The following is a 117,500-nucleotide window of genomic DNA, read 5'->3' on the forward strand; positions in this document are numbered from 1 at the left end:
GAGAGGTAGAGGTAGAGGTAGAGAGAGATAGAGATAGAAAGAGGTAGAGAGGGAGAGATAGAGAGAGAGAAAGTGGAAGAGAGGTAGAGAGAGAGAGAGAGAGAGAGAGAGCAGTATTTCTCGTGGCATCTGATGTAGTTAGTAAGTGGGTCAGAGAGAGCTATGTTGAGCTGCAGAGCTGCTGGCCTCCTCCTCTATGGTGCTCTGCTATTGAATTAATCACGCTTTACGCTCGGGTGGACAACACCGCGCACAAAATGGCTCGTCCTTTTCTTTCATCTCTCCCTTCGTCTGCTGCCCTGCCTGCCCTCAGCCCAGTGCAGAAAAGACAGCATGCTGCAGCATCACTCCTAGAGAAGAAGCCCCACTTTACATCTGCCTGTCTTTCTTTTCATTCCTTGGCTCTTTAATGTAGAGCTAACAATGGAGGATGACTCCTCTTATGTAGGCCCACTGGACTATGAGTGACCGAGAATTACTTTACTAAATATGAAAAGATCGCTGTCTTCAGTATCTGAAGAGGGTGGGCAGGAGAGAGCTCTGAGTGAGTACAGTCACGGCCCCCTCACTGAGACAGGTGAGACTTAAATAGAAGTGACGTCATCACTGATCACCTGAAATGATTCTGTCAGCAGTCAGGAAGGAAAGAAGAAATGGAGAGAAAGATATTTGGGACAATTGTGTGACATCACCCGAGAATTTTATTTTTTATTTATTTCACCTTTATTTAACCAGGTAGGCAAGTTGAGAACAAGTTCTCATTTACAATTGCGACCTGGCCAAGATAAAGCAAAGCAGTTTGACACATACAACAACACAGAGTTACACATGGAGTAAAACAAACATACAGTCAATAATACAGTAGAAAAATAAGTCTATATACAATGTGAGCAAATGAGGTGAGATAAGGGAGGTAAAGGCAAAAAAAAGCCATGGTGGCGAAGTACATACAATATAGCAAGTAAAACACTGGAATGGTAGATTTGCAGTGGAAGAAAGTGCAAAGTAGAAATAGAAATAATGGGGTGCAAAGGAGCAAAATAAATAAATAAATAAATACAGTAGGGGAAGAGGTAGTTGTTTGGGCTAAATTATAGATGGGCTATGTACAGGTGCAGTAATCTGTTAGCTGCTCTGACAGCTGGTGCTTAAAGCTAGAGAGGGAGATAAGTGTTTCCAGTTTCAGAGACTTTTGTAGTTCGTTCCAGTCATTTGCAGCACAGAACTGGAAGGAGAGGCGGCCGAAGGAGGAATTACCTTTGGGGGTGACCAGAGAGATATACCTGCTGGAGCGCGCGCTACAGGTGGGTGCTGCTATGGTGACCAGCGAGCTGAGATAAGGGGGGACTTTACCTAGCAGGGTCTTGTAGATGACCTGGAGCCAGTGGGTTTGGCGACGAGTATGAAGCGAGGGCCAGCCAACGAGAGCGTACAGGTCGCAGTGGTGGGTAATAAATGGGGCTTTGGTGACAAAACGGATGGCACTGTGATAGACTGCATCCAATTTATTGAGTAGGGTATTGGAGGCTATTTTGTAAATGACATCGCCGAAGTCGAGGATCGGTAGGATGGTCAGTTTTACGAGGGTATGTTTGGCAGCATGAGTGAAGGATGCTTTGTTGCGAAATAGGAAGCCGATTCTAGATTTAACTTTGGATTGGAGATGTTTGATGTGAGTCTGGAAGGAGAGTTTACAGTCTAACCAGACACCTAGGTATTTGTAGTTGTCCACATATTCTAAGTCAGAACCATCCAGAGTAGTGATGCTGGACGGGCGGGCAGGTGCAGGCAGCGATCGGATGAAGAGCATGCATTTAGTTTTACTTGTATTTAAGAGCAGTTGGAGGCCACGGAAGGAGAGTTGTATGGCATTGAAGCTCGTCTGGAGGGTTGTTAACACAGTGTCCAAAGAAGGGCCAGAAGTATACAGAATGGTGTCGTCTGCGTAGAGGTGGATCAGAGACTCACCAGCAGCAAGAGCGACATCATTGATGTATACAGAGAAGAGAGTTGGCCCAAGAATTGAACCCTGTGGCACCCCATTAGAGACTGCCAGAGGCCCGGACAACAGGCCCTCCGATTTGACCAGCTCCCACCCATGACCAGCTCTGATACCAGATTGCATAGTGGAGAAGGTGCGGTGGGATTCGAAATGGTCGGTAATCTGTTTGTTGACTTGGCTTTCGAAGACCTTAGAAAGGCAAGGTAGGATAGATATGGGTCTGTAACAGTTTGGGTCAAGAGTGTCCCCCCCTTTGAAGAGGGGGATGACCGCAGCTGCTTTCCAATCTTTGGGAATCTCAGACGACACGAAAGAGAGGTTGAACAGGCTAGTAATAGGGGTTGCAACAATTTTGGCAGATAATTTTAAAAAGAAAGGTTCCAGATTGTCTAGCCCGGCTGATTTGTAGGGGTCCAGATTTTGCAGCTCTTCCAGAACATCAGCTGACTGGATTTGGGAGAAGGTGAAATGGGGAAGGCTTGGGCGAGTTGCTGTGGGGGGCGCAGTGCTGTTGACTGGGGTAGGGGTAGCCAGGTGGAAAGCATGGCCAGCCGTAGAAAAATGCTTATTGAAATTCTCAATAATAGTGGATTGGGAATGGGAATGACAGACAGATGACGCCCAGATGCCTTGATTAGTGCTGGGCAACAGAAAGGAATGTACTGACTGGAAGTGGATCAGCACTGCAGTCATCATTCACTGTAGAAATGAGACAGCAATTTTCTCTGCAGTGTTGCCTCACCTTATCTGGCCTCACCGCTGCCCTTCCCCGCTTCCGGTCAGCTGTGTGTGAGTTGGTGCCTGTGCATGTGTGTACTGTATGCTTGCTCAAGCTTAGACCAAAGAGAACATGCAATCACCATCTTTAAGGTTTCCTTAATGGAGATTGGAGATTGTGTTGGAAAATGTGTTTTGTTTGAACATCTCCACAAAGTCAAACTGATTATATGAAACATCAACCCAAAGGCTCTTACAGCGCACGTGAGAGAAAGACTGAGATCTGGAGGAATGGGAAAATGGAGGACAGAACTTGCAGTATAATCTAGGCCAAAGCCCCGTCATCTGTTCCGTTTTAATCCACCGAGCTAGAGATATGTCGTTATGATTTTGATATAAACCCTCCATAAGCATAGACTTGTAAGCCAAAGCAGTGGAGAGAGAGAGACCACTAAACTGAGACTGAGGTTGACTCAAGACTCTTCACAAGCAGTGCACCCCACATTCATATACTCTGTATATTTGCCTGCTCCGACTCAAATTGACCCTGATTCTACAAATGACCTTTGAGCTCAATCATAGTGTAATTAATAGAGCATGAGTTAACTCACAAGCAAACTAGAAAAGGGCCTACATATGTTACACACGGCACACAAATCGTAGCTGTTTTCTCTTTGGTTGGCCACGTTTGCTGTTGAAGATAAGAGATGAGTGACGCAACATTGTATTCTGTTATGAGGAGCCAAGAGAAGTGTCAGTCAGAGGATCCAGTCCATTCTACATTCTGAACCCACTAAAGAGACTTTTCATTAGGAAAAATAGCTGCAGTGAACTACTCACTTAAAGCAAATCAGCACCCTCAAATAGCACCGATATGCCCCCTCAATCACCGTTGACCTCTCACCTCTAACCTTTTAGACGGCCTATGTTGTGCCTTAAGGATGTCCAATGTATCCTCAATACCATGAGGACATCACAGAAGGAAACCCCATATGAAGGACTCCATCTACTTTAATGACTCAGGCAGAACCGTGTCCTGCATGACTGAGCCTGTCACTAAAATCATCATTCTACTTCTAATAGATTGGAATGCTGGATTCAAAATGGCCTGCTGCCAGTAAGTAAGGGCCACAGTGGACAGCAGAGAAGTACATGTTGATATTAGATATTCAAGTTGAACTTGTGTTGCTGTTGGAAAATAAAATAACCAAATATACTTGTTGTTTTACCAAAGTGGCCAGAGACAGAATTGCACCCCCCCAAGTTGTCAGATCTTCCTTTGAAAAAGAAACTCTTACATGGGGGACAATGAATATAGAATAGAATAGAATAGAATAGAATGTGTTGTAGATGCAGGACACTGAGATGTGAGCAGCAGCTCTGGTCTCATCTGACGCTAACTAGGCTTTTGTTGCAGTGTGATTGGAGGGGGGAGAAGGGGGGAGGTGGGGAGGGGGCGTCTGTGGTGCTGAGCGAACGGCCTTCCTCTCCTCTACCCGGCTGTGACAGTACACTCTAGAGCTGTCACTCTAGATCAGCCGCCCCCGCGCTGAGACCTCAGCCTACATCACAGTCAAAACAGGGGCGACCACTCACTCCCTCGTACTGAGTAGTGCCCTCACCAGGCCAGGCGACACTGGAGAGAAGAGAGGGATGGGGCATGGGTGGCCCCAAAAACACTTGTCATTGTCCCCTAATAAGAATCCAATCACAAAATGGGGTCGTAAAATGTGCCATTGCCTACGACGGGATAGAGAATGTAGACCCCGTTTTGCGTTGTAGCATACCATGTTGTACTGTGGCTGTGGTGGTAAAATAAGAGCGTGCGGTCGGCCATCTTAGATTCCCCACAAATGTACATGAGATCACAGCTTGTCACTAAGTCAAGGCTCCGCTGAATGAGCATGCATTGATTTACAGATCACAGTCATGTTAAATGGGTCGAGTGTAAACACATATTTTTTTTTATAATTCTGAAATTCTATAATATAATTTTTGATTGTAGTATTTTTACTTCCTTGATAGATTACAATGATATTTAGTTTTCTAAATTCCAATACAAATATTAATTTGATAATTTCAACAACAAACAATAGTGCCAGCCTTCGGTATTATTACTTGAGATGTCGATTATGCAACATTTGAACAATTATGTGATCTTTTAAAACCTGTCCTAACCATTACGGAGGAAACGTACATTCCAACGATTTGGTGCTTCCTTAGTTCAATCCCACAGTTCACATGAATTAGTGATAATGCCAAATGACATGTTGACTGTTCCTACAGACCAAGAACACCACCAAGAGAGATAATGTGATAGTGAGGATGATTGGGATAATGGTCGTGCGGACTAGATCCATCTCATGGGCTATCAGGTTCCGTTACCATTCAGTGTGGACAAGGTCAGCGGAACCTATCGCAATAGAACTACGCCACTTCTGATCTGCAAAACATCACAATGTCATTAGAACCCACCTGAAAGGAACAATTAACCGATAATTCCATTAAGCAATTAGCCCGAATGTATACGATCGCGAATCAATAGCAGGGTTGCAACCAACCAACAAGCTAACCGGCGATTCTCAAGGGAATACAGAAATACTTTCACAGCACACACATGGGGTCGCAACACCCTTTGTATTTGCCTAATGAAGGACACACTAAGAGCAACGGCTAAAACAATGGAGTCAGATCGATGTCCACTGTATTACAAAACAAAGGGGTTTCAAATAACGATGGGATTGAGATAATAAACTCGCAACATGTCAACGGCTGCTGTTCCCGCACCGCTTAACGATAACTCTACAGACATTCATTAATTATTGAAGACATTTCCCAACTCAACATTGGCCAATATCTCCTGCTGCCAGTTTAAAGCCAGGAGACTACCCATAAAGCCTTTTTTTATAAATAGTCCAACACTAGCCTACTGTACGTGCATATGATACAGTCAATTGCACTATTTTACATTTCCACCATATATGTTTATACAAATAAATACATATTTGAATAGTAACAATATGACCATTGGACTCATCAGAGGCCTTCCTCAAACCTGATCTAGAAGCTGAAAAATAGGCATTACCTTCGTGCAGTGCAAAACAGATGGCGACCACTTTCGACGTTTCGCAAAAGATTAAAAAAACACAGAATGAAAATGATTTTTTCCCTCTCCCCTTTGCTATGCCCAGTCTGAATCGGGATATCTGATTGGTTGGAAAGGCCAAATCACATGCGCGAGACAGAGAACCCGTGACCCCTCTCTAAATAAAATGACGAAATGAAACAGCCTTGCATCCTAGCCGAACAATTTGTGGCAGTGTGATACCCTGACTACACTGACGATGTTGTGGTCTACTGTAAATAGGCTGTATGATGAGGCGGGATGGGGTCACCCCCCCCCCCCCCCCGACCCCAAAACGGAACAAAGGGGGTGCCTAGTGAGGCACGCTGGCATTGGGGCATGTCTACGGAGGCGGGGTGTCAAAGTCTGCATAGCCACCCCCAGGCACTCGCCTGTTCTGTAGGTCAATTGTTCACCCACCAACTCACCAACCACCAACCCAAAAACCCACCAACCCACAAACCCACCAACCCACCAACTCACCAACCCACCAACCCACCAACCCACCAACTCACCAACCCACCAACCCACAAACCCACCAACCCACCAACTCACCAACCCACCAACCCACCAACCCACCGCCTTCTTCTCTAGCTGATCACAAACACAACACCCAAAGTATTTTCAGATACAACAACCGCCACGGAACGCCAGCACAAACCCACAGACCCCCAACGTCTGTGACAAGGGACTACCAGGGTTAGTGGTTGGTTTGTGGGTTGGGGTGTTGGTCTGTGTGCCCTGGAGGATGAGGCTGGTAGAGGGATGGCGATGCAGAGGTCAAAGCCCAAACCCCACATCACATGTCTGTCATAACATCCAGCCGCCCTCAAACCAACATGGCTCCTCCCGGCTGGCTTTTAATCTGCATGTGTGTGTGTGTGTGTGTGTGTGTGTGTGTGTGTGTGTGTGTGTGTGTGTGTGTGTGTGTGTGTGTGTGTGTGTGTGTGTGTGTGTGTGCGTGTGTGTGGAATTACAGGGAGCTTTAGAGGCATCCCATCCAGATTATCCAATCCAGCTAAAATCCAACCCTGTGCCTGATGGACAGTTGTGCAGGGACCCCAGCAGCACAGACATAATGTAGGGTTTAGGGGGTGGAGGGTTTGAGGGGGGTGATGTGGGCGACGGGGGTACAGGCATTGGATTAGTGGCAACACAAACAATGAGGAGCGTGTCCCACCTAAATTTCAATTGTTCAGAGGGAAGCAAGAAGCATATCTTGGTTTATATATGTCCTCTTAAACACTCAACATCTATCTATCCATCCCCCCCAAAAAACACAGAATGATCCCCACAGCCGCCCTAACGCCCCGCCTGTCGATTGGCCCATGGGAGAATACCACAAACAGAGCATTAAATTTGCTCCACATTGAATCACAAGCGCTGAGAGAGGCACAGTGTCACAGGGAATCTGCTTTATATTCAAATAACACTGTTGGCTCTCCTTCAAAAGCAAGAGTACATGGTGGCAGCCCCACAGACACAGACTTGAACTTTACTGTTTTTCCTCAAGTTATTACCATGTAAGGCCTTGTCCCCATAGTTTTAGACAGCAACCTCTCCTTGTCTCCTTCCCTTAGGGCCCACTGATCTGAAAGGACTTGATAGGTGAAAGTGATATTGTGGAACTGGGAAACCTGTCCCAGTCGTTGCACCTATCAGTGCTCATGAAGGAAAGGAAATAAGGAAAGAAATACATTTGAGAGTATTGGGACGTGGCCAATGTATTCCTCCATATCCCAAAGCAGTCACAGTGCATGTTTTACAATAAACATATACAAACCCCTATAGCAACCACACATACTAATTATGCACTTGAGATGGCAAGGATATCTACATCTCAAGTCCATGCAAAAGATCCAGAGTGAGTCTTATAGAAGGCCTCTTTACCTAGTAGTATTCATATGTTCAGGCAGTGCACAGTATCTTACCGGTTCAGATGAAGGGAAAGTTCCAGAGGAGGAGATGGAGGTTCAGTTTGGGACCAGACAAACATGGAGGACAACGGACACTCTGAGGTATGGGCTGGCTGGCCTGCTTCTATATGTAAACTTGCCCTCATAGCCTCCAGCAAGGTGACCAGCCCAGCCCAACCCAGACTAGCCCTCGGTGGGAGAAGCACCCTCCCCATAGCCACCCCAGTCCCCTGTCAGGAACAGGCAGGACTGATGGAGGCAGAAGGGCGTGAAGGAGAGAGGGAGAGAGGGAGAGAGGGAGCGAAGGAGAGAGGGAGCGAGGGAGAGAGGGATCAGGAGGAACAGTCGATCCCGCCAGTGATTGTTGACGTGGTGACTGAAGGAGGCGGGGCTGACCTCACTGAGGTACCAAATAACGAGTGTTGTGTGAGTGTGTCTATGTGTGTGTGTGTGTGTGTGTGTGTATGTGTGTGTATGTGTGTGGGGGGGGGGGGGGGGGGACACAAAGGGACTTTTTGGGGAAGTGATTATCTAAGCACTTCCCCTGACCCAATGAACATTTTATATCAATACTCAATACTTTTTATACAACCAACTGACGTATCCTGGGCTGCAGGATCATTAAAAACGTCATTATTGATTGCAGAGAAGCCACATACATTGTCCACAGTACCTAATAGACACTGAATAAGATTTGTCTTACAACACACTTTACAGCCAGGCAGAATGGTGCTTTAACAAGTCTAACAAGGGCCCAGTTTTTCTAAAGTTATCTATCTGGATTTCGCCTATTGTATAGGATTAAATGCATAGAAATAGAATGAATAGGACGGACGTATCATTGACTTGAATGGGGACTCCCGCTCTATTCATTCTATTTCTAGGCATTTTATATTGCTGCGCATCGCTTTTGAAAAACTGGGCCCTGATGTCCGGTTTTGATCATAGAATCGAGTCGTGTAATCTTTGACCATCTTTTCATCCCAATGATCAGCATTATACGCCCGTGGGGATAAGAGTGCATGGCACTTCCTTCTGTCTCAGTCAAAACAACAGACCTCCTCTGCCAGGCAGCTTCCTCTCCCCTTCTAAAAGCCTCAACTTCCCTTCTGTGCCCCCACAGCCCCATAATCCACAACAACAATCCCAGCCCCTAATGGAAAATATGGCCTGACCCTCTCCACTGATGTGGTCAATGCAGCCAGTAATGGGTCCACATTGCCTTGCAGCTAAAACCAATAATGAATGGGGTGAATGTCTGAAATGGAACTTTAACCGTGTTGGTCTGTCTCTTTTGTCACATCACGGTATGTGGTCTTCCTTTAGTAATACCAGCGTCCGTATATACAGAGGAATAGTCCTTTCAACTTCTAATCAAACGCAACATTCACTGATGCTATTCACCTCCTCAATAGATTGTTGTTTTTGCGACATCATTTCTCAACGCGTGATTTGTAGACTTGTCAGTGTTCTATAAGACATTATAAACAGGGTGGTTCGAGCCCTGAATGCTGATTGGCTGACAGCCGTGGTATATCAGACCGTATACCACTGGTATGACAAAACATTTATTTTTAATGCTCTAACTACATGGGTAACCAGTTTATAATAGCAATAAGTCACCTCAGGGGTTTGTGGTAAATGGCCAATATACCACGGCTAAGGGATGTACGCAGGCGCTCCGCGTTGCGTTGGGCATAAGACCAGCCCTTAGCCGTGGTATATTGGCTATATACCACACACCCCTTCGGCATTATTGCTTACACAACATATCCTATACAGTACAAGTTACACTAATCCAATCAAATGACCAAATTGATGGAAAATCCATCAGATTCCATGGTTAGGATTAGTGATGACATCAGACATGTGGGTAATACAGGTTAGTGCTACGTGATGACATCAGACATGTGGGTTATACAGGTTAGTGCTATGTGATGACAGACATGTAGGTTATACAGGTTAGTGCTATGTGATGACAGACATGTAGGTTATACAGGTTAGTGCTATGTGATGACAGACATGTAGGTTATACAGGTTAGTGCTATGTGATGACATCAGACATGTGGGTTATACAGGTTAGTGCTACGTGATGACATCAGACATGTGGGTTATACAGGTTAGTGCTACGTGATGACATCAGACATGTAGGTTATACAGGTTAGTGCTGATCCACCTCTACGCAGACGACACCATTTTGTATACTTTTGGCCCCTCTTTGGACACTGTGTTAACTAACCTCCAGACGAGCTTCAATGCCATACAACTCTCCTTCCGTGGCCTCCAACTGCTCTTAAACGCAAGTAAAACTAAATGCATGCTATTCAATCGATCTCTGCTTGCACCTACTCGCCCGTCCAGCATCACTACTCTAGACGGCTCTGACTTAGAATACGTGGACAACTACAAATACATGGGTGTCTGGTTAGACTGTAAACTCTCCTTCCAGACTCACATTAAGCATCTCCAATCCAAAATTAAATCTAGAATCGGCTTCATATATTGCAACAAAGCATCCTTCACTCATGCTGCCAAACATACCCTCGTAAAACTGACCATCCTACCGATCCTCGACTTTGGTGATGTCATCTATAAAATAGCCTCCAACACTCTACTCAACAAACTGGATGCAGTCTATCACAGTGCCATCCATTTTGTCACCAAAGCCCCATACACTACCCACCATTGCGACCTGTACGCTCTCGTTGGTTGGCCCTCGCTTCATACTCATCGCCAAACCCACTGGCTACAGGTTATCTACAAGTCTCTGCTAGATAAAGCCCCGCCTTATCTCAGCTCACTGGTCACCATAGCAGCACCCACTCGTAGCACGCGCTCCAGCAGGTATATCTCACTGGTCACCCCCAAAGCCAATTCCTCCTTTGGTCGTCTTTCCTTCCAGTTCTCTGCTACCAATGACTGGAACAAACTGCAAAAATCTCTGAAGCTGGAGACTCATATCTCCCTCACTAGCTTTAAGCACCAGCTGTCAGAGCAGCTCACAGATCACTGCACCTGTACATAGCCCATCTGTAAACAGCCCATCTATCTACCTACCTCATCCCCATTCTGTATTTATTTATTTATCTTGCTCCTTTGCACCCCAGTATCTCTACTTGCACATTCATCTTCTGCACATCTACCATTCCAGTGTTTAATTGCTATATTGTAATGACTTCGCCACCATGGCCTATTTATTGCCTTAACTTGCCTCATTTGCACTCACTGTATACAGACTTTTTGTTTTCTTTTGTTCGACTGTATTATTGACTGTATGTTTTGTTTATTCCATGTGTAATTCTGTGTTGTTGTATGTGTCGAATTGCTATGCTTTATCTTGGCCAGGTCACAGTTGTAAATGAGAACTTGTTCTCAACTAGCCTACCTGGTTAAATAAAGGTGAAATAAATAAATGTGGGTAATACAGGTTAGTGCTATGTGATGACATCAGACATGTGGGTTATACAGGTTACTGCTATGTGATGACATCAGACATGTGGGTTATACAGGTTAGTGCTATGTGATGACAGACATGTAGGTTATACAGGTTAGTGCTATGTGATGACATCAGACATGTAGGTTATACAGGTTAGTGCTATGTGATGACACCAGACATGTGGGTTATACAGGTTACTGCTACGTGATGACATCAGACATGTAGGTTATACAGGTTAGTGCTATGTGATGACATCAGACATGTGGGTTATACAGGTTACTGCTACGTGATGACATCAGACATGTAGGTTATACAGGTTAGTGCTACGTGATGACATCAGACATTATACAGGCCACACGCAGCATGCTGTGGTAGTATCAAATGAGTAAATTCCCTCCTGTCTAGTGAGCGTCACCATGGATACAGGACAGGGATTATAACCAGCCAGAGTACTGCATCACCATGGATACAGGACAGAGATTATAACCAGCCAGAGTACTGCATCACCATGGATACAGGACAGGGATTACAACCAGCCAGAGTACTGCATCACCATGGATACAGGACAGGGATTATAACCAGCCAGAGTACTGCATCACCATGGATACAGGACAGAGATTATAACCAGCCAGAGTACTGCATCACCATGGATACAGGACAGGGATTACAACCAGCCAGAGTACTGCATCACCATGGATACAGGACAGGGATTACAACCAGCCAGAGTACTGCATCACCATGGATACAGGACAGGGATTATAACCAGCCAGAGTACTGCATCACCATGGATACAGGACAGAGATTATAACCAGCCAGAGAACTGCACCACCATGGATACAGGACAGGGATTATAACCAGCCAGAGTACTGCATCACCATGGATACAGGACAGAGATTATAACCAGCCAGAGTACTGCATCACCATGGATACAGGACAGGGATTACAACCAGCCAGAGTACTGCATCACCATGGATACAGGACAGGGATTATAACCAGCCAGAGTACTGCATCACCATGGATACAGGACAGAGATTATAACCAGCCAGAGAACTGCACCACCATGGATACAGGACAGGGATTATAACCAGCCAGAGTACTGCACCACCATGGATACAGTACAGGGATTATAACCAGCCAGAGTACTGCATCACCATGGATACAGGACAGGGATTATAACCAGCTAGAGTACTGCACCACCATGGATACAGGACAGGGATTATAACCAGCCAGAGTACTGCATCACCATGGATACAGGACAGAGATTATAACCAGCCAGAGTACTGCATCACCATGGATACAGGACAGGGATTATAACCAGCCAGAGTACTGCACCACCATGGATACAGGACAGGGATTATAACCAGCCAGAGTACTGCACCACCATGGATACAGGACAGAGATTATAACCAGCCAGAGTACTGCACCACCATGGATACAGGACAGGGATTATAACCAGCCAGAGTACTGCATCACCATGGATACAGGACAGGGATTACAACCAGCCAGAGTACTGCATCACCATGGATACAGGACAGGGATTATAACCAGCCAGAGTACTGCATCACCATGGATACAGGACAGAGATTATAACCAGCCAGAGTACTGCATCACCATGGATACAGGACAGGGATTACAACCAGCCAGAGTACTGCATCACCATGGATACAGGACAGGGATTATAACCAGCCAGAGTACTGCATCACCATGGATACAGGACAGGGATTATAACCAGCCAGAGTACTGCACCACCATGGATACAGGACAGAGATTATAACCAGCCAGAGTACTGCACCACCATGGATACAGGACAGGGATTATAACCAGCCAGAGTACTGCACCACCATGGATACAGGACAGAGATTATAACCAGCAAGAGTACTGCACCACCATGGATACAGGACAGGGATTATAACCAGCCAGAGTACTGCATCACCATGGATACAGGACAGGGATTATAACCAGCCAGAGTACTGAAGGGTGCAGCTAGTGGAAGCACAAGTGGTAGTCTGTAATATCTGTCTCTTCCATTAAGGATCTACACAGGGCACAGAAGAGAGAGGGGACTTTGTCTCCCTTTGTGTTTAGATGGATAAAGCTACATGTACCATGCTCTAGGGTCTCTCTCTCTGTGTGTTCTGCTCTCTCCTTTCCCTCCTCTCTCTCTCTTTTCTCCTCCCTCTCTCTCTTTGACTGCCTTCTCGTAAGGTATCTGAAGCATACATCGCTTGTTTTGAGATGATTACTGACTGTGTACATTTTGCTGGTAGTTGCGAGAGATGTGTGTGTGTGTGTGTGTGTGCCTGTTTATACCTGCGCTGTTGATGCAGGGGGCAATAGAAACTATTTGTCTCATACTGCCGATACATTAGTGTGATATAAATTGAACTTGACCACGCCAGTTGAACTGGCACCCAGAGCAACTCACCCACATGTACAGAGGGAGGTGGCATGTTCTCTCATAGCTTGGTTACAGGGACGACTACACTGTAGAATACATCACAAAAGGGCCCAAGCAAGAGGCTTCTAATCATACTGTATGTATCACCATTTACCACCCACTTGTGTGGCACATTGAGCCCTTACACCTTGGAGACTGGGACACATTTTTATCCCTGACAAGTAGGCTACAGACCACACACACAGACACCAAATGCACAAGAAATGACACACAAATGCCTGGACTTGCACACTCCTGCACTGATTGGCTGTAAGCTAAAGCTGCCAGTGTGGCAGAGCCAGTTGCGGTGACAAAGGACACAAGTTACCCTGGGTGTCAGAGGGAGAGTGGCCTTAGCCCCAAGTGTGTGTGTGTGTGTGTGTGTGTGTATGTGTGTGTATGTGTGTGTGTGTGTGTGTGTGTGTGTGTGTGTGTGTGTGTGTGTGTGTGTGTGTGTGTGTGTGTGTGTGTGTGTGTGTGTGTGTGTGTGTGTGTGTGTGTGTGTGTGTGTGTGTGTGTGTGTGTGTGTGTGTTGACAGTGGCACAACAAGCAGACAGAGGCGAGAGGCAAAGAAAGTCACCAGACCCTCAGAGATGGCCCTTTGCAACCCTGGCACTACACATTAAACTCTGCAACAGCTTGGGTGTAGGCCTTGAGTGTAGGCCTATGGACTGCACTGGACATCTTTAGTTAAGCATAGACTTAATGTGCTTTTAAAAAACTAAAGAGGCGTGGGTAGGGTAGGGCAGGGGGGGGAGGGCAGGGTAGGGTGGGGGCAGGGTAGGGTAGGGCGGGGGGGAGGGCAGGGCAGGGCAGGGCAGGGCAGGGCAGGGAGGGTAGGGGAGGGGAGGGAGGGCAGGGTAGGGTAGGGGAGGGAGAGAGGGCAGGGCAGGGCAGGCCAGGGCAGGGTAGGGTAGGGCAGGGGAGGGAGGGCAGGGTAGGGAGGGCAGGGCAGGGCAGGGCAGTGCAGGGAGGGCAGGGGAGGGAGGGCAGGGCAGGGCAGGGCAGGGGAGGGGAGGTAGGGCAGGGTAGGGTGGGCAGGGGAGGGAGGGCAGGGCAGGGCAGGGGAGGGGAGGGAGGGCAGGGTAGGGTGGGCAGGGCAGGGCAGGGCAGGGCAGGGTAGGGCAGGGCAGGGCAGGGGAGGGAGGGAGGGCAGGGCAGGGCAGGGCAGAGCAGGGCAGGGCAGGGCAGGGCAGGGCAGGGCAGGGCAGGGCAGGGCAGGGCAGGGCAGGGCAGGGCAGGGCAGGGGAGGGGTAGGGAGGGACTTACCACAGACAAGCTGGACCACTGGGATCAGGACATGGGCAGTAGTTGTGTTTGGAGGAGGGGGAGCTAGGTGGCTGACAGACTGGTTCAGATCATCAGCTCCAGCAGGACCAGAATCAACCCATTCTAGAGAGAGGAAAACATACAGTAAGAGCCATTAAGAATACATTTCAAACCGTTAACACGTTTTTTAAAATTCCAGATATATTTCAATATACATGACTGAAATACAGTACTATAAAATAGAGCATTTCAGACCACATGAAAAAATGCTTCAGTTTACTAGAGAGTACTACAGTACTTACTATATCATTTTGTAGTAAACTATACTACTGAAGTTTTTTTTACTTTGTATTTTACCTTTATTTAACTAGGCAAGTCAGTTAAGAACAAATTCTTATTTTCAATGACAGTCTAGGAACAGTGGGTTAACTGCCTTATTCAGGGGCAGAATGACAGATTTTGTACCTTGTCAGCTTGGGATTTGATCTTGCAACCTTTCGGTTACTAGTTCAACACTCTAACCACACGCTGCCGCCCCCAAGTACGCCTCGATCATGTGTAGTATTACTATATCATTATGTAGTACATCGTAGAATACTTTTGGAAAATACTACAGTATACTATAGTCAGCAAAATCATTACAGTAAATACTACATTAACGTCTGCAAAAAAACTAGAGTTTTTAAACTATAGTAATACTAAAGTAATTCATTTGCACACAGTATAACCTGCCCATTCCCCTCCCCCATATCTCAATTTGTGCCAACCATAAGTAAGAAACCTACATGCCAAGAATAGACCATATATAGTGTTTCTTACAGGTTATAGACAAGAGCAGAAGTGATGAACTATCCGTTTAGAACCAGTCCTACCTTCCTACAGGTTATGGAACATCTAATATTTTAGTATTTCTCCAGTAGGTGAAAGCCTCCACTTCTAGGTCAAAGATAATAAAACTGGGGCCCGAAATCAGCTCTGGCATTTCTAACATTGGCCTATATTTTTCCTTGAGGCCCCCATGAAGGCCCATTTTTTTTCTTGAGGCCCCACAAGGGCCCATTTTATTCCTTGAGGCCCCCTAGATTATTCAGATAAAGATAATTTTGCGCAACAAACCCAAGTTAGACAGGCCCATTGGGCTAAAACTGGACCAGCCCATCTGACATTTGCCCGAAATGCCAGATGGTCAGTCCGCCCCTGGCTAAAAGGCAGAACAAACACCATATGTGGACCTACACCATTAGTGTAGGCTTAAATGGCTTTCATCATTAGTAAACTCAAGAAAAACTCAAATTAGTAGCATTCTCTTCTGCTGCAGCTGAAAATAACAGCCTCCTTATATTGTGTGAAAAAGTGTATGCGTGTATTTGTGTGTGTGTGTGTGTGTGTGTGTGTGTGTGTGTGTGTGTGTGTGTGTGTGTGTGTGTGTGTGTGTGTGTGTGTGTGTGTGTGTGTTGATTATCAGCCTAATGGGTAATGTCAGAAGATCCTGCTGTTCTTACCAAAGAGGGGTCCAGGAAATCTCCTTGCTGTTCTCCTCCATGTCATGGGACCCTGTCTTATCCCACATTCCAGAATACCGTGGAAGATTCCACCTCTCCACTTCTGATCCACCCGGAGACTAGAGAAAGAGTAAAACATTTGCAGGCAGGGGTTAACTGTGAGTTTTGATTGAACATTGACTATCCCAGTCAACTGCTTTTCCATGATTATTTCTGATTTCCCCTATTGGACCCCATGTTCCACTGAAACACTTTAGATAGAATTGACCATAATATAGATGGTGACGTTGTCTCTAGATCTTGGTTAGATAGTCGGCTAGACAGTGGGAGGTCAGCGGATGTCGTCAACATCAATGGCACATAATGCAAAGATAACCTGCCACTCTGAGGGTGGTTTAGGACAAGTCGTGTGTGTTCAATGTGCTTGGCCTGCCAAAGGAAAGTAGTCATTTTACCGCTGCGGCTGCTGTTTCAACAGGATAACAGTGCCCTCTGTTGGTTGCTGTGTTTAAATACAACTCACTGTTGGACTGAGGACAGAAACGCTCCGAATGCAATATTCTATTACATCAGAACGCTTCTTAGCAAAGACTACCAGGATGAATCAGACTGTTTCATATTTTATGACTTCTAAAAGGAAATCCCGTGCTGTCTTCTGCCCCTTCCCACTTTCACCACCTTAAAGGGGCAATCTGCAGTTGCTACATACAGTTGAAGTCAGAAGTTTACATACATTTAGGTTGGAATCATTAAAACTTGTTTTTCAACCACTCCACAAACGTTTTTGTTAACGAACTATAGTTTTGGCAAGTCAGTTAGGACATCTACTTTGTGCATGACAAGTAATTTTTCCAACAACTGTTTACAGACAGATTATTTCACTTATAATTCACTGTACCACAATTCCAGTGGGTCAGAAGTTTACATACACTAAGTTGACTGTACCTTTAAACACCTTGGAAAATTCCAGAAAATGATGTCATGGCATTAGAAGCTTCTGATAGGCTAATGGACATCATTTGAGTCAATTGGAAGTGTACCTGTGGATGTATTTCAAGGCCTACCTTCAAACTCAGTGCCTCTTTGCTTGACATCATGGGAAAATCAAAATAAATCAGCCAAGAAAAATAATTGTAGACCTCCACAAGTCTGGTTCATCCTTGGGAGAAATTTCCAAACGACTGAAGGTCCCACGTTCATCTGTTCAAATAATAGTACACAAGTATAAACACCATGGTACCATGCAGCCGTCATACCGCTCAGGAAGGAGACGCGTTCTGTCTCCTAGAGATTAATGTACTTTGGTGCAAAAAGTGAAAATCAATCCCAGAACAACAGTAAAGGACCTTGTGAAGATGCTGGAGGAAACAGGTACAAAAGTATCTATATCCACAGTAAAACGAGTCCTATATCTACATAACCTGAAAGGCCGCTCAGCAAGGAAGAAGCCACTTCTCCAAAACCGCCATAAAAAAGCCAGACTACAGTTTGCAACTGCACATGGGGACAAAGATCGTACTTTTTGGAGAAATGTCCTCTGGTCTGATGAAACAAAAATAAAACTGTTTGGTCATAATGACCATCATTATGTTTGGAGGAAAAAGGGGGAGGCTTGCAAGCCGAAGAACACCATCCCAACCATGAAGCACGGGGGTGTCAGCATCATGTTGTTGGGGTGCTTTGCTGCAGGAGGGACTGATGCATTTCACAAAATAGATGGCATCATGAGGGAAGAAAATGATGTGGATATATTGAAGCAACATCTCAAGACATCAGTCAGGAAGTTAAAGCTTGGTCGCAAATGGGTCTTCCAAATGGACAATGACCCCAAGCATACTTCCAAAGTTGTGACAAAATGGCTTAAGGACAACAAAGTCAAGTTATTGGAGTGGCAATCACAAAGCCCTGACCTCAATCCTATAGAAAATTTGTGGGCAGAACTGAAAAAGCGTGTGCGAGCAAGGAGTCCTACAAACCTGATTCAGTTACACCAGCTCTGTCAGGAGGAATAGGCTAAAATTCACCAAAATTATTGACACGTTTGACCCAAGTTAAACAGTTTAAAGGCAATGCTACCAAATACTAATTGAGTGTATGTAAACTTCTGACCCACTGGGATTGTGATGAAAGAAATGAAAGCTGAAATAAATCATTCTCTCTACTATTATTCTGACATTTCACATTCTTAAAATAAAGTGGTGATCCTAACTGACCTTTTACTATGATTAAATGTCAGGAATTGTGAAAAACTGAGTTTAAATGTATTTGGCTAAGGTGTATGTAAACGTCCGACTTCAACTGTACATTTTTGGACTTATAAATGTATGGTACAGTATGTACCCATTGATTCTTGAATAACAGAACTTATAGATTCTTTATTTGCTTAGTTCATCTACCATACTCCATCAGAACCACAAAATATAAACTTGTTTTACTCCAATGTTTGTAAACATTGTACCTGTAAACAAACAGTGCATAGCCTCAAAACATGGTTAAAACTATCATTTTGATATCTTGGTCGGTCGATCCTTGCATCCATATCTCTGTCTATGAATTTGAAAGTGGTAACATTTCTCCAGGCACATCCCTCAGACTTTTACCAAATAGAAGTGGGGAAAACGCTTTATTATTTCAACTGTGGATTGCCCCTTTAAAGTAATCATCTACCTCTTTATTTCATCCCTCCATTTTCTCCCTCTTTCAACCTCTTGCTGAGACAAATATCACTGCTCTCTAATTGTACGTTGCTTTGACATCAGCACCGTAAAGGCCACTAGTAAGAGTATATTAGTGATGATAATAACCATGTTGGTTTAAGTACTGAAATGATGACCGTTAGTATGTGTAACTTTACCCTGTTAACCACACAGTCATAAGGGCTGCAGTATAACTTTACCCTGTTAACCACACAGTCATAAGGGCTGCAGTATAACTTTACCCTGTTAACCACACAGTCATAAGGGCTGCGGTATAACTTTACCCTGTTAACCACACAGTCATAAGGGCTGCAGTATAACTTTACCCTGTTAACCACACAGTCATAAGGGCTGCAGTATAACTTTACCCTGTTAACCACACAGTCATAAGGGCTGCGGTATAACTTTACCCTGTTAACCACACAGTCATAAGGGCTGCAGTATAACTTTACCCTGTTAACCACACAGTCATAAGGGCTGCGGTATAACTTTACCCTGTTAACCACACAGTCATAAGGGCTGCAGTGTAACTTTACCCTGTTAACCACACAGTCATAAGGGCTGCAGTATAACTTTACCCTGTTAACCACACAGTCATAAGGGCTGCAGTATAACTTTACCCTGTTAACCACACAGTCATAAGGGCTGCGGTATAACTTTACCCTGTTAACCACACAGTCATAAGGGCTGCAGTATAACTTTACCCTGTTAACCACACAATCATAAGGGCTGCAGTGTAACTTTACCCTGTTAACCACACAGTCATAAGGGCTGCAGTATAACTTTACCCTGTTAACCACACAGTCATAAGGGCTGCGGTATAACTTTACCCTGTTAACCACACAGTCATAAGGGCTGCAGTGTAACTTTACCCTGTTAACCACACAGTCATAAGGGCTGCAGTATAACTTTACCCTGTTAACCACACAGTCATAAGGGCTGCGGTATAACTTTACCCTGTTAACCACACAGTCATAAGGGCTGCGGTATAACTTTACCCTGTTAACCACACAGTCATAAGGGCTGCAGTATAACTTTACCCTGTTAACCACACAGTCATAAGGGCTGCAGTATAACTTTACCCTGTTAACCACACAGTCATAAGGGCTGCAGTATAACTTTACCCTGTTAACCACACAGTCATAAGGGCTGCAGTATAACTTTACCCTGTTAACCACACAGTCATAAGGGCTGCGGTATAACTTTACCCTGTTAACCACACAGTCATAAGGGCTGCAGTATAACTTTACCCTGTTAACCACACAGTCATAAGGGCTGCAGTATAACTTTACCCTGTTAACCACACAGTCATAAGGGCTGCAGTATAACTTTACCCTGTTAACCACACAGTCATAAGGGCTGCAGTGTAACTTTACCCTGTTAACCACACAGTCATAAGGGCTGCAGTATAACTTTACCCTGTTAACCACACAGTCATAAGGGCTGCAGTATAACTTTACCCTGTTAACCACACAGTCATTAGGGCTGCAGTGTAACTTTACCCTGTTAACCACACAGTCATAAGGGCTGCGGTATAACTTTACCCTGTTAACCACACAGTCATAAGGGCTGCAGTATAACTTTACCCTGTTAACCACACAGTCATAAGGGCTGCGGTATAACTTTACCCTGTTAACCACACAGTCATAAGGGCTGCAGTATAACTTTACCCTGTTAACCACACAGTCATAAGGGCTGCAGTATAACTTTACCCTGTTAACCACACAGTCATAAGGGCTGCAGTATAACTTTACCCTGTTAACCACACAGTCATAAGGGCTGCAGTATAACTTTACCCTGTTAACCACACAGTCATAAGTCCTGCAGTATAACTTTACCCTGTTAACCACACAGTCATAAGGGCTGCGGTATAACTTTACCCTGTTAACCACACAGTCATAAGGGCTGCAGTATAACTTTACCCTGTTAACCACACAGTCATAAGGGCTGCGGTATAACTTTACCCTGTTAACCACACAGTCATAAGGGCTGCAGTATAACTTTACCCTGTTAACCACACAGTCATAAGGGCTGCAGTATAACTTTACCCTGTTAACCACACAGTCATAAGGGCTGCAGTATAACTTTACCCTGTTAACCACACAGTCATAAGGGCTGCAGTATAACTTTACCCTGTTAACCACACAGTCATAAGGGCTGCAGTATAACTTTACCCTGTTAACCACACAGTCATAAGGGCTGCAGTATAACTTTACCCTGTTAACCACACAGTCATAAGGGCTGCGGTATAACTTTACCCTGTTAACCACACAGTCATAAGGGCTGCAGTGTAACTTTACCCTGTTAACCACACAGTCATAAGGGCTGCAGTATAACTTTACCCTGTTAACCACACAGTCATAAGGGCTGCAGTATAACTTTACCCTGTTAACCACACAGTCATAAGGGCTGCAGTGTAACTTTACCCTGTTAACCACACAGTCATAAGGGCTGCGGTATAACTTTACCCTGTTAACCACACAGTCATAAGGGCTGCAGTGTAACTTTACCCTGTTAACCACACAGTCATAAGGGCTGCGGTATAACTTTACCCTGTTAACCACACAGTCATAAGGGCTGCGGTATAACTTTACCCTGTTAACCACACAGTCATAAGGGCTGCAGTATAACTTTACCCTGTTAACCACACAATCATAAGGGCTGCAGTGTAACTTTACCCTGTTAACCACACAGTCATAAGGGCTGCAGTATAACTTTACCCTGTTAACCACACAGTCATAAGGGCTGCGGTATAACTTTACCCTGTTAACCACACAGTCATAAGGGCTGCGGTATAACTTTACCCTGTTAACCACACAGTCATAAGGGCTGCAGTGTAACTTTACCCTGTTAACCACACAGTCATAAGGGCTGTGGTATAACTTTACCCTGTTAACCACACAGTCATAAGGGCTGCAGTATAACTTTACCCTGTTAACCACACAGTCATAAGGGCTGCAGTATAACTTTACCCTGTTAACCACACAGTCATAAGGGCTGCAGTGTAACTTTACCCTGTTAACCACACAGTCATAAGGGCTGCGGTATAACTTTACCCTGTTAACCACACAGTCATAAGGGCTGCAGTGTAACTTTACCCTGTTAACCACACAGTCATAAGGGCTGCGGTATAACTTTACCCTGTTAACCACACAGTCATAAGGGCTGCAGTGTAACTTTACCCTGTTAACCACACAGTCATAAGGGCTGCGGTATAACTTTACCCTGTTAACCACACAGTCATAAGGGCTGCGGTATAACTTTACCCTGTTAACCACACAGTCATAAGGGCTGCAGTATAACTTTACCCTGTTAACCACACAATCATAAGGGCTGCAGTGTAACTTTACCCTGTTAACCACACAGTCATAAGGGCTGCAGTATAACTTTACCCTGTTAACCACACAGTCATAAGGGCTGCGGTATAACTTTACCCTGTTAACCACACAGTCATAAGGGCTGCGGTATAACTTTACCCTGTTAACCACACAGTCATAAGGGCTGCAGTGTAACTTTACCCTGTTAACCACACAGTCATAAGGGCTGCGGTATAACTTTACCCTGTTAACCACACAGTCATAAGGGCTGCGGTATAACTTTACCCTGTTAACCACACAGTCATAAGGGCTGCAGTGTAACTTTACCCTGTTAACCACACAGTCATAAGGGCTGCGGTATAACTTTACCCTGTTAACCACACAGTCATAAGGGCTGCGGTATAACTTTACCCTGTTAACCACACAGTCATAAGGGCTGCAGTATAACTTTACCCTGTTAACCACACAGTCATAAGGGCTGCGGTATAACTTTACCCTGTTAATCACACAGTCATAAGGGCTGCGGTATAACTTTACCCTGTTAACCACACAGTCATAAGGGCTGCGGTATAACTTTACCCTGTTAACCACACAGTCATAAGGGCTGCGGTATAACTTTACCCTGTTAACCACACAGTCATAAGGGCTGCAGTATAACTTTACCCTGTTAACCACACAGTCATAAGGGCTGCAGTATAACTTTACCCTGTTAACCACACAGTCATAAGGGCTGCAGTATAACTTTACCCTGTTAACCACACAGTCATAAGTCCTGCAGTATAACTTTACCCTGTTAACCACACAGTCATAAGGGCTGCGGTATAACTTTACCCTGTTAACCACACAGTCATAAGGGCTGCAGTATAACTTTACCCTGTTAACCACACAGTCATAAGGGCTGCAGTATAACTTTACCCTGTTAACCACACAGTCATAAGGGCTGCGGTATAACTTTACCCTGTTAACCACACAGTCATAAGGGCTGCGGTATAACTTTACCCTGTTAACCACACAGTCATAAGGGCTGCGGTATAACTTTACCCTGTTAACCACACAGTCATAAGGGCTGCAGTATAACTTTACCCTGTTAACCACACAGTCATAAGGGCTGCAGTATAACTTTACCCTGTTAACCACACAATCATAAGGGCTGCAGTGTAACTTTACCCTGTTAACCACACAGTCATAAGGGCTGCAGTATAACTTTACCCTGTTAACCACACAGTCATAAGGGCTGCAGTATAACTTTACCCTGTTAACCACACAGTCATAAGGGCTGCGGTATAACTTTACCCTGTTAACCACACAGTCATAAGGGCTGCAGTATAACTTTACCCTGTTAACCACACAGTCATAAGGGCTGCAGTATAACTTTACCCTGTTAACCACACAGTCATAAGGGCTGCAGTATAACTTTACCCTGTTAACCACACAGTCATAAGGGCTGCAGTATAACTTTACCCTGTTAACCACACAGTCATAAGGGCTGCAGTATAACTTTACCCTGTTAACCACACAGTCATAAGGGCTGCAGTATAACTTTACCCTGTTAACCACACAGTCATAAGGGCTGCAGTATAACTTTACCCTGTTAACCACACAGTCATAAGGGCTGCAGTATAACTTTACCCTGTTAACCACACAGTCATAAGGGCTGCAGTATAACTTGACTCTGTTAAACCTCCAGGGCTTTCTGATAACAACAGTCATAAGGGCTGCAGTATAACTTGACCCTGTTAAACCTCCAGGGCTTTCTGATAACAACAGTCATAAGGGCTGCAGTATAACTTGACTCTGTTAAAACTCCAGGGCTTTCTGATAACAACAGTCATAAGGGCTGCAGTATAACTTGACTCTGTTAAACCTCCAGGGCTTTCTGATAACAACAGTCATAAGGGCTGCAGTATAACTTGACTCTGTTAAACCTCCAGGGCTTTCTGATAACAACAGTCATAAGGGCTGCGGTATAACTTGACTCTGTTAAACCTCCAGGGCTTTCTGATAACAACAGTCATAAGGGCTGCAGTATAACTTGACTCTGTTAAACCTCCAGGGCTTTCTGATAACAACAGTCATAAGGGCTGCAGTATAACTTGACTCTATTAAACCTCCAGGGCTTTCTGATAACAACAGTCATAAGGGCTGCGGTATAACTTGACTCTGTTAAACCTCCAGGGCTTTCTGATAACAACAGTCATAAGGGCTGCGGTATAACTTGACTCTGTTAAACCTCCAGGGCTTTCTGATAACAACAGTCATAAGGGCTGCGGTATAACTTGACTCTATTAAACCTCCAGGGCTTTCTGATAACAACAGTCATAAGGGCTGCAGTATAACTTGACTCTGTTAAACCTGCAGGGCTTTCTGACAACAACAGTCATAAGGGCTGCAGTATAACGTGACCCTGTTAAACCTGCAGGGCTTTCTGACAACAACAGTCATAAGGGCTGCAGTATAACGTGACCCTGTTAAACCTCCAGGGCTTTCTGATAACAACAGTCATAAGGGCTGCAGTATAACTTGACTCTGTTAAACCTCCAGGGCTTTCTGATAACAACAGTCATAAGGGCTGCAGTATAACTTGACTCTGTTAAACCTCCAGGGCTTTCTGATAACAACAGTCATAAGGGCTGCAGTATAACTTGACTCTGTTAAAACTCCAGGGCTTTCTGATAACAACAGTCATAAGGGCTGCAGTATAACTTGACTCTGTTAAACCTCCAGGGCTTTCTGATAACAACAGTCATAAGGGCTGCGGTATAACTTGACTCTGTTAAACCTCCAGGGCTTTCTGATAACAACAGTCATAAGGGCTGCGGTATAACTTGACTCTGTTAAACCTCCAGGGCTTTCTGATAACAACAGTCATAAGGGCTGCGGTATAACTTGACTCTGTTAAACCTCCAGGGCTTTCTGATAACAACAGTCATAAGGGCTGCGGTATAACTTGACTCTGTTAAACCTCCAGGGCTTTCTGACAACAACAGTCATAAGGGCTGCGGTATAACTTGACTCTGTTAAACCTCCAGGGCTTTCTGATAACAACAGTCATAAGGGCTGCGGTATAACTTGACCCTGTTAAACCTGCAGGGCTTTCTGACAACAACAGTCATAAGGGCTGCAGTATAACTTGACCCTGTTAAACCTGCAGGGCTTTCTGACAACAACCGTCATAAGGGCTGCAGTATAACTTGACCCTGTTAAACCTGCAGGGCTTTCTGACAACAACAGTCATAAGGGCTGCAGTATAACTTGACCCTGTTAAACCTGCAGGGCTTTCTGACAACAACAGTCATAAGGGCTGCAGTGTAACGTGACCCTGTTAAACCTGCAGGGCTTTCTGACAACAACAGTCATAAGGGCTGCGGTATAACTTGACTCTGTTAAACCTGCAGGGCTTTCTGACAACAACAGTCATAAGGGCTGCAGTATAACTTGACTCTGTTAAACCTCCAGGGCTTTCTGACAACAACAGTCATAAGGGCTGCGGTATAACTTGACTCTGTTAAACCTGCAGGGCTTTCTGACAACAACAGTCATAAGGGCTGCAGTATAACTTTACCCTGTTAACCACACAGTCATAAGGGCTGCAGTATAACTTTACCCTGTTAACCACACAGTCATAAGGGCTGCAGTATAACTTTACCCTGTTAACCACACAGTCATAAGGGCTGCAGTATAACTTTACCCTGTTAACCACACAGTCATAAGGGCTGCGGTATAACTTTACCCTGTTAACCACACAGTCATAAGGGCTGCGGTATAACTTTACCCTGTTAACCACACAGTCATAAGGGCTGCAGTGTAACTTTACCCTGTTAACCACACAGTCATAAGGGCTGCGGTATAACTTTACCCTGTTAACCACACAGTCATAAGGGCTGCGGTATAACTTTACCCTGTTAACCACACAGTCATAAGGGCTGCAGTGTAACTTTACCCTGTTAACCACACAGTCATAAGGGCTGCGGTATAACTTTACCCTGTTAACCACACAGTCATAAGGGCTGCGGTATAACTTTACCCTGTTAACCACACAGTCATAAGGGCTGCAGTATAACTTTACCCTGTTAACCACACAGTCATAAGGGCTGCGGTATAACTTTACCCTGTTAATCACACAGTCATAAGGGCTGCGGTATAACTTTACCCTGTTAACCACACAGTCATAAGGGCTGCGGTATAACTTTACCCTGTTAACCACACAGTCATAAGGGCTGCGGTATAACTTTACCCTGTTAACCACACAGTCATAAGGGCTGCAGTATAACTTTACCCTGTTAACCACACAGTCATAAGGGCTGCAGTATAACTTTACCCTGTTAACCACACAGTCATAAGGGCTGCAGTATAACTTTACCCTGTTAACCACACAGTCATAAGTCCTGCAGTATAACTTTACCCTGTTAACCACACAGTCATAAGGGCTGCGGTATAACTTTACCCTGTTAACCACACAGTCATAAGGGCTGCAGTATAACTTTACCCTGTTAACCACACAGTCATAAGGGCTGCAGTATAACTTTACCCTGTTAACCACACAGTCATAAGGGCTGCGGTATAACTTTACCCTGTTAACCACACAGTCATAAGGGCTGCGGTATAACTTTACCCTGTTAACCACACAGTCATAAGGGCTGCGGTATAACTTTACCCTGTTAACCACACAGTCATAAGGGCTGCAGTATAACTTTACCCTGTTAACCACACAGTCATAAGGGCTGCAGTATAACTTTACCCTGTTAACCACACAATCATAAGGGCTGCAGTGTAACTTTACCCTGTTAACCACACAGTCATAAGGGCTGCAGTATAACTTTACCCTGTTAACCACACAGTCATAAGGGCTGCAGTATAACTTTACCCTGTTAACCACACAGTCATAAGGGCTGCGGTATAACTTTACCCTGTTAACCACACAGTCATAAGGGCTGCAGTATAACTTTACCCTGTTAACCACACAGTCATAAGGGCTGCAGTATAACTTTACCCTGTTAACCACACAGTCATAAGGGCTGCAGTATAACTTTACCCTGTTAACCACACAGTCATAAGGGCTGCAGTATAACTTTACCCTGTTAACCACACAGTCATAAGGGCTGCAGTATAACTTTACCCTGTTAACCACACAGTCATAAGGGCTGCAGTATAACTTTACCCTGTTAACCACACAGTCATAAGGGCTGCAGTATAACTTTACCCTGTTAACCACACAGTCATAAGGGCTGCAGTATAACTTTACCCTGTTAACCACACAGTCATAAGGGCTGCAGTATAACTTGACTCTGTTAAACCTCCAGGGCTTTCTGATAACAACAGTCATAAGGGCTGCAGTATAACTTGACCCTGTTAAACCTCCAGGGCTTTCTGATAACAACAGTCATAAGGGCTGCAGTATAACTTGACTCTGTTAAAACTCCAGGGCTTTCTGATAACAACAGTCATAAGGGCTGCAGTATAACTTGACTCTGTTAAACCTCCAGGGCTTTCTGATAACAACAGTCATAAGGGCTGCAGTATAACTTGACTCTGTTAAACCTCCAGGGCTTTCTGATAACAACAGTCATAAGGGCTGCAGTATAACTTGACTCTGTTAAACCTCCAGGGCTTTCTGATAACAACAGTCATAAGGGCTGCAGTATAACTTGACTCTGTTAAACCTCCAGGGCTTTCTGATAACAACAGTCATAAGGGCTGCAGTATAACTTGACTCTATTAAACCTCCAGGGCTTTCTGATAACAACAGTCATAAGGGCTGCGGTATAACTTGACTCTGTTAAACCTCCAGGGCTTTCTGATAACAACAGTCATAAGGGCTGCGGTATAACTTGACTCTGTTAAACCTCCAGGGCTTTCTGATAACAACAGTCATAAGGGCTGCAGTATAACTTGACTCTATTAAACCTCCAGGGCTTTCTGATAACAACAGTCATAAGGGCTGCAGTATAACTTGACTCTGTTAAACCTGCAGGGCTTTCTGACAACAACAGTCATAAGGGCTGCAGTATAACGTGACCCTGTTAAACCTGCAGGGCTTTCTGACAACAACAGTCATAAGGGCTGCAGTATAACGTGACCCTGTTAAACCTCCAGGGCTTTCTGATAACAACAGTCATAAGGGCTGCAGTATAACTTGACTCTGTTAAACCTCCAGGGCTTTCTGATAACAACAGTCATAAGGGCTGCAGTATAACTTGACTCTGTTAAACCTCCAGGGCTTTCTGATAACAACAGTCATAAGGGCTGCAGTATAACTTGACTCTGTTAAAACTCCAGGGCTTTCTGATAACAACAGTCATAAGGGCTGCGGTATAACTTGACTCTGTTAAACCTCCAGGGCTTTCTGATAACAACAGTCATAAGGGCTGCGGTATAACTTGACTCTGTTAAACCTCCAGGGCTTTCTGATAACAACAGTCATAAGGGCTGCGGTATAACTTGACTCTGTTAAACCTCCAGGGCTTTCTGATAACAACAGTCATAAGGGCTGCGGTATAACTTGACTCTGTTAAACCTCCAGGGCTTTCTGATAACAACAGTCATAAGGGCTGCGGTATAACTTGACTCTGTTAAACCTCCAGGGCTTTCTGACAACAACAGTCATAAGGGCTGCGGTATAACTTGACTCTGTTAAACCTCCAGGGCTTTCTGATAACAACAGTCATAAGGGCTGCGGTATAACTTGACCCTGTTAAACCTGCAGGGCTTTCTGACAACAACAGTCATAAGGGCTGCAGTATAACTTGACCCTGTTAAACCTGCAGGGCTTTCTGACAACAACCGTCATAAGGGCTGCAGTATAACTTGACCCTGTTAAACCTGCAGGGCTTTCTGACAACAACAGTCATAAGGGCTGCAGTATAACTTGACCCTGTTAAACCTGCAGGGCTTTCTGACAACAACAGTCATAAGGGCTGCAGTATAACGTGACCCTGTTAAACCTGCAGGGCTTTCTGACAACAACAGTCATAAGGGCTGCGGTATAACTTGACTCTGTTAAACCTGCAGGGCTTTCTGACAACAACAGTCATAAGGGCTGCAGTATAACTTGACTCTGTTAAACCTCCAGGGCTTTCTGACAACAACAGTCATAAGGGCTGCGGTATAACTTGACTCTGTTAAACCTGCAGGGCTTTCTGACAACAACAGTCATAAGGGCTGCAGTATAACTTGACTCTGTTAAACCTCCAGGGCTTTCTGACAACAACAGTCATAAGGGCTGCAGTATAACTTGACTCTGTTAAACCTCCAGGGCTTTCTGACAACAACAGTCACAAGGGCTGCGGTATAACTTGACCCTGTTAAACCTCCAGGGCTTTCTGACAACAACAGTCACAAGTGCTGCGGTATCAACCAAAATGCGATGCTTTGAAATGAGATTGAGTTCCATAAGACTTAATAGTGTGAATAACATGATTTCCATGTCAGTCTGAGGCGAATGCCCTGTTCCAGTCTACTCAGCTAATTCTATAATACAGTCAGAATTACACCAGCTCAAAGAGAGTGCTGAGATGTCTGCCTTCGTCTCTGATCCTGTTCTACATCTATATGTGTGTATAGTTAATATCTACTGTAGCTAACCTGGAAGTGCAGATGGTTTGCACAAGGTTGTTTCAACAACGACTTTGCCATGTGCGTGTCAACCGAGACGGCCAGACAATCCATTCTCTCCAGAAATGCTTGTGTACCAAACAGGGACAGACAATGCTTGCATAGACACATGACAAAACAGCATCACGGATCAGATGAAGACAAATTCTATTTTACACATCCTCGTCCCCTGAGTATTCTGTGCTTCGTACTCATCCTTACCCCCCTCCTTCCCAAAGAGAGAGAGAGATCAGGAAGAGTGGCTCGGCTTACTGTAAGAAGCTGCATTGACAATCATCACTTGCTCTTTCAACTCCGTGTGCTGCACCTGCAGACGCTTAAGAGGAAATGTGTCTAAAGGAAACAGTGAGCTCACAGTGAGCAGTCTATAATCCTCCCGTCAACATCATAAAACTGACTAATGGTTGTCAAACCAGCTTATGGAGGGAAGGAGAGAGAGAGAGAGAGAGAGAGAGAGATTGTTTTTCTCTGAGACAAAAATATCTATATTTCCCAGGCCATAACTCTCCTCTGTGTGGCCAGTGAACAGAGAGAGGACTCAGGTTTCTCTCTCAGGCCTGAGTATCACTTACACTACATCCTGTTATGAGTTATGGTGCAAAGGGGTGCAGGAGGACTTAGGATAGAATACAGCCTAATGAGCCTATTGAACACAGAGGTGTGGTAATGAGAAGCTACAGTATCATCCCTAACGTCCATCAATGGGTAAGTAAAGTCCTTCCTTCCTTGTTGTTGACAGGACAATACACATTGATCAACATGCCATCCTACTTTACACAAGAAGGTGCTAGCACACACACACACACACACACACACACACACACACACACACACACACACACACACACACACACACACACACACACAAACACTTACACGTCAAATCTGTCAAAATGTCCTCCAAATTCCATACGGCTGCGTTTTCTGTTCCATTTGGGGCCCTGAGTTCTCTAAGCCATCACCATCAGTTTTCCTCCTTACACCTGATAAAAACAGCTCATGTCAGCTCCTTGTTGTAGAGCCATATGGGAGTAAACGGAACTGCCAAAAACCTGAGGCATGTACACAGCAGGTATGCTTCAGAGCTACAGTACTATGGATGCATAGAGCAGATACTGAACATAGATTACAACATAATACGGCTCCACTGCAATAACGTGCACACTTCACAGAGTTATTATGACAATTGAACTATTCTTATGATTTCAATAAATGTCACATTATTGAGCTGCATTTCCCACACTCGTTAAAAAACATGAATCCATCCTATTTGAGAGAGGTTGACCATGGAACAATAAGATAGGTTCTGGATCTTTAATGTCTTTTGAACTCTGCAGCAGAGTGTCCTACTGTACAGACAGAGGGTTGCTGAGAAGTCAAGAATACAACGTTAATAGCACTATGGCGAACCGTTTCGTCTCTCGACTTTTCAAGCCATAGAGACCGCATCCTTGTGTTCTTACTCCTAACAACAGTCGTTGGATTGTTAACAAAGACGTGTGAAGCTTGTAAGGAAAAAAAATGTCAACATTTATTTGACTCTGTTTGTTTCTAGCATCTAATAAAACAAGATGCCATGACAATATTTGTACAATCCCCACCAGTTGATATATGTTTGAAATTGGTCGAGATGACCCCAACAAACCGGTATCACATGCAGGTCACAGTAGTTACAATGTGCCAGTTCTAACTGGCTAGTAAAAGCACAGTCGTACGTATACAGAACAATATTTATTTGAGGGACTACATAAACACACTCAGCCCTCCCTCCAAACTAGATTCAAAACAGGAAGTCCAACCAGACAGCCAGCAGAGCACATCCTGTCCATCCTCAGTACCAGTCAGCATGCCTTCCCTCTAAACCCTGTTTACAGTTGGGAATGCAGTGAGGCCATGGCTTTGATTCAATTTGGCAGGTAATTACACTATCTGGTAAGGCAATTATCCTGTGTGCAACATAATTCCATTTGCTAGCTAATGGTGCTCCCACAACCTCCACAGTACAGGAGACAATGCATTTCTAAGAGGGGAAATAGGGATACTGTTTTGTACCTACTGTTGGAGCATCTGTGGGCTAATTAGGTCAAAGCCTATGACAACAACAGCCTAAAAGAACAACAAAACACGAGTCAGCCTGGTACAAACAACCACCACTGCACCCAAGCATGAATTCACTTTTTATTTAAAACTTTCAAATGAGGTGACAGGATACCGATGTTTCAAAGACCAAAAAAGAGGAGAGAGATAAGGGAGCTCTTTTAGACTGAGCTTAGTCTGGGTAGATGAAATCCATGTGGCCTTGCTGGCTGATTTTAATCCCCTGCTTCTTTCTCTCCCTCTGAGCAGACTCAGCAGAGCCATGGCCTGCATGGAGGAAGAAGGGCCAGGCAAGCAGGCGTCTCTGAACAGCAGCCAAGGAGGAAAAGGGAAGCGAGCTCCTCAGGATCACTGGCTGTATGCAACGCCAACTGTCTTGAATATCTCTGACCTGACAGCACTTGATTAGAAAACAGCAATGTGGTGTAAACTTATCCAGGGTTGTAATTCATCAGACGTCGGAAATTAGAGGAAGCTAGTTAAAGTCCCTTTCTGAATAGGAAAGAGTGGTGCTTACCTTGACCTGGGAGAGGGAGGGATGGAGAGATGAGGAGAGTCAAAGGGATGGAGAGTAGAGGGTCCAGGCAGCGAAGGGGTCTGGGTAGGTCCCAATGGGTTAGTCCAAGAGAGGGAACGAGGGAGGAGTAGAGAGGAGAGGAAGGACAGGGAACAGGGAGACAGGGAGGTGAAACGTAAACGCTACTCTCTCCCTTTCTCTCTCTCACACACACACCCAAACACACACTCACACAGCCTACAGACAGGAACTAACACAAGCAGTTACTCCCAGGATGGCAGAGAGAGTGTCTTACCCATCCACAGACACTCAAACACAGAGAGCAAGAGTAAGACCCGGCCCACTCTCTCCTACTGGCCCAATGAGAGGCAGCTGTAAAACTGCATGACCAATGAGAGACGTTGAACGCAGGGCCAATAAGTGCAATGACTCATCCAGCCAATCAGAGATATTGCCTTTGGACTCTTAGAACCTCCCTCTCTCTTAATGACAGATTTAGGAAGGTGCACTTAGCCCGTGTAAGTGATTTAAGACCCCGACCTGGGACACATTAGAGTGATTAGATTCTGATGCACCTAAACCAGTGTGATAACACAATAGGCAGCATGCTCCCCTACAACACTAGCTGAGATCCAGTCAGGTGTTGTACTGCATGCTACAGTCATTCTCATGTACGGCTACCCTCTTAAAGGAGGTTACGCATGGCATGTTGCATTATTTCTGAAAACAGAACACACGCAGTCGTGCACACACAGACACACACACACAGGAATGCATGCATACACACGTACAGAGTTGATTGTTAAAGAGGGAGGAGAGGTGAAACCTCTGATTCAGCAGTATTTCAGCCCTCTAATAAAACACCGCTGACAGGCTGTGCTGTAGAGGATGTGCCTCCTCTATACTGGACAGGAGATGGCTATAAAAGATTCATAGAAAATGGGAGGGGAAAGATGGGCACAGAGGGGAAATATTACCAGCTGCGATGAAATGAGTGTGGGTCGCTGTGAATAATATACAGGATATTGCCACAGTCAAACCAAGGGAACAGGAAAATATTGTGGAAATGATGTCCTAGGACTTATATCCCTATCTGTCCGATTCCTTATAACCACTGATCTGAAAGAGATGGATAGTTCCTAGTTGAAAGCACAGAATACATTCATGGGTGAAAGTGATACAGCAGAATGGTCGCCACCGTATGCATGCATGCTATCCTTTCACATTAGGGTCTGGTTCTCAAAGGAGGTGACGGAAGGAAGTGTTTCGTCTGGGAAACAGCACTAGACGCAGACAGGTCTTGGTTAGAAAAGGAAAGGTTGGATGGATCCAGAATTTGCAGTGAGGCCTTCCTCACAGCTATGGCTGTGATGTCCATGAAATCAAGGCACACTGTTGGACTGCCTTAGGATAACTGCATGACAACCAAATCCCCAGACATGTGTTTATTTGGTTCAGTTGAGGGCACAGAAGATATCTCATGACTGGCTAAATCGCATAACATTTAAAGTGCTGTGACATTAAAGTGCTCTCCATGTAGCCTGAGACAGTTTTTTACTTAAAACCAACCACATGATAATCAAATTTGTCATGCCATACTTGGAGAACTATTTATACGTATAGTAAACATGTTAGAAATACCCTACCAAATCCCATAAAAGAACCCAGTTTGAAAAATAAGTAGGCAAATGCACAATAGGTTTATGTGACATGTGCACTGGAGAGCGTCAGTCACCACTCCATTGCTATGCCCTCATTTATAGCACCAAAGGTCAAACTCAGATTGCAAATGTTTGCTGAAGTTTGTTTTTGATGTTGCAGGCGTTTTCAAGCATATTCATACTGCTAGACGTATTCCACATTTGTATATAAAAGCTCACACGTGACGCGAAAAGAAAGTTTACAAACATTCTCATACGTTTTCTCCTCATACTATAACAACGTTACTTTATTCAGTTACATCGTAACGCCGACATGTAGCCTACTCCCCAAAGATTTAATACGGACGTTCACACGGAGGCGATTCGTTATCTAGCCCGGGTTACCCCGATGGGAGGAGTTTGTATCGGGTGAAGGTGATTGCATTCATTTTGGAACAGGGCGGCCTGACGGGCGTGAGCCGTTTCTAAACAAAAGTGAAGTAATTAAGCAAGTGGAGTGATAAATCGGATTAGTGATGAGTCGGATTCTGTGCAAAAGTGATTGTGATAAAAACGCTTTATCTGCCTTCCCAATGAAAACTAGTTTGAACATTTTTATGGAAAATAGATGTATGTTTCGGGACGATTGGCCGAGGGGGGCAGATTGCTGTTTGATTTGAGAAGGGCGCTCCTCCCTCCCCGCTTTCCCCCGATGACATGATGCGCCATTGCTCGGTTCAACCCGGGCCAGGAAAATAGAGCTCCCTCATTTCACAGCGCGCGACGGTCACGTTTAATGATTATCCATGGGGAAATGTTCAGTTGCGTGCTCAGTAGAACGCTCTATGTTTTGTGTAGGGTATTTGTTTTGATTCATTAAATGTTCATGTGATATTATATCCTAATATATTGGATACATTATGTAGCCTATTGGCCATTGATATTGAAATTTGTGAAAAGTATTGATCATTGAGTGATATACTAATGTTAATTGATTAAATACCCTTTAAGGTGCATTTTGGATTATCTCCGGTCAATCAACAGAAACTACAGCCCCCATAGTTCCTTGCAAAATCTCACAGACTCAGTTGCTCTGAAATGCATTCAACTGAACAACAGCGCGCACACGAGTTCAGTCAGAAGAATTTTGAGGTAGGTTTTTACCTACTTTCCTTGTCAATGTATAAAGTTGTATGTACATTGTTTAAAACCCAATTATTGGTGTCAACTTCAGCTAGCTGACAAGCTCACCAATGTTCCCAGCAATAAGATAATATTACCTCGCATGATGGAGCTAACATTAGCTGGATAATGTCAGCTACTGTAGACAGTTAACGTTAGCTAAATTGTTTAGGCTAGTTGATGTTCGCTGTAGCTAGCTTTCTGACATTGTTCACTAACAAGGGGTTTATCAAAACAAGTTCAGCTACCTCTTCCAGACAAGCTTAGCTACATTTAGCTAACTAACGTTAGGTATTCCAGACTGGAATCTGGTTAGCTAACGTAACTAGTTAGCTAACATTGAATATGGCTCGTGCCAGCCATGCGGGCAGAAGTTGCACCCCTGTTTTAGCGAATACTTAAAGTAACTATGTCTGGTCTCACATGCATGCAGCATTGCAATTACAAAGCTATTTAACTATGGTAAACTGAAATGCAATAGCTGGTCAAGAGGTAGACGTTACAAAAGTCGTCCGTTGTGAATCTATTTTTGGAGTGTGTCAACCCCAAGTTAATAAATCAGTCCAACAGAGAACAACACAATTATAATACACTGACTGCAACCAAATAATACTCGTGACCTGACAGCTCAGATCTGTTAGGGTCGTTGTTTACCATGGTTGTTACTATAATACGTGTGATTTGATGTTCCTGCCTGGAAAGGACAGCTTTGGACATAGGGAGTTTGGTTGAGCACCATCCCACAAAATAATGGAGAATACAGCACTCTGTCAGAAAACAAACTTTGAATGACTATTTGCAAACATTATTGTATTTTACAGGTTCACAATGACCAGAGGTCCAGCTGTAAGCTAGCTTGCTTTCAATCATTGTTAATCCATGGAATGGAGCAAAGGTTGACATTCTCTCATACATACAGTATGAAAATGGCTGCAGGTAGCACTTTACCTCCATGTTCGTCATTGTGAAAGGTTCCCCTCTCACCCCCTCTGTAATGTGTAACACTGGATCCTCTGTGGAAGGGAAGAGTGCTAACAGGAATCTCTACTTGTTGTCTGCTTAGAACATCTGAATTGGAGGTTTAGGCCCTACTCTCTGGTTTCTATGAAAATTTCTATAGCAAGCCTCTTCACTATAGCAATACCACTTAGTCATTTGATACAGTCAGAGGTAGACTTGGGACTCCAGTGTCCACTGTCAGGCCACTACCATGGTGGACAAAGACGCTATGGCGAGTGGGGACAGGGCTGTGGAGGAAGAGGCTGAACTGGACCTGAAGGAGGCCGCCCCTGGAGAGCCTGACCCTGAGATGGCTCTTCCCCCACCTGAGGACCCCTCAGACGGCCAGACCAAGACAGCCCGGACCTGGGAGTTGTCGGTGGTGTTCCTGTGTTTCTATGGGTTTATGGTGCAGCTGAAGCCTGGGGAGCCCTTTATAACACCAAACCTGCTCAGCATGGAGAAGAACTTCACCAGGGAACAGGTCAGTGATGCACAGTCATCCCCCTATAACAGTTTGGAATGTTGGTGTGTTTTGTGTGAGAGTGCAATGTGTGTAGTGTGTGTATGCAACTATCCATGTGTGTGTCTTAAGTTAACAGTTTTTAAGGGTGGGTAGATGTGTAGGAGGTAGGGCTGCACGATGTTGGCGAATAATCGAGTTGAGAATTTATTTTTTTTACCAAATGTTGTGATTTGATGTTAAAGATCAAAATACTAGGGTGAACTGTTGGAATCATAGAAATGGAATAACTTATTATTACATAGTAGGGCTGGGAATTGCCAGGGACCTCACAATACAATATTATCACGATACCTAGGTGCCGATACGATATGTATTGCGATTCTATATGTATTCCGATTCGATACTGTGATTTCATTGCAATTCGATGTTCCAAATATATTGCTCATCATATGGCTGCTACAGAGGGACAAGAGAGAGCATTGAGAACATGAGTTTTGATTAGTCATGGAAATAAAAGTGATGAAAACAAATTGGCTCCCTATTTAAATAGAAGATGGAGGACAGCGTAACATTTTTTGGGGTGGTGATATTGTCAGTGGTATGTTTTTATTTATTTATTTATTTTTATATATATATATATATATGTCATATCCTGATTTGTAACTGTTTAAGAACCAAAGTGGAAGGCGGCATCGTTCTTGTTTTGAACGATTGGTTGACTGCATTGACCTAACAGCATAGCATGCAAACTTCCAGTGAATCTAACAGCAGGGACGAGGAACTGCACCGCTTGGTGGGAAGCAGCCGCAAGAGGATAAAAAAATGGCGGAAACTATAAAAACGTCCATTACACGTTTCAAAATATTGCATGCAATATGGATCTCTTGCGATATGGATATTGCACGTCAAGATTTTGATTACGATGTGAATTCAATCATTTTGGAGCACTAGTAGGAAGGATCAAGAAACTTATCTTCACTCTTGCTTAGTAAACAAGTATATTGTTAGTCGTGTCAACTATTGCTATCGGTCTTCTACTGAATTTTTTATATATATATATATGTTTATTTATTTGTTTATTTATTTATTTAACCTTTTATTTAACTGACTTGCCTAGTTAAATATATTTATTTATTTTATTTATTTAAAGGCCAGGGCATGTCAGTTCAACCTGAGGCCCAATTGATTTTGAGGGATATGAAAGGTAATGTTCTGCGTTGGAGGCTATAGCCTTGTATGACACGTAGAATGACAACCCTGATATAAGCTATATCAGCTGACACGAGTTCCATCTGAATTTATACTAGGCGCTTGAACTACAACCGCTCAATCCTAAAGTAATTGGAAAAAAAGTGCCAGTTTGTTATTTTCCAGTGTTCCTTAGTCATGGAACCCACTGGACTGTAATAAGGCTATCACAGTGTGAGTGCAGTAACCCCTCCTCGGTATGGTCAAAGTTCACATTCCTACAAATTAGGTCACTCTCTTTTTCTGATTGGTTACTGTAGGCATGTCTGGCTCAGTATCAACTAATGAACCTAATGGCCTGAAGTCTGCAGACTCATTGGAAGGTGTCCTTGCCTACAATGTAGCATTAGTTCAAATGAAGGGGATCAGTGAAGGTTTTTGCTCCCCTCATTTCCTGTAGAGGGGGATTAACGTTGTTGCATTGGCAAAAGGTGTCAGCATAACGACAAGGTTATTCTGAACAGCATATGTGCATTTGTCAGTGTTCGAGGACTCACAGGAAACTAGCCTAAATATGCAATTTGAAAATACCTGCCGGCACATTTATAGAGCCTTCAGCTACAACTTTTTACAAGGGGAATTAGATTCCACGTAGCCCTCTGTCTCTTCTATGTGGTCTCCCCCTCTCATACCCGCCATTCTCTTCCTCCAGGTGACCAATGAGATCAACCCGATCCTGTCCTACTCCTACATGGCGGTGCTGGTGCCAGTCTTCCTCCTGACAGACGTCCTGCGTTACAAGCCCGTCCTGGTCCTCTCCAGCCTCAGCCATGTGGCCATCTGGCTCCTCCTCCTCCTGGGCTACTCCCTCTTAGAGATGCAATTCATGGAGTTCTTCTACGGCATCACCATGGCAGCACGCGTGGCTTACTCCTCCTATATCTTCTCCCTGGTCACCCCAGAGCTCTACCAACGCGTGGCCAGCTACTCGCGCTCTTGCGTCCTCATGGGGGTGTTTGCCAGCTCGGTGCTGGGCCAGGTGCTGATATCCGTGGGCAGGCTCTCCTTCGCCACGCTCAGTGCTGTCTCCCTGGCCTTGGTGTCCTTCGGCCTGGTGCTCTCCTGCTGCCTGCCCTGGCCCAAGAGGTCCCTGTTCTTCAACAGAGCCCACCACGCTGCCCAGAGGAACCTCCAGGAGCAGGCTGCCGCCCAGTCGGAGCTGGCCAGGATGAAGCAGGGCGAAGCGGGCTTGGGTTCAGGTGACACACTCTCCCTGGCCCCTCTCAGCTCTGGTTCCTCCTGGAGGGACTCTGTGTTTATTCAGATGCTGAAGGAGCTGAGGAACGTGCCTCGGAGGCCCAGCCTGAGATTGTGGAGCCTGTGGTGGGTGTTCAACTCCGCTGGCTACTACCTGGTGCTGTTGTACGTCCATGTCCTGTGGAACAAGGTGTACCCCGCCACGGAGAACAAACACGTCTACAACGGAGGGGTGGAGGCTGTCTCCACACTACTGGGTGAGGGATCCATTTCCCTAGGTTTTAGTTTTAGTCGGTACAAAGGCCCTCCATTTCCCTAGGTTTTAGTCTGGGTACAAAGGCCCTCCATTTCCCTAGGTTTTAGTCTAGGTACAAAGGCCCTCCAAAGCCAGGTATACAAGTGTTTTAATAACCAATGTGTAGCAATCACCTGGGTCTTTACTGTCTGACAGGGTAGGAGCCTGTGATCTCCAAGTCATTGATTCCTACAAAATATTAACACCCCTACAGCAGTTGGCAGAGGTAGTAGTGAGAGCACCATGGCAACATGCTTGGAGGTACATATTTTCTCAGTCAAATGAGTTGTCCGGCATCACGTGACGTCAGGTCAATAAGTTTGTCTTAGACGAGGGTTTCCCCATCTCCAGTTCTCCAATACCCCCAACAACACACGTTGTTGTAGCCCAGGCTAACTCGCCTGATTCAATAGTTGATGAATAGTTGACAAGTAGAATCAGGTGTGCTTGTCCGGGGCCACAACAAAAATGTGCACTGTTGAGGGGACTGGAACTGGGAACCACTGTTTTAGACTGACCCCTCTTAATTATGACTGAAGTTACATGACCTAAACAGCTGACAAGGACAGGAGACATACAAAGCCCATCAATCTAGAAAGAGGAATTCCCATGAAGCAGAATGTGGGGAGACAACAGAAGACTAAACAGTCACGTTCTGTCGAAAGGTGTGGAAGATGACGATGGTTTAGATGTTGATCACACAGGGAGATGACGCCAGACAATATGCTGCTCCCCATAGTCATTTAGTATAATTATTTTATTGATGCATAATAATAACATAAAGGCTTACTGAACCAGCAATCCTTTCTTTGCCTTGATATGATAATGTCAAACTGACCCTGAGTCCACACACACACAGCATTTATTAAAAGAAGTTCCCCCAAGCCTTAATCACCTACTCAACCATTAACTTAGTCAGCTTATCTTCTTCGACTAACTCCACCTCGTTAACTCTGTCCCAGGTGCGATCACGTCGTTTGCAGCAGGCTTCGTGAAGATCCGCTGGAACGTGTGGTCTGAGCTGGTGATCGGCGTCATCACGGCTCTGCAGGCTGGCCTGCTGCTCCTCATGGGGACCACCAGTAACATCTGGGTCTGCTATGTGGCCTACTCCCTCTTCAAAGGTTTCTACCAGTTCCTCGTGCCAATCGCCATGTACGTTTCTTTAGGTCTACTTTTATTTAACGTTGTTGTGTACATATAATGGGATTTTGGGGATTTTCATGTTCAGACATGTGCAGTGTATGAATGCATTGTCAAATAGAACTGTCACGTCTTTCTTACTTTAGGCTGTACATTTAATCTGCTGACTATCCTGTTGTGGTGATTGTAGTTTCCAGATCGCCTCGTCGCTCACCAAGGAGCTGTGTGCCCTGGTGTTTGGGGTCAACACTTTCCTGGCGACCATTCTGAAGACCATCATCACCCTCATCGTCTCTGACAAGAAGGGTCTGGGACTAGACGTGCACTCCCAGGTAAGTCACACACACTCTGATTACGACCACGCTCAGACGACTTCCTGCAAGCTGACGTCACCCATATGGGAACACCATGTTTTCTAATGAGTGCTGTTCTGTTCTCCAATAGTTCCTGGTCTACTTCTTCTACTTTGCCTTGCTGACGGTTATCTACCTGGGCTGTGCTGCCTGGGTCATCATTCGCCACTACAGGAACCAATCGGCAGGAGGGGGAGGGGACACACGCCAGGCCACGCCCACTGAGCTATGTTCCGTACCATCAAACCCCTCGGAGACGGAACCTCTGTCCAATGGGAACAACGTGAAGGCCTGAAAGGGATATTCCTGGATGTTGGCAATGAAGCCTTTTATCTACTTCCCCAGAGTCAGATTAACTCATGGAGACCATTTTTATGTATCTGCATGCAGTTTGAAGGAATTTGCTAACTAGCGTTAGCCAAATTGCTAACTGCCGTTAGCGGAATGACTGGAAGTCTATCGGAACAGCTAGCATGCAAGTTGTTCCTGTAGACTTCCAGTCATTGCGCTAGCTAACGCTAGTTGGCATTGGCTCGCGAAACTACCTCTAACTTCCTTCATACTGGATGCAGAGACATACAAATGGTATCCATGAGTTCATCTGACTGTGGGGAAGTAGATAAAGGGCCTCAGTGCCAAAATCCTCAACTATCCCTTGAACATATTGTCATCTTTACATCAACACCTAAACCCCCTACACTGACATTGAGTGGTCTAAAGGGTCTGGGAATCTCTCGCTACGGTTTCCACGCGACTGCACAAGGACAGATGAGACTTAGAGGTGAGTCGAGACCTCATGACACTTGGTTGGATGTGTTGGTGGAGTGTAGTTTACCAGTATTAGTGAACAGTCACTGTTCTCAGCCCTTAGTGCCTTATCTGTTATCCAACGTGTATTCAGTTCACCAAAAGGATGTTATTATGGAATACATCTTTTTTTCTCAATGTTTAAAGAATTACAGGCAGCCCACCTACATTACTACAAGATAAACAAGATCACTCGATCAAGCCTAATGGTCTTGTAAGCAGCGGTGGAAAAAGTACCCAATTGTCATACTTGCTTAAAAGTAAAGATACCTTCATAGAAAATGACTCAAGTTAAAGTCTAAAAGTATTTGGTTTTAAATAAACTTAAGTATTAAAAAGTAAGAGTATAAATTAAATTATTTCAAATTACTTATTAAGCAAACCAGATGTCACAATTACATTTTTTATGAATCAGTAGCCAGGGGGACACTCCAACACTGAGACATAATTTACAAATTAAGCACTTGTGTTTAGTGAGTCCACCGGATCAGAGGCAGTAAGGATGACCAGTGTTGTTATCTTGATAAGTGTGTGAATTGGACCATTTTTCTGTCCTGCTAAGCATTCAAAATGACACGAGTACTTTTGGGTGTCAGGGAAAATGTATAGAGTAAAAAGTACATTATTTTCTTTAGGAATGTAGTGATGTAAAAGTTGTCAAAAATATAAATAGTAAAGTATAGATACTTCTTAAGTAGTACGTAAGTATTTTTAAGTACTTTACACCACTGCTTGTAAGTAGCAATACATGACCTCGTATGTGGTACAAATCACATTGTGGGAGCACCTCTTAGAGAAGGAATTAGGCTGTTTGAGAAGGTTTGCATCCTAAGCAACCTGCCTCAACATTGTTTTGAAGTACAATAGATCAGCATATAGCTACTGTCGTAGGTCAATTTAAGGAATTTCCTTTTTCGGCTTTAGACCAATCCCTACTTCTCACTCAAAACAGTGTTTTTGTTTTTAATAGTCAGAGTTTGGGCCTAGTTGTCAGCCTGATGTTCTCAGAGAGACTGTTGACATGTCATATGTAGTGGCTGCTTTGCTCTTATCCCAGAAACATCCCAAATGGTGTTATCCACTGGTGATTATGTTCAGTTTTCCAAATACAGGGTAATCATATGTTCCCTGATAATGTTGAAGCACATTTATTTTCGTAACTCTGAGTGAGAAAATAATAATCTCAAGTAGAGGGGACCAATAAGAAATGATCTACAGAAACAGTCTAATTCTACTGGACTACTTCTACTGATGGAACAATAGGCTGTTATATTCAGCAAATGATTCACTGTTTGCGATTATTAGGAATTCTCGACAATTGCTGCAATTGTATTGATTAGCGAAAACAATATTTTTGAATCTGTGTATATATTGTTAGCTGTATAGAAGTCCTCCAGTGAGAGAGGTGGATCATGATTACTATGTCATCACATCAGCATTGCTTTAGATTAAGCAGACACGTGACAGGATGCATTTTTGGGCCGCTGAATGTTCCTGAAGATTTTTTCTTTGAAAAGTGTGAAAAGATTTTCTAAATGAAGCCCTTTGTGTGTATGTTCACTACACTCCCATTGTCTTAGGTTTAATCAGCGATTGCTTGTGAACAAATCAGATGCCAATTGTTTTAGGGCCTTCAAACTAATCATATCAGTGCACTGTTTTATTTTTTTATTTCACCTTTATTTAACCAAGTAGGCCAGTTGGGAACAAGTTACGCCTGCTGCCAGTGAGTAATTCAATGCACCTTGTGTCAGGAAGTGTTTTAGCTACCATTTTGTGTATAGTTTTGCTTACGGGAGGGTGGGGTAAGTTGAGCCTTTTTTTTACGTTCAGCATCAATCCGATATATATAGTATTCTTTCTAACAAAGATATCTACATATATTTCAGGATGTTGTGTATCCCTGGAAATAATCAGAATTCATGTAAACGTTACAGTTTTGAAGACATAGGTTGTCTGGGGAAAAAAGTGCTCTCTTGGCACAACTTACCCCAGGTATAGGGTAAATTGAGCCGCGGAATAGGGTAAATTAAGCCGCATAGAAATGTCTCTACTGAATGAAATATTACCAATAATATCTATCTTTATTTCCCGAACACAATTGCTTTGTTTTATTTTGAATACTTTTAAGCACCTTTTTAACACAGGCTTAACTCCTAACAAACACTTTGTAGTTGATATCTATTTTTTAACATTGGCCAGGCCCTGTTACCGCATATCCCAGTGATAATCCCTTGCATTATGCCTGGGAAGAAAACACTTCAATTTGCTTAACTTGCCATTGGCTCAACTTTTACCCCAAGGCAAACATTTTGATTATATTAGCACACACGGATACAATAAAGCACTTTCATCTACTTTGCTTTAGATACAAGCATCATGAAACCTCTATAACAGAAATTAATTTGACTTGGTGAAAATCTTTTTATTTTTTATATATATTTTTTTACTTTTTCCATGGGGTTTCTTCCTTCAGACTCCATGAAATGATGACCTCTTCCTAGATATTTGGTCAAATTATAACATTTTGTGTATCGTTTCCTAGAAACAAGGGTGGCTCAATTTACCTCTTTTGCTCAACTTACCCCACTCTCCCCTATTTTTGTTTAAATGTTTTCATGCAGATTTGTCATTTCTCCCCCAGCAGTGCTAATCATATGTTCATTGTCATCTTTTCTAATAGGAAGCCCACATGAATGTGTAAACTGGAGTATAGTTGTTATGAACTACTGCAAATGAGTTCTGAGGATTTAGCTATGAGCTGGCAGACCTTTATTCTGCATGTTATTTTCCAGAATTTTCGAAAGAGCTATTTTGTATTGTTTTAATGCAGGGGTTCTCAAAAGTTTTCTTTCTTCGTGACCCACCAATTGAGCTGTCTTTTGAGTCTCGACCCACCATAAGGGTTGAGTGGTAAAAAAAACACACATACCAAAGCATAAATACAAAATATGATATTGGCAGCGGACACAATATTTTGCAGTTTCAAAGCTAATCCCCTGCAATTCCACATCCTGCCATGGAGCTGAAATAACATTTTTGCAATTTTAAAACCATTTTCCTGCAATTCTATGCATTTTGCCATGGAGCTGAGATTTTGTTTGCTTTTAAGCAAATTTCATACAATTCTATGCATTTTGACATGGCTGGTGTTCTTATGCACAAACATAAATTCTGGGCCTGATTGTCTAGCTTTTATTTTGTTGATTGTAAATTCTCAAAGATTATAGGCTATTATTGAAAAATGTATAGGTCCATTCTCTTTTCTGCATCCCATCCCAGTTTGGGAACTACTGTTTTAATGGAACAATTTATTTATCTGTGTGCGTAAGAGTGAAATTGGGTTTTCTTAAACGTTTTTCACTGAGGAAATAAAATGCAAAATGAAGTTGAAAATTGTAAATATCTTTTAGGCCTATATGTTTATTCTTTGGAATCTGACAACTCTAGGAACTCATATCTGGTGTACCCTTTACATTCTAAATGTGTTTATACCATACTTAAAGTACGCCCATAAATGCAGATTACACCTACCCATTTTCTTTTATTGAAGTTGCTTTTAATTTAATATCTGTGCATAGGATGTGGTTTGCTGAATTCCTGTCCCCTTGAGTAATCTTAGGACCATCTTACTACAAAACTGAGAAGTCATGTCAGAATATGGACTAGTAGTTGAGTGCCTATTAATTACATGTAGGGTGGATAAAAGATGTGCGTAAACAATACACGCACGTAACTTGAGAACGCGCGTACAATGGGTCCGGAACACGAGATATGCAACTTGAACTTTGCACTGTTCTCTAATTGATTTAAAAGGTCATATCTCAAGAAGGTTTCAGCCTATAGTGATGAGGTTGTAGAGTATACAATGATTTATACATGGTCATAACAAATACAAAGGTATGAGATGAATTGCACCTAATGGTCTATATGCCGTGCAGTATACTAGCCAACGAGTTCACTATTGGATTCACTATAGGATAAGATTTGTAACGTTAACCGTCGGAATTGTTCATGTTTATTATTGTCACACTGACTTCAATCAATGCCGAATATACACTTTGGGTGAATGACTGTGAACCTATTTTGTTGCTGTAAAAAACAGACTTATGTCATTTTATTTTTGATTTACAAATAAAGCAGTTTGGAAAAACAATGTAGCATTTGTTTGTTTGCAATAAACGTTGATGACATTGAGAGAGATGGCACAGTACATGGCACCTCAGGGAACTCCTCACCAGTGTCATACACCGGTTCATTCAGTGAGCTGCAATGCTTTCGTCTTTGGATTTTGGATAAAAAGCCTTATTTAATTTCTATCACAGTGCATAGACATGAAAAACACTTAAGAGCACTTTTGAGGATTTTGAAACGCAAAAGGACATTGCTAAACAAAAACATAGTAATTTGATGCAAAATGTCATGATTCTTGGCCCAGACTCATCTCTTCCTTCCTCTGTTACTACAGATCCAGAGTCCATTACTGAAAAGTGTGAATGTTAAAACTACTTAAAATGTTAATCGCAAAATAAATACTCCTTTTGTTATCAAAACATTTTAAATATCCTGTTCCCTTTGTCCGCTAGCAAAATAAAACCATCCAACATTTACGACAATGTTATAGATAGTGCTTCAAAAACTGGTTATATGTACTGATTACAACAAAAAAGTAAATAAAAAATTACAACATTGGATAATAAACATTTAATGTACAATACTGCAACAATTAGCTCGTTGGAATCATAGAGAACAGAATTAGTGTCCTGTTTAATCTGTAGGTGTGGTCTGTGGTGTGGTTTGATTCTAGGGCAAACTGTTAAAAGGCTATAGACTTTCTACAATGCAGGTATTATGCTTTTGAGGGTAAGACCACAAAAAAATAAATGTACATTGTGATAGTCTGTCCTCTAACCCCCAATGAACATGGCTTTCTGAAGTGGACAGTGAAAGGAGAAGTGGAATGAATACAAACTCTACTGAAAACCACAGTGTTGAGGTGTTTACAGAACAGTGATTTAGACGTATGTGCAGGGGGTCGGGGTGGGCTGTTTGGTCAGCTGCGATCAGTGTATAAAGGGGGGTTGATTGGGGCTTAGGGGGGGGTCTCTCTCTCAGCCTGGTTGTCGCTGTTCTTGATCAACCCCATATTATGGACATGTGGTTTTATTTGGCCAGCTGGACTGAGTGTATTGGAGAAGGGGAATGTAGCTGTTATATACAAAGCACCATTGTGTGTGTGTGTACGTACCAGTGGAGGCTCCTCAGAGGAGAAAGGGGAGGACCATCCTCAGTGAAATTTCATAAAAATGTAAACATTAGAAACATTCAAGTTATACTTTTTAGATAAAACTATACTAAATATATTCAAATAATTGATTTAAAATACACTGTTTTGCAATGGTCTACAGTAACTTCAAAAGCACTGTCTGGGGTAGCACCATGGTGTAGCCGGAGGACAGCTAGCTTCCATCCTCCTCTAGCTACTTTGACTTCAATACAAAACCTAGGAGGCTTGTAGGCCTCACCCCCTTCCATAGACATGCATGGTAATTATGACCACTTCCGGAGGAAGTCCTCCAACCGATCAAAGCTTTTAGGATCAGAGAACAAACACAGTGTGTTGTATTGGGATTGTGCCACAGAGCATTATGGGGATTCTATGTGTTGAGAAGTTTGGTGACATTGTCGGATAGAGATTAAGAGTGAACAGTGATAGTTGAGCATTTTGGGGATTTTATTCAATTCAAATGTGTTTTTTTCAAATGACAGGAGACAGAAGAGGTATATTATAAATTGTTTTCTTAGTTTTGGAACTTTAATTTTTGTGTCCAGTTAGTGCAATTGATTTAACATTTTTTTAAGTTTTAAAAGGGAGGGTCGACCTCTGCCTGAGATCAGTTTCATGGAGAAAGATGAAAAGGTGAGGAGGACGTTCAATGCCAACTGTTATCAAAAGTACAGCTGGTAACAGGGAGCCTTTCATCAAGCTGCCTGTATTGCTGGCCTTGCCTGCTTTTGGGAAAGTCTGAGCTTTGGTCAAAAGGTGGGTACAGTGACCTGAAGAACATCGATCGTTCAGTTAAATGGCAAAACATAAGCAGGGAGCATATAAATGCCGACATCACATTCAAGCTTCTGGGGAAAAAGCTGCATCGATAAGAGGACATGACGAGAGGGAAAGTTCCGCCAACAAGGCCAACTACAAGGAGCTTGCAGAGGTAATTGCACGTTACGATGCTTTACTTGCTGAACATATCGAACTTTCGACTGTCTTTTCTAGGATGTCGAAAACAATTCAGAATGATTTGATAGCTTCATCGCATCATCCATAAACATTTCGATTAAAGAGAGAGGTTGACACAGCTAATTTTTTCGCGTGCGCTCAAGTAGGCTTTCCACTTTCCTCCGGTATTTATTTAGCAAAGATAACACAATCACTCCGGACAGACAAGCAAAACTCATGGCATAAGTGTTGCAGCAGCCTAGGCTACACCTAAACTCTAGAAATCGGACATGCTGTATGGGATGAAAACGAGACTATATTTCAGTCTGATCAACTGTAGGCTCCTAATAAGAGCAGCTGCATACAGCCTATGCACCCTGTCCATCTGGTCCGGGTAAACTGATTCGTAACATTATGTATTTATAGTCCATTTGTGTGTCAGGAGAAAATATGAATGTGATCAAATTTAGTTTATATTCAAAACTGGGCTGGCTAGGCTTATTAACTGGAATGAATCTATCAACATAATAGCGTTGACAGATGTGAGTAAATGTTTTATAAGGCCTACAGTTGCATAGGCCTACATGATGCAAACATGCATAAAGCAAGCTCAGCCCAGTTGTCTATTTGTCTGGGTAGAGGAAATCCCCCTACTAATCTGGTCTAAATATCATTCATATGAACAAATATAATGTAGCTGCAGTTTGACAGGGTTTTCATCTCCCCCAGGGCCAGGAGTTTTTTTTAAAACCATGTGACCTGATTAGGAAAAACCTGTCCCATCATAGTCCATATAAAACCTTTTAACAACGAATTAATCACTGGCATACCTTATAGGGTCCAGAGTTTTCCTAGTTATGTTAACATATAAGGAAAAACTCCAGGCCCCAGGGGGTAAAAATTACCCCACTGCTCTGGGACCTATGGTGCCACCAGTCTGCTTGGAGGTATGTGGATGATCAGGGCTTTATTCAGGAACGTTTCTTGGGCTACTTTGACGTGTCAAGTGGGCGAAATACGCAGTCTGTGTTTGACTTAATGAATGTTGAGATGTCAGAGTTTAACTTCATAGAGAAAGTTGTTGTCCAAACCTATGATGGCGCAGCTGTAATGGAATGTATCTGCTGTTTGTATTTCCAGCTAAGTCCCCTCCTGTTCCCTGATTAAGAGGTGATCTCCACTCCACTACCATTGTCAACTCTCTCCTGACATGAACTGAAGCCACAACGTCTCATGTGCCCGCTCATCCACTGACACATTGAATGTTTCCCCTCCAAGCACTGTGAGTACCCCTATCAATTATCTCTCATTACTGTATGTAGAGTCAATCACATACACAATCACATTATTACACATACATGATTTTACTCTTTGCTTGGACTAACTCATTCTGAGCTCTTTTGTCTAACTGTTTAGTGTATTGTGTTATTGTTTGTCTTTCCAGGCAAATCCTGTCCTGCACTGGTCAAGCCTCTGAACATCTCAACTCATGCATCATACAATCACTGCTGTGGTCCCTTTCCAACACTGTGTAAGTAGCCCTCTCATTCCCATTCCCCATATTATTGTACTATAAATGTCTTTATTAAATGCTTTAGGTTAAAATAATTAGTCCTTGACGATTTTTGAAACACACTTTGTTGTCTCCGTGCGTTCGGCGCCTATACCGTGGGTCTACCATCCTCCTCAATTTTTTAAGTCACCAGCCTCCACTGGTACGTACGGTTTGTTAGGCCTCCTGGATTGGCTGATGTGTTTGTGTGTGCGTGTGTTTCATTAGGCTTATCTCACGATCTGGCTGAAGTGTGTGTGTGTGCGTTTGGTCGGTCAGTCCTATCTCTTGAACTGTCCGATGTAGCTGTTCTCGATGCAGAGCACGGCGTAGGAGCTGTGACAGCTGCTGGTTCTCTGTTGGAGGAGCTGGCCCCCCTGTAGAGAGGAGGCCATGCCTGTCAGCGTCCGCTCCCCTACACGCCATGTCTCACAGTAGTTATCCACCTGGCCGTGCCCCCTGCTGGTCGAACCGTGCCATATCATCTTGTCTGGCCTGGGTGAGGAGAGGGAACAAGGGAGAGAACGAGATGAAGGGATGAATCATCATATTTTTGCTTCCATTCACTTTCTCAGCTGTTAACTTTATATAACTTATCAATGCCTCCTTATGGATGTTGTAAAAAGAGAGGTTTTGATATTTTGTGTATTGTGAGTAATATGTAGGAGTGTAGTTTATCACCATGTGCCATCTGTGAAAATGTCTTTGCCATCGAAGGAGTAGATGGGTACGTTGTCCTTCACTCTGCCCTCTGAGTCACTGAAGATGGCCTCCCAACTGTCAAACAGGACCTCGTCCTATAGAGGGGACAGACAAATGGTTAGGGACGGTTTCTGCCAATTACTTAAATGATATGGAATGATACTGGGATTCTGAATGAAGCTGGAAATGCATCTCAGTCTTAGGCGACAGTACCGTACCTTCAGGTTGACGATGGGCATGCGGTCCCTGTCTGACTTGCGGACGATGCTGTAAAGGTCCTGGAGCTTGGAGGAGAGGAAAGCCCGGAAGGTTCCCTTCAGCCCGATGGCCCGAGCCTGCTTGAAGCACAGGAAGTCTGCCCCTCTGATACCCCGCATGTTACCCCCCTGGGGGGCGTTCAGAGCGACCAGGTGAATCTGCAGAAGGAAAGAAGAAGAAAAGTCTGCTTTTAAAAACGTGCTCCCCATCACATCCACGATCAGAAGTATTTCAGCAGTGGCATGTTTTTAGGTTACATTTATGACATTTAAATCACTGGCTACTCACGCTTGGGCCTGACGTGTGTTGGTGGCTGGGGGTCTCAGGGGGTCTGGGTCTGCGTTGTGGGGTTACCGGGTAGCGGGTGTCTGAGTAAACCGGGTTCTGTGGGACAGGGGCTGGCTGGGGCCGGACCGGCTGAACAGGGTCAGGGTTGTGCTGGCGGTCTGTATAACTGGGGTACCGTGGATCAGTGTGTGAGGGGTATCTGGGGTCTGAATGTGAGGGGTAGCGTGGATCCGGCTGGGCTGGGTAGCGTGGATCCGGCTGGGCTGGGTAGCGTGGATCCGGCTGGGCTGGGTAGCGTGGATCCGGCTGGGCTGGGTAGCGTGGATCCGGCTGGTCTGGGTAGCGTGGATCCGGCTGGTCTGGGTAGCGTGGATCCGGCTGGGCTGGGTAGCGTGGATCCGGCTGGGCTGGGTAGCGTGGATCCGGCTGGGCTGGGTAGCGTGGATCCGGGTGAGTCGGGTAACGTGGGTCGGGGTAAACAGGGTGTTGTCCCTCAGTCTGTGGCTGGTGGGGGTCTAGCTGTCTGGGGGGTTGCTCTGTGGCCGTGTTGGAGGGATGATCTGGCTGGTAGTAGACCACTGGAGGAGGGTCGACAGCTGCTACCTCATTACCCTGCAGATGGATACAGACAGAGAAATCATGTCAATAAGATTCACTAATGTGATTAATAACTTCATTAAGTGATTCCCTCACTGTCACAATAGTGTATTGTCAGCATTTCTCAAGTGCACATTTCCAAGGACTTACCTGTTCAGGGGGTAAAGCTATGTATGGTCCAAGCTGAAAGGTAAAACTTCCAAGTTAATCATGTAAACATTAACAAAGGATCAAGGTGTTATATTTTATAAATATAGTGGCTTGCATTCATTACACTGGTAAACACTGCACCTGGATTTGCCGGAAGCCATCTCGTACTCTGATGTAAAAGTCTGTTTGGTCGACCAGATACACCAGCGTCCCCTCTGCCTGTCGTCTGGCCGTGGCTGTCATCGTGTCATATGACCTCAGCACCATCACCTGTTCAAACGTGGACGACAAGGAGCTAAATGATGCCACATCCTGGAAGTGGTGTATATACCATCACAGTGAGGCTCCGTCCAGAAACAGGCCCTAACCTCCTAGACCCTACACTAGGAATGGAGGGGTTAACAGACTCACCCCAGAGGAGTGTCCATCAGTTCCAGGTGGGCCAGGAGGGCCCGGAGGTCCAGGGATGCTGATGGCTGAGATGTAAAAAGATCACATTCATTAAAGCTGTTAACCAAGGTGCTACTGTACTTCATGTCACCAGAAAGTTGTGTTTCTGCTTATGTACTGTATGTATGAGTGTGTGTGAGAGAGTACAACTCACTCTGTGTTGGCCTGTAGGCTCCAGGTGAGGAGGATGATCCTGAAGGTCCGGGGGGCCCCGGTGGGCCTGGGTTCCCTTGCCTGCCTTCGTACCCTCTTCCTGGGTTACCTGGAGGGCCCTGGGGCCCTGAAGGACCGACGATGGACTCTCCCTTTGGTCCCTGGAGATCGATAGATCAGATAGATATTTGTCTTGCTCATTAAAACTTTCTAATTGAATTCCATTCTACATGTCTTTTGATGCAAGGCACTGATAAACCGTGGAGGATGCAGTAAAATAAAATGGCTGTTGTTGTTTCGTGGTTATTCTTACTGGAAGTCCTGGAGGTCCAGGTTGACCACCCTGTCCACCGTAACCGCCACCATAATATCCTCCGGTTGGATCGCCCTTCTCCCCCTTCATCCCCGAGTCTCCTCTCTCTCCCTTCATCTCCTCCTGCAGGGACACATTTGACCTGACGTCAAACACATAAAGACGCATGGCGGGTTGTGAGTGTCGAGCGCCTTTGTAGTTACGTCACTTACCTTGAAGGTGTAGATGTCAAAGTTGGACGTGAGACCTAGAGTGGAGACGATAAAACGTGAGTTCAATCAGCTCAATCTCATGTGTTAGTACACCTAAGGGCAGCGGTAGTAAATAACTAGCTGGTTTTACTGTACCTGGTACCCCAGGTATTCCTGGTACTCCACGGTCACCTTTCTCTCCTTTGGAGTCTGATGGGTGGAGGAAAAAGGCCAACATGTAAGAGAACACATGACATCGTTTTACATGCAACGTTTTATGTCATGGAGGGAGACTGGCCAATGAGAATGAGTTGACCTACCCGGATATAACCGTGAGACATCATCATACCTCTGAGTGTGAAACAGAACAAAGGGGAGAAGAGTTACACTACTGTACCTTGGAAAGAGACCATATCAATTTGTAAACCCACATGAGTGACTTTGTGGGTTTTAACAACCTGACTGACTACAGCATATAACTGTATCACAACATATAACTGTATCACAGCATATAACTGTACCACAACATATAACTGTATCACAACATATAACTGTATCACAACATATAACTGTATCACAGCATATAACTGTATCACAGCATATAACTGTATCACAACATATAACTGTATCACAACATATAACTGTATAACAGCATATAACTGTATCACAACATATAACTGTATCACAACATATAACTGTATCACAGCATATAACTGTATCACAGCATACAACTGTATCACAACATATAACTGTATCACAGCATATAACTGTATCACAACATATAACTGTATCACAACATATAACTGTATCACAACATATAACTGTACCACAACACCAACATCTGGGAAAGATACAATACTGGATCAGACATCTACTCACATTGAACCTGTCCAGAGGTACTGCTGGCCCGGGGGGTCCGGGTGGGCCAGGTGGTCCTGGAGGACCCTAAAAACATGGATCAATCTGGGTTAAACTGATGCCCTGTCTGGGTCATGACGGTCTAACCATACCACTGCTTTTAGGAATGATTTGACATGCTGACCTCTGGGTTGCATCCCAACAGTCTTTCATGTCTGAATCCCATCAATCACCAACCAGCGGTGTCATACTTACTCCATATCCTCCAGTCCCTCCAGCTGAATCCCCCCTCTCTCCTTTGGCACCATTCAACCCAGGACGACCCTGTAACCAACACACTGGTTTAGATCCAGCAGCAGTACATCACCAGTTTGTTAATACTGTATGGGAAATAGCACACTTGGAACCTTTCTAAGTCCCACTTCAGTGCCATTTAGCAGACATTTTTATTCAAAGCGACTTACAGTCGTGTGCATATATTTTTACATATGGGTGGTCCTGGGAATCGAACTCACTGTCTTGGCATTGCAAGCGCCATGCTCTACCAACTGAACTATAGAGGACCACCACTTGGCTGATAGCTGAACAGAGATACTTACCGGTCTACCTGGCATGCCTATATCTCCCTTTAGACCAGCTGGACCATAGGGACCCTATAGAGACAGAGAACAATATAAATCTACCAGCTGGACCCTATAGAGACAGAGAACAATAAAAATCTACCAGCTGGACCCTATAGAGACAGAGAACAATATAAATCCCCCAGCTGGACCCTATAGAGACAGAGAATAATATAAATCCCCCAGCTGGACCCTATAGAGACAAAGAATAATATACATCTACCAGCTGGACCCCATAGAGACAGAGAACAATAACAATCTACCAGCTGGACCCTATAGAGACAGAGAAAAATATAAATCCCCCAGCTGGACCCTATAGTGACAGAGAACAATATAAATCTACCAGCTGGACCCTATAGAAACAGAGAACAATATAAATCCCCCAGCTGGACCCTATAGAGACAGAGAACAATATAAATCTACCAGCTAGACCCTATAGTGACAGAGAACAATATAAATCTACCAGCTGGACCCTATAGTGACAGAGAACAATATAAATCTACCAGCTGGACCCTATAGAAACAGAGAACAATATAAATCTACCAGCTGGACCCTATAGAGACAGAGAACAATATACATTTACCAGCGGGACCCTATAGTGACAGAGAAGAATATAAATCTACCAGCTGGACCCTATAGAGACAGAGAAGAATATAAATCTACCAGCTGGACCCTATAGTGACAGGGAAGAATATAAATCTACCAGCTGGACCCTATAGTGACAGGGAAGAATATAAATCTACCAGCTGGACCCTATAGTGACAGGGAAGAATATAAATCTACCAGCTGGACCCTATAGATACAGAGAATAATATAAATCTACCAGCTGGACCCTATAGTGACAGGGAAGAATATAAATCTACCAGCTGGACCCTATAGAGACAGAGAACAATATACATTTACCAGCGGGACCCTATAGTGACAGAGAAGAATATAAATCTACCAGCTGGACCCTATAGAGACAGAGAAGAATATAAATCTACCAGCTGGACCCTATAGTGACAGGGAAGAATATAAATCTACCAGCTGGACCCTATAGTGACAGGGAAGAATATAAATCTACCAGCTGGACCCTATAGTGACAGGGAAGAATATAAATCTACCAGCTGGACCCTATAGATACAGAGAATAATATAAATCTACCAGCTGGACCCTATAGTGACAGGGAAGAATATAAATCTACCAGCTGGACCCTATAGAGACAGAGAATAATATAAATATACCAGCTGGACCCTATAGAGACAGAGAATAATATAAATCTACCAGCTGGACCCTATAGAGACAGAGAATAATATAAATCTACCAGCTGGACCCTATAGTGACAGAGAAGAATATAAATCTACCAGCTGGACCCTATAGTGACAGAGAAGAATATAAATCTACCAGCTGGACCCTATAGAAACAGATAAGAATTTAAATCTACCAGATGGACCCTATAGAATTAGAGAACTATATACAGTACATCCATGGTTATCGATGGCTAATCAGAAACAAAGCATGTCAATGTTAAAGGAGAGTACTTACAGGAGGTCCCTCAGGTCCCGGGAGTCCCTTCTCTCCCTGCACACACAGAGGTTAAAGGGTATAACATTTTTATGTGGCATGGCACATATAAAAGAGATGGACAAACATAATAACATACAGTATTTCTACCAACTATAAATCTAGTGTGTGGTTTTTTCTCACCGGTTGAGACCCCAGCCCTCCCAGGTACATGGGTCTTCCATCAGGCCCCATGATAATACCAGGTTCTCCTTTCTCCCCCTGGAAAGGACACAGGGTGGAGACATGTCAATACTTCATGCAATTTCCCTGTACTGTACAGAAAACAAGATATGAATGAATTAAGTTATTACCAGACCTTAGCTGCGTATCCTGGCTGTCCAGGCTCCCCTGTATCTCCCTTTGGTCCCATAGGCCCCTACAGAAGAAGTTGTGATCAGTATAAATAACAACCTTGTGTGTGTATTAACATGTTTCAGGCAGTTTTCAACATACAACTAGTAGGCCGTACAGCATTGTTTTTTTTAAATATTAGGGATCGCCATTAAAGTGTTTCAACTGTGAAATATCTTTTAAAAAAAAATAATCCATTAACATGTTATAAAATATTTTTGGGCGCAATCTCCAACATACATCTAGTACAGCACTGTCCGTTACACTATTTGGTGTGTTTCAACTGTGAAATATCTTTTGAAACAGTAAAGGTAAATGTCTCCACTGTGTGTGTTCGTTGGCAGTGTGGTATTGATACGTACTGGGAATCCTGCCCGGCCGGGAATACCTGGTCCTCCCTGGAGAAAAGGAAATAAGGGTTAGGGTGACTTTATAAAACTGCATGTAGAGTAACATAGTGACTTGTCTGCTGAGTCAAATTCTCACCTGTCCTTGACTCCCAAGAACTCCATCAAACTACAACGAGACAGAGACAGGTAGGTCAGTTGTGTCACTGAAACATCACTATGATCCAGAGCAGACTAGACCGTACAGTACACAGCCATACTCACACTGCCTGAGTTCTGGTAGATGATCTGTCCCGGTGGGCCAGGGGCTCCTGGAGGTCCAGGGGGGCCCCCTTCACGTCCTGGCTCACCCTACAACACCACACACACACACACACACACAACAACATGAGAGCCGTGGGACACTCAATAGACGACTTACGCTACCGTTCAAAAGTTGGGGGTCACTTAGACAATTATTTGTTTTTGAAAGAAAAGCAAATGTTTTGTCCATTTAAAATAACATCAAATTGATCAGAAATACAATGTAAACATTGTTAATGTTGTAAATGACTGTTGTAGCTGGAAACGGCTGATTTTTTTAATGGAATATCTACATAGTGTGGTATCCCAGGAGGTCTACCCCGGGGGATGGTAATAGAGGGGAGGTATGTGAGGCGACGTTGGCTCCCTCTGCTGGGAAAGCGGGAGCTGGGCACCCCGACACAGACAGCTAAGTGGAGGTAATTAGAGGAAAGTGCCAACCAGCCGTGGAGGCTAAATAAAAGGAGCACGGTGGCACACCGCGGGAGAGAAGGGAGAGAGACGGACACCAGTTAACTTCTCTAGGGTAGGGGGCAGTATTTTCACGGCCGGATGAAAAACGTACCCAAATTAAACGGCCTACTACTCGGGCCCAGGAACTAGGACATGCATATTATTAGTAGATTTGGATAGAAAACACTCTGAAGTTTCTAAAACTGTTTGAATGGTGTCTGAGTATAACAGAACTCATATGGCAGGCAAAAACCTGAGAAAAATCTAACCAGGAAGTGGGAAGTCTGGTACTTGTAGTCCTTTCAAGTCATTGCCTATCGAACACACAGTGACTTAGGGTTCATTTTGCACTTCCTAAGGCTTCCACTAGATGTCAACAGTCTTTAGAAAGTTGTTTGATGCGTCTATGATGAACAGAGAGCAAAGTGTGCTTTCCCCGTGAAGCTTTTTTGAAATCTATCACAGTGGTTGCATAAAGGAGATGTTCATCTATAATTCTTTGAATAACAGTTTCATATTTTATCAACGTTTATGATGAGTATTTTTGTAAATTCTTGTGGTGATTCACCGGCAGTATTGGAGGCAAAATATTTTCTGAACATCACGCGCCAATGTAAAAGGCTGTTTTGGATATAAATATCAACTTGATCGAACAAAAAATGCATGTATTGTGTAACATGATGACCTAGGAGTGTCATCTGATGAAGATCGTCAAAGGCTAGTGCATAATTTTAGCTGAATTTCTGGTATTTGTGACGCCTGTCCTTGCTAGGAAAATGGCTATGTGGTTTTTCTTGTGTTGGAACTGTCCTAACATAATCTAACTTTATGCTTTCGCCGTAAAGCCTTTTTGAAATCGGACAACGTGGTTACATTAAGGAGACGTGTATCTTTAAAATGGTGTAAAATAGTCGTATGTTTGAGAACTTTGAATTATGACATTTTGTGGTTTTGAATTTGGCGCTCTGATTTTTCACTGGCTGTTGAATAGTGTGAACCGTGGGTGGGACCCTGCCCATGAGAGGTTAAGAAAGAGAAGGAAGACCGAGCAAAACCTAAGTTATTTCTTTGATATATTTATTTTCTGTCTTAGTAAAGTTGTTTTTTTGCGGACTAAAGCCTCCCTGTCTCTGTGTCAATCTCTGCATGCTCCACCCAACACCCCACGTGTTTACCACAATAGGCATACAGAGGCCCATTATCAGCAACCATCACTCATGTGTTCCAATGGCACGTTGTGTTAGCTAATCCAAGTTTATCATTTTAAAAGGCAAATTGATCATTAGAAAACCCTTTTGCAATTATGTTAGCACAGCTGAAAACGGTTCTGATTAAAGAAGCAATAAAATTAAAAAATCAACCACCAAAATATGGTAATCAGGAGTAGGTAACTCACCCTTTCCCCTCTGTCTCCCCTATCCCCTTTGTTTCCCTGTGTGTACACAAGAAACAAAACCGAATAGGTTAGTGCACCTTGCGTGGGTTACTCTAAAGCCTAAGTAACGTTCTAATACAGTCTGGGGAGGTGGCTGAGGGATAATAATCTACCAATTTTCCTGGGAATCCGTCCATCCCTGGTGTTCCATCCCGTCCTCTTGCTCCCTCGCTCCCCTTCTCTCCCGAAAGCCCAGGCAAACCAGATCTTCCCTGTATGATGACAGGAATACAGTAAGCATTGCTATATAACAAAGATATGGCCTCCAATCAAACTTAGCAATATATTCAAAGGGATTTCCTGGTTCTTACGGGAAGGCCAGCGAATCCGGGCGGACCCTGAAAAACAACAGATATGGGACTATGTATTAGTTGACGTGATCGTAAAGGCAATCCAAATGATGAGTGAATGGCAATGTATAGATCACCTGTGGTCCTGGAATCCCTATCACTCCAGCAACACCATTGACCCCCGTCACTCCGGAACCCTCCCCGTCACCCTACACAGAGAGGACACAGACACAGTTCAAAAAAGACAATTCCACAAAAATATATGTTGTGAAATATAGAGTATGTAGTCAATTTGGTAACAATTTGTATGAAGGGAGCTTTGGGGTGGGAGGTTAAGCTGTAGTTGATGTAGTCTGGGTGGGTGGCAGGAGTTGTGTTCAGTACTCACATAACGCACGGGGTAGGAAGGTCCGGGTGGTCCTGGAGGCCCAATCGGTCCCATGGGCCCAGGAAGCCCAGCCAAGCCCCCCTGCCCAGTCTGACCAGGCACTCCAGGGTCACCCTTAGAACCCTGGTGGTTAGGAGAGAAGAGGTGAGAGTGTGTGTGTGTGTGTGTGTGTAAAAATCAGCAGTCCATTTACATGTAGACATAATTGACAGCATGCTAACAGACAAATAAAGAAGCATTCCACAAAATTGGAAACACTTTTAAGCTGAATTATTACTATAACAAGCAATGTAAATCAATATTGAAAATAATAAAAAACAATTATAAAAACCAATGACTGCATATAGTTTAGTTCCAATATTAAACATCCAGACTGATGGTAAAATATCTTAAACAACGACATGCTATTTAAGATGTTATGTCAGAAGTCAAACAAGCAAGCGAATATTCAATTTCCTATAATGAACACACTGAGAACTTGAGTTTTTCTCAGTGAGTTGATTCCCCCACGTGATGAATGCAGGCGAAACCAAGGAACCAATAGTATGCAGTCGAAATCAAGGGACCAATAGCAGGAGACCCATTAGTACCTGTGACCCATCATCTTCGCTGAAGATACTGGTCAAAAAGTTTGAGAAGGAGGAGAAGGCAGACAAAGAGTTTTGCTAGAGGGAGACAAGCATAAGGGAGAAGATCTATATCCTGAGAAAATCCTCACACCCCCACCAACATCAGGTTTAGACTATCGATCTCTAGGAGAAGTCCCACCACCAACATCATGTTTAGACTATCGATCTCTAGGAGAAGTCCCACCACCAACATCATGTTTAGACTATCGATCTCTAGGAGAAGTCCCACACCAACATCATGTTTAGACTATCGATCTCTAGGAGAAGTCCCACCACCAACATCATGTTTAGACTATCGATCTCTAGGAGAAGTCCCACACCAAACAGCACCAAAGAAACAAGGTCAAAGTGAAAAGCTATATATTTAGATTTAAGATTTAGAGGTGGGATAGTATGGGTGTATTTCAGAGCTCACCCTCTCTCCACTGGGCCCTGGAAGACCTAGATCACCAGCTTCTCCCTGCGGATGAGGGGGAGAGAGAGATGGGGAAAGAGAGAGGGGGAGAGAGAGAGATACAGAGAGAGAGAGAGAGAGAGAAAGAGACAATCTCAAAAGGATCCCTATACAAAGGTCCAGTTCTGTGTGTGCTGTAAACAGTGATATATAAACTCAGCAAAAAAAGAAACACCCTTTTTTCAGGACTCTGTCTTTCAAAGATAATTTGTAAAAATCCAAATAACTTCACAGATCTTCATTGTAAAGGGTTTAAACACTGTTTCCCATGCTTGTTCAATGAACCATAAACAATTAATGAACATGCACCTGTGGAACGGTCGTTAAGACACTAATAGCTTACAGACGGTAGGCAATTAAGGTCACAGTTATGAAAGAGGCCTTTCTACTGACTGAAAAACACCAAAAGAAAGATGCCCAGTGTCCCTGCTCATCTGCGTGAACGTGCCTTAGGCTTGCTGCAAGGAGGCATGAGGACTGCAGATGTGGACAGGGCAATATATTGCAATGTCCGTACTGTGAGAAGCCTAAGACAACGCTACAGGGAGACAGGATGGACAGTTGATCGTCCTCGCAGTGGCAGACCACGTATAACAACACCTGCACAGGATCGGTATATCAGAACATCACACCTGCAGGACAGGTACAGGATGGCAACAACAACTGCCCGAGTTACACCAGGAATGCACAATCCCTCCATCAGTGCTCAGACTGCTGCAAGAGGCTGAGAGAGGCTGGACTGAGGGCTTGTAGGCCTGTTGTAAGGTAGGTCCTCACCAGACATCACCGGCAACAACGTCGCCTATGGGCACAAACCCACCGTCGCTGGACCAGACAGGACTGGCAAAAATTGCTCTTCTCTGACGAGTTGCGGTTGTCTCACCAGGGGTGATGGTCGGATTCACGTTTATCGTCAAAGGAATGAGCGTTACACTGAGGCCTGTACTCTGGAGCGGGATTGATTTGGAGGTGGAGGGTCCATCATGGTCTGGGGCGGTGTGTCACAGCATCATCGGACTGAACTTGTTGTCATTGCAGGCAATCGTAACGCTGTGCATTACAGGGAAGACATCCTCCTCCCTCATGTGGTACCCTTCCTGCAGGCTCATCCTGACATGACCCTCCAGCATGACAATGCCACCAGCCATACTGCTCGTTCTGTGCATGATTTCCTGCAAGACAGGAATGTCAGTGTTCTGCCATGGCCAGCGAAGAGCGTGGATCTCAATCCCATTGAGCACGTCTGGGACCTGTTGGATCGGAGGGTGAGGGCTACGGCCATTCCCCCTAGAAATGTCCGGGAACTTGCAGGTGCCTTGGTGGAAGAGTGGGGTAACATCTCACAACAAGAACTGGCAAATCTGGTGCAGTCCATGAGGAGATGCACTGCAGTACTTAATGCAGCTGGTGGCCACACCAGATACTGACTGTTACTTTTGATTTTGACCCCCCCTTTGTTCAGGGACACATTATTCCATTTCTGTTATTCACATGTCTGTGGAACTTGTTCAGTTTATGTTTCAGTTGTGGAATCTTATGTTCATACAAATATTTACACATGTTAAATATTTACACATGCTGAAAATAAACTCAGTTGACAGTGACAGGACGTTTCTTTTTTTGCTCAGTTTAATATGATCAGTTGAGCTGAAATAAAATAAGTCTCCTCCCTGTCTCATACCTTCTCTCCGCTACTGGGTCCTGCGGTTCCAGGCCTGCCAGGTGGACCAGCGGGCCCCTGAAAAACACAGCATGATATCAGTACATAATGGTCAACAAATCAAGACATTCATTTCAATGCTGTAGTTGTGCTGGCTAAAGTTATCTAGGCACAAAACATATGGTCACGTCAGATATAGTAGCGAGAGGGTCCTCACTGGTAGGCCACGGGTCCCGTCCTGTCCGGGAGGTCCAGGGGGCCCGAAAGAGCCTGACCCATGGGAGCTGACACCACCGGTTGAGGGGCCAGGGGGACCTGGGGGCCCGGGGGGGCCTGGTAGACCACGGAGAGTCTAAAGAAACAGTCAACACAACAGTCTTGGGTTTCACAATATACCGTTTGTGAAAAGTCGTTTTTCTGGGCCAAACTCAAAATCTCTGCATCGGCTAAAACATACCTGTATTTTCTCTAAATCTGGGAATCCTCCTGAGCCTTCCATATCCACAAATGTCTAGGGACAAATTAAGAAACATTAAAAGTGGTATATTGGTATATTCATGTCTGATCCACATGAATTAATGGCTGAATGGCCTGATGCTGTAGTGGTTGACTCACAGCGCGGTCAATTGTCCCTGGGCCCGGGGGTCCAGGTGGCCCTGGAGGACCCCTGGGTCCTGGGTGACCATCACCACGATCCCCCTGGAGAGGTCACAGGGAAAACACTCAGTATTTAACCTTTGGGCACCTCCAATAATATTCAAATACTCATGCTCTTAAATAAATGGCTTCTGGCCTTTACCTTTTCTCCTTTGACCCCTGAGTCTCCTTGTGTTCCTGGGAACCCTCTGTCTCCGGGAGGTCCCTGAGTTGTGGTGGGACAGAGAGAGAAGACACAGCTTAGTGAGGCTGACACTGTCTGACCACTTCTACTGACCACCACCGCTTATCAATAATGACATCTGACTACCACTGTATTTCTCCTCACACAATTAACAATGAATAAAAACCCATGACATGAGATCAATGGGATAAAACATCAGAAAGTGACACTCACTAATTTGCCATCCTCTCCTGGATCCCCCTGGGGAATGAAATAGATATGGTTTGTTACAGTCAATTCAAACAAAATGTACTGAGACCAAATAAAGTGAGAATGCTCTACACAGAATACAGTGCCTACGGAAGGTATTCAGACCCCTTGACTTTTTCCACATTTTGTTACGTTACAGCCTTATTCTAAAATTGATTAAATAAATAAAAAATAAATCAGCAATCTACACACAATACCCCATAATGACAAAGCGAAAACAGGTTTTTAGAAATGTTTGCAAAACCCCCCCAGAAATACCTTATTTACATAAGTATTCAGACCCTTTGCTATGAGACTCGAAATTGAGCTCAGGTGCATCCCCGTTTCCATTGATCATCCTTGAGATGTTTCTACAACTTGATTGGAGTCCACCTGTGGTAAATTCGATTTATTGAACATGATTTGGAAAGGCACACACCTGTCTATATAAAGGTACTACAGTTGACAGTGCATGTCAGAGCAAAAACCAAGCCATGAGGCCGAAGGAATTGTCCGTGGAGCTCCGAGACAGGATTGTGTCGAGACACAGATCTGGGGAAGGGTACCAAAACATTTCTGCAGCATTGAAGGTCTCCAAGAACACAGTGGCCTCCATCATTCTTAAATGGAAGAAGTTTGGAACCACCAACTCTTCCTAGATCTGGCCACCCGGCCAAACTGAGCAATCGGGGGAGAAGGGCCTTGGTCTGGGAGGTGACCAAGAACCCAATGATCACTCAGACAGAGCTCTAGAGTTCCTCTGTAGAGATGGGAGAACCTTCCAGAAGGACAACAATCTCTGCAGCACTCCACCAATCAGGCCTTTATGGAAGAGTGGCCAGACGGAAGCCACTCCTCAGTAAAAGGCACATGACAGCCCACTTGGAGTTTGCCAAAAGGCACCTACAGATTCTCAGACCATGAGAAACAAGATTATCTGGTCTGATGAAACCAAGATTGAACTCTTTGGCCTGAATGCCAAGCGTCTCGTCTGGAGGAAACCTGGCACCAACCCTACGGTGAAGCATGGTGGTGGCAGCATCATGCTGTGGGGATGTTTTTCAGTGGCAGGGATGGATCGAGGCATAGATGAACGAGCAAAGTACAGAGAGATAGTTGATGAAAACCACCTCCAGAGCGCTCAGGACATCAGACTGGGGCAAAGGTTCACCTTCCAACAGGACAACGACCCTAAGCACACAGCCAAGACAATGCAGGAGTGGCTTCGGGACAAGTCTCAATGTCTTTGAGTGGCCCAGCCAGAGCCCGGACTTGAACCCAATCTAACATCTCTGGAGAGATGTGAAAATAGCTGTGCCGCAACGCTCCCCATCCAACCTGACTGAGCTTGCAAGGATCTGCAGAGAAAAATGGGAAAAACTCCCCAAATACAGGTGTGCCAAGATTGTAGCGTCATACCCAAGAAGACTCGAGGCTGTAATTGCTGCCAAAGGTGCTTCAACAAACTACTGAGTAAAGGGTCTGAATACTTATGTAAATGTGATATTTCAGTTCAACTTGTTTATGCTTTGTCATTATGGGGTATTGTTTGTAGATGGATGAGGGGGAAAAAACGATTTCATCCATTTTAGAATAAGGCTGTAACGTAACAAAGTGTGGAAAAAGTCAAGGAGTCTGAATACTTTCCGAATGCACTGTATGTCAGAAGGTATGGTACAACTCACCGGCTCTCCCTCTGGTCCCTGGGGTCCTGCTGGTCCTTTGACCCCTGGGGGCCCCATCGGTCCCATTGGCCCGGCCACTGGCTGCACCACAGAGCCGTCCCCTAGCCTCACAACCTGGGCAGCTGGCCCCTCAAGGCCAGGAGGGCCAGGGGGACCAGGTACGCCACGGTCCCCCTTGGAGCCTGGGTAACCAAAACCAGAACTGCCCTGTGGGAAGAAAACAATCAACTACCTATTTAATCTGATCACTTCAATGACTAGCTAAGATGAAGTCAAATAAAAAGAAGCTGGGAAGGACAAAGTCAAAACGTACCTTCAAGCCTTTGTCTCCCTGAAAGAAAAAGGAGACAAAGACAAGTTGTATGTAATGTTGGAACTATTACATGTGTCTCAGAGGCATGTATGTGGTCGGTCTGAATCAGATGTAATCAGCTATGGGGGTCATCAGTTATAGGGGGTGTATAACACACAGTAGTGTGCCAGGCAGCATGCAGTACCTTTTCTCCACGTTCTCCTCCGCCTGATGAAGAGGCAGAGCTGGAGAAAGACCCCGAGTCCCCCTTTGACCCGGCGGGACCTCTGTCCCCTGGACTGCCCTTCTCCCCTTTGTCCCCCTTCTCTCTGTTAGAACCAGTAGGGCCTGACGACATACAGAGAGAGAGGGAGAGAGACAGAGAGAGGGAGAGAGACACAGAGAGAGGGAGAGAGACACAGAGAGAGGGAGAGGTGGGTCTTAGAATAGACGTCAGAAGTAACATCGTGGTCATCATCGGCATGAATGTTGCTGTCATCATCACTATCACTAGCATCCTCTATCCTCAGTTAGCGTCCTACTACCTTTGTCCCCCCCTTCCACAGTGTTTCATGCCTACCTACTCCACAGAGTTCCATTCCAACCTACTCCACAGAGTTCCATGCTAATCTACTCCACAGAGTTCCATGCCAACCTGCTCCACAGAGTTCCATGCCAACCTGCTCCACAGAGTTCCATGCCAACCTGCTCCACAGAGTTCCATGCCAAACTATTCCACAGAGTTCTATGCCAATCTATTCCACAGAGTTCTATGCCAATCTATTCCACAGAGTTCCATGCCAATCTACTCCACAGAGTTCCATGCCAATCTATTCCACAGAGTTCCATGCCAATCTATTCCACAGAGTTCCATGCCAACCTGCTCCACAGAGTTTCATGCCAACCTTCTCCACACAGTTCCATGCCAACCTACTCCACAGAGTTCCATGCCAACCTACTCCACAGAGTTCCATGCAGACAGGACATGCTGAGGAGGGCATGATGAGATCTCATCAACCTAGTCCAGTGAAGCTTCCCTGAATTCTGACATGGAGTGGTAAGGGTATACTGTCCTGGAAATCAGGGACTGGTTGTCAGGGAACTCCACTGGACCTCATTGGAGAGTGTTTATAATATAGCCAGACGGACGGACAGACAAAGTTTCCAGTGACCTACCTGGTTGACCTCCTGACCCTGGTCTGGACTCTACTGAGGTCTGATGATTCCTGTCACCTACAGTCAATCAACACAAACACACTTTTACCTGCAGGCCTAGTTCGTACACTAGAAAACACTAACAATGATCAACAATCCCCTGGCGGGTAGGAGCGTTGGGCCAGTAACCGAAAGGTTGCTGGATCGAATCCCTGAGCTGACAAGTTAAAAATCTATCGTTCTGCCCCTGAGCAAGGTAGTTAACCCAGGCACCGATGACGTGGATGTCGATTAAGGCAGCCCCCCCCCCCCCCCCCCAGAGGGGTTGGGTTAAATGGGGAAGACACATTTCAGTTGAATACATTCAGTTGTACAACTGACTAGGTATCCCTTTCCTTTTCCTTTACAATCAGCCACTCTTGAAGGAAAATTAAAGGTAATGTCTACCTTCTCCACTAGAAGGTGCTAGTGTGCTGTATATCCCAGCATACCGTATGTAACGAGCAACAAGGTTCTCAAGTAGTGTGGTATTACACTCGGTACATATTTCCATGACAGATAGTTTCACAGTTTTTACATCAACCGTTTTTGTTAGCACTGCAGTTACTCTAAATATAGCTTGGTTGGTTGACTATTATATGCGCATTTTCAATAAACCTAAGTAATATTTTGGAGGGTAACTTTACAGATGATGTCATCATTGTTCGACTCAGCCTACTGACCTGTCTCTGAGAGCCTGTCGCTCACTGATGATGTCAGAGGGGGCTCTGGCACCGGTCGGAGAGATGGAGGGGTGGTCTGACAGGATGGAAGAGAGAGAGGAGAGGAAGGTTAGACAGGACAGACAGACCCTGATCCAATACTTTCACAGTAAATCCTTCCTTCTATCTCCACATCACAGAATAGATTAACAGGACAACATAGGATAAAGAAGATACCTTTACAGTTTTGCCGGTCTCTCTTCTGTCCCCATCCCCACTGCCAAAGTCTCCTGAGGCCTGAGAGAGAGACAGAGAAAGAGAGAGAGAGAGACAGCAAGACAAACAGAGACAAGTCAAGGCATTTGAGAAAACGTTAGTTGACATGAATCACATCATATTCCTACTAAACTGTGTCTGGTTCTACAGTCTAAATCACTCACAGCGTCTGAGTCATCATCGTCTTCACAGAGTAGCTCAGCTGCTCGAGGGTTACCCACCACGTTCAGCTCAGCGATCGCCCCCTGCACAACACGCACAGACACACAGACACAGGCACACACACAGAGACACAGACAAACACACTGATGGCTGTGAGAAAGGAGATACTGTATAGCCATTGGGGCAGTATGAATTTAATGATGCTAGTCAGGATCAAAGCCATTAATATACAATAAAATGTAAAGAGAATGTGTCTGACTGACCGTGGCCTTACTAACTCAGAACAGACAGAGTCTTGCTGAAACAACAGACCGGGTTCTAAATCTCTCCCACGGGCCTGATAGAGTTAGACTATGAGAATGCACGCTTCAACACACTGCCTGTTAAAAACAGCAGGTGTGAGTGAGTGAGATGAAACCTAAACCCACACGTTGTTCGGGGGTAAATCCCTCAATAATCGCTCCCTCAGGAATCTCAGTCAGGTATGTGTCACTGGCAACAGGAAAGCCAGACAGCCAGTCACATCTCACTAACACAGCACCACTAACCCCTCCTCCCTCTAGTAAATCTATTAGCTGACCTGTCCTGTCGTCTGGCCTTTCAACTTTGACCCCTCAGCATAGTCACTGACCTGTCTAACCACATGTGATGGTCACATGGGGTTTGACACCAGAGCGAGGGTTGAGGGTAGGGGTGCAGAACGACAGAGACTTTAGGGGAAGAGTTATACCGATGTTTTACATGAGGGAACAATAAAGATAATTTACATGAGGGAACAATAAAGATGTTTTACATGAGAGAACAATAAAGATGTTTTACAAGAGGGAACCATGAAGATGTTTTACATGAGGGGACAATAAAGATGTTTTACATGAGGGAACAATAAAGATGTTTTACATGAGGGAACAATAAAGATGTTTTACATGAGGGAACAATAAAGATGTTTTACATGAGAGAACAATAAAGATGTTTTACATGAGGGAACAATAAAGATGTTTTACATGAGGGAACAATAAAGATGTTTTACATGAGGGAAGAATAAAGATGTTTTACAAGAGGGAACCATGAAGATGTTTTACATGACGGAACAATAAAGATGTTTTACATGAGGGAACAATAAAGATGTTTTACATGAGAGAACAATAAAGTTAGAGGTAAATGTGTGGTCAGGTCAGCATTAGAGGTGTGGTTGGCGATCCATACTGTACCTCGAACCTGTCAGGGTCCGCGCCTCCCGCCTGACCCACGAAGATGCCCGCCCCCCTGTCCAGCTCCATGTCATCCGGCGAGCGCTCCAACTTCACCGTCTTCCCAGAGGCGTCGCACCCCATGAAGAAGGTCACCTGGTCATTGAACACGGACAGAGAGAACTTGGTCCAGGAGACCAGGTCCAGGGAGGGCACGGTGAAACTAGCAGCCAGGTACGAGGCCTCAGAGTCGGGCTCTGTGTAGTAGAACAGAATCTTCTGATTCCTGCCGTCAGCGTCCGGGGCGCTCAGCTTCACCCCCACGTACATGAACTTCTGGGAGGCGTCTGTGATGGAGAAGAGGACCCCGGGGCTGGAGGGGATGATTTGGAAGACCAGGGAGAAGTCTCTGTAGAAGGGGTTGGGGAGGTGGGCCAGGGCCAGCTGTCCGGCAGCAGTCAGCCCATCCAGCCCTCCGAAGTAGTAGGCGGGTTTCCCCCCCGGACCGGCCCGGGATTCATCAGGAGACAGGTCTCCAATCAGCTGCAGTAGAGTCACACCACTCTCTGCTGCAGGGGAGGAGACAGGACAGGAAGTGAGGTTACACACACGAAACCAGCGCTTACAGTACAGGAGTCCCATTGGCCCAGTCCAGAAACAAAGCACTAGCCCTTACTTAGGTCCCAGGGCACTGTGTAGATCTGAAAACATTGGATAGCTGTAAGCAGTATAATAAAACCTTGCATTCTGATTTGTCCAATTCTTATAGATCTAGTCTACATGAAGTGCCTAGGGCTTCATTCACATCTAGTCTACATTAAGTTTACATTTAGTCTGTGGCGGCAGGGTAGCCTGGTGGTTAGAGTGTTAGACTAGTAACTGAAAGGTTGCAAGTTCAACTCCCCAAGCTGACAAGGTACAAATCTATTGTTCTGAACAGGCAGTTAACCCACTGTTCCCCGGTAGGCCGTCATTGAAAATAAAAATGTGTTCTTAACTGACTTGTCTAGTTTAAATAAAGGTAAAACATGAAGTGCCTAGGGCTTCTTTCAGACTAGTCTACATGAAGTGTTTGGGACTTTGAGTTGTTTCTGGACCAGACCCTTTTTTTCAGCTCCTGTTTACGCTACGCACTTAACCACTGGTTTAGGATCAGCTATACACTCCAAAAAGGGTTCTTTGGCTGTCCCCATAAGATAATGTAAAATGTAAAACCCTCTGTGAAAAAGGTTCAATTTGGAACCCAGAAGGGTTTTTACCTGGAACCAAAAGGGTTCTACCTAGGATTGCAAAGGGAGGGTATATTACTGGAAACTTAAAAAGTTTACCAGTAAATTACCAGAATGTTGGTATCTTTCAAGGATTTTATTTAATCTATCACAAGACATCTAGTGTCCCTTTTGGGTACTTCAGATTATCACAGGTGTCTGTAATTATCTCTGGCCCTCTGTGTGACCGTAACACATGTAACATACAGTGTGTTAAATAATTAAATAAGATGATTTTCAAATAAAACATTGAATATAAAAGCTGAAAAACATTATCCAAAATATAAACCATCAACTTAGTGAATATCATTGGTGTTTAATATGAGGGTTACAGCATGAAATCTATTTTTTTTTTACACACTTTTATTTATTTTACTATACATTTGTTGACAATGTTTCAGTGTCAAACTGGTGGCAGTTGTGAAAAAAGTCTATAGTTGTACGAGTTGCAGAGTTTCATTATTTAGGCTATTTTTTCTTGAACCAGATGGTCTATATACTAGAAACCTGTGGCCAATATGGACAGATATTGAAAAAAAATAATCCTATATACTGTATGAATACATTTTGTAAAAGTTATTCAAGTATAAATTACCAAAGTTATGATAGATTGCCATATATTATTCTCTGTTAATAACCAAAAATGACTGAAGATTCCGGTAACTTTGGTAAACTACTGGTAGCTTTGCAACCCTAGTTCTACCTGGAATCAAAAAGGGTTCTTCAAAGGGTTCTACTATGGGGACAGCCGAACAATCATTTTAGCTTCTAGAAAGCTCCTTTTTTTCTAAGCCTGTACCATCTTCCTTAACCATACCCCCAAATTTAACCCTCAGCTAAACAGCCAAACTGATCCTGAGTCAGTTGTTACGGGCATAGAGTAAGCATACACAGAGTACTTTATCATTGACATGAGGTTACCGAAGGGTACAAGGGCACAGTGCAGTAGCAGATTAGAAAGCATCATGCCTTGATTGGTGTGCTGTGCTTCACCAAGTGACTTAGCCGGGATGAGTGCCTCAGGTCATACACATACATGTGCAGTGGAGAAAACAACATAGCCACTGGGCAAAAACTGGTTGAATCAACGTTGTTTCCACATCGTTTCAACAACAAAAAATGATATGCGATGATGTTGAATCAAAGTGGAAAACTGATTGAAATTTGAAAAAAGTCATCAACGTAAGGGAATTTAGTTTTTATTTAACCCAACTTTTAACTCAAATCCAATGACATGGTGAAATGTTTTGTTGATTTCACGTTGAATTCACGTTAGCTGACAACTCAACCAAATGTAAATCAAAACTAGACGTTGAACTGAAGTATGTGCCCATTAAGTACCAACTCGTGACCTAACGAAAGGTCAGCGAAATGTCAGCAAAGGTCTGCTGCAGAGTGAAATATCAAACCTCAGACCACATGGACCAACCCCAGTAGACTCAATAGGGTTTCAGACTCAATATGGTTTCAGACTCAATAGGGTTTCAGACTCAATAAGGCTTCAGACTCAATAGGGTTTCAGACTCAATAAGGCTTCAGACTCAATAGGGCTTCAGACTCAATATGATTTCAGACTGATTGACCAAGCTAGGTAGTAGATGTAAAATAAAAGCAAAAATAAGCCTTTATGGAGAGAGTTTTGGGGTTCAGCAGGCAAAGACTGTGTCAAATGAACTTGGGCTGTTTTAGCATGGAAAAACATCTGACTGTAATCCAGTTCCCATGGACTCAAATAGCCTAGAGGGAAATGAGGAAGTTACATGAGACTAACCATCCCATTCACATGAAATAGCACCTCTAGGGAACTAAACACTGGACAGACAGACATCCTCTCATGGGTGAACTGTCAGAGTAGATTTATGACAGCTGTTTACAGAAAAGCCCACACTGTACAATGTGAATGTCACACGAACCAGAGATACTTGAGATTTCCTATCCCTCCAGTGATGTAAACTTAAACAGGGGAAGTGAACTCCGTAACCCAGTCATTTAGTCTCAGAGGATCTAGATTGAGCCATGAGGAGTTATTCCAATAGCTAATAGTGTATCCTAAAGGGGATCTAACTTTGCAATGGCCAAAAGTGTCATTCATAAGTAAGTGCAATATCATATCATACTTAAGCAATAAGGCACGAGGGGGTGTGGCATATGGGCAATATACCACAGATATGGGCTGTTCTTATGTACGACGCAATGTGGAGTGCCTGGATACAGTCCTTAGCCGTGGTATATTGGCCATATACCACAAACCCCCGAGGTGCCTTATTGCTATTATAAACTGGTTACCAATGTAATTAAAACAGTAACACCTATGGTATAGGGTCTGATATACCACGGCTGTCATCCAATCAGCATTCAGGACTTGAACCACCCAGTTTATAATGAAGATTATACAACGGGTGGGTCTAAATCCTGAATGCTGATTGGTTAAGATTGCATTCCAGCCAGTGTCTATTCTACAAGTTACCACGGGCTAAATCTATGAATGCCCTTTCAGGTGGTTGAGTAAGCCTACATTTAAAGTACATATTAGTATCATACTTCCAGTTGTGACTTGTGTGAATGGCTAAATTTGACTATTGGATAGCACTGGGGTGCAGCTCTTGGACCACAACCAATACACAAGGACTATCGTACTACATGCTAAAATGAATTGGAACAAGAGACTCAACACTTTTTGGACTAATCCCAAACATATGTTTCCACACACTAACACAGCAACACCACTTAGTCTGTACAGTCTGTACTCACTCCCACACCATATTGCTAAACCAGCTAGGGTCTCACTGGACACTGTTGTTATGCTACCTACATTCTAAACCTGCAAGTCAACCGAAGCTTAGCTGAAGATCCCGTGGGATTTCGTGGGACTTCAGCCAATTAGTGGGAGGCAGAGAGGGCGAGGGGGAGGCAGCTTCTCATCGGATGCAACAGCTATTGGTCCATCTGACAGGGCACTAGGGCAGTCACAGCTGTGGCCTGGTTAGCCCAACACTAACCCAACACTACCGCAGACACTAACCCAACACTACCGCAGACACTAACCCAACACTACCACAGACACTAACCCAACCCTACCGCAGACACTAACCCAACACTACCGCAGACACTAACCCAACACTACCGCAGACACTAACCCAACACTACCGCAGACACTAACCCAACACTACCGCAGACACTAACCCAACCGTACCGCAGACACTAACCCAACACTAACCCAACACTACCGCAGATACTAACCCAACACTACCGCAGACACTAACCCAACCGTACCGCAGACACTAACCCAACACTACTGCAGACACTAACCCAACACTACCGCAACACTACCGCAGACACTAACCCAACACCACCGCAGACACTAACCCAACACTACTGCAGACACTAACCCAACACTACCGCAGACACTAACCCAACACTACCGCAGACACTAACCGAACACTACCGCAGACACTAACCCAACACTACTGCAGACACTAACCCAACACTACCGCAGACACTAACCCAACACTACCGCAGACACTAACCCAACACTACCGCAGACACTAACCCAACACTACCGCAGACACTAACCCAACACTTCCGCAGACACTAACCCAACCGTACCGCAGACACTAACCCAACACTACTGCAGACACTAACCCAACACTACTGCAGACACTAACCCAACACTGCCGCAGACACTAACCCAACACTACTGCAGACACTAACCCAACACTACCGCAGACACTAACCCAACACTACTGCAGACACTAACCCAACACTACCGCAGACACTAACCCAACACTACTGCAGACACTAACCCAACACTACTGCAGACACTAACCCAACACTACCGCAGACACTAACCCAACACTACCGCAGACACTAACCCAACACTACTGCAGACACTAACCCAACACTACTGCAGACACTAACCCAACACTGCCGCAGACACTAACCCAACACTACTGCAGACACTAACCCAACACTACCGCAGACACTAACCCAACACTACTGCAGACACTAACCCAACACTACCGCAGACACTAACCCAACACTACCGCAGACACTAACCCAACACTACTGCAGACACTAACCCAACACTACCGCAGACACTAACCCAACACTACCGCAGACACTAACCCAACACTACCGCAGACACTAACCCAACACTACTGCAGACACTAACCCAACACTACCGCAGACACTAACCCAACACTACCGCAGACACTAACCCAACCGTACCGCAGACACTAACCCAACACTAACCCAACACTACCGCAGACACTAACCCAACCGTACCGCAGACACTAACCCAACCGTACCGCAGGGAGCCTCAGGGAGTAACTTATTTCTGTCTACCGAACATAACAAGGAACGATAATGAAAAAGATAGATAAGAGAGGCAGAACAAAAGAGGAATATGGAATGTATCCACTAAAGCTGTCAGGAAGTATTGCCAGTTACATATCAGCCATGTTTGGCCAACATGGATGTCATAATAGAGAATCCATTGACTCACTCACTTGTACTGCACTATACAAAATCAACTGGGACTGAGTTGCACTGCATTGAATGGGGATTCCCAATCCCATGCAGGCAGATGGCCTGTTGACAGAGGAGAACATGGGAACACCACCACCACAAGCCAGGATCACATTTCATTTCAGTAATTTAGCAGCTGAGCCACATGGGACCAGGGTGGCTGGCCAGGCAGGCAGCTTCTCTTCCCTGTTCCCAATCTGACATTATTCCATGATTCTCCACACTGGTCTGATCCTTCACGCTATCCTGGCAACGCTCAGAGACGTTCCACAGCACTACAGTAATAGGGAACCTTACAGCATTCCAGGGATTCCCAGTCAGACATAGATTAAGGGAATATCCTGTCGATTACGTACTGCAGATGTCCCATCCCAATAGGGAATATATTCCCACGTCCCCCAGATTGGGGAATCCATGGCCTACAGTGCACATTTTAAATATGCAAAGAATTCTAAAAACCTGTTATTGCTTTGTCATTATGGAGTATTGTGTGTAGATTGATGAGGAAAATAAACAATTTAATCAATTTTAGAATAAGACTGTAATGTGGAAAAAGTGAAGGGGTCTGAATACTGAATGCACTGTATGTCTGTCAGTTGAGCTTATTCACCTGATAGTCACCTGATCTCTGTATGTCACCTGCTATATCATGAACTTCCATATTTGGAATAACATGGCAGCATCATTTTGTGAAGTGAGTGGCCTAAACAATGCATGCACTGACCGTAGAATGTCATGCACAAACTAAAGAATCCAAAACAAAACTAGGATGTGTGTGTGTGTGTCTATGCATGTGAAAGTGGGCCATGTGGGAATCCAATAAGCTTTGTTAAGTACAGTACCCAGTGTCTGGGCCCAGAGCCCAGCACAACAGGCCTGCCAGTCTAAACATGCTGAAGTGGCTCGGGACGAGGGCTAACGACTGGCTCTCAGACCATGACTAATCATTTAATATGTCCAGGAGGAGGGTTTGCGTGCAACACATACATTGAGAAAACTAGTTGGAGCTGATGTGTGGTGGGTGGTTTCTGTAAGGCACAAAATGGCTGCCATGTTGTGTCACCCAGGTAGGAGCTAGTGGATGAGGTTGAGTTACGGTATGAAGTACTTTTAGACATGATGGAAAGCACTATACGAATACAATCTAGAAAAAACGTGAGAGATCTTGTAGCTACAAAAATCCTGCTTGCCAATGAATACATACACCAACCTGCAGTCATTCACATCCATAACAATACATTACACTGGGAATTAATCAATCTTCCTTAGTGAATAAAATAAACAGTTACATTTATGTCAATGTTGAAACTTGATAGTATTCAGACCCCTTGACTTTTTCAATATTTTGTTACGTTACAGCCTTATTCTAAAATTGATTTTAAAAAATGTTTTCCTCAATCTACACACAATACCCTATAATGACTTAGCAAAAAAAGGTTTAGACGTTTTAGCAAATGTATTAAAAAAAATATGACATTTACATAAGTATTCATACCCTTTACTCGATTACAGCCTCAAGTCTTCTTGGGTATGACGCTACAAGCTTGGCACACCTGTATTTGGGGAGTTTCTCCCATTTTTCTCTTAAGATCCTCTCAAGCTCTGTCAGATTGGATGGGGAGCGTCGCTGCACAGCTATTTTCAGGTCTCTCCAGAGATGTTCGATTGGGTTCAAGTCCGGGTTCTGGCTGGGCCACTCAAGGACATTCTGAGACTCTTCCTGAAAACACTTCTGTGTTGTCTTGGCTGTGTGCTTAGGATCGTTGTCCTTCTGGAAGGTGAACCTTCACCCCAGTCTGAGGTCCTGAGCACTCTGTACTTTGCTCCGTTCATCTTTCCCTCGATCCTGACTAGTCTCCCAGTCCCTGCCTCTGAAAAACATCCCCACAGCATGATGCTGCTACCACCATGCTTCACCGTAGGGATGGTGCCAGGTTTCCTCCAGACATGACGCTTGGCATTTAGGCCAAAGAGTTCAATCTTGGTTTCATCAGACCAGAGAATCTTGCTTCTCATGGTCTGAGAGTCTTTAGGTGGCTTTTGGAAAACTCCAAGCAGGCTGTCTTGCCTTTTACAGAGGAGTGGTTTCCGTCTGGCCACTCTACCATAAAGGCCTGATTGGTGGAGTGCTGCAGAGATGGTTGTCCTTCTGGAAGGTTCTCCCATCTTCACAGAGGAACTCTTGAGCTCTGTCAGAGTGACCATCGGGTTCTTTGTCACCTCCCTGACCAATGCCCTTCTCCCCCGATTGCTCAGAATGACGGAGGCCACTGTGTTCTTGGGGACCTTCAATGTTGCAGAAATGTTTTGGTACCCTTCCCCAGATCTGTGCCTCGACACAATCCTGTCTCGGAGCTCTACGGACAACTCCTTCGACCTCATGGCTTGGTTTTTGTTCTGACATGCACTGTCAACTGTGGGACCTTATATAGATTATGTACAGTCAATTTAAATTTACCACAGGTGGACTCCAATCAAGTTGTAGAAAACAATGGAAACAATGGAAACAGGATGCACCTGAGCTTAATTTCAACTCTCATAGCAGAGGGTCTGAATACTTATGTAAATAAGGTGTTTCTGTTGAGTTTTTCTGCGAAAAAAATGAAAAACCTGTTTTTGCATTGTCATTATGGGGTAATATGTGCAGATTGACGAGGGGGGGGGGATTATTTAATCCATTTCAGAATAAGTCTGTAATGTGACAAAAGTCAAGGGGCCTGAATACTTTCCGTATGTACTGTATAACATTATTTTATCCCCTCGCCTCTCTATCCTATCTTCATCCTCTCATCTTCACTTCTGTTATCCTATCAAAGAGCTTCCTTTTATAACAAGCCAAGAGGGCGTACCTAAAATGTCCCGCAACCCAAACATTGACTCATCTACAGTCCGTCTAGTTACCTCATGTCTGAGTTTCACTCTGTTTTAAATAAACGTAGGTATTTCACAGTGAACAATAAAAAAAGTTAAAAGAAAGCTACCTCGTTGTAAAAGTCTTCATTGCCTCGAGACCGTGCTGAAGAAATGGTGCTGTTCTCTTCGTCTGAAAACTGTAATAAGTAATTGTTTGGGAAAATGAGAAGGCCTACTAACTGTGTACAAAGAGCAACAGAAAACTATTTTCCTAATTCAATGATGCATCAGAGAGACCCAGAGGCCGAACACCAAACAACTGTTTATTTAAAACTCCAGGTTCCAAGATGACAGTGCCAAAAAGTACTGTACAGACATAAGAATGTACTTTAATTACAATAATGTAAGTAGCCGGGGGCCTCCCAAGAGGCGCAGTGGTCTAAGGCTAGCTGTGCCACTAGAGATCCTGGTTCGAGTCCAGGCTCTGTCGCAGCCGGCCGAGACCCATGGGGCGGTGCACAATTGGCCCAGTGTCGTCCGTGTTAGGGGAGGGTTTGGCCGGCAGGGATGTCCTTGTACCATCGCGCACTATCGACTCCTGTGGCGGGCCGGGCACAATGCACGCTGACACGGTCGCCAGGTGCACGGTGTTTCCTCCGACACATTGGTGCGGCTGGCTTCCGGGTTAAGCAGGCATCGTGTCAAGAAGCAACCCTTGGCAGGGTTGTGTTTCAGAGGACGCACGGCTCCTGACCATCGCCTCTCCCGAGTCCGTACGGGAGTTGCAGCAATGGGACAAGACTGTAACTACCAAATGGATACCACGAAATTGGGGAGAAAAAGGGGTAAAAAAATAAATAAAATAAATGTAAGTAGCTAAAAGTCATCATCATTGTTTATTGGTGCTAACTTGCAATGCTTGTTACAAGTGGTGACTAGCCCATCAAATACCATTGGAACAGGCTGTAATGTGAAACACTGATCTTACTGTACCAGAAACAGACAGATGTCAGTCAGCTGGTGTTTGAGATATAGAGTATCTACCTCCACTTTTCATTCTCTCCAAGGACCCCCCTGTTAGAAAGTCTAAATGGTCCAACCTCTCCAGCTGTGACACATCCCAGGGGACCAGACCAACTGGACCTGGAGAGCTACAGAATGGGGAGCAGTGCCAGAACTGAAAGCCCATCAGTTAACACTTCAGAGTGAGGCAACACAGCTGTGACATCTATGGCATTTCTACTGTTCCCACGTCAGCCCTTAATCCATATTTGGCCAGCTATGGTCAGTTAAAGATGTCTGACGATGGAACAGGAAACAAGAAAGCAGAGCACTCCACAAAGATGACATCACTAAATCCAACCTTGTACATTGGCTAAATTGGCTGAAAGTCAGAAAAGCTCCATTCTGCTATTCAAGCTAATGGTTGGATTGGTCATACATAACATAACATTTGGCGCCACAGCTGCTAGGTTTTCTCTGGCAAGGGCCCATCTTTCAAAATGTTTACCCATACTTGGAATCCTCTGGGAATTCAACTGTCTGCAGTGATCTGAGTTGGTATACTGTAGAGCAATGGTTTGTCTACCTACATACCTAGAATATCCATTTACATAACAGATATGACAGAAATCAAGACTTGTTTATGACGAAACATGATCCACTGCAGGATAACATCAATGCGGGCAACAAGAACGCTATACCACCCACTTGTTTCCCAGTGAACCAACGTGAACCTTCACATGTAATGAACTGGTAAATCCCCGACACAAACGACTCTCTCTTTCTCTTTGTTTTGCTCTTTACTCTTCTTCACATGGATGACTGGACGTTTCATTGACTCATTTCGACCCTTTACATCCAACTGTCACTGACAGACTGTGTAAAAATGTGGGTGCGACCCATGACCCCTCGTGGAGATTCAGTGCCCCGGTCTGGTCCGAATCAGACAGCTCCTTGTTGGAAGGGGGCATGCAAAGACACCCTCACCCTTTCTCCCAAACCAGAGAGCACAATCGCCACACTCTTCCCCAGAGCAGATCATTTTCCATGAATCTACCACCCCCAGCCACGCACCCCATACTGTCCATAACAGCACCAGTGTGGATGAGATGAATCCATTGTTCAGACTGCAGTGGTCTGCTCTGCTGAGAAGGCATCATCCACTCCTCCTAGAAACATTCTACATTCCAATCCTCATGCTCACTGATTTCAGACATTGATTGAGTCCCAGAAATACTAGAATGCAGCATGGAGGCTGTGTAATATAAAGATGGCAATGAAAGGAAGCTGGCGAATCTCGATAAGGGTCGGATTGATTGTCGCCCACCAAGCCGAATTCCATTGGTACAGATAGTGGCGTGAAAATGCTTTGTAGATTGACAGAGACAAGATGGTTGACCCTCTTCAGCTAGATAGTTGAGTCAAATCTTAAGATGGCTGTTTGTAATTGTTTGTTTCCATCCTTCTACCTATAGGTCCATCATCAGCCTACCCATCAACCCATGCATCCCTTCATCCATCTCCACCTTTCATGCTAATAGGACAAACTTAGTGAACTCAGTAAAACAGGATATTGGAATATAAAAAGGCACAACAGTGGTAGAGAGGCCTAAGGGACAGTCCCCATAAAACAGACTAACGTCAACTCCACAACAAAACAGGGACTTTCCATTTAAACTCCCATCTCAAATGACAAGTGAACTCAAGTAAACAAAGGAAAGAGTGCACTGTGAGTGTGTGTGTGTGTTTGATTCAGTGTGTATGTACAAGTCTAGGAATGCACCCCAGAAGAGAACGACATGCTGACAAGCACGGTGCTGTTCCATAGCTTTGCTTGGCAAACAGAAGCACCAAGTAAATCACAACTGAACATGTGCTGAAGTAATTTATCTTGTCGTGCAAAAACACGACGAGTGCAAACTATGGAAACAAACAATATTAGGAAACAGTCTTTCTATCATGTCTCATATTGACCTATTCTGTCATGTATTACAACTAAAGGAAAACAGTGACATATATGTATACTACTACACTGCTATGCATTTCTTTCAAATGAGCCTTCCAAAAATAGTGGCTTTACAGCCTAACCCCTATTTTATAGGTTTCACGCCCTGACCTTAGAGAGCCTTTTCATTTCTCTATTTGGTTAGGTCAGGGTGTGATTTGTGTGGACATTCTAGTTTTTCTATTTCTTTGTTGGCCAGGTATGGTTCCCAATCAGAGGCAGCTGTCTATCGTTGTCTCTGATTGGGGATCATACTTAGGCAGCCTTTTTTCCCACCTTAGTTTGTGGGATCTTGTTTTTGGTACTGTGCTGTATGCCCTACTGAACGTTACGTTTTCGTTTGTTTTTGTTTCGGTGTTCATTTAATACATTTAAGATGTACGCCTACCACGCTGCACCTTGGTCCAATCCTTCCATCGACGAGCGTAACAGAAGATCCCACCACAAACGGACCAAGCAGCGTGGCCAGGAGAAGCAGACATCCTGGACATGCGAGGATATCTTGGACGGAAAGGGATCCTGGATGTGGGAGTAGATCCAGACAGGAATGGATCGCCTTCCATGGGAGCAGACGGAGGCATCGAGGGAGGATCAACGGCGACTCCGAAGTTCACGACCACGACGGAAGCCCGAGAGGCAGCCCCAAACATTTTTTTTTGGGGGGGGGCACAAGGGGTGGTTGGCGGAGCCAGGTTTCAGACCAGAGCCAACTCCCCGCACTCGCTTTAAGGAGCGTGTGACCAGTCAGGCATCATGTTTTGCGGAGATAAGCAATGTGTCTCCAGTGCGCATCCACAGCCCGGTGCGTTCTGTGCCAGCTCCTCGCACTTGCCATGCAAAAGTGAGCATCCAGCCAGAACGGGTTGTGCCGGCTCAGCGCTCCTGGTCTCCAGTACGCCTCCTCGGTCCAGGATATCCTGCGCCAGCTCTACACACTGTGTCGCCAGTGCGCCTTCACAGCCCAGTGCATCCTGTGCCAGCACCCCGCACTTGCCGGGTTAAAGTGAGTATCCAGCCAGGACAGATTGTGCCAGCTATACGCTCCAGCCCTCCAGTGCGCCTCCATGGTCCAGTACGTCCTGTGCCTGCTCCTCGCACTTTTCCTGAAGTGCGTGTCACCAGTCTGGTGCCACCTGTCCCGGCTCCACACACCAGGCCTCCAGTGCACCTTCACAGTCCAGAGCTTCCGGCGACAGTTCCCAGTCCAGAGCTTCCGGCGACAGTTCCCAGTCAGAAACCTCCTGAGACGGCTTACAGTCCGGAACCTCCTGAGACAGATTACAGTCCCGAACCTCCTGAGACGGCTTACAGTCTGGAACCTCCGGAGACGGTCCGCGGTCCGGAGCCTCCGGCGACGGTCGGCGGTCCGGAGCCTCCAGCGACGGTCAGGGCGACGGTCGGCAGTCCGGAGCCTCCGGCGACAGTCCGGAGTTTCTGGCGACGACCCACGGTCCGGGCTTTCCGGCGACGATCCACGTTCCGGTTCCTCCGGCGACGATCCACGGTCCGGTTCCTCCGAAGATGGCGGATGGCCGATCCGCGAGCGGAGCTGGGTCTACGTCCCGCACCGGAGCCGCAACCGAGGCTAGATGCCCACCCGGACCCTCCCCTATAGAGTCAGGTTTTGCGGCCGGAGTCTGCAGCTTTGGGGGGGGGGGGGGGGGGGTACTGTCACGCCCTGACCTTAGAGAGCCTTTTCATTTCTCTATTTGGTTAGGTCAGGGTGTGATTTGGGTGAGCATTCTAGTTTTCTATTTCTTTGTTGGCCGGGTATGGTTCCCAATCAGAGGCAGCTGTCTGTCGTTGTCTCTGATTGGGGATCATACTTAGGCAGCCTTTTTTCCCACCTTATTTGTGGGATCTTGTTTTTGGTACTGTGCTGTATGCCCTACTGAACGTTACGTTTTCGTTTGTATTTGTTTTTGTTTCGGTGTTCATTTAATACATTTAAGATGTACGCCTACCACGCTGCACCTTGGTCCAATCCTTCCATCGACGAGCGTAACAACAGGACTATGGTTTATGATAACTTTTCAACTTTATCTAAACTCCTACCCTACTTGGTAAAAGTAAAGTTAACACGGACAATAAAAAACATTTTCAATAACATGCTAAGAAACCTGAGCACTTACAAATCCCCATGGGGAAACAGCTGTGTGATAAATATGGCTTGATGCGTTTTATGTGCTGTGACTCTGAACTCAGACAATCAATTCTCCCATGCATACTCAGCAGGGAATGATTGAGCTGCCATAGCCTGCCGAGCTAAAGCCGAGGTAGCTCTTATAGAAGTCTTCCTGTCCCTTTGTGGGGCCGAACCCTGGAGAACAGATTCTAAACAGTGTGCATTTTCCACTTCTCCATATGCTTCTTTACTGCATCACATGAATCACACGTCCACCCTACAGTACGAGCATATCTGAACACTCATAAACGCTGCATTGGGAAGAATGCAGGAAAATAATTTTCCACTGTCGGAAAACAACATGCTGTAGCATGATTTTGTCCAATGCTTCATGTATATTTCATGGATTGTCTCCACTCTATGCAGACAAAACATTATTATTAACGTTAACATTCATACACAACATGCAAATTCTCCCAGTTTGGTGGTCTATAGTGGCGGTCAGTCATGCTTGTGTTCATGTCACACTTCTGAGCACGTGCAGTGGAGTATGATTGACCCCAAAACAAGGAACAATCATCAGCAGTCCCTGACTGAAAGTCCACACCGCCGCCAAGCATTTTGAAGTCGCTCAAATGTGAGGATAACACGTGTCTATGCTGCTTCACAAAGGTGTGTTAAACACACGTGCGCATGCACAAACACACACACACACACACACACACACACACACACACACACACACACACACACACACACACACACACACACACACACACACACACACAGCTGTCATGACCAGACAACCGGATTCAAAATGTATCTCCAAACAGGATACATTCTAACCCGCGGTTTTACCTTTCCGATTACTAACTGACACGCATGGCGGACACCGCAACCCCGCCTCCTGATCCCTGTCGGGCAGCAAATTACACTCTACAGGAAGTCGCCCGTCATCCAGGGCTGGCCAGCAGCTGTCTTGCAGGACTTGGCAGAAGCTGCAGCAGGGCAGAAGGGGAACCTTGGCGAGCACCTGGCCAGGCAGCGGGCACCTGGGCACCAGGAGGAGGCAGAGGAACCATTCGGCTCCATGGTGGCACCCCGCCTTGGCCAGCCATGCCCACTCTCTCAGGGCCATGCCAACCTCCTCCACAGAGGTGTGGTTCAGGAAGTTGGGCAGCGAGAAATGCTTCGACCCCCTTGATATGCAGATCGGCCAATCAGAGGGCACGAGGTGGCAGGTTCCATTATGGTCATGAGAGGTGATGTCAGAGAGGTTGGTCTTTGGTTCGCCCTGTTTCACCCCCTCAACCCCTGTGAGGTCATCCTCCACCATCCCTGTTAGGTTAGTGGGGAGAACCAAGCTTTCCCTTTCTCCAAGCCCTGACCCCGAACCTGAGCCGGTCCCTGAACCTACACCAGACTCAGCCCCCGATCCAAACCCAGACCCTACACCAGATGCTGAACCAGACCCTGATCCTGAACCCGTCTCAGACCCAGATCCTTCCTTAGACCCAGATCCTTCCCCAGACCCAGATCCTTCCTTAGACCCAGACCCAGATCCTTCCCCAGACCCAGACTCCTCCTTATTAACCGTCTGTGTGGTAGGGGTCGCCACTCCTCCGTCAGTCCAAGTGGTTGGGGTCGCGTCCCACGTCTGCACAAACTTACGGATCCCATCAGCCACGTTGATGATTTCTTCCCCAACCCCTGCCAGGTTCTCCTCACCTCTCTTGGGCTGTCCTCCTTCCTTGCCCAGCGACGGAGCCTTCGTTGGAGCCTTCGTTGGGGCTTGGGTAGTAGGATCAGGGTCCTTGTTCCAGAACCAAGCATCCAGACGACCTGCGCTGAGAGCCAGGAGAAGGCCCAACCACAACGTCATCTTAGACATCCCGCTCCTTCAACCCACCGTCCCCCAGAACCTCCTGGTCTGAGAGTATAGCTTCCACAACAAATACTGGATCCAACAAGCACTGAGTTCTGTCTGTGTTCTTACTGTTCCTCCGCCTACTAGCCGGCTAGTCAACAGTCACTCAAGCCCCCTCTGTCCATACGGCACACTGTTAGCATGCACACACACACTGACCCTCCCTCTAGCACAGCTCACTATTTCACTCCATGCACCGGCCCACTGCAGAATCATCACACACACACACACACACACACACACACACACACACACAGGGAAATCCACATGAGGAGGCGGGGTTACAGTGCTGGAGAGGGGCTTCATTGGTAAATATGAATTTCTCCCTCACATTCTGGCCCCTCCCTCCTGTTGCTAGGTTGATGAGTGGGTCCCCTCAGACATACAGTCCTCAATGAAGAGAACATGCACACTGACACACACACACAGACAGAAGACACACCACACCACACACACACACCACACACACACTCCCCACCCTAGAAGGAAAATCTCTGGGTTGTTTGATAGGAACACTAAACAGTCTCTGCTGACTGGTTGATATTCAAATGAAGCAGTTCAATCAATGTTCCCAAAATAAAATAAAAAGAGTCCACAGCTCCAAGAATAATGTTGTGATTACTCCTCATTGTCTACGGAACACTACTCCAGTCAGAAAGTGTGTTACAGTTAATTAACTATCAATCAAGTTAGCGGTATTGTGAGAAGAGCTTTCTTGAGGAAGGTTTGACTCATACAACCCTAATACTCCCCCTGGGCTGAAAAGGGAGTGAAGGGAGAGAGAGACAGAGAGAGAGAGACAGAGAGAGAGAGAGAGAGAGAGACAGAGACAGAGACAGAGACAGAGACAGAGACAGAGACAGAGACAGAGAGAGGGAGGGAGGCCTATTCACTAGGTTCATATGGCCACCACTACCATTTCAAATGTGAATAGGTTGGTGAACTCCATCATCTACTCACAGCTCTTGTAAAAATATTTTACATAACTGCCCATACCTTTGAGGTCATTCACTATGTTACAGCTGTGTGTGTGAGTCAGTGAGTGAGTGAGTGAGTGAGTGAGAGAGAGAGAGAGTGAGAGTGAGAGTGAGAGTGAGAGTGAGAGTGAGAGTGAGAGAGAGAGAGAGAGAGAGAGAGAGAGAGAGAGTGACTGACCGACCGAGACAGAGCGAGGGAAGAACAAAACGATGGAGAACAGCTGATAGTGGAGAGGTTCTGCAGGAGCGTATCTGATTCAATAGAGTTTTTAAGCTCTCGGCCCCCAGGGGCCAAACGGCTAGCCCATAGCCTCATCTGAGAAAAACTTGCAGTAATTGCCCCGCTCCATGGTTCCCACAGCCTGGCTCAGTCCTGGGTGCCCCTGATGCCCAGTTACCTCGTCACCCCGTCCCTGTTCGCCTTCACTATCCAGCTGTTGCACATTCCTCCTGACACAGACAGACCTCCCACAACCCTGCTACACCCCTCCTAAACCCCTAATACACCCCTAATACACCCCTAATGCACCCCAACCACATGACTGATGGACTCCTAGAGAAGCACTGATATCTCATTCTGCTGCAAAAGTTACACACACACACACACACACACACACACACACACACACACACACACACACACACACACACACACACACACACACACACACACACACACACACACACACACACACACACACACACACACACTTGTCTCTCACACACTTGTCTCTCTTGTCGTTCCGCATGAGCATATGCATGCGATTACTGTAGGTTGTTATGGTACAGTTGGACTGGTTTGAACTGGTGTGATGATAACTGTAGGTTGTTATGGTTCAGTTGGACTGGTTTGAACTGGTGTGATGATAACTGTAGGTTGTTATGGTTCAGTTGGACTGGTTTGAACTGGTGTGATGATAACTGTAGGTTGTTATGGTTCAGTTGGACTGGTTTGAACTGGTGTGATGATAACTGTAGGTTGTTATGGTTCAGTTGGACTGGTTTGAACTGGTGTGATGATAACTGTAGGTTGTTATGGTTCAGTTGGACTGGTTTGAACTGGTGTGATGATAACTGTAGGTTGTTATGGTTCAGTTGGACTGGTTTGAACCGGTGTGATGATAACTGTAGGTTGTTGTTATGGTTCAGTTGGACTGGTTTGAACTGGTGTGATGATAACTGTAGGTTGTTATGGTACAGTTGGACTGGTTTGAACTGGTGTGATGATAACTGTAGGTTGTTATGGTTCAGTTGGACTGGTTTGAACTGGTGTGATGATAACTGTAGGTTGTTATGGTTCAGTTGGACTGGTTTGAACTACCTCCCTCCCTCCTCTCCCTACCTCCCTCCCTCCCTCCCTTCACTCTCTCCCTCCCTCTCCCTCCCTCTATGAGTTGACATGGTTCCCAGGTAACCTTCTCCTCTCAGGGTAAATCATCCATGGAACGGAGGAGTGAATACCTTCCTTATGAAGTCACAGCAGCTAAAATGGCTGGATGCTACCCAACAACCTGCTCACAACAACCTGCTTATTTTGCCAATTGGACTGGGCACCCTACTAATCCATCACGGGTGGTCTGCCGATGGAACCGCACGAGGAGGCTACAACAGACTTCTTCCGTCGCGACGTACCTCTAAGGCCCTTCTGCTAGCTTGCTAGCACCGGCCCACTAGCTGTCTGAATCACCGTGTCTCCAGCCAGCTTAACTACTTTCTGGACCCCTATGATCACTAGGCTACGCATGCCTCTCCCTAATGTCAATATGCCTTGTCCATTGCTGTTCTGGTTAGTGATTATTGTCTTATTTCACTGTAGAGCCTCTAGCTCTGCTCAATATGCCTTAGCTAACCCTTCAGTTCCACCTCCCACACATGCGGTGACATCACCTGGTTTAAAGGATGTTTCTAGAGACAATATCTCTCTCATCGTCACTCTATGCCTAGGTTTACCACCATTGTATTCACATCCTACCATACCTTTGTCTGTATATTATGCCTTGAATCTATTCTATCGCGCCCAGAAACATGCTCCTTTTACTCTCTATTCCGAACGTACTAGACGACTAGTTCTTATAGCCTTTAGCCGTAGCCTTATCCTACTCCTCCTCTGTTCCTCTGGTGATGTAGAGGTTAATCCAGGGCCTGCAGTGCCTAGCTCCACTCCCATTCCCCAGGCACTCTCATTTGTTGACTTCTGTAACCGTAAAAGCCTTAGTTTCATGCATGTTAACATTAGAAGCCTCCCCAAGTTTGTTGTATTCACTGCCTTAGCACACTTTGCCAACCCGGATGTCCTAGCCGTGTCTGAATCCTGGCTTAGGAAGACCATCAAAAACCCTGAAATTTCCATCCCTAACTATAACATTTTCCGACAAGATAGAACTGCCAAAGGGGTCGGAGTGGCAATCTACTGCAGAGATAGCCTGCAGAGTTTTGTCATACTATCCAGGTCTGTGCCCAAACAATTCGAGCTTCTACTTCTAAAAATCCACCTTTCCAGAAACAAGTCTCTCACTGTTGCCGCTTGCTATAGACCACCCTCTGCCCCCAGCTGTGACCTGGACACAATATGTGAATTGATTGCCCCCCATCTATCTTCAAAGCTTGTGCTGCTAGGTGACCAAAACTAGGACATGCTTAACACCCCTCATCCAACTAAGGGTTCTAAGTGGAACCAAAAAGGTTATTCCCTAGAACCAAAAAGGGTTTTCCTATGAGGACAGCCCGAAGAACCCTTTTGGAACCTTTTTTTTTTAGAGTGTAGCACTGGACAACAGAAAATATTCTTGTTTGGTTGTGCTTTGCTGCTAGTTCATTGGTAATGGTACCTGCAAGTACTCTATACCCAATCTACAGTAGATTAAAACCCCACCCTTTACATAGAGAGCAGAGAGACAAGCGTTCCTAATGAAGATCTATAGTCAATGTACCAATATGACTTTATGAGCATTCCTCAACCTCCCACAGACATTCTCCATCCCCTCCCTTCTGTTCCTCCCTCTCTGTGCAATTCTCTGACCTGATGGTACAAACCCATTTCATGTACGTTAGTCAACCAAGCATGCTGACCTGGACTGGGGTATTAGAAGGGTAAATAAACAAACTGGAGGATCATGGTTCAGCGACTAAGAGTAGTGAGAGGTGATGCGTAGAAGCAGCTGGTAGACCGCTACACCGTTTGACAGGTTAGGCACACATTCATATGTAACTCTCTCTCACACACACACACACACACACACACACACACACACACACACACACACACACATACTGAGTATTCTTATAGTCATGTGAGAATGCATATGCGTAGAAGGAGGAAAATGGTCCAGTCAGGACTATGTGAGTGTTTGTATTGTGTGAATAATGAAACTGGCCAAAACACAACAAAGAGAGAGAAACATGATCCATAACCACAAGGCCAACCAGGTGGTCCTGTCTCAAAGACACTGTGTGTTGGTGACAGGGACAGATGGGACCACTGAGACCAGGATGTCAAACGGTGTAGACTGAATGTCATCCTCAGACAGGTAGACTGGCACTGCCTAGCTAGGGGTCTACATGATTAAAGAACTGACAATGCCTAGCTAGGGGTCTACATGGTTAAAGAACTGTCACTGCCTAGCTAGGGGTCTACATGGTTAAAGAACTGTCACTGCCTAGCTAGGGGTCTACATGGTTAAAGAACTGTCACTGCCTACCTGGGGTCTACATGGTTAAAGAACTGTCACTGCCTAGCTAGGGGTCTACATGATTAAAGAACTGACAATGCCTAGCTAGGGGTCTACATGGTTAAAGAACTGTCACTGCCTAGCTAGGGGTCTACATGGTTAAAGAACTGTCACTGCCTAGCTAGGGGTCTACATGGTTAAAGAACTGTAACTGCCTAGCTAGGGGTCTACATGGTTAAAGAACGGTCACTGCCTAGCTAGGGGGTCTACATGGTTAAAGAACTGTCACTGCCTAGCTAGGGGGTCTACATGGTTAAAGAACTGTCACTGCCTAGCTAGGGGTCTACATGGTTAAAGAACTGTAACTGCCTAGCTAGGGGTCTACATGGTTAAAGAACTGTCACTGCCTAGCTAGGTGTCTACATGGTTAAAGAACTGTCACTGCCTAGCTAGGGGTCTACATGGTTAAAGAACTGACACTGCCTAGCTAGGGGTCTACATGGTTAAAGAACTGTCACTGCCTAGCTAGGTGTCTACATGGTTAAAGAACTGACACTGCCTAGCTAGGGGTCTACATGGTTAAAGAACTGTAACTGCCTAGCTAGGGGTCTACATGGTTAAAGAACGGTCACTGCCTAGCTAGGGGGTCTACATGGTTAAAGAACTGTCACTGCCTAGCTAGGGGGTCTACATGGTTAAAGAACTAACACTGCCTAGCTAGGTGTCTACATGGTTAAAGAACTGTCACTGCCTAGCTAGGGGTCTACATGGTTAAAGAACTTTCACTGCCTAGCTAGGGGTCTACATGGTTAAAGAACTGACACTGCCTAGCTAGGGGTCTACATGGTTAAAGAACTGTCACTGCCTAGCTAGGGGGTCTACATGGTTAAAGAACTGTCACTGCCTAGCTAGGGGTCTACATGGTTAAAGAACTGTCACTGCCTAGCTAGGGGTCTACATGGTTAAAGAACTGTCACTGCCTAGCTAGGGGTCTACATGGTTAAAGAACTGTCACTGCCTAGCTAGGGGTCTACATGGTTAAAGAACTGACACTGCCTAGCTAGGGGTCTACATGGTTAAAGAACTGACACTGCCTAGCTAGGGGTCTACATGGTTAAAGAACTGACACTGCCTAGCTAGAGGTCTACATGGTTAAAGAACTGACACTGCCTAGCTAGGGGTCTACATGGTTAAAGAACTGACACTGCCTAGCTAGGGGTCTACATGGTTAAAGAACTGTCACTGCCTAGCTAGGGGTCTACATGGTTAAAGAACTGTCACTGCCTATCTTGGTGTCTACGTGGTTAAAGAACTGACACTGCCTAGCTAGGGGTCTACATGGTTAAAGAACTGTCACTGCCTAGCTAGGGGTCTACATGGTTAAAGAACTGTCACTGCCTAGCTAGGGGTCTACATGGTTAAAGAACGGTCACTGCCTAGCTAGGGGTCTACATGGTTAAAGAACTGTCACTGTCTAGCTAGGGGTCTACATGGTTAAAGAACTGACACTGCCTAGCTAGGGGTCTACATGGTTAAAGAACTGACACTGCCTAGCTAGGGGTCTACATGGTTAAAGAACTGTCACTGCCTAGCTAGGGGTCTACATGGTTAAAGAACTGTCACTGCCTAGCTAGGGGTCTACATGGTTAAAGAACTGACACTGCCTAGCTAGGGGTCTACATGGTTAAAGAACTGTCACTGCCTAGCTAGGGGGTCTACATGGGGAAAGAACTGACCCTGCCTAGCTAGGGGTCTACATGGGGAAAGAAAAGAGATATAGAGATATATAGAGAGAGAGGAAATATGCATGTGTCTGTGGTGTGATCCATTTGTCTCCTCATTTGTGTTATATTAATCCAAAGTGGGTGGTCTAACTGTCATAAAATGGTTAGTATATTGTAATGGGTTCATATCACTGTTACATTTTCTGCTGGTGACAGATCTGAACTATTTGTGTGTAATTGAGGCAAACTCTCCAAGTGAAGTATTTTGAAGAGTATCCAGCTTATCACAAAAAGATCTAAGACTAATTTACCTTCCTTAACTTGGGAAAACCATGGATTGCCAATATACATTACAGGGTTTTCTTCTGTATAAAAAAGGGACTTAGGCGGTGGGCATGGCCAGGGGCGTGGCAATGGGCCTGGGAAAGAACATTTTAGAGGCCTCCATCTTGGCAGGCGAGAAGCCATTTTTCTGTTTTCAAAGTCATTTCCTGCAAATCTACACATTTTGCCATTGAGCTGAGAGAAAAAAATTGCTGTTTAAAAGCTAATTTCCTTCACGCACATGCGCAAGCACGCACGCACATGCACACACACATCCTCTAGTCCTTGGCAAACAGTACTAGAGGACTGTAGAGATCTGCCAAATAATTAGTTAAGGTTTATGGAAGGGGATTTACAGTGAGAGCATGCCAGGACCCCACATTGTTAACTACCCCCACCACAGCTGTATGGACCCAACCAGGGGCGGACTGAAGCAATATTTCAGGCCGGGAATTTGACTCCATCCCAGGCCACTCTGTTCATGCAAACCACCAGACTGCTAATTTTGTAGGCTAACCCTATTTGTTGATGCAACGGGTACCAAACTAGTTATACATTTGGCCACTATGTTTATCTGGGAAGAAAGTTATCCAAATTACAAAATACAAACATTTGGGACTGACCAATAAGTAGCCTATCTGAACACTGATAGGCTACTTATTAGCACACCCCAGCCATCCAGAGCCTCACACAGACAGCTCAGCACACCCCAGCCATCCAGAGCCTCACACAGACAGCTCAGCACACCCCAGCCATCCAGAGCCTCACACAGACAGCTCAGCACACCCCAGCCATCCAGAGCCTCACACAGACAGCTCAGCACACCCCAGCCATGAATTGTCCATGTACTTCAGTGGAGGCTACTGAGGGGAGGACGGCTCATAATAATGGCTGGAGTGAAGTGAATGGAATGGTATCCAAACATGTGTTTGATGCCATTCCATTCAGTCCATTTCAGCCATTATTATAAGCTGTCCTCCCCTCAGCAGCCTCCACTGATGTACCTGTGGGCTATAGCTATGAGAAGTTGATTTACTGTAAAGAGCTTACAATAAACACAGCCACCAGTAGAGGGGAGCATTGAAGATGGAACCATTGCATTTAGGCACCATCATTATGGAGAGGGGTATGGGAATCTGAATGCAAATAATTAACAAAAATGCATGAAATGCTGCCATCTACTGTCGAGTGGATTACACACACTACACTGAGATGAGGAAAAAAGCTAATTAAGAAGGTTCACATTTTGCATTAGCTGTGTCTAGTGTGTGTGTTATTTCACTCATGACTTTAACTAATACTCACTTACAGTTGAAGTCGGAAGTTTACATACACTTAGGTTGGAGTCATTAAAACTTGTTTTTCAACCACTCCACAAATTTCTTGTCAACAAACTATAGTTTTGGCAAGTCGGTTAGGACATCTACTTTGTACATGACACAAGTACTTTTTCCAACAATTGTTTACAGACAGATTATTTCACTTATAATTCACTGTATCACAATTCCAGTGGGTCAGAAGTTTACATACACTAAGTTGACTGTGCCTTTAAACACCTTGGAAAATTCCAGAAAATGATGTCATGGCTTTAGAAGCTTCTGATAATTGAAGGTGTACCTGTGGATGTATTTCAAGGCCTACCTTCAAACTCAGTGCCTCTTTGCTTGATATCATGGGAAAATCTAAAGAAGTCAGCCAAAACCTCAGAAAAAAATTGTAGACCTCTGCAAGTCTGGTTCATCCTTGGGAGCAATTTCCAAAGGCCTGAAGGTACCACATTCATCTGTACAAACAATAGTACGCAAGTATAAACACCATGGGACCACGCAGCCGTCATACCGCTCAGGAAGGAGATGCGTTCTGTCTCCTAGAGATGAATGTACTTTGGTGCGAAAAGTGCAAATCAATCCCAGAACTACAGTAAACGACCTTGTGAAGTTGCTGGAGGAAACAGGTACAAAGGTATCTATAACCACAGTAAAATGCGTCCTATATCGACATAACCTGAAAGGCCGCTCAGCAAGGAAGAAGCCACTGCTCCAAAAGCGCCATAAAAAATCCAGACCAAGGTTTGCAATTGCACATGGGGACAAAGATCGTACTTTTTGGAGAAATTTCCTCTGGTCTGATGAAACAAAAATAGAACTGTTTGGCCATAATGACCATCGTTATGTTTGGAGGAAAAAGGGGGAGGCTTGCAAGCCGAAGAACACCATCCCAACCATGAAGCACATGGGCGGCAGCATCATGTTGTGGGGGTGCTTTGCTGCAGGAGGGACTGGTGCACATCACAAAATAGATGGCATCATGAGGAAAGAAAATGATGTGGATATATTGAAGCAACATCTCAAGACATCAGTCAGGATGTTAAAGCTTGGTCGCAAATGGGTCATCCAAATGGACAATGACTCATGCATACTTCCAAAGTTGTGGCAAAATGGCTTAAGGACAACAAAGTCAAGGTATTGGAGTGGCCATCATAAAGCCTTGACCTCAATCCTATAGAAAATCTGTGAGCAGAACTGAAAAAGCGTGCGCAGAGTGCCATGATGTGTGCCATGATGGACATGCAAAAGTGATGAAGAGCAAAATAGAGGATCTTCTTCAGGCATTATATTAGCAGTAATGTGGCAGAAACCGTCTGTGTGACACTGCCCCCCTGGAACACAATGCCCTCCCCCCCGAACACAACCGTCTGTGGTTGTGTTTGGAGGAGGGGGAGCTAGGTTGAACCCACAATGGGATTTCAAAATGGGATTTTTTTCAGAGAGCGAAGCAGGGAATATTCAGAGAAGAGGGTGTAAAACTGAAAGACGCTGTCTTTTTTCTCAAGTATCAATGCCTGATTCATTAGAGAAGACAGGAGATGAGAGGAGAGGAAAGTAACACAATACAATGCTTGTTGTGAAGTATCTTAATTGGAGTACAAGGGGACCTTGGTTTCAGGCAACAGCAGAACGAAATCTGTTGAGATCTGTAAACATATTGTATGATAAAAAATTCTGCTCAGGATAATGGGGGAGTACTGTGCCTATAGCTTTTGGCACAAACGACCTGGCTCAAAAACATGGTAGTGGAATCATGACTTCAATGACTGTTAGAACAGTGGTCAGAAGAACACAACAAAAAGCACAGGCCTATCCCTTGTCAGCTTAAGATGTTGAAAAAAATGTACGGATCTGATTATGTAAAGTGATCTATAACAGCGCTTTGGTCCGCGATGCTTTATGCTAGAAACAAGTTGTAAAATACCCGGGAAAGACGTGACTCCGATGCATACGGAGATATCCTTGTTTCGTTTCTTTGACATTCACAACCTTCTATAGCCGAGGAGACAGACATGTTACTTTGCTTGGGAAGTAATCTAATTCTGTCACTATCAATTGATTAAGCTATTCACTTTCTGTACAATAGAAGATGTTTAAACCCAGACAGCTTTAAGGGAAACACTTGTGACCTTCTCTCACTGGGTTAAGCCATGGAAGAAGAGTAGCCAGCAGTTAAAGCTTACATTTTTCTCCGTCTGAGGTGGAAAGGTAGGCCTAACTTTTTAAAGTACCATGCTCAGATTCCTAATGATGTCTCAGATTTAACAGGGATAGTTATATTGATTTGGCATTGGAGAAATATGATAAGATGAACACATACACCTATCTCTCTGTCCATTCCTAATCTGTAAATTCAGTAATGTGTGTGGTATTAAAAAATATTCTGCTAATATGTAAAATGACATAGAATTGCATGAAATGTTTATAAAAGGCAATTTTTTCTCAGACCTGCAAATACTGTGATAGATTCATGCAATGCTTTTACTATAAAGGAGATCTTTACACCCCTACTCTAACTCTTGTCCATGGTGGTCTGTGAACCCACAACCGTCTGTGCCCTATAAAAAAAATCCTGCATTACCTTATAGGCCTAATGCTTACAGGACAAAGAACAGTTTCTAGAATGGCATATCTAAGGCTCTGTTGTGTCCGGTAAACGGTAGGCATGTTCTCTGCTATCCACTTTATGTTTTAATTATTATTTTTGGTATATAGGGAGGGTCACTTGTTTTTGTATTTTAGGTAAAATATATTTTGCTGAAGAGAAGGCCTTTCTATCCATTTCCATTTCAGAGAAGTCAGATTTTAAATAACGTTCACTCCCTAAGCAGGGAAGAAGTGTCACAACGTCCACAGAAGGTGGCGCTCCTCCCCGGTCGGGCGGCGCTCGGCGGTCGTCGTCGACGGCCTACTAGCTGCCACCGATCGATGTTTCAGTGTCTGTTGGTTATGTCTGTATTTGTACGCACCTGCTCCTTGTTAGTATTACAGTTTGTCGGTTTGTTGTTTGGGATTTGTGCGGGATTGTTTTCATGTTGTACGTAGTCAGGATTGTTTTTGTACTGTTCGGTTTTCACGACGCATTTTGGATAGGCATTAGGGTTGCCGGGCTGCGCCCCGTGTATTGGATTTTGGAGCTGTTCTCCTTCAGTTCTGTGGATTATTTTTACCCTGCCTTGTCGTTGTGATTCCTTTGGACTTTATTAAATACGTCTCTTATACGGATCTCAGTCTCCTGCGTTTGACTCACCCGTCTCCTGCTACTTTTAACAACGTGACAAGAAGGATATTGGGTGTTGGTTGCACCGTTAAAAGCTTTCAGGTCTTCTTTCTGCTGTCTGTAATTTCCCACTCTTTTAATTAGTCTACAATCAGGTTGTTTCAAGGAAAGACTGGGAAAATGGAGTTAGTTTAAGACATGACTAAAACACTGTTTCTTGTCTACAATTATGAGTGCATTTTGTAAACACACACAGCCAAAGAGCAAGTGGAGCTTTAGAAATGACTACCTACAGTATCTAGGACGAGAGTATGTTGAATGGTGTAACTTTATAATACCAGGGCCGCACCTGTAGCTGACAACAACATGAAGTGCAGCAGGCCACGTGAATAGGAGATAAAACAATTATTCTCTCGGAGGGACGCTGCGATTCTTATATTTCCGTTGACCTACTGAAATATGAAAAATGAGACCAAAACAAAGCATCTAAGGCCTCTTTTATACATACGTATTGAGTTAAACGTCATAATACCTCTCTCCTCCATTGCTTATAGGCCAGTGATTCCCAACTCCAGTCCTCCAGTACCCCCGACAACATACATTTTTGTTGTAGCCACAGACAAGCAGACCGGATTCATCTCATTGAGGGGCTGATGATTAGTTGACTAGTTGAATCAGGGGTACTTGTCTGGGGCTACAATAGAAATGTGTGCTGTTGGTGGTACTGGAGGGCTGTAGATGGGAAACCCTGCTATAGGCTACTGTTCATCTGACAGACACTGCTGTCTTTAGTGTGAGGCTCTAGGGGGATGTGACATCAAAGTCAAGTGGAAAGACCAAGACCCACGGGCCATAGAGCTGCAGCGCAATACTGCGATCACATTCCTCCGGAGATGGGCCTTTTCCCTTGCAGCATGTGTCACAACACATCAATTCACACTAAGATCCCAGTCACAGGCTCAGACTTCTAGCCTGGTCTCAGCTCTGTTTGTTCTGTCTTGCCAACAACGACCATTGGTGTTGGCAAATGGCAAAAAGCACAAACAGATCTGGGACCAGGTTAAAGAAACAACCATAGGATTTGGCAAGAAAGCACAAACAGATCTTGGACCAGGGTAGAGACTTCAGGATCAGGGAGAGAAACTATGAGATGACGGAGACAGACAGAGAGGTGACAGGCGGGCCAGGCATACTGTGATGCTGGTCACCAGGGGTCAGACACATTTAGGAAAAACTGTACTCTGACACAGCTAACATGACACAGTTGACTCGCTGGGTGTTTCACCACAGATGTTAAATCAGTGATGGTTTGAGGTGGATTGGACTGGATGACGAGAAGCTTACAAGCAAATAAAGGGCCAAAGGTTCCAAACCAACCCTGTAGTTTCGATCTAAGAAAAGATCTTTGTTCAATACATCGTATATACCATCCAGGGGAGAACGACAGCCCCCTCTCATTGAAGCCACGGAAGTTAAAGGCCGACCACGGTACTGCAGACATTGTTAGCAGAAAACAGGATCCCCAATTATAGTGAATGGAAAAATGGCGATCTTTGTGGTCAATCTTTGTTTAAATAAAAACTTGTTTTGAAGACAACCATGTTAGGGTAGTAGTGGGTAACTAGCCCCCTGGGGTAACTGTAAATGTAAATGTTTCTATTAGTGACTGATAGCTTTAAAGTTAATGCAACTTTATAGCCTTTTAGCTATTTTACACAGCATTTTATGTCATATAGCTAGATAGCTATCTACATTTTTAAGAGAGAGCTTTTCAATAAGCATCTCTCCCCCTGTTTTCAGTCACAGGTGGGGACCGGATTAGGTGTGAGCAGTGCAGGAGGTGGGCTCGTGAGTTTTACTGGAGATAGCTTTGTTTGTGACCTACAGGTACAAATTAGAATTGTGCAATAGCAGAGCATTAGAGAGTTGCCACATCAATGTTACACTGAGTTAATTAGTTGTTATTAAATGTTATATTCCAATGTTATTTAATGTTATTATTTATATTCCATTCCAATATTATATTCCAATATTTTTTTTATGAATTAAAGAGAACTATTGAAAACCTTTTGCTCCTGAATGCAATTTTAAAGACTGCTGGGATTTAAAATCATTATACAAATCATATTTAGTGCAGTTGTTCATAATGGATTGTTTGGAAAAGGAACAACAAAGAAAATGAATGTGCAGGTGAGTTAAAAAGAGGGACTTTACATCAAATCTCATAGTGTAGATATTAATGGTGACATGAGCAACACCATTTCCCCCCCATATTTTATTTAAATCATTAAAATAAGACAACTAGACTTAGCTTTTAAGTATTACTTACTAAATCATTTCTAAATAAAATAGATGAAATTGATTTTAACACACCTGTGTGAAACCCTATGCCATAATCGGCCAGTTACCCCGGTACTTTAAAAAAATGCCCCTTTTCTAAAAACAACATTTCATGAAATAACTAAAAGTGTAAACTGTAGCCAATTATTTCCCTTTATAGTTTATTCGCCTAAACATGACCTTCATCCACATACCAATTTTTTTCTCCAAACGTTGCTTTTTTGTGTTAGCAATTAGACATTGTTCTTAGGGGGGGGCTAGTTACCCCCTAGTACCCTAATAATAATTGCTTCTAATGAACCAGGTATATGTCATCGCACACAGAAGAAGTTATAGGGATAATTTAGTTGCTAATGGCAGCCTGCAGTACCCCGGTCAGCCTTCACATTGAGTTACTCAGTGAGAGGGGGCAGCACTGAGCTAGCCTGCAACGTCACTTCCTGGAGTAGCTCAAACTGCACATTATGCCTCCATGAGAAGCCATTTTAACGGACTTAATTTGACTTTAATGCCCTATTGAGTCTTCACATAGGAATGAATGGTGTCACATGATCAATGGCTTTGTCCATTCATACATAGTCATTGGTACCATCACAATTAATCTGACATTCTGTTTATAAACTGCATATAAACAGTATTACATTGTTTTAAACTAATTTGCAGTTTCTCACCCCCCAAAAATACAACTCCAATGTTTAATCCCTAGGGAGTAAATCTAAGCCCCACCCTCTACCCTTTAGGCTCATGGCGACAAATAGCCGTGTGAATCTAGCACTTGTATCTTAAATGGACAATGGCCCCAGTCGGCTAGGATCCAGTTAGTTGTTCTGGTTGGGCCTGATGAGACGTAGAGTACCCACAACACAATAGATCCTCCAGTGGAAAAGTTAGACACTCGGCTATCTTATCTGAGTTCCTTTCCCACTATGCTGAATACAGGCAGCTCAGACAATTGTCTTGTTCTGTGTTGATCAAACGCTTTAGAAACCGGCTTTCCATGACCAGTGAGTCACTCACTCAACACATAGAGGTTTCTCTGATACAGTGACTGACTAGCAAAGAAGAGAATTCAGGGTAAATGCCTTCTATGTTTTGAGAGGCTGCTTGGCACAGCAAGATATGTGCAGTGGTGTGTGAACTACCTATTAACCATTAAATAGTCTGTTAACCATTCAATGAAGTATACATACAAGTGAATCCTGATGTTTATTATTAAGCCCCCTACTGCCTTCAGAACAGCCTCAATTCGCCGGAGCATGGACTATACAAGGTGTCGAAAGCATTCCACTGGGGTGCTGGCCCATGTTGACTCCAACAATTCCCACAGTTGTGTCAAGTTGGCTGGATGCCCTATGGGTGGTGTACCATTCTTGATACACACAGAAAACTGTTGAGCATTAAAAAAAAACAGAAGCGCTGCGGTTCTTGACACACTCAAACCGGTGCGCCTGGCACCTACTACCATACCCCGTTCAAAGGCACTTAAATCTTTTGTCTTGCCCATTAACCCTTTAAATGGCACACATGCACAATCCATGTCTCAATTGTCTCAAGGCTTAAAAATCCTTCTTTAACCTGTCTCCTCCACTTCATCTACACTGATTGAAGTGGATTTAACAAGCGACATCAATAAGGGATCATAGCTTTCCCCTGGATTCACCTGGTCAGTCTATGTCATGGAAAGACCAGGTGTTCCTAGTGTTTCGTACACTCAGTGTATCATTACATGTTTTCTTAATGGTTTCCATGACAATAAAGCTATGTTAATAGGGCCATCTCGTGAGGAGCAGGGGAGGTGATGCAAGCCCCAGCCTGCGGTCTCCCCTGTCCCCACCATCACCCCTAGCACCACCTCAAAGCAGCCTGCCCAATCTGACTCTACAGATGGGAAAACATTGCATTCCGTACCATCAAACAGGACCTATTCTGTTCAAAGACCAATTTAGATGGGCGAGCTGATATAACACAAAGAAAGGTGGAAGAGGGTATGAAAACATCCTCTTCTCCCTGTTAGATCATCCATGTATGTCACTATTACACTATTATTACACTTCCTGTGGCTCTCCAAAGCATCCTGGGATTGTCGTTGAAGTTTTCCCTAACTACTGGTCCGGGGTCAGATATTTGTTATTAACCAAATGGCTTTATGTTAAGACTTGTGGTAGGGTAATCAGATCCCATATTTGTGGTTAGGGGCAGCCTCTACTACCTCACTTAGAGTGACTTAAAAGTCTAGATGGGTTTGGTCAACTAGGCTACGCAAGGGTAGAGTAGTAATTATAGTTAAGAGTGGGACAAAACACAGGTATTAACATGCTAAGAGCTGTCTACAGAAACACTTAGGAACAAAGAGGAACGGGACTACTTCCCTGGACAGGAAGTGCTTTGAGAGACTAGTCAAGGATCATATCTCCTCCACCCTACCTGACACCCTAGACCCACTCCAATTTGCTAACTGCCCCAATAGGTCCACAGACGACGCAATTGCAATCACACTGCACACTGCCCTAACCCATCTGGACAAGAGGAATACCTATGTAAGAATGTTGTTCATCGATTACAACTCAGCATTTAACACCATAGTAACCTCCAAACTCGTCATTATGCTCGAGACCCTGGTTCTCGACCCCGCCCTGTGCAACTGGGTCCTGGACTTTCTGACGGGCCGCCCCCAGGTGGTGAGGGTAGGAAACAACATCTCCACCCCGCTGATCCTCAACACTGGAGCCCCACAAGGGTGCGTTCTCAGCCCTCTCCTGTACTCCCTGTTCACCCATGACTACGTGGCCATGCACACCTCCAACTCAATCATCAAGTTTGCAGACGACACTACAGTGGTAGGCTTAATTACCAACATCGATGAGACAGCCTACAGGGAGGAGGTGAGGGCTCTAGGAGTGTGGTGCCAGGAAAATAACCTCACAATCAACGTGAACAAAACAAAGGAGATGATCGTGGACTTCAAGAAACAGCAGTGGGAGCAGCCCCCTATCCACATCGACGGGACAGTAGTGGAGAAGGTGGAAAGTTTTAAGTTCCTCGGCATACACATCACGGACAAACTGAAATGGTCCACCCACACAGACAGCGTGGTGAAGAAGGCGCAACAATGCCTCTTCAACCTCAGGAGGCTGAAGAAATTTGGCTTGTCACCGAAAACACTCAACTTTTACAGATGCACAATCGAGAGCATCCTGTCGGGCTGCATCACCGCCTGGTACGGCAACTGCTCCGCCCTCAACCGTAAGGCTCTCCAGAGGGTAGTGCGGTCTGCACAACGCATCACCGGGGGTAAACTACCTGCCCTCCAGGACACCTACACCACCCAATGTCACAGGAAGGCCAAAAAGATCATCAAGGACAACAACCACCCGAGCCACTGCCTGTTCACCCCGCTATCATCCAGAAGGCGAGGTCAGTACAGGTGCATCAAAGCTGGGACTGAGAGACTGAAAAACAGCTTCTATCTCAAGGCCATCAGACTGTTAAACAGCCATCACTAACATTGAGTGGCTGCTGCCAACATACTGACTCAAATCTCTAGCCACTTTAATAATTAAACATTGGATATAATAAATGTATCACTAGTCACAATGCCACTTTATATAATGTTTACATTCCCTACAAACTCATCTCATATGTATATACTGTACTCTATACCATCTACTGCATCGTACCTATGCCGCACGGCCATCGCTCATCCATGTATTTATATGTACATATTCTTATTCGTTCCTTTACACTTGTCTGTATAAGGTAGTTGCTGTGAAATTGTTAGAGAACTTGTTAGATATTACTTGTTAGATATTACTGCACGGTAGGAACTAGAAGCATTTCGCTACACTCGCATTAACATCTGCTAACCATGGGTATGTGACCAATAAAATTTGATTCGATTTGACTTCCCTGGACAGGGTAGAGGTGCTACTACTTCCCTGTACAGAGCAGATGTGTTACTACTTCCCTGAACAGGGTAGAGGTGTTACTACTTCGCTGGACAGGACAGAGGTGTTACTACTTCCCTGTACAGAGCAGAGGTGTTACTACTTCCCTGGACAGGACAGAGGTCTTACTACTTCCCTGTACAGAGCAGAGGTGTTACTACTTCCCTGTACAGAGCAGATGTGTTACTACTTCCCTGTACAGAGCAGAGGTGTTACTACTTCCCTGGACAGAGCAGAGGTGTTACTACTTCCCTGGACAGGACAGAGGTGTTACTACTTCCCTGGACAGGACAGAGGTGTTACTACTTCCCTGGACAGAGCAGAGGTGTTACTACTTCCCTGGACAGAGCAGAGGTGTTACTACTTCCCTGGACAGGACAGAGGTGTTACTACTTCCCTGGACAGAGCAGAGGTGTTACTACTTCCCTGGACAGGACAGAGGTCTTACTACTTCCCTGGACAGGACAGAGGCCATACTACTTCCCTGTACAGAGCAGAGGTGTTACTACTTCCCTGGACAGAGCAGAGGTGTTACTACTTCCCTGGACAGGACAGAGGTCTTACTACTTCCCTGGACAGGACAGAGGTGTTACTACTTCCCTGTACAGGACAGAGGTCTTACTACTTCCCTGGACAGGACAGAGGTCTTACTACTTCCCTGTACAGAGCAGAGGTGTTACTACTTCCCTGGACAGGACAGAGGTCTTACTACTTCCCTGGACAGGACAGAGAGGTCTTACTACTTCCCTGGACAGGACAGAGGTCTTACTACTTCCCTGTACAGGACAGAGGTGTTACTACTTCCCTGGACAGGACAGAGGTCTTACTACTTCCCTGGAAAGGACAGAGGTGTTACTACTTCCCTGGACAGAGCAGAGGTGTTACTACTTCCCTGGACAGGACAGAGGTCTTACTACTTCCCTGGACAGGACAGAGGTCTTACTACTTCCCTGGACAGGACAGAGGTCTTACTACTTCCCTGGACAGGGCAGAGGTGTTACTACTTCCCTGGACAGGACAGAGGTCTTACTACTTCCCTGGACAGGACAGAGGTGTTACTACTTCCCTGGACAGGACAGAGGTCTTACTACTTCCCTGGACAGGACAGAGGTGTTACTACTTCCCTGTACAGACCTGAGGTGTTATTACTTCCCTGGACAGGACAGAGGTCTTACTACTTCCCTGGACAGGACAGAGGTCTTACTACTTCCCTGTACAGAGCAGAGGTGTTACTACTTCCCTGGACAGGACAGAGGTCTTACTACTTCCCTGGACAGGACAGAGAGGTCTTACTACTTCCCTGGACAGGACAGAGGTCTTACTACTTCCCTGTACAGGACAGAGGTGTTACTACTTCCCTGGACAGGACAGAGGTCTTACTACTTCCCTGGACAGGACAGAGGTGTTACTACTTCCCTGTACAGACCTGAGGTGTTATTACTTCCCTGGACAGGACAGAGGTCTTACTACTTCCCTGGACAGGACAGAGGTCTTACTACTTCCCTGTACAGAGCAGAGGTGTTACTACTTCCCTGGACAGGACAGAGGTCTTACTACTTCCCTGGACAGGACAGAGAGGTCTTACTACTTCCCTGGACAGGACAGAGGTCTTACTACTTCCCTGGACAGGACAGAGGTCTTACTACTTCCCTGGACAGGACAGAGGTCTTACTACTTCCCTGGACAGGACAGAGAGGTCTTACTACTTCCCTGGACAGGACAGAGGTCTTACTACTTCCCTGTACAGGACAGAGGTGTTACTACTTCCCTGGACAGGACAGAGGTCTTACTACTTCCCTGGACAGGACAGAGGTCTTACTACTTCCCTGGACAGGACAGAGGTCTTACTACTTCCCTGGACAGGACAGAGGTGTAGTTCAGGATTTGACCTGTTTGTCCCAAATAGCAATACATTCTCCTTTCTGGTTTTCTTTTCATCATGACCACTAAGAGCAACAAGTCTACCAAGACGCTTCCACCAATGTTGTCCTAACAACATGTCCACCATGACGCTTCCACCAATGTTGTCCTAACAACATGTCCACCATGACACTTCCACCAATGTTGTCCTAACAACATGTCCACCATGACACTTCCACCAATGTTGTCCTAACAACATGTCCACCATGACGCTTCCACCAATGTTGTCCTAACAACATGTCCACCAAGACGCTTCCACCAATGTTGTCCTAACAACATGTCCACCATGACACTTCCACCAATGTTGTCCTAGCAACATGTCCACCATGACACTTCCACCAATGTTGTCCTAACAACATGTCCACCATGACACTTCCACCAATGTTGTCCTAACAACATGTCCACCATGACTCTTCCACCAATGTTGTCCTAACAACATGTCCACCATGACACTTCCACCAATGTTGTCCTAACAACATGTCCACCATGACACTTCCACCAATGCTGTCCTAACAACATGCCCACCATGACTCTTCCACCAATGTTGTCCTAACAACATGTCCACCATGACACTTCCACCAATGTTGTCCTAACAACATGTCCACCATGACACTTCCACCAATGTTGTCCTAACAACATTTCCACCATGACACTTCCACCAATGTTGTCCTAACAACATGTCCACCATGACTCTTCCACCAATGTTGTCCTAACAACATGTCCACCATGACTCTTCCACCAATGTTGTCCTAACAACATGTCCACCATGAGTCTTGAACCTGAGCCCTGCCCAACACCAATGTCCTGTGCTCCTGTCCCTCTTATTGAACCTGAGCCCTGCCCAACACAAATGTCCTGTCCTCCTGTCCCTCTTATTGAACCTGAGCCCTGCCCAACACAAATGTCCTGTCCTCCTGTCCCTCTTATTGAACCTGAGCCCTGCCCAACACAAATGTCCTGTCCTCCTGTCCCTCTTATTGAACCTGAGCCCTGCCCAACACCAGAGACCTTTGATGTGTCAGACAGTGACAGGTAAAGCTAGTTGATTTGTCAGCTCCCTTTCATTTGCCCCTAGTCACACCCAACTCAAGACACAATTCACCAAAGTGTCACAGAGATCATGATAGACCTCTACGGCAGTACAGTAGCTAGCTACAGACTAGAACTACCATCCTGTCTCTAGTTCAGAACTATACGGCAGTACAGTAGCTAGCTACAGACTAGAACTACCATCCTATCTCTAGTTCAGAACTATACGGCAGTACAGTAGCTAGCTACAGACTAGAACTACCTTCCTGTCTCTAGTTCAGAACTATATGGCAGTACAGTAGCTAGCTACAGACTAGAACTACCATCCTGTTTCTAGTTCAGAACTATATGGCAGTACAGTATCTAGCTACAGACTAGAACTACCATCCTATTTCTAGTTCAGAACTATATGGCAGTACAGTAGCTAGCTACAGACTAGAACTACCTTCCTGTCTCTAGTTCAGAACTATATGGCAGTACAGTAGCTAGCTACAGACTAGAACTACCATCCTGTTTCTAGTTCAGAACTATATGGCAGTACAGTAGCTAGCTACAGACTAGAACTACCATCCTGTTTCTAGTTCAGAACTATATGGCAGTACAGTAGCTAGCTACAGACTATAACTACCTTCCTGTCTCTAGTTCAGAACTATATGGCAGTACAGTAGCTAGCTACAGACTAGAACTACCATCCTGTCTCTAGTTCAGAACTATATGACAGTACAGTAGCTAGCTACAGACTAGAACTACCATCCTGTCTCTAGTTCAGAACTATATGGCAGTACAGTAGCTAGCTACAGACTAGAACTACCATCCTGTCTCTAGTTCAGAACTATATGGCAGTACAGTAGCTAGCTACAGACTAGAACTACCTTCCTGTCTCTAGTTCAGAACTATATGGCAGTACAGTATCTAGCTACAGACTAGAACTACCATCCTGTTTCTAGTTCAGAACTATATGGCAGTACAGTAGCTAGCTACAGACTAGAACTACCTTCCTGTCTCTAGTTCAGAACTATATGGCAGTACAGTAGCTAGCTACAGACTAGAACTACCATCCTGTCTCTAGTTCAGAACTATATGGCAGTACAGTAGCTAGCTACAGACTAGAACTACCATCCTGTTTCTAGTTCAGAACTATATGGCAGTACAGTAGCTAGCTACAGACTAGAACTACCATCCTGTCTCTAGTTCAGAACTATATGGCAGTACAGTAGCTAGCTACAGACTAGAACTACCTTCCTGTCTCTAGTTCAGAACTATATGGCAGTACAGTAGCTAGCTACAGACTAGAACTACCTTCCTGTCTCTAGTTCAGAACTATATGGCAGTACAGTAGCTAGCTACAGACTAGAACTACCATCCTGTTTCTAGTTCAGAACTATATGGCAGTACAGTAGCTAGCTACAGACTAGAACTACCATCCTGTTTCTAGTTCAGAACTATATGGCAGTACAGTAGCTAGCTACAGACTAGAACTACCTTCCTGTCTCTAGTTCAGAACTATATGGCAGTACAGTATCTAGCTACAGACTAGAACTACCATCCTGTCTCTAGTTCAGAACTGAAGCAGACATGTTTTCCAGCCAAACCCCAGAGGGGCAGATTCTTTATCATAGTTTAAGTACAGCTTATAGGTCTGCACAGTATAATGAGCAGTGCAATTTTCAGGTTGAAGGGACGTCTTTCAAACATTCAACGTCACATTCCAAGCCACTGTCTGGGCCTAGAGCCCAGTTGAACTAGCCTGCAGAAAGACCTCAGAAGTACTGTCATACAGTTTTTGATAGTTTGGTAATAGTTATGTGAAATCTATTTTACTACATTAGCAGAAATAAAATGTGTATGTTACTTAGACATTCATCATATAATCTTCCCCCAATATGTGTTATTTATATAGTTCCACAAGACCCAACCATCCATCAATCAACGAACACAAAACATTATGCTGCTACGGTGTTACACTGGTATGATTATGACCGGGTTTGGGACCTCATGTTCATACAGGTTGCTGGAACAGCTGTGGATCCAGGAAATGATCCAGATATTTTGGAGCCCTATGAAACAAAAGCTGGCTGAAACAACAGAGTTTATAATATAATTACAGCATGAGATAGAAGCTACCCTACAATACATCAACTTTCCACTGCCTTTCCACTCAGAAACATCCTGTAAGGAAAGAGACCACAGCTCCAATACAACCAATCATTTCCAAGACACCTACTGTAACATGGACAGGGATGCCACATCTATCCAATGTGGAAATGTGGAAATATTGCTAAAAAGAATGATCATGGAATTTCTGAAACCCATGATGATATGACTTGTCTGTAAGCCCATACAAAACACACAGCATTCCTACAGAGTTGACCTCTATGTGACTCAACGGGGTTGAAGGACAATGTGTTCACTGCCACCCTGACATGGTCAACAAGAGAAGGAAACAAAGACAGATGAAGTCAGGAGCCACAAGATGAACTGGCATCTGTTTCCCTGGAAAGACTGGCCTGGCCAACCCTCAACCCTCCCTGGAGAAGGGAAAGTCTGAGCACACCATCAATCACTAGCCTGGAGGGACACACACAAACAATGCTGCACACGCACACACCACATACACACAGAGAGAGAGAGAGAGAGAGAGAGAGAGAGAGAGAGAGAGAGAGAGAGAGAGAGAGAGACACTGACTGACTGACTGACTGACTGACTGACTGACTGACTGACTGACTGACTGACTGACTGACTGACTGACTGACTGACTGACTGACTGACTGACTATTTGGAACCTAGGGACTGATAACCTCAATCCACAAACGCAAAGACAAATATATGCGTCAACAGCAACCTTGGGAAAATCCTCTGCATTATCATTAACACCAGACTTGTACATTTCCTCAGTGGAAGGAAATGTACATTTCCTCTACTGAGCAAATGTCAAATTGGCTTTTTACCAAATGACCATAAGACATACCACGTATTCACCCTGCACATCCTAATTGTCAAAAACAAACCAAAACATGGGCAAAGTCTTCTCATGCTTTGTTTATTTAAAAAAGCTTTTGACTCAATTTGGCATGAGGGTCTGCTATACATATTGATGGAAAGTGGTGTTGGGGGATAAACATACGACATTATAAAATCCATGTACACAAAATCCATGTACATTTCTTTCCACAGGGCCAGGGGGTGAGACAGGGATGGAGCTTAAGCCCCACCCTCTTCAACATATATATCAAAGAATTGGCGAGGGCACTAGAACAGTCTGCAGCACCCGGCCTCACCCTACTAAAATCTGAAGTCAAATGTCTACTGTTTGCTGATGATCTGGTGCTTCTGTCCCCAACCAAGGAGGGCCTACAGCAGCACCTAGATCTTCTGCACAGATTATGTCAGATCTGGGCCCTGACAGTATCTCTCAGTAAGACAAAAATAATGGTGTAACAAAAAAGGTCCAGTTGCCAGAACCACGAATACAAATTCCATCTAGACACCGTTGCCCTAGAGCACACAAAATACTATACATACCTCGGCCTAAACATCAGCACCACAGGTAACTTCCACAAAGTTGTGAACGATCTGAGAGACAAGGCAAGAAGGGCATTCTATGCCATCAAAAGGAACATACAATTTGACATACCAATTCAAATCTGGCAAAGAATACTTGATTCAGTAATAGTCCGCTAACCAACCAATAATTCATCAAATGGGACAAACACCAAATTGAGACTCCGCATGCAGAATTCTGCAAAAATATGCTCTGTGTACAACATAAAACACAAAATAATGAATGCAGAGCAGAATTAGGCCGATACCCGCTAATGATCAAAATCCAGAAAATAGCTTTTAAATTCTACAACCACCTAAAAGGAAGCGATTCCCAAACCTTCCATGACAAAGCCATCACCTACAGAGAGATGAACCTGGAGAAGAGCCTCCTAAGCAAGCTGGTCCTGGGGCTCTGTTCGCAAACACAAACAGACCCCACAGAGACCCAGGTCAGCAACACAATTAGACCCAACCAAATCATGAGAAAACAAAAAGATCATTACTTGACACGTTGGAAAGAATGAACAAAAAAACAGAGTAAACTAGAATGCTATTTGGCCCTAAACAGAGAGTACACAGTGGCAGAATACCTGATCACTGTGACTGACCCAAAAATATGGAAAGCTTTGACTATGTACAGATTCAGTGAGCATAGCCTTGCTATTGAGAAAGGCCACCATAGGCAGACCTGGCTCTCAAGCGAAGACAGGCTATGTGCACATTGGCCACAAAATGAGGTGGAAACTGAGCTGCACTTCCTAACCTTCTGCCCAATGTATGACCATATTAGAGACACATATTTCCCTCAGATTACACAGATCCACAAAGAATTTGAAAACAAACCCAATTTTGATAAACTCCCATATCTACTGGGTGAAATACCACAGTATGCAGTATCACAGCAGCAAGATGTGTGACCTGTTACCATGAGAAAAGGGCAACCAGTGAAGAAGAAACACCATGTAAATACAACCCATATTTATGTTTATTTATTTTCCCTTTTGTACTTTAACTATTTTTACATCGTTACAACACTGTATATAGACATAATATGACATTTGAAATGTCTTTATTATTTTGGAAATTGTGTGAATGTAATATTTACTGTTCACTTTTTATTGTTTATTTCACTTTTGTTTATCCATTTCCATGTAAACATATGTTTCCCATGCCAATAAAGCCCCTTGAATTGAATTGAATTGAGAGAGAGAGAGAGAGAGAGAGAGAGAGAGAGAGAGAGAGAGAGAGAGAGAGAGAGAGAGAGAGAGAGAGAGAGAGAGAGAGAGACAGAGACAGAGACAGAGACAGAGACAGAGACAGAGACAGAGAAACAGAGAGAGACTGACATTTGTAATGTCTTTATTATTTTGGAACTTTTGTGAGTATAATGTTTACTGTACATTTTTTATTGTTTATATCACTTTTGTTTATTTTCAATTTCACTTGCTTTGGCAATGTAAACATATATTTCCCATGTCAACGAAGCCCCTTATATTATAATAGCTGATTGAGGATTTCAGTGAAAACATTACAAAGATGAAAAGACTAATAAACGTCAAGTCAATATTATGTCTAGCAGGTTAAAAGACCACCACACGCTCTGGCTTGTATAGTAGACTAACCTAATATTGTACTTTCTATTCCAATGCAACTATTGAATGTGCTATTGGCGTTGGTGTTGGAAGATTGTCTTTGCGATTTTAGCTATTCATAGTTCCTGACAAGCCCAGACGTACATTACCATTAGCACAACCACCACAGGGGTTAATCAAATAATACAATCTATAATCTCCTATAACGCAATGTACAATGTTTTTATTCGCAAAATGTAACATAGTAGGCTGTTATTTTATGTTGTAATTACCATCTAGAGAAGCAATAGTATTCACTTACAAAGATATTTAAGTCACGTGCATTTAAAGTCTCAAAAGGCTTCAATTTTGCCTGTACATTTCGAAGAAATTGCAACAATTTATCCGACATATTTACCTGTCCTTTGAGATTCTGTCCATGTGACAACCAGCAGAAGAAGTACGCAGGTATGCAGACCCAACGACCACCTGTCAACACAAGGCATGCTTTCCCGCTTATTTGTGCAAAATATTTCCACAAGTCCTTTTGTTTGGTAAGCAAAAAGCTAAAAGGTTCATGCACATGTGGGCATCTCCGTCTCCGTCCTAGAACAGTGTCGTTGGAATGAATGGCAGGCACGCTACGCAGCCTTTGCACAGTTCCAAGGTGAGGTCTCTGCCTGCGCACGGAACCTTGAGTACCGAAACAGAATTGACAGTATAATCTACAGTAGTTCGCGGGCGCAATGGACAAAACCTCAATTTATCCACGGGATTTTCCCCTGGGTCCTAAGTGTCCAAATGTTTTGGTAGATTCATCCAAACCTCCGTGACTGACAGGTCCAATCTAAAATACATACTGTACACACTGACATTTGGCGCCTTTTATGACTTCATAATATCCACATACTTTTCAACATCAGGTAAGCCAACCTGGGGCACTGTCAAACAATTATTTACACAATATGCAAGTTCTTCAATAAGCTTTATGTACACCAATACTCATTTTACTAGACCTAATCAAAGGCTGCAGAAAAACTGTATTATCAGCATTTAGTTGGCTTATACATGTCCCCATGTTGAGACATGATGGCATATAACACATGCCCCTAAACCCTGCATTCCACCCAGAGAGAAAGGAAAAGCTGCTGAGGAAAAGCAGTGTGCAGTGAGTCTGTCCCTCTAGCACTAAATCAACCCACCCATACTGTTAATGTGGAAACCAATATTTTCTAATGAAGACATACAGTGCTTTCAGAAAGTATTCAGACCACTTTACTTTTTCAACATTTTGATATGTTACAGCCTTTACCAAAAATGGATTAACAAATTAATCAGGCCGTCATTGTAAATAACAATTTGTTCTTAACTGACTTGCCTAGTTAAATAAGGTTAAATAAAAAATAAACCCATAATAACAAAGCGAACACAGGTTTTTAGACATTTTTAAAATTTATAAAAAATTAAAAACAGAAATACCTTATTTACATATGCATTCAGACCCTTTGCTATGAGACTCAGGTGCATCCTGTTTCCATTGATCATCATTGAGATGTTTCTACAACTTGATTGGAGTCTGTGGTACATTCAATTGATTGGACATGATTTGGAAAGGCACACACCTGTCTATATAAGGTCCCACAGTTGACAGTGCATGTCAGAGAAAAAAACCAAGCCATGAGGTTGAAGGAATTGTCCGTAGAGCTCCGAAACAGGATTGTGTCAGATCTGGGGAAGGGTACCAAAACATTTCTGCAGCATTGAAGAACACAGTGGAACACAGTGGCCTCCATCATTCTTAAATGGAAGAAGCTTGGAACCACCAAGACTCTTCCTAGAGCGGAGCTGAACAATCAGGGTAGAAGGGCCTTGGTCAGGGAGGTGACCAAGAACCCGATGGTCACTCTGACAGAGCTCTGGAGTTTCTCTGTGGAGATGGGAGAACCTTCCAGAAGGACAACCATCTCTGCAGCACTCCACCAATCAGGCCTTTATGATAGAGTGGCAGCCCACTTATGACAGCCCACTTGGAGTTTGCCAAAAAGCATCTAAAGGACTCTCAGACCATGAGAAACAAGATCCTCTGGTCTGATGAAACCAAGATTAAACTCTTTGGCCTAAAAGCCAAGCGTCACGTCTGGAGGAAACCTGGCACATTCCCTACGGTGAAGCATGGTGGTGGCAGCATCATGTTGTGGGGATGTTTTTCAGCGGCATGGACTGGGAGACTAGTCAGGATCGAGGGAAAGATGAACGGAGCAAAGTACAGAGAGATCCTTGAGGAAAACCTGCTCCAGAGCGCTCAGGACCTCAGACTGGGGGTGAAGGTTCACCTTCCAACAGGACAATGACCCTAAGCACACAGCCAAGACAACGCAGGAGTGGCTTCAGGACAAGTCTCTGAATGTCCTTGAGTGGCCCAGCAAGAGCCTGAACCCGATCGAACATCTCTGGAGAGACCTGAAAATAGCTGTGCAGCAACGCTCCCCATCCAACCTGATAAAGCTTGAAAGGATCTGCAGAGAGGAATGGGAGAAACTCCCTAAATACAGGTGTGGCAAGCTTGTAGTGCCATACGAAAGAAGACTTGAGGCTGTAATCGCTGCCAAAGGTGCTTCAACAAAGTACTGAGTAAAGGGTCTGAATACTTATGTAAATGTAATATTTATGTAAATGTAATATTTATAAATTAGCAAACACTTCTTAAAACCTCTCTTACTTTGTCATTATGGGGTATTGTGTGTAGATTGATGAGGGGGGAAAAACAATTTAATACATTTTAGAATAAGGCTGTAACCTAACAGAATGTGGAAACGGTTAAGAGGTCTGAATACTTTCCGAAGGCACTGTATGGCCAGTTTAATTGCTCCTCAAGAGGGAGTTCCCAATCCCTAAAGAGTGGCATTGATTGATGTGGTTCAAGCTAATTTTAAATGGTATGTCAAATTTTAAATGTTATGTCAACAGACATCATATGCCCATGTTATTAACTGTACATTATGTAGTTTGTATGCAGGTTGCGTAGTTCAGCCTTGCACTGCTAGCTACAGTGCTCTATGTGTGGTGTGGTCAGATCTGCTGACCAATAGATCAGTGATGGCATTTCTTTGTCAGTAGAGGGCAATCCTACCCTTGGCTTGGCTTGAGCTGCTAGAATAGAATATAATAGAATGGATTGGAATGGAATAGAATATAATAGAATGGATTGGAATGGAATAGAATATAATTGGATATAATTTAATAGGATATAATAGGGTTGAAGACTATAGAATAGGATAGAATAGAATAGAATGGAATAGAATATAATGGAATAGAATACAATAGAATGGAATAGAATAAATGGAATAGTTGTCTTATCCCAAAGGGAAGTGCAGGAAACAAGACACATAACTGACAGACATAATGACTCTCACTCTCCTCTCAGGAGGAGGGTCCACACAGTCACGGTTGTTAACAAGTCAGGAATTGCGAAACGCAGCCAATTTTCCTCGCCTGTCATTTAGTTCAGTAAGCCAAGGAAACTCACACAAAATGTCAAGGTCATCATGTAATCTTAGAGTGCTGCCAGAACATGCCTGACGTTTCTGAGAGGTGAACCATGTACAATGAGTTTTTAAGTGACTAGTCTACTCCTGTGTTAGGTTAGATAGCTCGCACGTCTGAAACTCTGAGTCTCCGGGTACCTCATTTCGACCTCAATCTTGTCCACACACGTAGACAGACAGGTCCACTCGTCTTTCAGAGAGATTTCACCACGCTGCTCAGCTATGTAGCCTGGAGGTGTGTATCTAGGTGTTGTGTATCTAGGGCCTTCATTTCAGAGCCAGACTCCATCCATCTTCCTCCACAACTTGGGCAGTCAAAGCACAGGAAGTGACATTTTCAAGGTGCCACTTAAACTGTGACTGCATATGAACGTTATTATTATAACGTATAGTATTATTATTTATTTTTTATCCAGTAGGATAAACATTCCAAATAGCCTACCCGACCTCTCGGAGGCGTCCACATGGTCCTAAAGCACATCGTTGCCTCATTTTGTATCACATTCAATGATAAAACTGTCCCCAGTGAAAGGCATTTTATTTTACAATCAATTAAGGGGTCTATATGCTTTGACTATATTAACTCAATCAAGAACTATCAGAGGAATTTTGAACAAGAGTCTAACAGAAAGGAAAACCTGAACTGGACATGTCTTTTATTTCAAACATTGCACAGATAAGGACAGCAGTTCTGTAACTCTCTCACTACAGGGAAGTGAGGAGACCAGTCTCTGTGCTTCTGCCAGAAGTATAGCCATAGTATCTCTTTCTGACAAGTGTAGTTAGAATGAGGCTGCCAGTGGTGAGATAGAGTGTTTAACACACATCTGTCCAACTCTGCCTAGAAAAATAGTCATGATAAAACATTGAATTATAAAATTCTGTTTTTTGCCATTTGCTAGCAAGAAAAGTTTAATAGTATCATATAGTTATTTCGTGTCCGGTACGATTGTGTCATTATTTAAGCGGCGCACATTGCGTGCAAAGTCGATACGTTGTATAATTTCACCTCACCTATGAGAGTGAAGAGAAAATTCAGCAACTCTCGGAGAACACTGGAAGTTGATCAAATAGTTTCTTTGTTGTCAAACATAAAACCTACGGGTTTCGGCCCTAACCTTCATCAAGGTGTACTCTCTTTGGTTTTACAGAAGAAAACGAAGGTGAGGTTTTTATATATTTCAAAATTGCCTCCGGTGAGTTCAGGGACCAATCACAATGGGGATACAAAACCTGAGGTGATTGGTAGTCACATCACGGGAGGCCATTTTGAAATATCTACAGGCCTCCTTCATGTCAATCAATCAATCAATCAATCAATCAATCAATCAATCAATCAAATGTATTCATGAAGCCCCTTTTACATCAGCCGATGTCACAAAGTGCTATACAGAAACCCAGCCTAAACCCCCAAACAGCAAGCAATGCAGATGTAGAAGCACGGTGGCTAGGAACAACTCCCTAGGAAGGCAGGAACCTAGGAAGAAACCTAGAGAGGAATCAGGCTCTGAGGGGTGGCCAGTCCTCTTCTGGCTGTGCCGGGTGGAGATTATAACAGTACATGGCCAAGATGTTCAAACGTACATAGATGACCAGCAGGGTCAAAAATTAATAATCACAGTGGTTGTAGAGGGTGCAACAGGTCAGCACCTCAGGAGTAAATGTCAGTTGGCTTTTCATAGCCGAGCATTCAGAGTTAGCAGGTGCGGTAGAGAGAGAGTCGAAAACAGCAGGACAAGGTAGCACGTCCGGTGAAAAGGTCAGAGTTCCATAGCCGCAGGCAGAACAGTTGAAACTGGAGCAGCAGCACGACCAGGTGGACTGGGACAGCAAGGAGTCATCAGGCCAGGTAGTCCTGAAGCATGTTCCCAGGGCTCAGGTCTTCTGGGAGGAGAGGGAGAGAATTAGAGGTAACGTTAGCATACTTAAATTCACACATTATCTCTAAACAAAGAGGGAAGAGCCAAAACAAGTTTTTACATTAACAATCAAAATAAGCACTTTTCTCAACATCCATTGTCCTCCAAACGCTGCTGAATTTCCTCTTCACTTATGTTTGACCCTCATTTCATGCACCTTGGTTGGAGAGCGAGGTAGCTGCAGCAGTGGTCTCTTTGCATCTATGACAACCATGAGCACTGGCAAGGCTGATTAGGCATCATTAGGCCTACTGCAGTCTCTAATGCTGCAATCATAACCAAGTGGGAAGGTGGTAATTACCAGTTGTGAAGTCGTAAATATTAGTTGGATGCATTCACCTGCTTTGAACTCGCTGAGAAATGGCGATTTGCTAATCGCCAACAAGCTGCCTCAATCATAAACTAAAAGTATAGCTATCATGCTCGTAAACAAATTGTAGTGTTCAAAAACCATATTAATAGATTGCTATTTATAAATAATGTTTTGTTGTTGCATTTAACTGTCGAAAATGCTGTTATTGAGGTAATTTCCTTAGTAGGTGACATCAGAGTTCAGCATGTGGGAGAAGTCAGAGCTCAGAGATGATAGATCAGTTTACCATTAGTATTTAAAGATGCACTTTGCAGAAATCGCTCTGCCATTTCCTGGTTGCTAAAATTCTAATAATTAGCTTAATTTTTGTTTATGTGACAAACAAGCAAGTATAGTGTAGAGAATCATTGTACCATCTAGATCACTGTGAAATATATTTTCCATAACCCCAAATATTGTATTTTCAGCTGCTTGAAGCTTGTGTACAAAACATAAAGTAAAAGACACAACAACAAAAATCAAGAATGGGAGCATAGAAATAGGGCACATAGAACAGATTCAATGAAAATGACAGATCTATAACACACATTTCTATGTGAATTTGGTCGGGTTGCCCAAAAAGTTACATATTGCAGCTTTACCTACCAGTTGGATTTTTTTCCAGTCATATGTGATAAATACCACCTTCCCACTTGGTTATGAATGCAGCATGAGTACCAGATACTAGAGAACAACATCTTTGCGACAGTTATGGTTGCACCTGTAAATGCAGAAAACCACTTGTCTCTAGCGGTAGCCTTGGCCCAGATCTGTTTGTGCTCTTGCCTACTCCATTGCTGTCAAGCCAAACAAACAGATAATTCATGGCCAAATGGTAGATCTTAATTATTTTAAATCAATCTCTTTTTCTCTTTTTTTTGCTACTAACTTTTAAAGTTGGGAGCACTATTCAGAGAAAGAAAGTGAATTTACATCCCTGACTGCTGTTGATTTTGGATGGAGGGGATCATGACTGACCAGTGAAGAGATTAACCTTCATACTGCTGTTTGATATTGAAATACAATCTCAGGACAGAATCTAACACTATGCTTTTCATTCTTATGACTGTCCTCTTACCCAGCAGCTGGTTAGAGATGACTGCATGAGGGAGAATGTCAGAGGGACCAGCCCCCTTACATGGACAGGTGGGTCATTGTTTTAACAAACAAGCAACATCATATAAACTATGGTTTCTCCTTTTGTCAGATAGATTTTTCATCCATGCAACAATGATAGGTAAAAATAAACATTCTTTATCCCATATCTCCATATCCCACATTATATCATATACCACATTGTAGATATAACTAAGATATAGAACCAAGATCTGTAATGGGCACAGTCACTTACCATACAAGTTGTAGTCAAACTGTTGTAATGGGCCCAGTCTCTCACCATACAAGCATAGAGAGTTTGTAGTTTACCTCTTTTGGCATGAATGGGACAGAAGAAAGGAAAGTCCCATTGTTGCTCCTATATAAATTGAATGTGTAAAACAAACAGGATTCTCCATGCCATGTAGACTTTCATGGACCCATCCGTAGTGCATTAGAACATATTTTATATGGCTGTGGTGGTACCTTAGTACGTGTTGTGGTAGTTAAGCTGTAGCTACTTCAACAATTCAAAGTGCTTCAGTGACCTCACTTTTAGTTACTGTGTTTCCATGAAACAACACC

At 44.4% G+C, this 117,500-nt stretch overlaps 3 protein-coding genes across 26 annotated transcripts in view; 1 reads left to right on the forward strand and 2 right to left on the reverse strand.

Moving 5' to 3' along the window:
- The window catches only part of LOC115196316 (poly(rC)-binding protein 3), a 44,733-nt gene extending 11,806 nt beyond the window's left edge, over positions 1-32,927 (reverse strand). For 8 of the 21 annotated variants that reach the window (XM_029757032.1, XM_029757031.1, XM_029757023.1 and 5 more), the window contains exons 1-3: positions 32,643-32,923; positions 16,405-16,523; positions 14,903-15,025 (exon numbers count right to left, since the gene is read on the reverse strand). The gene's annotated coding sequence lies outside the window, so the exon portion shown is untranslated. Of the gene's footprint in view, positions 1-14,902; positions 15,026-16,404; positions 16,524-30,904; positions 31,016-32,642 lie in introns of those variants that run through there. The other 13 variants (XM_029757025.1, XM_029757015.1, XM_029757027.1 and 10 more) reach the window with 5 other exon arrangements.
- Positions 32,928-35,228: 2,301 nt separating this feature from the next.
- Positions 35,229-42,076, forward strand: LOC115196318 (folate transporter 1). The gene is made up of 6 exons (XM_029757034.1): positions 35,229-35,434; positions 36,286-36,947; positions 38,830-39,631; positions 40,632-40,824; positions 41,003-41,144; positions 41,257-42,076. Exons 2-6 carry the CDS (start codon positions 36,675-36,677, stop codon positions 41,458-41,460), a joined length of 1,614 nt encoding a protein of 537 aa, XP_029612894.1. The 5' UTR covers positions 35,229-35,434; positions 36,286-36,674; the 3' UTR covers positions 41,461-42,076.
- Positions 42,077-49,885: 7,809 nt separating this feature from the next.
- On the reverse strand, positions 49,886-110,876 carry LOC115196319 (collagen alpha-1(XVIII) chain). 4 transcript variants are annotated; one of them, XM_029757038.1, is made up of 42 exons: positions 110,423-110,876; positions 68,731-69,278; positions 67,525-67,605; positions 67,322-67,381; positions 67,106-67,181; positions 66,405-66,461; positions 65,434-65,576; positions 65,250-65,267; positions 64,937-65,143; positions 63,237-63,263; positions 62,982-63,044; positions 62,798-62,881; positions 62,640-62,693; positions 62,400-62,534; positions 62,204-62,260; positions 60,484-60,528; positions 59,440-59,562; positions 59,189-59,260; positions 59,073-59,099; positions 58,875-58,973; positions 58,723-58,758; positions 56,835-56,921; positions 56,710-56,739; positions 56,586-56,621; positions 56,189-56,248; positions 56,014-56,091; positions 55,852-55,887; positions 54,307-54,360; positions 53,963-54,031; positions 53,729-53,794; positions 53,170-53,200; positions 53,006-53,059; positions 52,871-52,905; positions 52,659-52,781; positions 52,347-52,506; positions 52,154-52,218; positions 51,884-52,012; positions 51,743-51,775; positions 50,996-51,607; positions 50,668-50,865; positions 50,429-50,544; positions 49,886-50,242 (listed from the first exon to the last, which is right to left on the reverse strand). In XM_029757038.1, the coding sequence occupies exons 1-42, from the start codon at positions 110,508-110,510 to the stop codon at positions 50,029-50,031; spliced, it is 4,386 nt and encodes a 1,461-aa protein (XP_029612898.1). In that variant the 5' UTR covers positions 110,511-110,876; the 3' UTR covers positions 49,886-50,028. The 4 variants fall into 4 exon arrangements, with proteins under 4 accessions (XP_029612898.1, XP_029612897.1, XP_029612895.1 ...); XM_029757037.1 differs by lacking the exon at positions 110,423-110,876 and adding an exon at positions 84,218-84,637; XM_029757035.1 differs by lacking the exon at positions 110,423-110,876 and adding an exon at positions 83,348-84,573.
- Between the last annotated feature and the right edge of the window lie 6,624 nt (positions 110,877-117,500).

This window comes from Salmo trutta, chromosome 6 (genome assembly GCF_901001165.1).
Source record: "Salmo trutta chromosome 6, fSalTru1.1, whole genome shotgun sequence".
In the NCBI taxonomy this organism is placed as follows: Eukaryota; Metazoa; Chordata; class Actinopteri; order Salmoniformes; family Salmonidae; genus Salmo; species Salmo trutta.

Excerpts from the sequence above, each read along its gene's own strand:
- LOC115196318 (XM_029757034.1), top strand. The coding sequence starts at position 36,675 with ATGGTGGACAAAGACGCTATGGCGAGTGGGGACAGGGCTGTGGAGGAA. Across the intron at positions 39,632-40,631 it reads GGCTGTCTCCACACTACTGG|GTGCGATCACGTCGTTTGCA; the intron begins GTGAGGGATCCA and ends ACTCTGTCCCAG. Across the intron at positions 41,145-41,256 it reads GACTAGACGTGCACTCCCAG|TTCCTGGTCTACTTCTTCTA; the intron begins GTAAGTCACACA and ends GTTCTCCAATAG.
- LOC115196319 (XM_029757035.1), bottom strand. The coding sequence starts at position 84,380 with ATGTCTAAGATGACGTTGTGGTTGGGCCTTCTCCTGGCTCTCAGCGCA. Across the intron at positions 65,577-66,404 it reads AGGGTCAGGAGGTCAACCAG|GCCCTACTGGTTCTAACAGA; the intron begins GTAGGTCACTGG and ends GTATGTCGTCAG. Across the intron at positions 52,219-52,346 it reads AGCCTACAGGCCAACACAGA|CCATCAGCATCCCTGGACCT; the intron begins GTGAGTTGTACT and ends TTTACATCTCAG.